This window comes from Leopardus geoffroyi, chromosome D4 (genome assembly GCF_018350155.1).
Source record: "Leopardus geoffroyi isolate Oge1 chromosome D4, O.geoffroyi_Oge1_pat1.0, whole genome shotgun sequence".
In the NCBI taxonomy this organism is placed as follows: domain Eukaryota; kingdom Metazoa; phylum Chordata; class Mammalia; order Carnivora; family Felidae; genus Leopardus; species Leopardus geoffroyi.
Window position 1 is genome coordinate 22,830,035 of NC_059342.1, and position 144,179 is coordinate 22,974,213.

At 42.8% G+C, this 144,179-nt stretch overlaps 1 protein-coding gene across 10 annotated transcripts; it reads right to left on the minus strand.

The window, feature by feature from the left end:
* Positions 1–559: 559 nt before the first annotated feature.
* On the minus strand, positions 560–91,552 carry TLE1 (TLE family member 1, transcriptional corepressor). Of its 10 annotated transcripts, none has more exons than XM_045469489.1 (20): positions 91,442–91,550; positions 90,525–90,625; positions 89,015–89,078; positions 88,859–88,903; positions 62,827–62,889; positions 61,373–61,447; positions 47,366–47,567; positions 46,616–46,632; positions 32,914–33,030; positions 29,312–29,365; positions 28,649–28,801; positions 27,160–27,304; positions 25,971–26,161; positions 24,339–24,415; positions 9,837–10,086; positions 7,482–7,729; positions 3,894–4,041; positions 2,294–2,444; positions 1,299–1,375; positions 560–1,146 (listed from the first exon to the last, which is right to left on the minus strand). In XM_045469489.1, the coding sequence occupies exons 1-20, from the start codon at positions 91,463–91,465 to the stop codon at positions 1,039–1,041; spliced, it is 2,310 nt and encodes a 769-aa protein (XP_045325445.1). In that variant the 5' UTR covers positions 91,466–91,550; the 3' UTR covers positions 560–1,038. The 10 variants fall into 10 exon arrangements, with proteins under 10 accessions (XP_045325445.1, XP_045325444.1, XP_045325443.1 ...); XM_045469488.1 differs by having other exon boundaries at positions 47,366–47,570; XM_045469487.1 differs by having other exon boundaries at positions 61,343–61,447.
* Between the last annotated feature and the right edge of the window lie 52,627 nt (positions 91,553–144,179).

Here is a 144,179-nt window from a genome sequence, read left to right on the forward strand (position 1 = left end):
TTATAATGAGTATTATAATGAGTATTAATGAGACAAAACCAGTCGGCATCCCAACCTTTCTTTTACAGGTTAATGAATTCCATAGCTTTGTGAATATTGTCAGTCTTAACACTAAACCCAAGTCACCCACATGTCTTGAGATGTGATGCTTGCCAAGGGAGAAAATAAAAATTTGAAGATGCTGGGCTTTCATTCAGAAGACAATGTTCTGTCTCCCAAGGATTCGCCAATAAAAAGCAGACCTTTAATCTGTGGCCTCCAATCACAAGAGTATCTTAGCAAAAACATGAATCCTGATGAAGTCACTTTAGCTTCCCATATAAAACTGCCATTAGTAAACCTTCAATTACTGAGGATTCCTAGTCTTGAGTTCCCGGTAACTCAGGCGTGTTGATTAGGTTCTAGTGTGATGCAAGTCGACGTCCAAACATATTTATAAATTAAGAGGTGCATTCATTTTTAAACTTCTTCTGCAAATGTGTGAACTTTGCTTATAAAACCCCCATCAATGATCCCAAAGCTTTGATTAAAAATAACAAAGAAGGAAAAGGAAAACCACTTATTGGTACTAAAGCCTTTACTGTAATAAACCAAATATATTTACAATTTATACAAATGTTTAACCTTCAACAAAAATACAAAAAAACATTTCACAAGATGCAAAACCAAGAAACAAGTTCATTGGAGACACCACTGCTCTACCAAGCACAGAACATTGAGGGGAACTGCAAGGAACAGAAAGGTAATCTCGGCAGATCACACAGAAAGAAAAAAAAAACAAAACAGGCTCTGCCTACCCCTTGGCCCCTCTGCCCACTTTGCCTCGGTGCTCCGTTTGGTCTAGGTAGATAGGTGACCTTCAGTTGATGGACTCATCGCCTCCTCTTTATAGACTCAAAGTAGTTTTGTGTCAAAGTTTGGAAATAGGTTTTCACGTTGTTGTTTTTTTTTTCCTTTTAAAATTACAACTTTTCTATTTCTACAAATTCAAAACATTTTGGCCCAATTCAACTATAAATGTGAAACCACATAATGTTTTCAGTAGATGACTTCGTAGACTGTAGCCTTCTTGTCCCCTGAGCCAGTGACTATGTACTTATCATCCACAGAGATGTCACAGCTAAGCACGGACGAGGACTCTTTGGACTGGAAGAGAAAACAACAGGCTCACGTTTAATGTGAATAGAGATACTCAGGGGCCCTGCTCCCCCCCCAGGCTTCCAAAGGCAACTTCGCTCCTGGAGTCACGGCGAATGCCGTGATCAAATTGTCATTCTTGGTAAGGAGCGCTGACTTACCTGGAATATACTAGCTCCGTAGGGGGTCCGCCAAGCATTGAGGAGGTTGTCTTTGCCAGTACTCACAAACCATTTACCTAGAATTAGCAAAGGAACATGTAGTTCAACAATATTAAAATTCCTGCTATACTATTAGCAACCTGGACTTAATTGAACTCCACGCATTTCTAATCACGAACTATCATGTCCAACGGGTTAGGCTAGAACTTGAGTAGAGAGAGCAGGTTTTGAATCTGGGCTCCACTATGAACCATCTGTGGTCTTGGGTTTTGTCAAAGCAGTGGCAGGGACCGTGTCAGCCCCATTAGCCACTAGACGGATACACTTCGGGTAGCATCACACCCAGCACACAGCGGGTCCTCAAATAGTGAATCAGTGAAGCTGCTGTTCTTTCAGTCTCCTCTCGATGAAATGGGACTAGGAAGGAATAAATGATGAACTTAAGTAAAATGCCAGACATGACGCATGGCACATAGAATGGGCTCAGGGACTAATGGCTACACATCTCTCCATCCATCCTGAGAACAAATATTTGACCCTACGTGAACTTCTTCATCTTCACTGCAGAGTATAATGGTCTGAGGGGAACTAAAAATATTCTCTTCTCTGACCCTACTTCCCTCTCCTCCTCAGTCCATAATGACTTCCAACGTGGCTACCCCAGGCTTCTATAAATCCTGCCCCCCTTCAGAGTAGTAACTACTTGTCCTCCACCTCTGCCTCAGACTCCCCCGCTAAAAAAAAAAAGAAAAAAAAATCCGTGTCAAAACATCATATTAGGCAACTGCATCACCTGCTGACCTTTCTCCCATTACGAAAACAGGCCGAAACGGACATCACTATGCTCTGAGGGACATATTAAGACAATAGAATGATTGCATCCAGCTGCTCAGAGAACATTTTTTCCAGACATGATCTCTACTGTAATTTTTTTTTTAGAAGTATTTTCCATTGAGGCCATCGGTGTCCTCCCGTTTCCTTTCCGCTAAACTCACCACAATAAGCAAATTTGAGGGACAGCACACAGCTCTCATGGAGATGCAGCTGGTACTTGTCGGGTTTGTTTACATGAAGAACTTCCACATTGCTACTCTCCATGCCCACGGCCAGCCACTCCCCAGTTGGGCAGTATCCAAGGGAGAATATCTGTAGGAAGCAGAACAGGCTCACTAGTGATTTTGCCCAATGAACTGAGAAGTGATAAACAAGAAATGGGGAAAATAGCAAGAAGAGGGGGATGTAATCAGCAAACTCCAGATTGTAGCATAGTCCACAGCACAAGAGACTGAACCCAGACAAGCCAAGCGTGGAAAACCTTTATGAAACAATCGGAAAACTTGGAACACTTATCACATGTGATTAAGTTAAGAAATTATTCTTAATAATAATGGCATTTGTGTATATGGCATTTTAAAGTGGTCCTTGTCTTTTGCAGATACTAACTGAAACACTTGCAGATAGTGTCTGAGATTTACTTTAAAATAATCCAGTGCAGGGGTGCCTCAGTGGCTCAGTCAGTTAAGTGTCTGACTCTTGATTTCAGCTCAGGTCATGATCTCATTGTTCATGAGTTTGAGCCCCGCATCGGGCTCTGCACTCTCAGTGCGGATTCTGTCTCTCTCCTTCTCTCTCTGCCCCACTTGCACTGTCTCTCTCAAAATGAATAATAAAAATAAACTTAAAAAAAAACAAACCAATATTTAAAATAATCCAGTGTTTGGGGGCAGGGATGATACATGAGACCAGACTAGTCATGGGTTAGAAACTATAAAGCTGGGTGATGGGCATTTTAAGAAGCTTTAAAAAAAAAAGGCAGACCAAAAATAGTACCCTCCATATATTTGGAAAAAAGACTGGAATGAGGAAGACTATAAGAAACTCAACAAAAGATTAACAGGGACATGAAATTTAGTAAAACACATACTTGTAAACAAGTCATAATCAAAAGAACAATTCTACCAACAGAAGGCACTTAACAAGGCAATGTCTTTCCCAAAGCAGGTCTAGATTCAGATTCAGATACTCCACATCTAGATAGTCTTCACAATCCATAAGGTTGCCATTTTATATCACTTCAAACTTCCATAAATCTAGTCAGCCATTGAGTCCATTTTCTAAGGGTTGAATAATAAAATGGGCCTCCAGTGAGATACTGCTGTCTTTTTTAAGCTCCCTGATGCAAGGGAAATGAATTAACTCCAGAGCTGTTGTGATTGTTCTCTACTCCTTATAATAACCCTGCATATTTTTCAAGCTCTATTTATATGTGAATCAAATAATCTTCTCTCACCCCCACATTAGATGGTGGGAACATGTACAACAGGTCCAACCGTCTATTCTTCACTGAACAAATTCCTTCAATGAACTCCTGTAGAAGTAAACAACTAGCAGGTCTTAACCAGTAGGGTTTTAGAAACCACTCTAAGCATTTCAGGGGTTCTGCTTGTCTGTGGGTTGTTGTTGTTGTTTTTAATCAGTATCTCAAATTTAAGCCTGGTCTGTTGGTTTGTTGGCCCAGTTGTTATTACCATGAGATGTGAAGGGAGGGAGCAGGACGCTCCACACAGAGATTCCTGGTGGGGAAAAGCCCGTCACCTGTGAGGTGAAGTCATGCTGTTGTAGCTGCCGCCCTTCGCGCAGGTCCCAGGACCTGACCGTGTTGTCCAGGCCGCCCGTCCAGAGCTTGGTGCCATCATTAGAAATGTCAATACAGCTGGCCCCATCTGTGTGGCCCTGGAATTGCCTGATAAAACAAACCAGATTGAATAATGATTTCCTGCCAGAGCTCAAGGTAAACACTGTTGTGTTGTTAGTTTTGGACTCCGTGTGTGTGTGTGTGTGTGTGTGTGTGTGTGTGTGTGATCTCCTCAGTGTCTTCTGATGTGCAAGATCAAACTAACATCCCCCACCCCAAGGAGGAAACAGCACTTGCGGATTTTCTTTTTTCGCAATCCAAGCGTTAAAGAAATGGAATGCCACTTTAGGTCATCATACGGGAGAAGCTAAATACACTCTTACAGCTCTTCTTACAAATCCGTCTGGAAGGGAAAATTCCTCCCAGGTCTGGAAAAAGTGTTTGAGTGTTAAAAGAAAAAAAAGAAAAGAAAAGAAAAGAAAAAGGACAAACACACAAAATCCCACGTGTATTCTGTAAGGAAAGAGGTAGGCCTCCATCACTACATTATAAGCTCAGGGTCCAGAAGCACTCCTTTTCCATGAGTGAATCAACACAGCAATGCCCTTCATGCCAACAAAGCATGAGCTCACGTATTTACTCAACCTTGCTTTCTCTATTAGAAAGAGCCCTGCATTAGGAAATCTGGACTCCCAGAGACAAAGGGTCATGCTGGCCTCCTGACTTAGGGGCGCTGAACAGAGTCAGAGCTAATTGCTGAGGCGGCCCCGTGGGTACCTCTGCAGGACCCTGCCTGGAAGCTGAGCACATGCTTGTTCTCTGAAAGGGAAACCTTGTGCTTCAGTCAAAAAACACTACCAAAACCAATCAACCAACAGGGACTCACTGAGCACAGATGCTTTGCCAGGCCAAAGGCAGGGTTTGCTGAGGGGTAGGCAAAAGTGAGCTACCGCAGGGTTGGTGATCTGTGGGTCCCGGACCCGGTTTTGCATGCCAACAGGGAACTGGCAGGGAAGGGACCAGAACACGGCCAATCACTATGGTGAACTAGGCAGGATGCATTCGAGTGGCTTGGGAATTTCAACACTCAGAGGAAGGTTTCTATGTCTGTCCTTCCTCTAGGTGCCCTTCCCCCCCTTATTTTTCCCACAGAGCTCCAAACTTTTAAACTGAGCTTGGAATTTAAAGAGCATGGAAGATAAGACAAAAGCACCACTTGCTGTGAATTCTGAGACAAGGTGAGAGCTATCATTTCACAAATTGTTCCTCCAAAAGCTATTCTGAATGTCCATCTTAGTTCTCTGCCCCCACCCCTGTCCCATGCACACACACGTTCCCCCAACCACCCCAGCTTGCCTCCAAGACTCCCCCGCGGGTCACGCCAGTCCCAGATGCAGCTTTTGAAAGCTGATTTGCTCTTCTTTCCATCAAACTGCTCTGGAAACCCAGTGACCTCCCTCTGCATCCTCTAGAGGTCATAAAATACTTTCTCGCCTTGACTACAAATGCTGTTCTCTTCTGACTTCAGGTGCTTGGTGGTGGCTCCTCTACCCCCCTGTCCGCACATCGCAGCACTACCTCAGCCTCCTAGAAGGCAGATACCAGGACTGTCCAGGCTGTGGTGGGTCTCGGTAGATACTGAGATGCTCAGGAGACTCTGTGCTACCCTCTCACACAGAGTGGCCACTAGCCGCATGTGGTCAGCCCACGCTGAGCAAGACATTTGTAAAGCACTACCCCATTGTATCCAGCAGGTGCTTACTCCCGGGAGCCGGCACAGAGCAGGGGTTCAGGGCACAGACAGGAGAGCAGCACGCCTGCACCCCATCACGTCTCCCCCACGCCTGAATGTGTGAGCAGACAAGCTGACTTTTACCTTCTCTGTACCTCGGGTTCCTCATCTATAAAATTAGGATAATTACAATGCAGACATTATTAAATATCAGGATTAAAAGGATTAGTGTTTGAAAAGCACTTAGAATTAAAATTTTGAAAGTGCTATTTATTAAGCTTTTTTTCAAAAAAAGAAGAGGAAGAGGGGCACCTAGGTGGCTCAGTCATTCAGCATCTGGCTCTTGGATTTGGCTCAGGTCATGATCTCATGGTTCGTGGGTTTCAGCCCTGTATCAGGCTCTGTGCTGGCAGTGTGGAGCCTGTTTGGGATTCTCTCTCTCCATCTTTCTCTGCCCCTCCCCTGCGCGCGTGCTCTCTCTCTCTCTCAAACTAAATAAACTTTAAAAAAAAGAAGAAGAAGAAAAGAAAAACAACAAACACTTGCTAGGCTAAAAAAGTCTGAAGTGGCTGTCAGCTCCAGCTACGTTTGTCAATTTTGCTCATTCTGAGTTGCCCAGTGCCCTACAAGGGAAAAATTACTACCAGAGTGTCACCCGTATGCAGGGACAGAGCCTGGTTTGGTGACACTGGATTTCTACAGAAGAGGTCTGAAGGGAGACGAAGCTGCTATAATGACTCCTAAAGTCTGTCCCCTTCACTGTGGCACTTGGGCCCAAAGCATGAGAAGAGCCCTGCTAAATAATCTACACGCCTAAAATCACACTATCAACAAAGAGCATTTCCGAGCGAAGATGAAATAGAAAACAAAAAAGCAAAAGACAGGTTTTCCCTGGGATGTTTAGCTAGCGCTTCCCTTTACAAAGACTTTGCTGTTAAGTGTGGACTTCGACTTCGGCAGAGGGAATGAGGTGGCCAGAGCCGAGGAGAGACACAGAGATGGCAGGACTGCAGCTGTCACAGTTCAGAGGAATGATTCCAGGAAGCCGGGCCCATTCCTGGGTGGAGTAACCCCTGGAAAGGGCTGATTTAGTTACTGAGAAACATGTATACTTTAATATAATTTTTGTGGGAGCACCTGGGTGGCTCAGTCAGTTAAACGTCCGACTTTGGCTCAGGTCATGATCTCACGGTTCGTGGCTTTGAGCCCCACATTGAGCTGTCTGCTGTCAGGGCAGAGCCAGCTTCTCTGTCTCCCTCTCTCTCTGCCTCTCCCCTGCTCACGCTCTCTCTCTCAAAACTGAATAAACATTTAGAAAAAATAAAATAAAATCATTTTGCGAGTAAAATTCATGGAATCTCCTCTTCTCATGTCCTTTTGTTGGTTTTCTGTTCTCCTTTATCACTCGGCTCCTATTTGCACAAAGTTCTAGCCAAAGCCAAAAACATCGAGTATTAAGGACCCTTGATACTGCCAGGTAATCCGTGGTGCACATGCTGCCCCTTGGCAAAAATCAGGAATACTTTTTGGACAGGTCTGGCAACTGCAAGTGGCTGAAGAATGGGGACATCAGGGAGGTAAATATAAATTGTGGGGGACACTGAGCATAGCAGCCAGACTGTAAGCCCCCCAGAGGGCTACTGCCACAGTTTTGTCTTCAGACTCCCAATACCTGGAACTCCCAGCCTGGCACACAAGAGGCTCTGAACATGGGCCGAGAGCCTGGGTGCAGCCAGAGAAACAGAGGGGACAGGAGGCCTTCAAGCCCAGGTACCTAAGGAGGGAACACCCACCATAGACAACCATGTCTACTCACCTCACCAGCGTCTGGTTGTGCAGGTCCCAGACCGCGATGTTGCCGTCACTGCAGCACGAGAAGCAGACCTTGGAGTCGGGGCTGATGGCCAGGGCGTAGCACGCAGGGGCCGAGGACGTCAGCTCCGCCTTGATGCGCGGGGTCGGAGCCGCCAGGTCCCAGATGGACAGAGTGCTGGCTTCCCCTCCCACGATGAGGGTGCAACCATCAGGGAGCAATTTGCAGGAACGGATGTAGTTATCTCTGTTCTGTGAAATAAATGTAATTCAATTGCTATGATGCATTAGCCAGCACTAACAATCCCATGTTCTCTAACTGCTATCTTGGTTTTCGACTTGAAAAATAGTATTTCATGGACACTATTTAATAAAGCATGAGTTCTGTTGTAAAAATTGGGATCGAGTTGTAACTGTCCCCTTTGAAACGGTAAATAAAACAAACTCCTGGGCTTGCTTGAGCACGTGCAAACATTTGGATAGAACTGTTCCCGACGTTCAGTTTCCTCCTGAGTAGAAAGAACTGAAATGATCAGTGGATGCAAGATAGGTGTACATGTACCTCTCTATGAAGAAACCACTTTTCAAAGCTAGCTTATAAATGTCCGACCTCACCACCCTCCATTATTTACTATTTGGAAACTGCAGACCTACTGCCTAGGTTTTGATTTTCGTTACTCTTAAATCTCTACCTAAGGCTTGCACTAGTCATGTGGATCCTTACTAAGAATTTAACAGAGCTGCTTTCTCAGGCGATAACATGGCTGCTACCATATTCAAGCCTCTCAGTCCAAAGAAATCGATAAAAGATGGCATCTTCCTATCGAAAGCAACACACATTAAAAAAGTAAGGTGAGACCTAAAATAACCCTCCCCTCCCTGAAAGAAGTAATTGCTATTCTTCAACCCAAATAGACCGAGCTGAAGTTTTCACTATGCTTTGACCTATTATTCATAAATTTCAAAAGAGGCGATGAATGTTACAAAATACTCCTACTATTTTAGAATGTCCGGCTATGTTTCAGCGTGTTTCAATTTCATTAATGGAGATTTTTTAAAGTTATTTGATTTGGGCGCCTGGGTGGTTTAGTCAGTTGAGCATCGGACTTTGGCTCAGGTCATGATCTCATAGTTTGTGAGTTCTAGCCTCACATCCGATTCGCAGAGCCTGCTTCAGATCCTGTGTCTCCCTCTCTCTGCCCCTCCCCCGCTTGCGCTCGCTCTCTCATGAATAAACATTAAAATAAAAATAAAGTTATCTGATTAAAAAATAAATCAATGGGGCGCCTGGGTGGCTCAGTTGGTTAAGTGTCTGACTTTAGCCCAGGCCACGATCTCCCGGTTCATGGGTTCAAGTCCCATGTCAAGCTCTGCTGACAGCTCGGAGCCTGGAGCCTGCTTCAGATTCTGTCTCCCTCTCTCTTTGTCTCTCCCCCACTTGCACTCTGTCTCTCTCTCTCAAAAATATAAACATTAAAAAATAAAATTGAAAATAAAATAAATCAATAACTACTCCAAAAAAGGCTTTTGTATCTCAAAAACACCGTTCTTCTTTCTGAACACTGTCTCTGGAATCCTCACCAGTCGCTAGGCACGCAGCGGGTGAACTGTTCCACCCATCACGGCAAAGTGCAAGCAGACACCACATCAGGGGTAAGGTGGCCTTTAGTCTGCTTAGGGCCAATGGTACGTGGTCTGTAAATTCTGGGGTTACAGTTCAGAGAAGGGAACATGTCCCAACATGGCGTATGGATCCTGAAAAATGCAAAATGGCATCCTCATACTCTGGGAGGAGGTGGCTTCGGGTGCCTTGGGAAAGCGTTCTCACCGTTCCAGTTTTGCGGATGGCCGCCCTGTTTCCTTGCAGTGTGATCTATTAACCTTTCCCGAAGTTAAGGTAATAAAACCCAGCCAGCCCTCCCAGGTCTCCCTGAAAACACAGGCCCTGTTCAGAACGGTTTTTATGCCACATTATGAAATGTTTACTATTCAATATTTATGCAAAGGCTGTAGGGAAATCACAAGTTAAGTGGACCGCAGGGCTCAGAGTCCAGGCCTAGTTCAATGGGAAACCCCCTTCTGAGTACACGTTCAGACAAGGACAGCTTCTGTAAACCACTGTAAAATATTTTGTGAAAGAAATCCATCAACTCTGGGATTTAACCACTGAAACAGCAACAAATGAAACCTTCACATTTCGGGCGGGGTGGTGGTGGTGCGGGGGCTACATAGCTAAGGCAGGAAACAGAAACGGCTTCCATTTCCTCATAATGGGAATAAAACCCAGGCCCAAACAGCTATTTCCTTATTGAGTCTCCAGGGAGACATTACCCTTGTGCACCAGTTCCTGTTCGCTCACCAGACAGTCGAGCTGAGACACGGGGCTCTTGTTGCCGGGGTGGCTGATGTCCCAGACCTTGACGCAGCCCTTCCCGCCCGTGTACACGTGTCTCGTGGGGTTGCTGATGGTCACCGCGCACACCACCTCCCCGTGGTTCAGGGTGTTGATCTGGCGCGCGTGGCGGGGGATGCCGGGTCCGATGAGGGCGTCGGGGGGGAAAGGGACGGGCTGCATCTGACCATCCGCGGTGACGTGGAAGGAGTATGCACTTTTGGGGAAGGGGACAGAGAGAGAGACAGGAGAGGAGACAGAGAAAACACGGATCATAAAGCAGTTAGTCATCACCTCAGCAGCCTCTGTGAGGAAGAAGAGGAAAGAACGATTCTCCTCATGATTCTCTTCTGAAATCAACAGAAGCTGAAGTATTTACCGAAGGAACAAATTTAAAATACATAATAGCAGAAGTCTAGGGTGTACGTATATTAAACTGTATTTTTTAAATATTCAGAAATTTCTCAATTGTGCCTAACCATTCCAGAAAGCATCCCTTCAAATCCCATCTACGACGCTAACTACGCTTCCTAATTAACATAAAATACCTCCTTCCCAACATACCCTGTATAATTGTATGATTTCTTACCATAATTTTAAATGATTATTTTTTATGCTTCAGATGAAGCCCTCAAGAACTCATAATAATTTCACACAGTAAACACTATATTACAACACTAACATATGAAAACAGTTCTAAACATACCAGTTTCAGGCTTGAAGTTACTCTTTTGCATAATCAAGAAAAAATAATAAAAGATTCTCTCTTTTTTTTAATGTTTATCTATTTTCGAGACAGAGCGTGAGCAGAGGAGGGGCAGAGAGACAGGGGGACAGAGGATCTGAAGCAGGCTCTGTGCTGACAGCAGGGAGCCCGGCGCAGGGCTCGAACCCACAAACCACAAGGTCATGACCTGAGCCGAAGTCAGATGCTCAACTGACTGAGCCACCCAGGTGCCCCAATAAAAGATTGGCTTTATGACAGATTTCTTTTTTTTTTTAATGTATATTTTTATTTTGGGGGGGGGCTGGGGCAGAGAGAGAGAGAGAGAGAGAGAGAGAAAGAGAATCTGAAGCAGGCTCCAGGCTCTGAGCTGTCAGCACGGAGCTCGACACGGGGCTAGAACCCACGAACCGTGAGATCATGACCTGAGCCGAAGTCGGTGGCCTAACCAACTGAGCCACCCAGGCACTCCAACTTTATGACAGATTTCAAGTTTTCTCCTCAAAAATCTCCCTACCTTGGCCACGAACCCCAGTTTTATCTAAGGCAGCAAAGTACTCTTTGGTACCCTCCCCAGCTTCCCTTTTGCCAGGTATGCCACGTTTTCAGCAGTAAGAGGTACATGCTCAACATACATGCGCTGCTGGGGGCATGTGGTTCATAACTTCAAAGAGAGGGACGCCAGGGGATCCAGAAGCTCTCTGTACTTTTGGCTCAATTTTGCTATGAACCTAAAACTGCTCTAAAAAACAAAGGCGATTAATTAAAAGAAAAAAAAAATTTTTAAGTGAGGAAGATCAGGATTCCCGTCCTCTTTTCTTCCTCCTTCCACTGCCTCAACTATGAGCAAGGTGCCTTGCTCAGCCAGCCCTTTTGGGGTCACCTTCAAGGTGACTCTGAAGACGGAAATCAATTGCTGAAGGAAGTAGAACACAAAGATAGGATGCAGAGGCCCTGTGACACTGTGGGGCTGTGAGACCTGCCCTGGGCTACTGACAGCCAGGATCTTTTATGGGAGAGAGAAATAAACCTTCATGTTGCTTAAGCTATTGTTTTCCTCTCCTGTTAAATACAAACCTAATCCCAGTACATATTTGTTTCCACCTCAAAATCTTAAGGCATATTTTGTTTTGTGATCTAATGATTTAAAGTCCAAGCAATAATATATTACAGATATAAAACATGCACAAAGAAAAGACACTTTAGAAGGTGGAAAATGCAGGGGCACCTGGGTGGCTCAGGTAAGCGTCTGACTTCGGCTCAGGTCATGACCTCATGGTTCATGGGTTCGAGCCCCGCATCGGGCTCTGTACTGACAAGCTCAGACCCTGGAGCCTGCTTCGAATTCTGTATCTCCCTCTCTCTGCCCCTACCCCTCTCGTGCTCGGTCTCTCTCTCTCTCAAAAAAAGAAATAAACATTTAAAAAAAAAGAAGGTGGAAGGTACAGAAGTGCTAATACCCGCCCCCAGCATCCAAGCAGATGGAATTATGCACATGACACTTTTGAAGAGACCACTACGTTCACTTTCTTCTTATCTGAAACATCACTAGGCAGTCTAGAAGTTCAACATTAAGCCTTTTCTATAGGTCTGCATATATAATAAATGAAGGATGTAGAGTTTCCATAACCCTCTGGGATCAGTCTGGGGCACTTTCTGGAACTTGTCATTGGCACCTTACATTCCCTTTACAGATCTAAAGACCATGAGTATTACCACAGAACTCAAATTTTCATTTAAACGTTCACTCAAATTTTGTAAAATAACTTAGCACGCACAAAATTGAAAACTGATACAAGGTTATTAGGTTTCCAACATGCCTGCACATAAAACCCACATAATTCCCTAAGCTTGAGAAGAAAATTAGGCTATTATTTTCTCTTTATGAACGCAAAATATCATATACGTGGAAGGCTTGAAAAAGAACTGCCTTGACCCCAAACCAAACAACACAATCTTAGATATATGTTATTTCCTGACAGACTGGTTCCAGTAACTAATCTTAATGGCTAGCTGAACCAAATCCTTAACATTACTCTTAATTTGAATAATTGAGCACACATAATGGGAACCCTACAGAATGCCCTAGAAAATAAATATGCATACAAAACAACTACAGCTCCAAGCCCTTACAACACCACACCACTAAATTCCCTGTTTTTTACCCAACGGTATCCTTTGGTGTCCTTAGTAACACATCAAGCCCACATGATATTCTAATTCTAATATAAGCACACTGTAGTTAACTGAACCTATGCTATTTATTACAAGATATTTGGGGTTGGAATCAAATAACATTCACTGTATTGCCCTGAAGATAGGACCACAAGAACTGGAGATTAACTCTATTCATGTTCTGGAAGAATTCTTCAAGGTCCAGTAGTAAGTTATGTGACCCAGACATCAGGTACCATGAGTTGAGTCTGAAAATAACAAAGAGCCAGGTGAAGCTTAGAGAAATGACCAGAGCGTTTTCATAAAACCATTGAACTGAACGTATTTGGTTAGAACAATGGCTGACGTGGGGAGAGAACCTGCCTCTTAAAGCTTTCTGTGCTGTGAGAATAATGGCGCTGTGTGAAGGTTAGTTTCTTGGTCTGCCATAAATCAAGGTGGGTGCCCCCAGGTGGGCAAACTTTCCATCAGGCACCCTTATAGCAATTCTAGATTTTTAGGGGAAGACAATTTTACCTTGTTTCAACTGGCAGCCCACTTATTATAGAGTTAAATGATCCAGATTAAAATCGATGCACAAAGTGTAGACAGAGAGCTGTACACTCATTTTTGGAAGATACCCGCCTCTCTCCCAGGTGTCCCCTTCTTTAAACCACACAGGTGGGCTGTGATATCATACTGAGGCAATTTAAAATGGATTCACAGAGTAGTGAACTGCAGCCAGAAGCTGTAAACACTGCTTGGTCCCAGGAGAAACCCATATGGATGTTAATACATCAGTCACAGGGGGCCTTGCAGGAAGCTGGTGCTGCCCACTGTGCTGGAAAGCCTAATCAAATGAACAAACCAGACCGATGCAAAGGGCTGATAGGTCTCAAAGAGGGATCAACTGGGAGGAAAAATGAGGGGAGCAAATGAGAGCCTGGAATTAGTTATTCACCTACAGGAAGAACAAGAATCTTGTTGAGAAAAGGCCACATTGATGGCATATCATGGCAATGTTAAAGACTTCCCAGAAGGAAACTTAGATTTCCTACTTATTGAAGAACCAGGAAAAGTAAAATCAACCAGGAAGGGGAATTTATAAATAGAGAGTGAGGATTTAATAAATACCTCACAAGCCTGAATTCAGAAAGAGGCCAGCCGCCAAAGAATGTACATGGAATGACTGGATTTATAGAATTTCAAATACAGGCAGAATTCATCTGTAATATTAATCCAGAGTGGTGATTCCCCACAGCTACTACAAGGAACGTGAGAGGGGCTTTGTCAGTGTCCCTGGTGAAAAGTCACTGAGCTATACACATATGATTCATGCACTCTTCTATAGGTATATCTCAATTTTAATATTTTGTAGTGTTTTTTTAAGTTTATGTATTTATTTTGAGAGAGAGCACGAGCGGGGGAAGGGATGAGACAGAGGGAGACAGAGAGAATCCCAAGCAGGCTCCACGCTGTCAGCATGGAGTCCAACTCAGGGCTCAAACCCATGAACCATGAGATTATGACCTGAGTTTGGATGCTTAACCAACTAAGCCACCCAGGCACCCTTATGTATATATCTCAATTTTAAGATAAAGGTGAGATTTATTTGTTTATTCAAGAAAAAGTCAAGAGGGCTCCTGACCCATGATCAAGTAGACTGAGTCCACAGCCAAGTCGAGAGCCCTGACTCTACTGTTAAATATACAGGAAATGCCTGGCTCGCTGACCTCACTAACTGTGGTCGTCCTTACCAGCCTAACTATCTGCAGCCTATAATGTGTCCATTCCTGATCCACAAGATAGAAATAATTAACAAAACAGAAGGGTTGCAAGGATTGCTGTAAGGATGAAAGCAGCTACAAAACCATAAAACATCGAACGCCACACTCCACACCTGCAGGGGCCTTCAGAAAATGGGAGCATTGGTATTAAAAAGAGGAAAGTGAGGGTATGTTCCATCAAGGGCTCTTTTATCAGTGGACAAGTGTAAGGGCCAGGAATGCACAATGGGAGGAAGGTGCGGGTGGGAGTCGGGAAAGCATACAGCAGTGACTAGGCAAAGAAAACCAGGAAATCCATAAATCCCTAAGGACAAGAATGGGGAGATAGTATTTGGCAAAGAGGAGAGGAAAATGTTTAGCTAGGACTGGGGCAAACTGTGAAGTGGAAAGAATAAGTCCCTGGCACTCTTGTTAGAGGCCACACTGCTGGGGCCACCCACCTGCACAGAACTGAGCACCCCCCTCAACCCAGCTTTCTGAACAAACACCTGTTGATGAGGGCCTAATCCTGTGATCTAGTCGGGAGAACTGAAAAGAATAAAGCCCCCTGGACAGCACAAATGTAAAAACGGAATAAAATCAAACTCTTCCAGAGCCGATGACTCTTCCTTTATCGGACACACAGCAGAGGTGCGGGAACTCAAACTCAAAGAGTCCCCACTGGGAATCCTCACAGGGAGTGGCAGGCTGGAAAACAAGACTGTTTTGGAGAAGCAGGTTTTTTCCTAGCAGACAGACTCCTGCTAATAAAACTATGCTGTGTTCTGAGACCAAAGGAAAACAGGTGTTTACAGAGTTGCTGGTTTGCTGGAAATAGGAACAGCAGCAGGATCCGGTCAACAGTGATGGAGAACCATGGACCCGGGAGGTAATGGCTGTGGCCAAGACCTTGCTGCCTGTGGACTTGGCGCTCTCAGCGGGGACTCTCTTGCTGTATTACCAGGTTTAGTGTCACTGGGCCTCAGTTCACATGACCGTCCTGTATCCTAAATTCCCTGCCATGTGGAATGATGGGCCAGTCCACTAAAATATCATATGCCGTCACATCTCTGAGTTGTGCACAAACTGTTCCCTCCTGCTTAGAATAGCACCGCCTCCCTCCGACGTGCTCGGGCACTTGTTCTCTCTCCTCCTCGGTGGGCCACAACTTCTGCAGGCAGGAGGGTTCTTTTCCAGGGTCCTAGCTCTTCCTGTAAATCTCAACTATGGCACGTATCAGAACTGTGGACCACTGCACGTGTTGACACTTCCCATTCATCATTTTTCTCAGTGGACTTTGCCAGCTCGCATACAGCTGGCACTCAGTACATGAATCTCAATTTCCCAGGTCATTTATTGCTACCCTAATCACTTATTAAACTGAGGCACGAGAGGTCGCTCTGGCAAGGAGAGAAAGCTACAAGAAAGTGGAGGAGGGTCTTCTAGCCACTTGGGTTATGCCAACCAACCTTCCCCAAGAATTTTCCAGTAGTCGTACCAAATGTCGCTGGGAGATGCTATCAACATTCCTGGGGAGGGGAAAAGTGGTCCCTAGAGAGGTATTCTGGACCAAAACAAAGAACAATGAAAGCAACTATAGTAACGGAGTAAAATCCATGGCCCTTCCCTAAGTCAGCAGAGCCCAGTGGATGCAGGACCCTTCCTTCCAAAGCAAGACACGGCAGAAGCTGCCATAGGTCACATGCAAAAAAGTGCGATCCTGTGTCTGGCCACTGAAAAGCATAGCTTTAAGTAGGGGCACCTGGGTGGCTCAGTTGGTTGAGTGTCCAATGCTTGGTTTCAGCTCAGGTCATGATCGCATAGTTCCTGGGTTTGAACCGCGAGTCAGGCTCTCTGCTGACAGAGTGGGGCCTGCTTGGGATTCTCTCTCCTTCCCTCTCTGCCCTCCCCCACTTGTGCACACAAGCACATGCGTGCTCTCTCACTCTCTCTCTCAAAATAAATAAATAAACTTAAAAAGTAAATGGAAAAGCCAAGATCCAAGTCCAGGGCACCCAGGGCAGGCCTGCCACAAACGTAGAACTTTTAATCTTTGACCTAGCTTCATATTGGCACTACGTTGGACACCTTCCCCTGAAGAGGGAGAACACATGCCCATCAGTATAGAAACACGTAACTTACACAAAAGAGACCTTCATGTCAATGTCATCAGTGCAATTTCATTATAGAGTCCTGGCACTGGAGGCTTTGAGGGCTGGAGCATGTGGGTCATTCTAAGGTAGATGAGAATAATGTAATTTATGATGGTGGAGGATACTCTTAGCCTCAAGAATGAGTACAATGAAGGTGGTGACTGGGGGGATTGTAATGTGAGGTCATAAGGAAATCAGAGCCATATTATTCTAAGATTTCAGGGGAAAAAAAACAGGTCCTTGGGAATATAATTCATCTATTTATGTTAAAATCTCCTTCACCGCCAATATAACAAGGTTGATCTTTAACTCTTCTTAGGGTCTGCATCTCTCACCCATAACATCTATAAAATGCAGAATTTTTCCAGCTTGGCCTCCTGGCCTCCTCCCAAACAGCAAATATGTACATCAGGGTACAATTCGTACCCTATTTGGAAGACAGCATTTCTACATGAATGGAGGGCTTTGCTAACAATTCAATTACACGGTGTGAACTTAAAGCATTAAGATGAGAGCCTTTTTTTTTCTGTTTTCTTATTTACTTTAACACATGGCCATTCTCATTTCTCGAAAAGGCAAATGCAGAACTTCTTAGAATGGACATGATAAGGAAAATCACTAGATAGAGAAAACAGGAGACTGGCTACTTGATAAACTAGGAGATTCTCTAGCAAAGTTACCATTCATGATTCTGAATTCTAGGCCCTACTTCTTCCACCAACTAAATGTTTCAAAACGTGTAAATGTGTTAGGGGAGCAACGAGGCTTCCATGCAGGGCAAAGATTCAAACCGAGAGATTCCTGGATGAAAAATAAGACAAAGAAAAGTTTAAAATAGTCATTTCTAAGCTGAATTTGAAAAGTCTAGCAAAGGAACCAACTACTATGGGCAAAGAAGCATTATCTGAGCAAGAAATAAACTACATTTCTATCTGATAAACTGAAAGGCATTTCTGAGGAGGTGAGGAGGGAGAAGGGAGATATGTGCAGGGAGGACAACTGTCTAGTAACTAAACATAACACATCAAAATAAAGGGCCTCACATTTCAACAGATTCTCAAGAAATTAACTCTACAATCCCAGAAGATCAAAGAGTATAAAAATAGAAATTAAACCAAAACCCAAATGCGGCATCCGGGTGGCTCTGTTGGTTAAGCGTCCAACTCTTGATTTCGGCTAAGGTCACGATCTGGGAGTTCATGAGATGGAGCCCCATGAAGGGCTCCTCGCTGACAGTGCAGAGGCTGCTTGGAATTCTCACTCTCTCTATGTCCCTCCCCCCTGCTTACGCATGCTTACGTGCTCTCTCTCTCCAAATAAATAAATAAACTTTAAAAATAAATACGTAGGGGCGCCTGGGTGGCACAGTCGGTTAAGCGTCCGACTTCAGCCAGGTCACCATCTCGCGGTCCGTGAGTTCAAGCCCCGCGTCAGGCTCTGGGCTGATGGCTCAGAGCCTGGAGCCTGTTTCCGATTCTGTGTCTCCCTCTCTCTCTGCCCCTCCCCCGTTCATGCTCGGTCTCTCTCTGTCCCAAAAATAAATAAATGTTGAAAAAAAATAAATAAATAAATAAATAAATACGTAAAATAAACCAAAACCCAATGGTGATAATATGGCACAAAACAGGCAAGTTACTTTCAGCATTTAATAGACAAAAAATACCCAAAAACCATGCCAAGTAAAAAGAGGGCTGAATTAATTTTCAAATCCACTAAACAAGCCAGTTGTGGATTCTAGACATCTAGACACCGTCAACAGAGGAACCAGAAGCAAGATCAAGAATGGAAAACGGAGTTGGGGAGGGAGGGGGGACTGACCACGGAAATGTCTCCTTGGCTAGCAGCGGGGATGGCCTCTATTCACTGCTGCAAAACATGTTTTCCTAAGAGGCAATTTTACCCCATATGTAGTTAAGATTTTCTTTCCTCTTTAGGCTCCAACTCCAAAAAGGTACTTTAAAGATTTATTTAAACACTAAACGAGTGGGTGTAAGATTTCTCAATTACATGTCTAGCATTAAAACACAGGGTGAAGGAACTTGGAACTAAGCTGGAATCTTAAGCCAAACTATTATTAGTCTGAGTTATTACTGACCTCTAGGTGCTACTACATGAGGCAGGTAGAGCCCAGCTCCCAAGTATTTATGGGGAGGAAGCCAGTACATCAGGGCCAAAATGACGTCTTGGGGGTAGCGCAGTGGGAAGCATAGCAAAGAGATGTTGACCTGACTAACCTTGAGAATTTCTCTTACCGAGGATCTCCACAAAGCTCAGGGGAGCACATTTCCTAAAACTAAAAGTGAGTTCACATAAAGCTGACCAAATAATACCAATTAAATCTCGCCTCAAGGGTTTGAAAACACAGTCAGGGTTACCTCTTATAAATCAACAGTGCTGAACTCTAAAATGCAAAATGTGAATCTCCTTTGGAAAGGATGAATCATAGAGTCTTACACAATCCTGGACTCATCTCCCACCTACTCAATGCACCAAATATGTGTTTACTGGGTATATGAGCTCAGAGGGACAGAGGGACTTCAGAAGCTTCAGTTCTAGTGGGGAAGAAGCAGGTAGAAGTATGACAGGCACACATGATGATAACTCAAGGCCATGGTGTGCAACATGTCACAAGATGTTACAAGGTGCTCCTGGAGAGGGCTCACATTTAACAAGGCATCAGTGAAGGCTTCGAGTTAAGGCAGCAACAGAAGTGGCTAGACAGGAAGGACAAGAAGTATTCCCACAGAAAGAGGTAAGACTGGTAGAAGGGTCACTGCTCCAGAGAAGAAGGAAAGGCTTTCAGGGAATGGAACGTTATCTCTTTCAGCCCAAGCACAAGATGCAAGGAACACACGACATGAGGCTAGAAAAGCAGGTGGGGGTAATACTACCAGAAGGGCCTTGAATGTCCCCCATCACGAGTTTATGTGCAACTCCTGAAGATCTCTGAAGCAAGAAAGGACCTAACCAGGTAAGCACTTTAAAAGGGGGAAAACTTGGGGTGCCTGGGTGGCTCAATCAGTTAAATGTCCAACTCGTGGTTTCAGCTCAGGTCGTGATCCCAGGGTTGTAGGATCAAGCCCTGCCTCAGGCTCTTTGCTGAGCATGGAATCTGTTTGGGACTCTCTCCCTCTCTCTGCCCGTTCCCTGCCTGTGCTCACTCTCTCTCTCTTTCAATCTCTCTCAAAATAAATAAATAAACATTTAAAAAAATAAAAAGGGGGCACACTCACCTAGGATCTTACTGACAAAAGTGAGTAGGAAATAAGTGGGGATTTTAACGAATAAGATTGGTAAAATGTAACTTAAAAAAGGAAGAATTACAGGCTACAGTTTGTGCCAGATGTCAGAGAGAATGGGGAAGATGCCTTTAACAAACTGAAGTTTGGAGACACTGTTATGGGGGTGAGGGAGACAGGGAAAATGACCAGGTTGGCTGGGAAACCTCCTGAGATCTTACATCACTGTGACACCAACAACAAGTAAAGAACAGTGGCAACACAAGTCACCTACCTTGCCCTATTCCACTTTGATTAAAAAAAAATAAAAGTAAGGCCACAGGGCCTTTGCATATACAGGTTCCTCAGCCTAGAGGTTTAAGTCCAGCCCCTATGGAGTTAAAGCAGCTCAGAACACTCTTTCTTGACCCTCTCAGAAAGGATCGGCCTGTCACATGCTTTGATGGGATAGTGTTCCTCTCGGTCATAGCTCTTCTCTCAATTATGATTATGCACTTATTTTTGTGATTATTTGATTAATGTAGTCTCTCCATCACTAAGCTGTGAGCTTCCAATAGGGTCCCCCATGCCTATGTAGCAGGTCTCAATGAAATCTATGAAAGAGGGAACAAGAGGGAGGTGACTGTTAGATTTTAGTGAGCAGATGGTGTGGGGACCTGAAATCACATCCCACAAGAGAGGGTTGAAGCAACGGACATATTCAGCCAGAAGAGAAGCCTCATGGCAAGCTGGTGGTCTCCAAATATCTGAAGGGCTATTGTGGGGACGATGGATTAGTGGTGCACTGTGTGGTCTCCAGGGGTAGAAAAGAACCAGGACTGATGGATAAAGGTTCCAAGGAGACAGATCTCAGCTCAAGGGCTGGAGCAATTTTGATGGAGCCAGGGAAAATGGCTTCCTCCAGGCACCCGCAAGTCCCTGTCGTTAGATATGCTCGGTCAGAGGCACACAGCCACCTGGGGAGGCTATCATAGGTGACTTGATGCACGGGTAGACATTTACACTAGTGGCACTTTAGGTCCCTCCAGCCCCCACTGAACTCTTCTGGCTGTACTGCCCGCTCTCGGGAGGCACCCATGCGTTTGCACATGAATCCCTAGGAATAGGTCATGGGCTGTCCCCTCTACCTACAATGGCCCATCTTTTCCACTTTCTCTGCCCTGTGGGCTTGTTTCTCTTGCACAAGCCTCAGTTTTCTGTGTATCTCCCTCACCCCAAGGAAGCCCTTCCCGTCCTAACTGTGGTCACTCTTTACGCTGCTCTGCCTCCACAGCACCTCTCACAGCATTTGTAATCACAGCATTTGTCCCTTTAATGTTTCCACATCAGTAGGCCCCCAAAGGCAGGGAAGATGAACATTCTCTTTCCTAGAGCCTGCCCAGCATCTAGCACAGAGTCTGACACGTGGATCTTGCTTAAATGTCCACGGACAGCCATCCATCACCCTACCCAAATATTACTTCAATTGGTATTTCTCAGAGGGTGACACCTGCAAACTTTTACCACACCTTGTTCACCCTCACCCTGGCCATGCTGGTTTTTCCACCATTTCTCTCAAGTGCTTCACACCAAAGCTGCTCAAAGTGTGGTCTGCAAACATTTGCTACTCTCTGCACTGATATCAGCTCACTCATGGAGAGTAGGTGTTGAAAACGTTTCTACAGCAGCTTGACAAAGTCAGTTCCTGACAGCTGACTCTTGTAATAAAAAACTTGGGCTTGTATTTTCTAGCTTTCTTCCCCTATTCATCTGTACTTGTCTGTTACAAGAGTACCAATCTTGGTCATGTTGGGAAAAAACTGGAGAAGCACTGCCTCAAGAAGTATTCCTTTACTCAACAATGAGGACAGGAAGTCCTCTCACGCTAATTAATGGACCAAAACAAGGGGAGTAAAATGTATAGCCCAGACCCCAAAGACAATGGTGAACTCCCATTTTTCCCTCTGATATTAACTCGATCATCCTCACATAATATAGCTCCCCTCAAACTTAAAAGAAAATCCTAAAAAATGTATTTTCACTGTGTTGGAGAGCAGTGACCACTCTGATCCAGAGACTCGCCCTCACAACTCTGCTGCTGAACCCACTGTCATTGTCCCTGAACACATCGTATCCTATAATGGAGCTGTGAACACAAAGAAATCCAACGTGCTCACAAGCCAAGGACATGAATATTTTGGCTTTAATAAATGACACCAGGGGCGCCTGGGTGGCGCAGTCGGTTAAGCGTCCGACTTCGGCCAGGTCACGATCTCATGGTCCGTGAGTTCGAGCCCCGCGTCGGGCTCTGGGCTGATGGCTCAGAGCCTGGAGCCTGTTTCAGATTCTGTGTCTCCCTCTCTCTCTGCCCCTCCCCCGTTCATGCTCTGTCTCTCTCTGTCCCAGAAATAAATAAACGTTGAAAAAAAAAAAAATTAAAAAAAAATAAAATAAAATAAATGACACCAGTATTATCATTCACAGAAGGTTTAAACTTGGTGTCTAATTGCATTATGAACACACACACCACTGTAAGGACCTAGTTAGGTCTGAGTTAATAGTCCTCTGCACAGCAACCTCCAACACCATCATGACAGCTCATTGCTCTTGTCACCCCACCCCATCTGCCTCAAATATCCCATTCAGGGTGGGGTCCTGGCAGCCAGACGTACCCCCACACCTCCAACTCTTGAAACTGGCTTTCCCTACTGGTCAGTTGAACTTGGCATTACTTGTGCATTATTCCCCTGAAGACTCATCAGTTACTATTAATTATTGCCTCTTATTCACATTACTCATTTGCCCTTTATCCTCTCACCAGTTTGTAGGACACACAACAGCCACACTGCCAGAGATGACAGATAAATACCCATTACGTGCCCTGGGGCATCTCAGGCTGGATGCAGAGGGGCATACCCAAGAAAATACATGACATAGCAGTTCATGGTTATTCAATCAGAAGAGATCTACCAGGTAAGAAAGCATTTGCAACACTCCTCCCCCTGCCCCAGTCCTGCTCTTCCCTGGGCCTAGATGTCACTGTAAATTCCTAACATCTCTACCAGTTCCTAGTATAGACAAAACTCTCATTTCGTCATGAATCAAATTACCATGAAACAGACATTACAATGCATGTGAAGTACAGCCATGGAAATCTGCTTTCCAAAATGCAGGTGATGGGAGTAAGGAATTCCATTCTTCCTCATGCTGCTGGTTAATTTGAAGAAAGGCTCCAATCAAAATCACACAAAGATGAGCAGGTGGTTGAATGGATCACTCAGAAAAATGTAATATGCAATACACAGTGGACACATAAATAAAAGCTAAAAGCAACCACACAAAGGTAGAGAGTATAAGAAAAATAAACTGGGGGCGCCTGGGGGGCTCAGTCAGTTAAGCATCTGACTCTTGATTTCAGCTCAGGTTATGATCTCACGGTCTGTGAGTTCAAGCCTCACATTAGGCTCTGAGCTGACAGGGCAGAGCCTGCTTGGGATTCTCTCTCTCTCTCTTTCTGTCCCTCCCCCGCTCATGCTCACTCTCTCTTAAAGTAAATAAACATTAAAAAAAAAAAAAGAAAAAGAAAAAGAACTGAAGCCCTATGACACACAACCCTATTTGGAAAAACCAAAATTGTAAAAGGTCCTAGAAAGGCAGAGTGCACGATGGCAGATAAGACAGACACCCGTAGTGTACTCTGCTTTGTACAAAAACTGAGAACTTTCGGAATTCTTTAAAATTACATTTCTAATTACTAACATATGGAAGCAAGTGATTTTAAGTGACCCTGGGAGAACAACCAACAGGGTTTTCCAAATTCTGAATGCTCTTTTGCCCCTTTAATCTATCTTTCTTGTTTTCTGTCAAAGCCATTCTGTGTTTTGTAGTTCTGGACCTCTCAGAGTAAAGCACGCACCAAACTTCAGTGGGCGGGCGGACAGGTCCAATAACAGATGCCCAGATGCCACAACTACCCTTTGCACAACTCTAGTTTCCACCAAAATAACAAAAAGGTAGCGCTGAGCTGGGTAAAAAGACAACTCGTTTCAAGTGTGAGATTTCAAGAGTTTGTGACAGCTTACTGCTCACAACACAGTCCTGTTGGAAATCTCCAGCAGCTACCCTCTGACCAAAGGCAAAGCAGGGCAGCTTTCTGAAGAAGGGTCAAGCAAGGAGGGCCAACCACCCCCGGTTCTTGCCTTCCTCCTGGTCCCTGTCTACAACAGCTTCTCTCCAGAAATAACTAAATGCATGAGATCACCCATAGTGAGAAGACAGAGGCATGACACCTACAAGGTGCCTATTTATAGAAAGTGTTAACACTCCTCAGGAAAAGGCACTAGAAATCTCCTTGGAAACGCCCAAGCCTGTGCTCCCTTTGGAATTCTAGTCTGCTAATACCCATGACTAAGTAATTGCCTTTAAAACAAAACTGAGGAGTTAGAGGTACTTACGGTTTCCCCCCAGGGATTCCTGCCAGGTTGGGAGGGATTGTAGGTACTCTCATGTGAGGGGGAGGATCAAACCCAACCTGGAAACAAAATAAGGCATTGAAGACTCAGTTTATGTAGCGTAGGCACTTTGTGAACATCTATAAAGACTTTTCACTAGAAACTCCTAGATCTCCAAAGCAACATAAACAGGAACAGGAACATGTGCTAACATTTTTCAAAAGAAAAATTATAATGCAAGAGGTAATACAAACACCTCTAAATGACAAGCTACGCATCTTTTTGGGGAGGTGGGCTGGAGCATGGTCTACTTGTACGTGGAGATCCAGCTTCCCACAGTAAATACTTCTTGTGGACTTAGGATGTCCTGCCTTGCCCAAACAAGTGCAGAGAGCAGTATGCTGCCTGAGTCAGGACTCCTTGACCTTGGCACAATCAATGTTTTTGGGCCAGATAGTTTGGGGCTGTCCTGGGCATGGCAGGACATTTAGCAGCACCCCTGGCTTCTACACAATACGTACCAAAAGTATCAGTGCTACTGATCGTAAAAAGTGTCTCCACATATTACCAAATGTCCCAAGGGGGCAAAATAACCTCCCAGTTTCACAGTTACTGCTTAAACCTTCATAGATTCCCTAGTTTGTGCGCCCTAACGAAGATAACTAGTCCCTTGGCTGCCCACTTTGCTTTAAACTATCTTGCCCTCGGGGTGCCTGGGTGGCTCAGCTGGTTAAGCGTCTGACTTCGGCTTAGGTTATGATCTCACAATTCGTGGGTTCAGGACCCACACTGGGCTCTGTGCTGACAGCTCTGAGCCTGGAGCCTGCTTCAGATTCTGTGTCTCCCTCTCTCTCGGCCCCTCCCCTGCCCCTCAAAAATAATTTAAAAAAAAGCCAAAAAACTATCTTGCCCTCTACTGCACAGCCGTTCCTACTAGTGCAATGTAAGAGAAAAAAAACACAAATTTCACTCTCAGCCCCAACTACTGGAGGTAACACTATCTGAAGAGGGGAGAGGAGAAATATGAACACAACATATTCCAGTCAAGAGAATATATAGGGACTTCTATTCGGTATAATCTATTCCCTTTCCTGATGTAGTCAAGGATTACAGTTGATTTTACCCTTTGCATGCAGTTTTGTATCTTCTGGATCAAAAAGGAGGTGGTTTACACAGTGGCAAAAGGCAGGGCAAGAAGACCGGCAACATGCCTGAAGGCTTCAGTCATCCCTGTTTTCTCCCTGTTGCTCTGAGAGATCACTGCTTATACCTGAGCCACACTGTTGGGTTTAAAGAATAATAAAGGTACGGAAAGAACAAGTTACAGCTTCTCAAATATTTTTTCCTAATAATTAAAGGGGGGGGGGGAACCTCAAGAAAATGCATGAAAAGGCGTCTGTAAGCTATTTGAGTCATTCCATCGCTTTCCAAAAAATAAACAAAAAAATCTACCTTGGGGGAGAAAATCGGACGTCCCCAGAGCCATCAAAGCAGCTCCTTAACACTGCCTCGTTTCATCCACAAAAACAGTGATCCAAGACGCGTTGGGCCCTAACGTCACGAAGCGGCATGCTGAGGGCAGCAGGCGCGGGGACACTGGAGCTCTGTTCCGCAGGCGCGGGCGGGGACACCTACCATCGGGGAGCGCCCGTAGGCCACCACGGCGGCGGCGGCGGCGGCCGCGCTCATCTGCGGGGACATGTTGTGCAGGCTGGCGTAGGCAGCGCCGGGGCTGGTCAGCTCCCCGTTCATGCCGGCGTGGGGCACCATCCCGAACGGGGCAGGGTACGGGCCGGGCACCGCCAGCGGCGTCCTCAGGCCGGCCGCTGCAAGGAAGCACAAGCCGCGCGCGTGACGTGACTCAGCCGGCCGCTGTGGTCCAGCCTGACCGTCAGCTCCGGGGTCCCTTCTAGCGCCGTTCATGAGAGGCGAGGACAAGCCGGGAAAGCTTGGGTGGGTGGTTTGATCACCACCAACTTGGCTGAAGTCCTCTCCAGGGAAAAAGAGACCCCAAGGAAAGCACTGCCCACGCACTTCTTCCTTGGTATAGGCTTGGGACCACTGAGAAAGCAGGGAATTAAAATGAAGCAGCAGTATCGTACCCAATTCATAGATGGCAAACCAAGGCCCACACACTACCTGTCTACTTGACTTAATCTCAAAAGAAGGTTTGGATAAAATCCAAGATTTCTCCTTCAGTTCAAACTTTCCACTCCTTGGTACCAATTCCAAACAAAAACCTGACCCTGGGTTTAGTAAGCCAAAGCATAGGTTCAGGAGGAATATTCTGGGGCCTATTTTCCTCTGGGCCCAAGGTGTTAAGGAAGATAAAGTCAAAAGTTACCAATTTATTCGCTAGACTCTCAGCGAAACCCTCCCAATTTCTCCTGCCGGAGAGACCAGTGATTCCTGAGGGATGAGCCGGCAGAAAACCCGCCAAGTAACGTGAGCAAGCGGCACACTTGGGCCACCCGTTTCAGTCAGAATTAGGGAACTCAGACACACAGTGACAGTTCGGGAAGGAGCTTACATGTGGAATTATTATCGGAAACTTCATCGAAGTTCCTAGGATTTGGATTATTTGGAAATACATTTTGTAAAAACGCCAAATGTAAACAGTCGGAGACTGAACAGGGTGCAGCTGCTGAACCTCTCAGGACAAACATCTGTTTCTTATCATGGCTTTTCAGGGATAGGAAGGAGGCAGGCAGGCAGTAAGTGCATTTCATATTCATGGGGAAATGGCGTCAGGAGTGCACAGACAACGAACCAAGCCGGGAAAGGGAAAAAACAAAACAAAGCACAACAAGAGGCAATGCTCTACCGGCTTGGTTAACGAGGGGGTCCATGGCTGGAGGCTTGCCGAGGCCTGGACGGAGTCCTGGAGTGGCGCTGGTGCCCGGCGTTGGCATGTCGCTCCGAGGCGTCGGTGTGCTGGATTTCAGAACAGGCGTGCTGGCTTTTTCATGCTGGTATCATTAAACAAATTAAATGAGTATTATTTTTAATCCAAGCCATATTACACAATTTATCACAACAGCAGCTGGGACACTGGGCACCTTCTGGCTACTCCCTCAGCCAATTTCCATAAATCCACACAATGTTGACAGCATTAACTTGTGAGCGAGAAATGTTGACCTTTCCTCTTCCTGCCAGAATTAAAACTCTAGCTAGAGACACAGAACATGATCACACTTCTTCCTCCGCAGATTTTATTTTAAAAAGTATTTTTCCATCAGGCGTGTGGACTTTGGAACTGGGCCAAGTTAGAATGATGACCACCCAGAGAAAAATTCCCAGTCACTCAGAAACAAATGGCCCGGTCACCAAGAATGTCAGAAGGAGGATCTCTATTTTCTAATCTTGCCTTTTAGTAGCAGTGGAATTGAGATGAATGGTGAGAGGCAGCAGGGCCACTGATCTGATGAGAAGCAAACCGGCATCTCAAAGGCAAAAGCCCGAGAAGGAGTCTTATCAGTTTGAGAGATGTGTGTGGAGTTTCACACGGCCACCCGCTTGCCTACATAACCGGTGTGGACCCGCAAGCACAGAAGCCTTCAGGAGTCAGTAACGGGGTTACAGGGCATCATCCTTGTCATCTCAACCTTTCATTCTTTAAATCCAGGCCTGAGAAGTGCTGTGGGGTAGCAAAGAGCATGCACGGGCTAGGGAGAGACCCCAGCCCCCTCTGGCCATGGATCTGATGGGCTGTGTATACTTGGCAAGCTCCTCAGGCTTTCCTCCCCTTCAGTGAAATGGGATAATGCCTAGGAAGACTGTGTAGGAATCAAACACAGGGTTGTTATGGCTCGGTTTTTGTGAGTTATGAGATGACACACCCCAGTATTTGCTGAACGGTTGAAAGCATGAACAGGCTCCAAGGCTCTGCCCTCCCCATGCCAGTTCCAGGCTTCCCCTGGGCCCCGGGGCCATTTGAGTACATCCCCACTCTGACCCCAACCCAATTCCAACATGCCCTGACACAATGGGTCAGTTTAATACAAGGCAAAATGGACAGCTTAAGAAAATGAGGATTTCTCAGGACCTACAAGGTTGCCCAGTAAAAGGGTAATGGACGTGGAAGCTCTCTAATCACGGTCCAAAAGAGCCTACTGAGAGGGAGAAAGGAAAACACTGTGTGGGACAAAGAGTACGAGGAGCAGACTCACTTTAAACACTTAAAAACAGAACTCTCACTCAGTAAAAAAAAAAAAAAAAAAAAAAATCCCCACGTTTCAAATACTTGAGGGTCCTCTGAACCACAAAGGATAAGTAAACTGCTAAATGGGCAAGTGATGGCTCTTATGACCTACCAAGCTCATTTCTTTGGATTTCAAAGAAGTGGAGCTTCCCGAGGAGGCTGTGGATGCTGGGCTGCTAGAAGCATCTTTCTTCAGCAGACGGTTTTTGTCGATCCCGTTTTCCCTGGGTGAATGGGCAGGGCTTGCTCGCGGAGAAGAAGGGTCCTCAACAAGCATAAGTAAAGTTTTCGTGATTTCATTTACTATGGACGGACCTTGTGCTTTACAGACTCTATTTCCACACCAATTCTCTAAATTAAAGGAGGGCGCTCTAAGTCCTTTAGATCTGGGGGACTTGGGAGTGTGCAATGTTGTTATCATTACCAGGATGATATTTGCAAACACACCCATGAAGACAGCACAGAGGAAAACACATCTAGGAACTATCATCTAGGAACTATCATATCCTCCCCTCATGCTCATACTTTGCCCAGAGGGCACTGGAAAGAAAGGAGCACTAGATATCCAGCATACAAATCCAAAATGATAGGGAAAACAGATTTTTCTTTTTAAAGGAAACAAAAGTTCTCATCAGGTAGACCACTATCGTTCCACCCGTGAACAGCCACTAAGTTTTTAACGTGTAAAGTTGTAAGAAACCAAACACCATGGCTCCACTGTTCTGTTTTCTCAAAAGTCACTCTGAACATAAACTTTGAGAAAATGATTGGTTACCTCGTTAGACACATCCACAACTAAGTTGTCATCGCTTTTGTCACCATCGCTGTCCTGGAAAAAGACATTTTAATGCCATTTATTAAAGGGTTGGAGGCCCAGTTAAATTTCAAGAGTTCTTGGTAGCAGACAGACTAAAAAATGGCCTAGGACAAGCCTACCGGTTCCATTCCAGATTGTCAGCCCCTTGTCATTAACACCACCTCCCCTCTACTTATCTGACCTGGGGCTACGCAAAGCTCCAGGGAGGAACTGTTGCAGTAGCATACCTGCTACATATCATACTGGTGAGCGCAAGTTGCAAACACTGGGTACCTAGTAAGAGCTCAATAAATGCTTGTAACAGCTGAATCTCTTTTATAATCTGAAATCCGCCATGTCTTTATAAGAGGACTCTTTCCCACTGGATGTTAAGAACACAATTTCTGGGGCGCCTGGGTGGCGCAGTCGGTTAAGCGTCCGACTTCAGCCAGGTCACGATCTCGCGGTCCGCGAGTTCGAGCCCCGCGTCAGGCTCTGGGCTGATGGCTCGGAGCCTGGAGCCTGTTTCCGACTCTGTGTCTCCCTCTCTCTCTGCCCCTCCCCCGTTCATGCTCTGTCTCTCTCTGTCCCAAAAATAAATAAACGTTGAAAAAATAAAAAAATAAAAAAAAAAAAAAAAAAAAGAACACAATTTCATGTCATTGCTTTGTGTGTATCATTCTTGAAGACAGCCAACAAATCTCGTGTTCATAGACAATTTGTAATTACAAAGACAAACTTAAACCATGTTCCCATTGGGTTACTAATTACTGAGGGAAAAAAACAGCAAAAAACTAAAAACCACAAAGCTATCTACTCGACTGGAATAACGTTAGGACATGTTAAGAATAAACCTTGTCAGTTTGGAATATTTTTGGAGAGATGGAAGGAACACAGGATGGCAAAATCTGGAGGGCACTAGCGTCCTGCCCTTGGGCTTTTATTTTCTCTTCATAAAGCCATAAAATTTGCTAATCAAGGAAACTGCAAGGTTGCACTAAGTTTGAAAAAGCTTCAGAAAGGCTATTCAATTTATGTTATTATTCCTACATCAAGTTTAGGGCAGACTGAAAAAGTCTACTTTCTTAGCCAAAAGGCTTTGCGTCCTTTAGTACAGAGTAATACAATGGGTACACGAAAGAAGTATGATGTCGCCATGGGTCCCGGTTCTCAAAAAGTAGTAGGTGACGAATTTATGATCTAAACAATCCTTTTACTGATGTCACCGTTAATTACGAATACACAAGTGTCTGACAATTTGTACTAATAAGTACGAGGGCGAATATTAGCCACAATGGCTTTCTAAGGGCCTCTATGTTCAACTAGAAAGTTATCCTCAACTTTAAATTCATACCTTTTAAATGTTTTTTTCTTTCTTTTTTAAATGTTTATTTATTTTTAGAAAGAGAGGGAAGAGAGAGAGCACAAGCTGGGGAGGGGCAGAGAGAGAGAGGGAGACACAGACTCCGAAGCAGGCTCCAGGCTCTGAGCTGTCAGCATAGAGCCCCATACTAGGCTTGAACTCACGAACCGTGAGATCATGACCTGAGCTGAAGTCAGCTGTTTAACCAACTGAGCCACCCAGGAGCCCCTTAAATGTTTTTTTCTAACTCACCTAGAATGTTACATGTGGAAGACCCAATTTACTTTCTTCCAACAGTGTGTTACTAGATTTACTTTAATCATTGTTGTTAAAGCACCATGCAATTCACTGTAACAACATAAAATTATAACCAGTGAGGAAGCCTGGGCAATTCAAAATAACAGCCTATTGAAAGAAATATTCTTATGTAATAAAAGAAAAAAAGTTAATACTAAAGAAAATTTGCTTTCTCTCTTAGTAAAAGACTCCAGAAAAGCACAAACGTTTTTCAGGCGTTAAGAACCCAAAGACAGTGGCAGTGAAAAAATAGAAGCCAAAAGGTTTTCCCTTTTAGAAAAACAATTACAAAAATGGTTCACATATTGTACAAACTGGCAAAAAGTAGCAAATAACTCATTTACTACAATGAGCCTGTGAAGTCCTTAAAGAGTCTGTAATTTCAATCAGCTTTGCACTGGACGCTTCCGCCAATGTTAAGCCTTCACAGTACAGTGTGAAGGTCATCAAAGAGCTAAGGTCTGAGGACTTCGCCCCAGACTCTCCAACATCATGTCAACACATCACCCTGAACTACCTATACAACTGGTCATACCTAATATAAGCAGGTTATAAAACAGTAAAGCACAGCTATGGTTTCTGTTCTTGATCACTTGCTACTAAATATCTACACAAGCCTTATGCAGAACTCAAAACTGTATTATCGGCAACCTCCAAATTTCTGCATGTCATGTCCTGGGAATGTTATCACAGTGCAAAGTGTGGACCAATACAAGGACCTCTGGCAAAATATCCATTCCTAGACCCTCAGTTTGGGAATCTTAGCCTGGTGAAGACAATGCATTCTGGAGTTAGACTGCCTCCAGGCTCTGCCACTAACTCTGACCTTGGGCAAATCACTTACAAGCTCTGTGCCTCAGTTTCTTCCTCTAAAATGGAAGTCATGGCACTGAACTCAGAGTTAAGAGCCCAATGAAACAATCCATGTAAAAGCACACAGTACCTGATACTAACAAGCTGTTGCTCAGGAAATATTACCCACTGTTGGCTCTTGGCTTGAGCTGGCCAGAAGGAGGCCGAGAGGCCTAGCGTGTAAACCCCCATATAACCTGCATGCCAGCCAGAGGCGGACACTTCTTCCACAAGCAACAGGAAGTGGCCTAATACAGCATTCTGGTCTCATGCTGTTCCCAGGAATGTGTCCATCTTGAAATAGACACACTCGGGGACACACAGAAAACGCCAAGTCATCTATCAGCTGCAGTTTATGACCCTCGGACCTAAGCCAATCGCCATGTGGCTTGGTTTGCTCTCCTTGTGAATGTGGTTGCAGCTAGATCTGAGTCAAGTGCCCTCCTTCCACAGGCCTGTGTTCTCAGTCTGCAGGGTCTGATTTAGATGCCTTCAGAGTTTTTCCCATTTTCACCAATGGACTTACATCGCTAAACTGCTTGCTGTTCAAGAGGATGCACTATACCTCAAGACTGAATATGAGTCTGAATACATCAACAGAATAGCATCCCAAAAGGTATTCTGTAACAGTGAAATTCTTACCCCGATTATTTTAGCAGGACAGGCTACCGAATTTGTAGGGCCGAGGACAGAAAGAAGATGCAGGCCCTTGTTCAAAAATTGAGAATTTGAAGATGATGAGAGCAGAGCATTAAACCAAGGGCAAGGTCCCTTTAAGAGCAGGGCCCTATGCAAATGCACAGGCTTCAAGTCCACAAAGGTAGTCCTGCATGCTTAAATCCCCTCTTAGGAGGAACTTAGGCAGAAAGCCTAAAATGTAATAGTGAGCCTGGCAGAGCATAATTTACAGCTCTAGAGGGAAACAGTACCTTATAATGTAAGAATCTATTCTCTTTATAGTATTAGAAATTTAAAGGATGTGAGATTATCACTAAAATCTTAGAGTACGCTTGTATGTTCACTTAGAAGTAAGCAAACAAATACTGTTTCAAGTCCTTTATTTACTTACATAGTGGCTGGAGTCCTTGTCATCCACCTTTCTTTTTTTGATGTCATTGGAAAATTCAGGCCCATTTCTGCGTTTATCTGTGCCCCTTAGACTGTCTGGGACCAAGAGGGAATTACTCTGCAAGACAAAAAAAAAAAAAAAAAAATCAAGGATTCCTTCCCAGGTCTCTTTGTACACATGAAAACCCAACCTGGATGTGACAGCTATATTAGAAAGGTGATACCTACACAGACTTTCATTCCATTTAATTCATCTTGGCTGAAGACTTTGATGGCAAACATTTATGGAGGTTCAAGCACTTAAAAGAGAGACCCTGACTATGCAATCAAACCATCTGAAGCCTGGTGGATCCTTCAGGCCCTACTCACTTAAAATGTTCTTCCGTTCTTTTTACTCTTAGAGAAATGGGAGCTTGCTGTTTACATGAGGATGTGTTTTTTATTCTTTCCTACTGCGATTTCCTGGTCAGGAATATAAATGGCCTATGAGCAGAACCTGAGATTATTCTATTAGACGTATTCTGTGACTGTAACAGTCAATGTGTGCCCCTCAAAAAACACACACCGAGAGAGCAGGTGAGATTAACAGCGTGGCTTCCTAAAAGGCAAATCACATTTTCCACAGCAACAATGAAGGAACTCTTTTGAATTCTTTTAATTTACTGTTGAAAATAAGATTTGGTGTTCCTTGCCAATAGCACTGAAATTTAAGACCCAAAGCGGGCATTTCAGCCAGTGAATCTTCAACAGCTAGGCCAGCTCCCCCACACAAAAGCAGGAGCAAGGACTAATCTTTTCTACCAACCACACAGGAGACTTTCATTCGCAAGTGCCAAGTAGGAACTGTTGACCCAAAGAAAACAGGCATTTTAGGTATTTGGGGGTCACATGACACGATCTGCCATCCCTTCAATTCCCATCTCCCCTCAGGCTAAAGCATCAGAACAAGTTACAATGAGTCCTTTTAAGTACAGGATTAGCATATGCAAGGGGGCAATTTGTTCAGTGATGTGTTACTGCCTTGAACAATACTGAAGGAGCTGTGCAAAAATCTCCTTCACAAAGCCCAGATAACCCCAATTTCTGCAAGATGTAGGAGAACTAACAAGAGGATGTCCAGGGCCAACAGACAATTATGTAACCTTTCTCTGCCACAATTTAAAATGGAAGGGGCTGGGGAAAACCTTTAAGTTAGACCACCCCTAATGCAATGGCATGTACCAGAAACAAATTTTTAAAAGCCGGGCTGGGGGATGGGGTGGGGGGGGGGGGGTCTTCGCTCCTAACCAGTCCAAGATGATAGCCAGGTGGCTGGCTCTCAAAGCCTCCTCGTGAAAACTGTGGACTTCATCATGGGAGCATTCCCAGCTCAACCACACATAGGAGGAAATCAAAACTGGGGACCAGGAGGCAATCTGAAGCCTCTTTGCCCACTGCAGGGGCTGACACCGAAGTGAGCTGAGCTTTGATTCATGACCATTCAAGCTATACAAATGCAGGAGGCTTTCATAAAAGCAGAGGGAGGGACCCATGCAATTCAATACAGAGTAGCTCCGAGTACTGTCTTTAGCACAGTGTGTGGGGCTGAAAGGTGAGCTGGCTGGATCCCTAAACTAATTACCTTAGTAAATGTCTGCTAAAAACCAACCCTTCCGACCCAGACTCACCGCCCCCCCCCCCCCGCCGCCGCCACCCCCAATAGGACACAGAAGACTTAAGAAAACTCCTGAAAGTGTTAATGCGTATTCCTAAAAGCTGAGCCATGGAGGGTTGGAGCAGCTTGTGCTCAGGTGTAAACAGCGTCCAATAAATGCACCTGCCTGTGTTTTCGATGTTATCAGCTCTGAAGTCTCCTTGTCCAGACACTGACCAGGTAGATGCATTAAGGGCAGTGCCACAGCGCACTCAACTTTACAGCTGCCCCAGTGCCCTGAAGAATGCAGCATAGGCTTGGTGTCCACATGCAATTTTAAAGTTAAGTCTCTCCATAGCCTTCCTGCTATAACCAGCACTGGACATCCAAACCGCTCAGCCATTCATAGACAGTTTTTTAAGGATCCTATTATTTTTTTTAATGATGTCAAGTGGTATTGTAAATATAAAAGTAAACTACACTTCTGTTAGCAACAATGCAATTTGTCAGAAACAGTGACATTTCTATAGCCGGACCCATAAGCCTGTCAAGCTTTGACACCTCTGCTTCTACACGTTAGAAGTTACTACTGTAATTCCCGCATGAAGGGCTTCAATGAGGTCTATAATCTGAATAGGTTTTGAAAAGCTCTGGAAGTTCCTCTAAATTTGGACACAGCTAGTAATTAGCACCCCTACTTATGTGAAAATTGGCTCCATTCAAAATGGCAGACTCAGACAAGTTACGAAACACAATGTCTCATGGTACCTTTGATGCCATAAAATGGATTCAAAACAAGGCCCCAAAGACTGTGGGTGGAAAGGCCTGGGAGAGCCACAGTCAGGAGCCAGGGGGTAGCTTGTTCATGCCACAGCCCCACCAAAAACAGACCACTTCCTTTTACCCTTGTTCCCATGAACCCAGTCTCCTTTGTGTAACTGTCCCCAACATCTTCCAGCTCTGACACTGCTTTCATCGTTTTTCCTGATTTAAGCAAACAGTTCCAGCCTAATGAACTTCACTGTCGGCAACAACAGCTGTTTTGGTTAAACTACTGCCTAGGTGACCCTAATCTTCATGGTCCCCTTGTGTACTCCCCAGAAACCCAAAAGTGACTTCACAGGTATTAGTGGCTGTCTTGTGATACCATAAGCTCCCCCTACCCCCCAGAGCTCTGTGCTTTCCTCACACACCAGCTTCTGTTCCTCACAGCTCAAGGGTGAGTAATAGTCATTAGGAGCCATTTTATACACACTGTAAGAATAAAAAGATTATTCCTGGGTAGTGACTGAGTATCATTTGGATTTTTCAAAATTTAGAGTTCTATCTTGATTTGTTAGATCTGGACTTGGATAAGATAGCATCACATTCAACATTAACATTTAACATTTAATCAACATTGAAAAAGGCAAAAGAATGAAACTTAAGGCTGCTTCACTCTTTTTTTAGACTTGTACATTGGAAATACAGATGGTAATTAGATCAAACCTTTGAAGAGGCCAAAGCAACCTTAAACAGACTTACTATTCATCCTCTTCATCCCCCTCCTTTTATCTGGAGGCTGACCAGAGAGGGGAGGCAATTTATCTAAAGTCACAAAGCTCTTCCTATTAAGTCAGTGTCTCCACTCCCAGAGGAGAGATTCTTATATGTAACTTATGTACATTGAATACTTTCCCCCACATACTTATCACTTAAAAGTCACACTGGCTCTGTTAACCATTAACATTTAACCATTTAACATTTTTTTTTTAACGTTTATTTATTTTTGAGAGACAGAGAGAGATAGGGTGCAAGCAAAGGAGGATCAGAGAGAGAGGAGGAGACAGAATCTGAGGCAGGCTCCAGGCTCTGAGCTGTCAGCACAGAGCCCAAAGTGGGGCTCAAACCCATGAACCTTCAGATCATGACCGGAGCCAAAGTTGTTGCTTAACTGACTGAGCCACCCAGGCGCCCCTACCCATTTAACATTCTAATATGACAGAACAATACCGAATGCAAGCTGCATGCTTTCTCTGACAAACCCCCCCCCCACTCAGATTCCTTAACAGTCTCTGTCTCTGTCTCTCTCTCTCTCACACACACACACAAACACACACTTGGTTTTATGCCACCATACAAAAACTGTGAACATATTTTAAAAAATTACATTCTATATTAAAATGACCCCAAGACAGTCCCAAATTCCTGCCTTTCCACTCCCGAATCCTGCCATTTGCAACCCAAGATGCAAACTAAAACAGGCGTCAGCAGAGGGCAACTCAAAGTAGTCCAGGGACCCACAGCATCACTTCACGTGATGTCAACCACGGCCACTAGCCGCTGTGCAGACTTAGTTGCCACCAGACTTCTCCCAGCGTTCATATTTTGAAAGGCTTTAATCTATTAAACAGCATTCATCAAGTAAAGTTCATTTTCAAACATTTAATCTGCCAAATAAATATTTAATTGCGAATCAGAGTTTTTTTAATCCGCATGAGAACTAGGGTTATCACACGGACTGATATACTCTAATTCTAGCCAAGAAACTCAATGTTTTATTTCACCTTGCAGCTGGTAAAATTTAAATATCTGCCAGAAATTTTCAAAAACGATAATTACTGGGCACATTTCTATTACAAATGTCCTGAGGTCTGGGATTTTTGAGACTGCATGTAAGTTTCCCTTTGTTTTTAAAATTCTGTTTTAACTAAACAAAATCATCTTATTTACTCTGTATCTTCCACAAGAGCTCGAAATTGGGAGATTTACACAGCCACAGGGGAGATTACAAATCTGAGCAAATCAAGGTCGAGAAACACATTATGACTTCAAAACAAAGTGAAATTCTAAAACCATGGGGTGCCTGGGTGGCTCAGCTAGTTATGTGCCGGACTTTTTGTTTGTTTGTTTATTTTGAGAGAGAGAGAGAGAGAGCTAGCATGTGGGGGGAGGGGCAGAGAGAGAGAGAGAGAGAGAGAATGAGAATCCCAAGCAGACTCCAAGCTGTCAGCCCGGAGCCCGATGCAATGCAGGACTCAAACTCACAAACTGTGAGATCTGACCTGAGCTGGACACTTAACCAACTGACACACCCAGGCACCCTGGTTAAGTGTCTGACTCTTGATTTCAGCTCAGGTAGAGATCTCAAGGTTTGTGAGATCAAGCCCTGCATCGGGCTCCCATGTGAGCGCGGAGCCTGCTCAGGATTCTCCCTCTTTCTGCCCCTCTCCCCAGTCTCTCTCTCAAAATGGATAAATAAACTTTAAAAAACCATTAAAAATAAAAAAAAAAATCTAAAACCGCGATGATTTTCTGTACATGTGGCACACACTTATGAGAAGAGAGCCAAGGAAAACAGTAAAGGGAGAGGTACATCTGACAGGTCTCTAAGAGAAAAAAAAAGATCCCCCTCCAATGCTGACCACCAGTCAGAAGAAAGAGGGTCCACAAGACCTGTCAGCCCCATGGCATACGGTTCTCTCCATCTGTAGGTAGAAAACTATACATGAAATAAATAGATGAGGTGCAAGGACAAAGAAAACATGTGCCCCAAGGGAACTCTCCCTCTTAAAAAATCTGGAGAACATAAAATCTCAGTGTGCACCTTCCCTGACAACAGGCGAGTTGTTCACTACAATTAATATACACTCCCTGAGGGTCGTTTCTCCTCCCATTCAGTGATGTGATGGTTAAGAACAGTTACAAGAGTAAAAGAGCTACTCAGAGAAGAAAAGAAAAAAAGTGGCAGATCTATTACAAGTGGTATACACTACCTTGAGCTGCTGGATCCTGATCCTGTTATCCCAACTGGGTGAAACATGTTTTCTAAAAACACATACCAGGACTATTCCCTGCTGTAGTTCTCTGGGTGCAAGTTGGCACCTAGAGAGTTGGCAGAGTGTTTGAACCTTGTGGGTAGAAGTGGACAATGTATTATTCTCGTAAATCAAAAATAAACATCCACATGCAATTATTAAACCATACCTTCATTCAAGAACTTTCGATGTTAAGCATTAAGAGCCTGCTGACCTGGAGACTGTTCATTCAGTTGAATCAAACAAGTACATCAAGATTTGGACTTTGTATGACCTTTATTCTCACCACCCTGGACAATGACGTTTCTATTTCGTGCTCTAAATATCTACTCAAAAATGAGACAGAGAGACCCAGATCCTTCAATACAGATGAAAACCAGTCTTTATACCCTTTGTTCCAAAACTTGCACTTTTCTTTAGCAATTTAACAGTAATGGCTGTTCATGTCGGTGGAGATATTCTGGAAGGTAAACTCCAGAAAATATGAAAGAAAGCGAGTTTAATGGAATGTTACACTGTCAGTGTTACCAGAACACTTGTTACAGAGCCTTCATGTATCCTTCATCGATTCTGAGACCTCAAAGCAACTCTTCTGCCAACCGTGTCTAAACCTTGAAGCCACCAGCAGCAAATCTGAAAGGAAAACTCACTCGTGGAGAAAGCAAAAGCTAGACAGCTTTCCCTAATGTGAAAATAATGCACATTATTCAAATGGATTTCTTGAGCTGCCATGCTGATTCCCCTTGGGAACTTTCTCCTCCCCGCAGGAAAAGTGTTTGTGTCAGAGGTACAGATTGGAAACTCATGACACCTCATTTATCCTCAGTTACACTAAGGCAGTGGGAACCTAATTTGCTAGCACACTCTACACTGACAATTAACTTCTCGGTGAACATTAAAACAATTAGGTAGTGACGCACCCCCATCACATCTGTGTGCCTTCTCCAGCTACACCTGGTGCCAATTAAGCCATCACCCTGCCGCTGTACTTTTTGCGGCAGTCCAACGGGTCATTCACAGATTGTGCCTGACATTTCAACAAATGCATTTTTAACCCCTCAAACTAACAGGATCCCCGCTTGTCAACGGCGAGAAGTGTAAGAGAGTGAAGATGTGTGGAAATGTGTCCACTTGGCACCCTCATCACGCCCTAGGAGCGCTGGAGGGTCTGAAGGGTATGCGTCCATTTTTCATAGGGTTTGAATGCAAAATGCGGGAAAGAAGCCACGTGTTCTCGCACCTCGATCTAGGAACTCAGCGCTGTCGGAGGCAGATGAGCGCTTCAGTCAGGAGAACTCTCAGAAAGGAAGGTGGCCAGGTAGAAGACCTACAGACCCAGTAAATGCGTGGTCTGGAGGAGGCACTAGATAGTCACCCTTGGCCTCTCTTGCTAAGTCCCTGGGTTGCCCTTCCACTACCGCGTTCTCCAGGTAAAGCAAAATAAAACACACCACGCGTACACAACAAATACGATTATTTCAAAGTAACTTTTAAATGCCCTCATGACAACTTCATTCCCCCTGATCAGGACCCTGGTGACGGCAAAAATCAAATCTATATTTCAAATCATTTTTAAAAACACTTTTTGTACAGCCACTTAGCTCTGCTTCACTGTTAATGTCCCCCTTCCTTCTCCAGTCTCAGACGAGGTACTTTCTAATACAAGAAATTAGAAAGCACTGGGTCAGGACTTGCCTGTGAGTTACTTGAATATCTGATGGCACTCACATCCACCTCTTCTCATCTGAAAGATGGACACACAGTTTGTTGCTTACTACGTTTCAGAAGGAATGGTAAAAATGATCATGGGGCCAAAAGGAAAATAAAATTTTCAAAAACCTACTCGAAATGATGGGCATTAAGTTTCCTACTTGCAGAGCACAAACTGAAGTCTGAAAACAGCTTTGGAGGGAGGAAATATTCTCCATCTGCTTTTTGGTTTTTTAGAGTAAAGATGCCTGATGGGCCGATCTTCACTGTAAGCACAGTGAGATAAAACCTGAACATTTCTCTAGTTACACACAGGCTCTGGTACCCACTCAGTGAGTTACGGCATCTATGGTAGACAGACCCCTCCGCCCGGTACAGGGATGGACCACTCCCCACCACCTAGAAACTGCTGGAGCCTTCCATTCTTCAGGGTTCACCCTTCCCACAGCAGTGATGCAGTTAGCAGTTTTCCCAGAGGATTTTTTAAGCACATAGTTTTCAATTTTGCCAAAAAGGAAATCTGCTGAGACAACTGCTTAAGAAAACTTAAGTGTTTTCCACAGTGCCTAAATATTGAAATTTTAGGTGACTCATCTCAGTTTTATCCTTAATTTCCAGGCAATCCCTTGAAATATGCCAGGACACAAATTCATAAACGTTTAGGTGGAAATACCTCCTCCTTTCATGAACTGAATAGCATGAAATTAATCAAGTTCATAATAGACTCAGGTCAGTCTTATCTCAACACTGAGAAACATCAGTAACGGCCCGCATCTTCACAACTGCCTTACATTTTTTAAAGTTTATTTATTTAGGGGCGCCTGGGTGGCTCAGTTGGTCAGATGTCCCACTTCAGCTCAGGTCATGATCTCATGGTTGGTGAGTTCGAGCCCCGTGTCGGGCTCTGTGCTGACAGCTCAGAGCCTAGAGCCTGCTTCACATTCTGTGTCTCCTTCTCTCTACACCTCCCCAGCTTGCACTCTCTCTTTCTCAAAAAAGAAATAAACATTAGAAAAAAAAAATTAAATAAAGTTTATTTATTTGAGAGAGAGTCAGCCCACATGTGTGGGGGAGGGGCAGAGGCAGGGGCTGGGGGAGGGGAGGAGAGGGAGGAGGGGGGAGAGAGAATCTCAAGCAGGCTCCACCCTGTCAGCACAAAGCCCAATGCAGAGCTTGATCTCTCCTGAGATCATGACCCTGACCCAAAGAAATCAAGAGTTAGCTGCTTAACCGACTGAGCCACCCAGGAGCCCCTTGCCTCACACATTTTTTTTTTTTTTCAACGTTTATTTATTTTTGGGACAGAGAGAGACAGAGCATGAACGGGGGAGGGGCAGAGAGAGAGGGAGACACAGAATCGGAAACAGGCTCCAGGCTCTGAGCCATCAGCCCAGAGCCTGACGCGGGGCTCGAACTCACGGACCGCGAGATCGTGACCTGGCTGAAGTCGGACGCTTAACCGACTGCGCCACCCAGGCGCCCCTCACACATTTTAAAAAAGGAAAAGAAACCAACAGTCACTACATTGAGCATGACTAATAATGCATTTATTGCTGTCCTGCTACTCTGCAGGTAGGGAGGACAGGGAGAACATTCCTAAAAGCTATGCTATGTCTGATGACTTTGCATTTGTGGTCCCTAAAACCCCTCACCCTGTGAGGCAGACTCCATCACCAATTCACAGATGAGACTAGGGGAATGTTCAAAAGGATGAAAAACCTTGCCTGTGCAGTGAGAATTCCACTGAGATCTAGTTAAGTGCAACAGCCACAGAAGAAACACAAAGACACCACCTCATAGGAGATAAAGTGATGGCTGTCATCGTTTTTAAATAAGTTCTAAAGATGAACTTGGTAATTCTAGAAGTCAGTTATGGGAGAGTGACAAAACAGTCCCTTGGGCAAGACATAATCTCAATCTCTGCCTCCATTAATTAACTACACGATTAGAGGCACCTAGCCTCCTTGAGCTTGGTGTCTTACCGGTAAGATGATGGTGTTGCACCGTTATGACCTCTGAACAGATCCACAATGATTACACTTTTCTGGACCAGGAACCCCTTTTGAGAATTTGATGAAAGTAGAGCATGAACCCAGAACAATGTGGACACAACTGGAGAGGGATTCAAGAACTTTCTGAAGCCCATCTGTGTGCCCCACCTAAGTACACAGACTCTGCTTCTGCTCTGGAGTCTCTCCCAGACACCTATCACCATCGTCTTCTCCCTTCCCCAAATGTTCCAAATAGTGATCACATGTGTGAGGTATCCCAGTGTTTTTCATTCAACAAATATTTGACTGTGACATTAAAAGGCATCACTGCAAAATGGCAGCAGGTACAGGTGACGCATGAACAGTGTGGGGATTTGGGGCGCCCCCATCTCAGTAAAAAACCCATGCCTAACTTTTGACTCCCCCAGAACTTAATAGTCTAATAGTCTAATGCTGACTAGAAGTCTTACTGATCACAGTTGATTACACATACGTTGTATATGTGTTATATACTGTATTCTTAAAGGTAAGCCAAAGAGAATGTTAATAATGAGGAAGAAGGGGCGCCTGGGTGGCACAGTCGGTTAAGCGTCCGACTTCAGCCAGGTCACGATCTCGCGGTCCGTGAGTTCGAGCCCCGCGTCAGGCTCTGGGCTGATGGCTCAGAGCCTGGAGCCTGTTTCCGATTCTGTGTCTCCCTCTCTCTCTGCCCCTCCCCCATTCATGCTCTGTCTCTCTCTGTCCCAAAAATAAATAAACATTGAAAAAAAAAAATAATGAGGAAGAAGAAAATATAAAGTACTATATTGTGTTTATCAACAAAAATCCAGTGTTCAAACCCATGTTGTTAACTGTACATGCAGTGCCTTACACAGCGCCTGGCACATAGTAAGTGCTCAATGAATGTTTGTTAAAAAAAATAAACACATGTTCTATCATACTTTTTCAAAAGCCATACAACGTTTTGTCAATTCTCTGATTCCAGAGCTTTCAAGCAGACTTATTAAATACTTCCTTCATCCAAAATTGAACACAAATCACCTTTAAATTAATTGAAATATCTCAAGTTTTTATTACTACATAAGAAATAAAGTCCTTTTTGTTAGGTCATATTTCTTTGCTCAACTGTAGCATTCGGAGAAGCAGCCTTATGTCAAAAAAAAAAAAAAAAAGCAAACAAGTTTTGCAAATTAATAAAAACAGTAGTCAAATCTTAATTTAAAATCAATAGCCAAATAGCAAACCCTCTTAAAAGTTACCACCTTTATCATTCATCCCTGTCAAAAAGAAGAAACTTAAAAAATAGTGTCCATATTTTCACTGTCCTTAGTACCTTCATTTCCTAGGTTTTACATTCAAACAGGCCACAGTAGGGCTCATTTGTTTTCCTACCAACAAAACTTTAAACTAGGGAATGAAATAATTTTGTCACTAACAATAAACAAACAAACTATCTACAAACCAGTTTTAGACTCACAGATGAAAATCCATACATACTCACATCCCCTCTGGATCTATAAAAGTCCCTGACTTCTGCACTTGACACATATAATTATCGTATTTGTTCAATACAGAAAGAACAGCAGGAAAAAAATAAGACTATATACCAGCCTGGGATGTTTCAGAACTCCTTAGCCTTATTTATGACAGAGGTTCACAGGTTGGTCCAAGGGCCCCTTGAGGTTCCCAGAGACTGTTACAAATCTCTATGGGGGCAGATTTTCTTCCTTATACTTCAGCCAAAACAATGTCTTGCAAAAGATTGGATGCAGATGTGGACGAGAATATATCTATCCTCTTTTTAGTCAAGCGCTGAAGATATCTGCAATCGTGCAAAACAAAGCCATTCTTCCCACTATAATTTTTTGTTTCGGAAAATAGTTTTCACTAATCATGTTATTTACGGTAACCCAAATTAAGTAGCTCTTTACCTGTTAAAGTGATTTTTAACTTTTTTTTTTTTAATTTCCAGAAAATTTTCAAAATATATGATCCACATAAACAAAAATTCTCTGGGGTCATCAATAATTTTAATTTAAGATGTAAAGATCCTGAGACCATAAGGTTTGGAAACCAGTGCCCTGTAGCAACTGCCCTTAACCCTTCACTGGTTGGGGGAAAAAAACAAAAAATAAAAAACAAACCACAGCCACCATATGGTGATCAACTGACTTTTTCTGCCAAGTAAAATACTTCATAATTCAAACCACTTTATTAAATAAGTAAGTACTACAATATTTTAGGCAACTAATAGTACACATCATCTCATTATCCATTGCTTTTCATATTCAATTTTACACAAAGTTTAAAGAGCTACTTCATTTTATACAACTGCAGCGAAATCCCACTTTTGTGGACAGTGAACAATTTCATTCCTCTCTACAGATTGAATTAAATGTTTAGGTTACAAATTAGTGTCGTTTTCTCATTTTATATCATCATCACCAAGAGATGCTTGTAGGAATTAGGCAGGAAACACAGTACCTACACTTATTCTGAAAATACCCATTAAAATTATCATTAAGAAACTTGTGTAAAATTTGTTGTGAAAGAAATATGCAAACAACACATTAACCATTTATTTTGTGTTATCGCATAGATTGGTTTATGCAATGTATCCATCATATTTTGACTTAACAGTCCAGACTGTGAACTCAACATGAGGACCTAGAAACAATCCACAGCTGTCCGAAATTCAAGAACTGTTTTGTATTTGGAGAGTAGAACTCCTTACCCTTCCTCCACCCACCCTCACTTCCCCAATGAATTAAGTTCTTGCTTACATTTATCAGCCAAAAATATAAATAGGAAGTTATTTGATACACTCAAAAATACACACGCAGCGGTATGGAAAACACCAGTCTTGCGACGGCATCTCAGATATACATACCATGGTACCCCTTCGACAATTGTCTAGAACTCCTGCTGAAACTTTCTACAGGCTTAAATCTTGTAGTATTTTTGTCACATTTCCTCAGTTCTTTGAGAAAAGGCTTGTAATATGTGTGCCTACATATCTCTAACTATAGCTGCATTTCCCATGTAGCCTTACATATATAGTAAGTACTCAATAAATATATATTGGTTTTTAGATGAAACAGTCCTGAGAACAGAAAGCTAAATTAGAAATATAGTTCTAAACGTAGCATAAGCTCAATAAATTAAAACCTGCAGCACACTACAGGACAGGAGCTTTCTCAGCATCTCCTGCCATCTCTGTTCTTTGGTCTAGGATTAGGGTTTTTAATCTGAGACTCTACTAAAAGAACATGGTATAAAAAACTATGACAATGACAATCTACAGTGACAATGAACCAGCAACAAACATAAAGGTGGCCTTCATCAAAGTCAGTTTACTTAGGTTTGTACTTTGGGAGTAGGATATTTTATTCCCTAGCTGTAATTTTTCCTCCCCTCTTTCCTTCCCAACGTTTTCCAGAGAAAACTTATAGTACAAGGATTTTAAAACTAGCTACCCCATCCTTTCACCCTTACCCAATGCCGCCAATGCATCCTGATACATAAAGTACACCGAGATCAGTCTCAAAGAGAATTTTAAAAGTGCCACTATTCTACACAGAAGAGGTAAGGGGAACTTTTCAAACTCAAATGACTTACATATCTTCCCCCAAACTCATTAAAAAAAAAAAAAAAAAAAGGATCAGAATGATTTAAAAGTTCAGTATCCCAATTTTGCTACCTTATTTAGATTTAACATGGCCAAAATACTGCCGTGTTTGGAAGGAAAAAGGAAAGGGGGCAAAAAACTGTAGGTCATCCCAGCTGAAAGGGGCCGATTTCTCACTCCATTTGCTCCACAACATTTGAGAGATGCATTTTAGGTACAGATCTCCCCACAGCTAACTGGCAAGTGCAAGTACAGATTGAACGTGCAGTATGTAAAATGGCTAAGGTTTAGGCTGGTGAAAAAATGGAACCGTAGAAGCCCAGAATCTCCATCCACTGAATTTCCTTGTTTTTAAGAACTTACTCAGACACACAGTTCTTCAGTTGAAAATAAATTAAAGTTCAAGTTCACCCTCCAAGGACAATTACGGAAGGAAAACCAGATATGGAAACCTAGCAACTAAGATGCATTTGTAGAGGATAATGAATGGTTTAGGTAGAAATAACACATTACTAACCAATTTCACATATGGATTGTGACCGCTTGCCTGTAAAACTGATTTAAGATAAAAATGAATACTCTTTTAAACTAGAGGCAACCTGGACTCGGAATGCAAGGATAAACATATTTTTAAAGTGGGTTCGGAGCACCTACAGATCAAAGCATATTTCCAAGTGAGTAATCATAGCAGACAGCTTTGCCTCCAAATCACGTCCCTCTCACCTAACGAAAGTTTTCTTTAAAAATAAATAAATAAATAAAAGACAAAAGGCAGGGGGAAATGGGGGATAGTCATATGAAAAAAAAAAAAGAAAAAGAAAAAAACCAGGTCGCTGAGAGAGACAGGGAGAATATACGTGTCTGTGCCTGTTTCACAAAAGGCAGCTTGGGGTGCATTGGAGGAAGGGAAATGTATTATGTGCAGCAGGCGGTTGAGTACTTACTGTGCCCGGTTCTCTGTCTGCTCCCGAGGTTACCAAGAAACGCACAGACATGCCCGTTCAGACACAGAGGCAAGAACAGAAATAAAAAAAAGGGGGGAATAATTAGAACACAAGCCCCAAACAGTTTTAAAAATGGCTTTTATTTATATAAGTCATTGCACATTCCTAATACAGTGATTTCCTGAAAATTACAGTATTTTGTAAACATAAGATTTACAGTTTAACCATACACAAAGCCTATTTTTTTATTTCTTGACAGAATAAATTACTTTTCTTCAAAAAATTAGTCAAGTGCAATTTTGCCCAATATTTTATGCATACTAGAATTAAAGCCTATGAAACTAAGTAGTAACAGATGCAATTATCAAACCTTTCATTTGAACACATTCACTTTCAAATTTAACTTCTTATTTCGCCCCATTTAACAACATTACTTTCTTTGAAAATTACCCAATTAAGCAGTTAACAGTTTTCCATAATATGGTACAGGCCACTGGCATTAACTAGGCAGTTGCCAAGATGTCAAGATGCCTGCAATCTAAAGAGATCGGGAAATCTACAGATGCCCACGTTAAACCCTGAAAACTTCCAGGGAGGACTGTGTTTCAGTGGCCAAGCTTTGCGACAGTTCCTCTTAGCTCATTGTTTGCTCTCTGCATGGGGTGGGGCTCTCTTTAGCGGTGCACAAAACTTTGCAGCACTGTATGAGTGTTAGGACCAAGTCCTAATCTGGCTTGCCCGGCCTCTCACCTCTGTGGTGCTCTGCATCATGGTGCTTCTTGTCATCTTTTATTGCCAAGTGAGACTGCCCACTCAGAGCACTAGACAGTGCCAGGAGGCCAGCACTGCCCCCGAGGGGCGGGATGCCAGGAGGCTGAAGTCCCGAGGGGTGAGGCGTTAGGGGCACTGGGGGTCCATGGCCGTGAGAAAGATGTTGAGCTTGCAACTGCTGCTGCTATTGGTGGCAGTGAGAGAGGAAGGGGGGGGGGAGGAGGAGGAGGGGAGGAGGTGAGACAAGAAGGGGAGGAGGAAGGGAGGAAGGAGGAGAAGGAAAAGATGGCGGGAAGGGGAAGAGGTGAGAGAGGAAGGGGAGGAGGAAGGGAAGGAGAAAGAAGAGATGGGAGGAAGAGGAGGAGCGGAGAGAGGAAGGTGGAGGAGAAGGAAGGGGAGGAGGTGAGAGAAGAAGGGGAGGAGGTGAGAGAAGAAGGGGAGGAGGTGAGAGAATAAGGGGGGAGGAGGAGAAGGAAGTGATGGGGAAGGGGAGAAGGTGAGACAGGAAGTATAAGAGGAGGGGAAAGGAGGGGGAGGAGGGGAAGGAAGGGGAGGAGGTGAGAATGGAAGGGGAGAAGGAAGGGAGGGAGGAGGGGAAGGAAGAGATGTGAGGAAGGGGAGGAGGTGAGAGAGGAAGTATAGGAGGAAGGGATTGGAGGAGAGAAAAGAGGGGGAGGAGAGGGAAGAGAAAGGAGAAGAGGTGATGAGACAGCAAGGGGGAGAAGATGAGGGAAGAGGTGGCAGTGGCACAGCAACATCCAGAGGACAAATACCCACGACATGAGAGAATGGAGGAAACAAAACAGGAGGTTCAGCAAACACATGAAAAGAACAAAGACACAAAAGGGAGAAAAGGAAAAAATGTGATTAGTGTTTTCAGTTCATCAAAAGCTTCCACCTATACAGTTACCTCTCCCCATCTTCCCCAAACAGACTCAGAGCTCTATCTACACTGCCTCCTTCTGGCACGGGTCCTCCTGGCACAGTGTCGATGACCAGCAGTGAGCTGGGCTAGTGGGTAGGCACTCCAATGTTAGATCCATCTCTCCATGCCTCCAGGGACGAAACACAGTGTGCTGCTGAAGGTGAGACTCTCCTGATTTCAGGAAAGTTAAAGTAGGGGAGGCGCAGATGTGCACCCCACAGACCATAACTCTACTCTCGACCAGTCACCAGGGACTAGTGACATGAGGTGACCCTGTTTCGCCAATATTCTTGTGCTAAATTACCACAGCGGTATGAGGAGACATAACCAAAATACTACCTTAAATTAATGGAAGGCTGAAGAAAGAATCAGCATCTTAGGCATATCCCCTCCCCTCCCAAGTACTCCTGGGTCCTTATTTCACAAGCCCTCACACAAGTAGGAGGAAGTACTGACATTCCCATTTCACAGAAGGAACGGAGGCTCAGGGTGTTGACTGAACTGCCAAGGTTGTCCCACCAGGCGGGAGGGGAGTGGGGTCATGTAGCAATGCCCCTCAAGGCTGCCCTCGTCCCACCACACACAGAGGGAGGCACCAAGGGCCACACTGTGATAGCTGGAAGAAACCATAACATGAGACTTTGTTTATTGCTTCCTTTCCCTAAACCCACCCCTGTAGTGTCACAGAGGACAACACTGAGAGGCCTTGACGAGGAACACACTCTCCCCTGTTGTGTGGACTCTACCCACGGTGACCCAAGCCCCCACTCCCAATGCCTTTGCCTCTATCCCTTAACCCATGCCAGAAGTTAGAAATCTGTTCACACTGAAAAGTACCATTACTCTCATATATTATATTTAAGAGCATGTTGTAGTAAATGAAAAAGTATCCAAGAAATGGCCCCTGAGCCATAAATCTGGCCACATTTCAGCTGTCCAACATAAAACTCATTTTTGATGAGACAGTAAAAACGATTAAAGCTCAATTTCTAAGGTGTAATGTTAGAAAATTCTTAAGATTCTGATTTGTGCTCACTTCCCTGGGACTCAATTACTCGTTTATTTATTACCCCCTCGCGTGTACTGAATACATTAAATCTTCACGCCAGATCTTCAGTAATTTCTACCCAGACCACTGGTCCTTAATTGAATCCTAAATATGCTTCCCGCCCTCCAGAGTGAGAGAAAACAGCATCTTAAAGCCCGAAATTGGTGTCTCAGTCAGTTTACAATGAATTTTCAACCACTCCTAGCGTCTTCTAAAAAATCTTTGGGAGCCAACCTTCTCTTGACACTCCCAATCCTTCCGAGGGGAGCACAGTGCTAAACAGAGGAAAAGTGGAAAGGGGGAGAGGTCAGAGCAGGCGGCATTGATAGTATCCTTGCAAAGTATTTATAAACTCCTCATTCACCATCTGAGATCATAATAACAATTTCTTTATGCATAAAATCACCTTCCTGTCATCCCAAAGACACTAATTCTTGCTCTGTCACCTTTTAAGAGCTTGGCAATAGCAAGACATAAAACTGGAGGGGCTGGCAGCAGGCTCATGGTCCACTAGGCATGCTCATTAGCGCTTAATTAGGAACTAGACACCTGCCATAAGAAATGTGCTCGGAGAAGGATGAGGAACAGGTCTGCCCTACCAGCAATTGCTATCATTACTTGGAGAATAAGAGCTATGTCCGGCTTCTGGGAGGGAAAGGCAATGATGCATACACAAGCAAGTGCAACGGGGTAATTAAGCACGGCACGGATTACAAGATGAGAGAGGCCAAGAGAGGGGAAGGGATTTAACTACCGGGTGGAGGCCACCACCCTTTCACCCCTCCCTGCACACCCCGTTCCCCCAAAAATCCAGAACAGAGTCACCAAAAGATGTTCCTGGAGGTGCGATTTTATGTCACAGCAAAGGCATACTTGAAGCAAATGTCTGGATACCCGAGAAGTAGAGCTTTTCTGCCAAACCCAAGTTGGTTTTGAGAAAGATGAACTAGAAAGCATTGTCTGATATATCAGTAAAAAGAAAAACTAGCTTATATAATAAAGGGGCTTCACCACAGCTGTGAAGTAGACCCACGTGATTAAACCCAACATTTAAGCGAATAACTATCAACAGGGATATCCAACAGCCTAATAGGCCCCGGGGAAACTCCCCTCCTCTTGAAGAAAGCTCCCTGTTCATTACTGGAGGCAACCAAGTTCCTCCATCCCTAGCTTAGCCACATTTCTTCCCTCTTTTAAAGCAAAAATCCTATCAAACTGGAAGGAGTACTAAGCAGTGACAGGATGGATCACAACTACCGAAGATGCTGTGGATCCAGGGAACGTGGATTCTGTGGCCTCACATTCTACTTCTTTACCTGCCATGCAGCACTCCTAGATATCTTCGTGTCCACTACATGGCCTCAGCTCAGAACACACCCAAGGCAAGAAGGGTGGGCATCACAGATCCCATTTCACAGAGAAGAGAGTGGCTTACACGGGGCTCACAGCCACAATGAGGACTATAAGCCTTTCATTCCCTAGAACAGTATTTCTCCTACGACCCAGCAGCCCAGCCCTGTTCACAAGCAGTTAGATAGAGTGTTCTCCCAAGCAAGAGGAAGGAAGAGGTGATCTCCTCCAACAAAGACCTCCCATGTCCCTCCCTTCCCAGGTAAGGGGATGCTCCTGTGGGCATATAATGCCACATATCCTGAGACAATCCACCTTCACCACTGGACGTTTACCAGAGATAAATCCACCTTTACCATGAAGCCTTAACAGCAGCGACAGATGGAAACGTGTTCTTAGATTTGTGCCTCATGAGCCCCACTCTCTAGTCTCCAATCCCCAATCCTCCGTCCCTATGTTTGAAAAAGAAGGATCTCTTTTGTTCCAGCTCTCTTCCAAGGAAGCTTGCAAAGAATCAAGCCTGAACAGTGGCAGCTATGGCTTCTTGCATAAGAAGATGCTTAACAAATAAAAAGTGTTATTTCTGAACATCACACACATATTGGAATGCACACAAGGACCACATCCAGGAGAGTAAACAATTAAGTCCAAAAGAGCAGCCCATCTGCACCATGTGTCTTTGAAAGGACATTTTCTCTCAACAGGGCTCACTGGAAACAATCCAGTGATCGCCACCTTCACCAAAATGGGGGGGGGGGGGGAGGGAATGGGATAGCATGAATGCTACCTGAAAAATGTATTTTACAACAGAAGTGATACTGACATTGCCATACAGCCAGGAAAACCTCAAAAAAACAAAACAAACAAAAAAAACCCAAAGGCTCTACCAACTACAGGAACCTACATGCATCGGTCTTCCATAGACCCAAACCTGCACAGATCAATGGGGAAACTGAGATGTTTCTCAACATGACAGCAAGGGTGAGAAAATCCAACCTTCCACTTCCTGGTTACCTTATACTAATTAGTAAACCTTTTTTTTCTTTTTTTTTAGTTAATGCTTGCAGATTTATACAGCACAGGACACACAGGCAAAAAGCTTGTCAAGCTACCAGAAAAGATATTTTGGATGAGCAATGGTCATTTTTAGCAATGCAGGTGGTTTCTCAGACAACCAGTGGTTCTCAAACAGCAATTTTGACACCCTCCTTTCCCCATCCTAGGGACATCTGGCAATGTATAGAGACATTTACAGTTGTCACACCTGGAGGACTTGTGGGGGTGGGAGGAGTGCTGCTGAATATCCTACAATGCACAGGACAGCCCCCTCCCACCCACCACAGAGAATTAACAAGCCCAAAATGTCAACCGTGCAGAGGCTGAAAACTTTTAGTCTAGATCGAAGCTGGAATCCTGCCCCATTACATTAGAATTCATGTTATTATACAGCAAGTGACCTGACAAATTGTTGCTTAAAAAAATAAAAACGCTTTCCAGCATTCAATTGTTCACTGTCCCTTCATCGCCATGAAATACCCTGTCAAAACTCACAAAACAAGCATCTGCTTCCCAGAGCTGACTAGTATTTTAAAATAAAACAATGGGAAAAAAGTTCACATTTCATCACACAATTTTAAAAAACTACACTGGGGGGAAAAAAAGGCAAAAAAAAAAAAAAAAAAAAAAAAAAAAAAGGTACAACAGCTACACTGGAAACTTCCAGATACTGGTGTTTTTGCGCCTCTCAGGTGGTTCTGTAAAGGTTTCGGTGTTGACAGAAGGAGAGACATGCACTTGCTCTTACCCAAACAATGTGGACAGGCTGGGAGCGAGACAAGTAAAACAAACACCAAACCCTGAGTTAATGATAATGAAAACCCACAAAGAATAAAGTCACCTCATCCATGTCAAACAACAGCCACGCACTCAGAATTTTAATTCCCATTTTACCTAGTGCAGCCTGGGTCAATTATGTTACTATAATGAAATTGACTTTGCTGTTTACATTCCCAGCTTTAATGTAATGCTGTAGTGGTTTCTACAGTTTTCTTTCTGAAACAGCTGTAGCACATGCTTTATCGCCACAGAGCTGCCTGTACACCTGGAAAGGACACCCAGAAAGAAAAAGAAGGCTAACGCCCACCTTAACCTCACCAGATTGCTAAGCTCTTTATCACCGACCACAGAATCAACTTGAATTTTTGAAAGTTAACCCGCTTTATAACCTTAGGGAAAACCACGTCACAAGATCACAAACTGAACCCAACCAGAACTAAAACCATGGCCCAAAATAGCATCTCTAATGCTAAAAGCGTGACAGTAAGTGGCATTTATGGTGTTTGGTATTTAAACACTTTTAAAGGGAAAAAAAAAATGTGAAAAGTAGCATTTGTTGACAGTTCTCTCCAAATCATTCTTCCTCGATTTCTATTTCCCTGTTCTTTAAAACACTCAGTTCTTATCTTGGGAGACTGCAGAAAAAGAAAATTGGCATGCTACAGTAAACAAGCAGGGCGAGTGGGAAAGAGCTGTATGGGAGCAGAAGCATCAAGGACACTACTATAGGAGTCACCTGAAAACCTCCCATTATGTGAATGGCCTCTCTCATGAAGAGGGGCAAGGGTGATAAACAGGCAGAAACTGCTTACTGGGGCCAAGAATTCTCAAGCCACTTGAACACAGTTTAAAATACACACACACACACACCACCACCACCACCACCACCACCACCACCACCACCACCAACAACAACAACAACAACAAAACCCAATCCACTTCAAGGCCTCATCTCAATGCAGGAGTGCACAGAAAATGATGCAGGCAAAATGGACAGCCTATATGAAGGCAGGCACCAGGATGAAGGGCGAAATTTCTAAAGAGGATCTGAACTCACCTTTATTTTTTCTGCATTTCAGAGAATCCACAAAAGCCAACTCATCCTGCATCATCACCGACTTACTTGTTCGTCCCACCTGCCCTAGATGACGGCTACAGTAGTGACAATACTCAGAGAGCACTAGGACTGAAAGGCCTGAATTAGAGTAAGTTTTAAAACACCATGTTTATTTAGGTAGATCCACTTCTTTTTTTTTAATATTTATTTATTTAGTTTTGAGAGAGAGACAGAGAGAGGAAAAAAAACAAGTTGGGGAGAGGCAGAGAGGAGAGACAGAAGCCCAAGAGGCTCTGTGCTGCGTGGAGACTAACGTGGGGCTTGAACTCATAAATCACTGGTGAGATCATGACCTGAGGAGAGATCAAGAGTCAGATGCTCAACCGACTGAGCCACCCAAGCACCCCTAGGTAGATCCACTTCTAAAACCATGTAAAGTTTTGATGAAAAGATGTTCAACATCAGTAGCCATCAGGGAAATGCAAATCTAAATCACAAACAAGACACCATGTTACACCCACTGGAAGGGCTAGCATCAAAAAGATGGACAAGAACAAATGTTGGAGAAAATGTCAAAAAACTGGAATTCCCATCCACTACTTTAAGAAACAATCTGGCGATTGCTCAAAAAGTTAAACAGAGTAACCACATAACTCGGCGATTACACTTGTAGGCTTAGACTCACAAGAGAAGAAAATGCGTCCACACGGCATGTACACAATATTCACTGTGTTTTATTCGTAACAGCCAAAAGGTGGAAACAACCTAAATGTCCATCAACTGATGACTGGATTAATACATGTGATATATTGGTACAATGGAATATTATTCACGAGTAAAAAGGGTTACAGTACATGCTACATGAATAAACCTTGAAAAATTCATGCGAAGTGCAAGAACCCAGACACAAAAGGCCACATGTTATAGGATTCCTTTTCCATGAAATGTTTGGAACAGGCAAACCCATAGAGACAGAAAGATCGGTGGTTGTAGGGACTGGGGGGTGGGAGGCATGGGGCGTAACTGCTAATGGACATGCGGTTTCTTTTTGAAGTGATAAAAATGTTCTAGAATTATCAGTGATGGCTGCACAAGTTTGTGAATATACTAAAACCCACTGAGTCGTATGCTTTAAAAGAGCGAATGTTATGGTATGTAAATTATACATCAACTTTAAAAAAACACCAAAATCTAACTCTTAGCAGTCCATCACCTTAACCACTCGGCTACCTCGTCTGCTCAAAATTCGAACTCTTAACATGGGGTGCTCTACTTTCTACTCTGAAAAGAGAGAAAACATGATGATGTCTTCTTCCAAGGAATCAAGTACAGATCACATGAATAGTTGCGGGTAAATGAAAAAGTAAACAATGCCTCAACAAGTTTTCTAATAACTAAAAAGCACACAGACTATTCGGAAGAACCCAGACTTTGAAGCCAAGCCCTGCATTTGGCTGACATACCTACATCAACTCTCAGTAAAAATCTAACCTGAACCAAAGAAGTGGGATACATGTAACAGACTTTGCAATATTGCTCCTTCTCCTTGGAAAATTAATAAACGGGCTGGACCACTAGAATTTAGGTGGAGGGTATATCACTAAATGTAAGTTAGCAGAGCTAGAAGATCCATGCTTGTTGTAGCTATTTCATTTTCTCCTCTTGGTAGCAGGCTATGCATTATTCTCCTAGGGCAAATTTGCTTTATAAAGAAACTTACAGCTGGGTTATTGATGGGCTTTCCAGGGATTAACTGCATACTCATAAGAATAAGAGACTAACCTCATCCTCTTAAACTTCACACACTACAATCCTATAGATAGCTGACAGCTACAGCCAGAGGAGAAAAATAATCCAACATTTTGCTAATCCTTAAACCAATCACCTCATGCAACAATGGGGAGCCTGTAGGTCTACAACTCAATCTCTTAAGGACAGGAAGTCTACTACAGACACATCAGGAGTTTGTATTCATAGCCATCCCCTACACAAACACAGATAGTCAGACATCATAAAAGCCCCCAGACTTCTTTCGTTTCATACTGAGTTGTTTCAAAATATAGAGACTTATAAGTTTGCCTATGAAGCAGGAATATACACATCTGACCAATAACTGCAGCTTCAAAGGCCTTGGCAGAAGTTCTATTCATGGAAAATTAAGTCAGACAAGATCCAAATAAACAAGAAAGGAAAAACAAGGTGGCCTACATTAACCCTAAATGTTCGGAGTTCCTGAAGTTCACAGGCATTGCTACGGGAAATTGCTCAAATGTTCTTACATCCAACACGTCAGCACTCGGGCAGCTATCAAATATCAGGCATTCTGTGGTATGGGAAGGGCAACCCCGCCCCGGTCATCTGGTCACCTCTTCTCTCTCTCTTTCCAATTCCATCACAATGATCTGTGCAATCCCTCAGTGCCAGCAAAAGCCTTGTTTCCCTTCCTCTTAAGGAAGCCAACGGGGTCTTATCCTCACTTTTGCTTCTCAATTTTCTCTCCATCTGTTCCCCAAATTTAACTTTTTCCTCTGTTTTGAACCTTAATTTTGCTCATCTAAAGTCAAATAGCCAACATTTCCTCACTGCTGCCTCCTTATTAAAAGTCATTCATGCACAACAACGGAATGGCAGGAGCAGAGCGTCTGGATGGGTCTAATCTCAAACACCGACACCCCATGTAACCACTAGAAAAGACAAAAGGGGAGGTGACCCGCTACTTGCAGCCATCACCCCTCATGGGCACTTAGCCAAATGGACTCACAGATCTGCTGCAGGTACTTAGAGACGAGGCAGACAGAACTACAGTTCAAGGAGTCAGGACACCATGCTGGGTAAAGGCTGCCAGTCAAGGTCTTATCCCCACAAAAGCCATGCAGGGTAGAAGGTATTATCCATCTATAGATGGTGACACTGAAGGAGGTTAACTGACTGTACAGGGTCATAAGGCTACAGAGTGGTAGCACCAAGCGTCCTACTTAAGTCCATTTGATCCTAGACCTATGCTCTGTCCAAGGTAACACAAGGCAAATGCTCTTAGAAAGATGAGCACAGAACACCATGAAGTTGGGCAGCCAGTACTCGGATGGAAGCGGACACACAATCATGCAGGGTTTGTTTTGTTTTGTTTTGTTTTAAATTACACTTGGCCAATCATTTTTTATTTTTCAATCAAAAAGCAACTGGGGCACCTGGGTGGCTCATCAAAAAGCAACCGGGCGCCTGGCTGGCTCAGTTGGTGAAGCGTCTGACTCTTGATTTCAGTTCAGGTCATGATCTCATGGCTGTGAGATGGAGCCCCGAGTCATGCTCCATGCTGTGTGTGGAGCCTGCTTTAGATTTTCTCTTCCTCTCTCAAAAAAACAAAAACAACAACAAAAAACAAACAAAAACCATCTTTCTTTGGGAGTAGAGAAACACCGGCTGAGAAAAAGTACAAGGGAACTTCCTGGGGTGAAAGAGAAAACTTAAACTGCGAAAGTAGTGTGGGGTACAGGGTATGTGCACACACCAAAGTGATCTATATGTGTAAGATAGGTGCAATTCACGAGCACCAGGGTGGCTCAGTCAGTTAAGCATCCAACTCTTGATTTTGCCTCAGGTCATGATCTCATGGTCCCTAAGTGTGAGACCCAAGTCAGGCTCTGCACTGAGAGCAGGGAGCCTGCTTGAGATTCTCCCCATCTCCCTCTCTCTCTGCCTCTCCTGCTCTCTCTAAGATAAATAAATAAACCTTAAAAAAAAAAAAAACAAAAAAAAAAGATTGGTGTGGGTCACCTGGGTGGCTCTGTCAGTTGAGCATCCAACTTTGGCTCAGATCATGATCTCACAGTTCATGAGTGTGAGCCCCGCATCGGGCTCGCTGCTGTCAGCACAGAGCCCACTTGGGATCCTGTGTCCCTGGTTCTCTCTGCCCCTCACTGACTCACTCTCAAAAAATAAACACTTTTTTTAATTAAAAAAAAAAAAAAAAAGATTGGTGCAATTTAGAACAATATAAAATATACCTCAATTTTTTAAAAAGCCCATATGTACAAATATATATGTATCTATGTGATCTATATTAATTACATGTGACATAAACCCATTAAAAGATAACACTAATTATCTGAAAACTAATCTCAATGAAAATCAATTATTATTATAGCAAGTAGAAGAAAAGTTCTTAGTGCCAAACTCCCCAAATAATGTAAGGAAAGGTGATCTTGAAGAGTCCTTGAATCATTTTCCCTGCCTTCAGGAAGACATTAACTATTCCCAGAACTGTTGTCATCTAAAAACCTATCTTGTTTTGAGCATTTTTAACAGAATTCTAAATTGGAAAAAGAAAAAAAATCTTCTAAAATTTTTTTTTAATGTTTATTTATTTTTGAGAGAGAGACAGAATGTGAGTGGGTTAGAGGGAGAGAGAGAGGGAGACACCGAATGTGAAGCAGGCTCCAGGCTCTGAGCTGTCAGCACAGAGCCCGATGTGGGGCCCGAACTCACAAGCTGTGAGATCATGACCTGAGCTGAAGTCGGACGCTCAACCGACTGAGCCACCCACGTGCCCCAAAGAAAAAAAATCTTTTGAAGAAGACTGCTTACATCATGGAGACTGTCCTGATGTAAAAAATAAATAAATTTAATTGATTAAATAAAAAAAAAAAAATCAAGGCCTCCAGTAAGTTTCCCTTCCCACCTGTTTTCTAAAGCACAAGTGAGCTGTGTCAAACCAAATAAACACTGTGCCTATTAAGATCTCTGCATTATTAAATACTTTCTATTGCTACAAGAACGTAACTTGTTTAATAGCAAAAGAGCTTATAAAAAGCAAAATTCAGGAATCAGGGTTGCAATTATTCCACCAATTATCAAATACGCTATCAGTGAAACCGTTGAAAAAAAAAGTATGGCCAAACTATTTCAATAGTTTCTCCAAATATCAAGTATCAAAGAGACTTATCTTTCTTAAATACCAGTAATCTGTAAGTTAAAGGCAGGTGCTATCTGTAGTGGAAAAGATTGAAAATTCAGTGTTTTTTGTCAGGTACAAGAACTAAGTTTGCTACGCTGCTGAGAAATGGGCATCATTAATTCACTCAACAAGGACACAAAAAATTGAACCTCTCTCGTCCTCCTCCAAGACCGTCCAGAGTCCCAGGACACAAGCTGAGCCTACCTTAGAAGCTTGGTGTCCTTGAGAAGATTTCACTTTTTCCAGGTTTGCTAAAGAGAAATGTCTTTAGCCCTGCCAAGCAAGCAGTAAGCCCCCTTGATTGTACCTTAAAGGGAATGAGAATGTTTCGGCTCATTTGCATTTTAAAGGCTACTCTTTCATGATCTTTCACACTTGTAATAGATGTCTAAACCGTTAAATTACTATTTCTTTTCTTAGCCTGAAAGTCGATGCAGACGAAGAGCGTGGCCTCTCCCATTGTTCTTCATCCTGAGTCGTTCCTGAACAATACTGACAGCTGCTATCAAACCGGGCTGCATTTACTCTGTGCGCAGCTGCTGCTTGTAGGAACAGACAGCCTCCCGGAGCCTCCTCCCCTCTGGGGAGACAGGTTGACACACTGCATGTTCAATGAAGGGGTGCAAAGGTCCACTGAATTGTCAACCCAATTTTATGCTACTTCAATTTTCCGGGACGCGCACAATTCCTTTCAAGCAAAAATCAAGCATATGCCAGAGCATGAAACTTACGGTTGCAGGATAATTATTGATCACTACGAACTTTAAAAGAGCCTTCTGACATAAATTAATAGACTGAGCCAAAAATTACAATTATAAAAAACTGCACATGCTGGAGACATGCAATTGGCATTAAGTCTTGTGCTAGGCCCAATTCACTGATTTGAGTTATTGTTGCTAGCTATCAGAGCTAATCTGCCTTTATAATCTCAACAACATGTTTCCTGGATGAAAGCCATTCATAAAATTAGCGATTCATCTGCCCTTCTAGAGCAACCTGCTATTTTTATTTTCTGATTCAATTCAAAGTGGGTATTACCTATAAACATCTGGTTAATACAATTTCCTCCTTTCTAATGTGTAGGACTGGGCATTGCCTTTGAGAATTTGTAGGTACGAGGGTGATATGTAAAAATTGAGAGACTATCAGAAAACAAACATGTTCCACAAAGTTTAACTGGGTACTTGAGAACTGCTTTGCATATGTTTTTCTTTAATCAAAACAGGCTTTTCCATCCTCATTCATTTGGGTTAAAAAATTTCTGTGCTCGAGCTACAAGTACAATTTGCTATTAGTCTTTGCTAATCAAACATGGTACATGCAAAAGTACCAGCGAATATTTGATTTGATCTCTGAAATAAAGCAATTCATTACACAAGAAAAGGGTACAGAAGGCAGCCGACAAATGCAGATGTAATTGTGTTTTTTGTTGAAATGTGATTAGAGAGCCCACTAAGTAACAGTCAAAAATGTGATCTAAAGGGGGAGAAAGGCAGAGCCTGGGTCTGGGGGAAAGAGGAGGAGGGGAGAATTGTTTATGCAGAGCTAAGCTGTCAAGTGTAATAAAGCAGCTTGAATAAAATTTAAGCTGAAAATCCACTGAAGCTCCCCATTTCGGGGAGGAAAAAGCTATTAAAAGGAAATGAAGGTCACCCTCCCAGTTTATTTCACCTAATTGACTGCCAATAGCTTACCACAGGCAACCCGACTGCAGATCCGCAATTGAGAAACTGATGAAAGGAGAGTTTTCAAGCTGAGGCTCATTCTTTAATCCTCCTTGGCTCTTATGTTTTTTCTCCATCTCCAGTTGGGATGTAATTTTAAACCCTGATGGATTAACTGGTTCCATTGTCTGTGGCCGTCATTGGACTATGGCACTCTTAATCCGTACAGCAGCATGTCTAATTATCATTACAAAGTGTCTGAGGGAACTATAAAGACCAGCAGGGCATCTTCTCACAAGCAATTAACATAAATTGATAAATGAGTGATTTGAATCCGCTCAAGGCAGTCACATATGAATAAAATCAGAAAGGATGGTCCCTTGTTTCAGCTACTTCTCTGGCTTAGTCTGGAAGGGCAGCAAACATGAGAACCGTCCAGGGTCCTGCAGTGGCGGGGGAAGGGCTCATGCAGGGGATGGACCGCATGGTTCACTGGGCTCATTAATGCAGAGCAAATGACCTGTGATTGACAAGCAGTCGCCAGCATGGAGTGCTAACTGAACTCAAGGCAGGAGAGCAGAAACCTGGTGAAAGGCTAGAGAGCACTGGGGCAGACAATTATCACTTCTTCAACGGCAAGAGAGCGCTCTTTTCATTGGGGTGCCACTTAAAAATTCATGAAGGAGGCATAAGAAAGGGAAAGAGCAGTTACATTGGGTCTAATACCCTAGATGACCAAAGAAGGGATAATTCTGAGACCTGTCTTGACCTCTCTGTGATCCAAAGGTATAAAAAAAGGTATAAAAAAAGCCAGAAGTAAGGGAAGTATATACAACTCTAACCTGAAGCTCTGATTTAACTAATAGAGCAATGGTGATTTAAGTGTCAGAGGATACACGGCACTTATGTTCCCATTGAAAAGTAGGTATTTCTTCCCCTCCTCAACATGTTGCTATCACCTTCCTTATGCTCCTCTGTATTTCCCCTACACACCTTGCCATACCTAAGCCCCCCTCCCCCACACTTATCAAACAGGCCAATGTTAAACCACATAACACTATACAGATAGGTAGACAGATTAAGCCATCAAATTAATAAGAAATGAAAGCTGGTTATACACACTGTAGGAGGTAGACCTGGAAGGCCACGTACCCCGATGATGGCATTCAACTCTGCCATGGTCACCTGTTTGGCACGCTCGACGGCCTGGGCCACCTGTTGTTGATGCTTCGAAAACAAAGAGAAGAAAAAGTGTTAGCAAAGAACTTCACTGTACCTTCCAACAACAACAAAAACACAAAGGCACATGCAATGCAGATCAAGGAGAATATGGATTCAAATGTGAAGGTTCTCAAGCACTGCTATTTCACAGAACACAAGTACAGCAGGAAAAGGAAAACAGAGAAGGGCACTTCGCTATTTCTAACCAACGCTAGTCCCCACTTAACTTCAGATGGGAATTTGGGGCTTGGAATGATAGAAAAGTCAAAAAGGACATCCAAACTGATAACCCGAGGCCTTAGAAAATCAATAGTACGGGATTTGGAAGATCACCCTGGCCTGCAAAAGGGGTTTGTTGTAAGTTTGAACAGGTAAAGTTTACAGCTAGTTTAAAACCCCCATTTCTATACTGAAAATTTAAACGTGAAATCTTCGATTACTTCTCTGGCCAACAAATCTCAACCCACCAGCAGTTTTTGGGAACTCTGGGAATTCCTCTCCTTCTTTAGCCTTTAGATTTTTCATCCTCCTGAGGGGGAAAACGAAGCACCCCCCACCCCCCTCAACAATTAGTTCACACACTGGAAACCTCCCAACTCCACCCACAAATAAAAACAAAGCCACATCTTTGTTCTGGGAAGCATGAGACTTTAGCAGAAACCAGGATTACTCAAGTCTAACAACATGATGCCAAAGGTTAACAAATCGAACTTGTAACATCAAGTAGATGTTTTAGGCAGGAAAAGGCAGAGGGGTGCTATCCAGCAAGGAGCAGCAGATACCAACAAGAACAGACACCCAGTATTCTAGCTGCGGGCCCAAAAAGCTTTTACAGCTTTTCTGTCTCAAGACACATGCATCCTGTACACACTTAAAATAGTTTAGCATTTATCGGCATGTATCCGAAAGTAAAGTAAACTTGAAGAGTATGAACATCTGCTTCCTCCGTGGACAGCGTGAAGTCAACCTGACTTGAGGTACAAGGACCGACCAATGAGATACCTGCTTTCATGGTCAAGTCAACCCTGATGGAACTATTCTGAAAACGCAGCAAAGGAAAAGCTCTCTAGAGGAAGGACACTTGAATCAGCAGCAGCTACCAGGCTTATACTACTCGTCAAAGAAAAGAAAAGCTGTTCTGTTTGATCGTCATTTTGCAGCCTTCCACAGGAAAAAAAAATTAATTTGGGGTTGAGCTATTGTCACCACTTTTACAGTGTGCCCTCAGATCTGTGAGATGGAATAGCAGGGGGTTTACACACTTCAGCTGTAACAGATGTTCTTCACACTTGTTCCTTGTGATAAAATTAACATCTTAAAACTAGCTAATTTGCAAACAGAGAAGCAACATAATTGCACTTTAACAGCTGAACAGTTTTACTTACTTCCTGAGACAGAAATGGAATGACTTGTGCACAAATTGTATTCAATCTCTTGGCGATTTCAGTCTATAAAGACAAAGCCAGATAAATGTTTAGTATACTTCATAATCAGTTCAGAAAGATAAAACTTCATGCCCAACACTTGAGCCCTCCACTACCTCACTCTCAAGGGCATAAAACTGGCTTTTCCCGGCCTGTGCTGCTAATATTTATCTGGAGATAAACAGCAGATATTAATCCCACTTGCAAAGTAAGACATAACCACACGCTTTATTGGTCACTTAAAGAAAAGATAATGGGTAGTTTAATTGAGTTGGGAAATCTGCATGGTTTAAGGCTGTATGATCCTTTAACCTGGTGATTGCCAACCCCCTTGTACGCTTATTCAATTATGGTGTACCACCACACATTTACACTGTTACAGCAAGTTTATTCCTACTGGTGTCAGAGGCCAGCGGGGCAGGGGCACGGTCAAACACCATCTAGCTTTCAAGACAAAGTCGAGAGAGAGAAGAAAGGAGCCCACAGACCTCTTTCCTGCTTGTCCCAACTCTTTTTTTTTTTAATGTTTATTTATTTTTGAGAGAGAGAGAACACAAGCAGGAGAAGAGCAGGGAGAGAGGGAGACACAGAATCTGAAGCAGGCTCCAGGCTCTGAGCTGTCACCACAAAGCCCGACGTGGGGCTCAAACTCATGAACTGTGAGATTGTGACCTGAGCCGAGGTCAGATGCTCAACCCACTGAGCCACCCAGGTGCCCCCTTGCTTGTCCCACCTGTTATACAACTCATATTCGACTTCAACGTTAGTAGCCTTCACTGAGTCTCGCTGTCTCAAACAAGCCAAGAAAAACATTGCTGAAACAGAACCCAAGTCCAACATGAGGGTCATATTGAGATGTTCTAGGTATTTGTCAAGTTTGCCCACAATTCAGCATCAAATGCAAACACCTCCCTGACAGAGCCCAAGGGTCAGCTGAACATAACAAAATGTGTCCTGAGTGTCTGTGGCACAGACTATTGTAAAGAAAGCGGAAGTCCCTGCCTCGAGTCCAAATCCACAGCAGTCCCTCTGCTCTAAGGAACAAACTGGCCAAGAGAAGAAATAAAGGTGCTCTGCTTCCAGCCTAGGGGAGAATCTACCTGCCCACCCCACCTCCAACATCCTCCAGCATTGCAAAGCAGCTATGCTTTCTTCGAACTCTGAAGAACCAGTTCCGCTTGGGAAAAAAAAAAAAAAAAAGTCATCTTAAAAGAGTCCCAGCGTTGACCTTATTTATTTCATCATTTTCTGTCAATGCTTACTAATGCCACCTCTATTACCGAATTAGGCAATGAAAAGGAACATGAGGAGAAGAAAATTATGAAGTGCACAGACCATGCCCTTGAGAAAGTGAGAATGGAATAAGTAAGATGAAGTAGAAAACTCGGGAACTGTGTAATCAAGTACATTAAAAAGAGCTGCCTTTGTCCTCCAAGATGATTCCAGTTAAATGAGCAACAAGGCCTTTGGTTTTATGGGATGGGATTTAGGCCAACCCAACCATTCTCCCTGACCACCAATGAGATAGGGTTACATACAGACCTTGCCTTGGAAGAAAGGGGGGAATGACTAGCACAGAGAGCAAACCCGTGACCTTGCTTTAACCAGCGGGGCAAATAGATCTATGCAAAAAGGCTGAAGCTGTACCAGGTGCAAAAACAGAACTGGGTGAGCCCCACCCAGCTCGTTTGATCACAGCCACACACTCAAGCTAACTCAAGGTCATGGTTCTCCTCGAAAGTATGGGCGGGCTTCCCTTTCTTTCACAACAGGGTTCTGCACTATATGTTTGGGTACGTGTGAAGGAGTAGGGATGCCCTTTGTGGACTTGTAGGTCATCAGCCTCCACTCCATACATTCCAACAGTATTCTGTATTTTCCCCTTCTCAAAATTTCTCCTAAGATTTTCCACTTTTAGAGATGATATATGCTCACTTTGAGCATACACAGGCACACACACAGCTGTATATACAGAAATAAAAAAGAAAGTTAAAATAACCTTAAGTCTATCATCCATGATTAGTTAACATTTTGGTGATTCTGGAAAGCATCATTCCAGACTTTCATTATATATGTGCACACAAGCCCAGAGGGGAAACAGCTACTTCTACACGAAGAGGTCCCATTATAAACACTGCTTTTCCATAATATGTTATGTCTAGGAAAAAAAAAAAAAAAAAAAAAAACATATATGGGTACCTTTCCACTCAATGAATACACATATGACGGGCGCCTGGGGGGCTCAGCCAGTTGAGCATCTGACTCCTGATTTCAGCTCAGGTCATGATCTCACGGTTTGTGTTGGACTCTTCGCTGACAGTTCAGGGGGTGGGGTGGGGGAGTCCTGCTTGGGATTCTCTCTCCCTCTCTCTCTGCCCCTCCCCTGCTTGTATGTGCTCGCTGGCACTCTCTCTCTCAAAATAAATAAATGAACTTAAAAAAACAACAAAAAAAAGAACACCATCCACTATACAAGCATGCTAGTGTTTAAGCACTCCTGGTATCTGTAGATATTCATACTTCACTTAACTTTCCGTAATTACAAACTCTGTGTGGAATAAAAAGGCATCGCTAGAAGTGAAACTGCTAGGTCAAAGTGTATATATATTTTACATTGTAATGCATGCTGATAAAGTACCCAGCAGAGAAGGTTACAATTTACAGTATCATTGGTCTATGAGGGGGCTTGTTCTCCTACCCAATGTCAATATTGGGTTTTGTTGACCTTTTTAAAATCTTTATCCACCTAGTAGATTTTAAAAAATGACCTCATTTTTATTTGCATTAGATTCTCCCTTAAGTTAAACATCTTTTCATATTATTTATTGATCCACATTATATGTCCTTTTCTCTATTTTTCCTTTGGTGTTTCTTCATCGCTTTTTGTAATACTCCTTTCCATATGACAAATATTGACCCTTTCCCATAGTTTTTCCAGCTTGCCACTTGTCTTTCAACTTTGCTTACTATGGATTTTTTTTTGCCGTAAGTAACTTTAAATTTTTATGTGGTCACAATAAAGAATGTTTTCCTGTGTTCCTGGCTTTCATGCCAGGGTTAGAACACCCCAAAATTATAGAAGCCATTCTTAATTTTCTTCTAGGGCTGTTAATGGAATTTATTTTGTTTAAGAAGATGTAATTTGTAATAATAATTACATGTGTTATTACATAAAATGGCTTTAAGGGAGAACTAAACTTAATTGCCAGGGGACTGTTAAGACTCTGAATGGAATGAACTCACGAACCTCTAATAATATCAAAGTTACTAAACACAAAAGGAGAAAAGTACAGATTAAAGCAGAGACAATATAAATTAGGGGAGAGTAGGTAAGAACGAAAACAGAAGAAGGTTAAAGATCAAAGCTCAAACCAATGAAGAAACATCAAAAGCCATACCATCTGCCCCGGGAATTCGCAATAAATGATCTGGAGAAAGAATGGAAATAAGAAAAACAGAGGAGGTTCTTATCCCAGCTGTCCCCTCCTCCACCAGGTCTCAAAGCCCTCATCTTAAACTATCCTCTGACACGTGAGCTGGATTTTGAGCCACGAAGCTGAATTCAGATCTCACCTCTGACTTATCGACATTCCTCCAGCTGCCCTGGTTCTCCACAAAGAGAGTACCTACCCTCCCGAGGATGCCACTTGCTTCCCTGATAGCATGCTCTGGGCGTTCTAAAATATCCCCCCCCCCCCACCCCAGGACGGTTTCACAAACATTCTTCCCAGCCCTTAAATAAAACAGTGTGGATGATAGCATAAAAACTGACAATAATTCTTCAGCATTACCTCTTGCCTGAATGCAAGGATATTCTGATAAGACCTTTCATTTAGCACAAATTAACAAGGTGCAGTTTTCCACTTGTGCTTCTAATTCCTGACCACAGAGTTTGCAAGTAGGTTAAACTGGACATGTGACCCTGCTTCAGCAGGGATTGAGAAAGTTCTGTGACTCTTTCAAGACTGCCTTCTACATCTTCCGAGGGCTGGACAACTCCGGGGGGGGTGGGGGGGCGCGTTGAAGGGGGGGAACCTGAAGGCTAACCATATTTTCCACCTAGAAATCCTTCTCCTGCCCAAAGCTGAAGATTATATTCAGTCCCTGCTAATAGTCATAACGCTTATAAATAAACTTTCCCTGTGCTTGTATTTGACACCACATAAGGCAACAACATTAAGTCAGCATTCAAGAGCTTTCCCCAAACCAGATTTGCAAGGAAACTTAGTGCCCAGAAGCTTAACCAGCAGGTGAAAGGCTCCCGTATCAAGCCTTACTTCATGAACAGCTGCCACACTGAAGCAGCAAGCAGGAATCCAAACTGCCTGTCCAGAAAGATCTTCAATTCTCCTTGTCATTGCCAACTCCCCATACTGATGCTTATAACAGGGTTGGCTCTCCTAATCCAAAAACTTGGGTTTGCATCTCAGCAAATGAGTAGGAGGTGTCCTCAGGGAAGTCACTTCAACTGCTGGGCCCCAGGTCTCTGCCAACCTACTTTAGTGTTTCATCAGAATCAAGTGAGCAAATATGTCAACTATAGCTACGCTACTACAAAGTGCTATGCTCTTGGGGCACCCGGGTGGCTCAGTTGATTAAGCATCTGACTTCGGTCCAGGTCACGATCTCACAGTTTATGAGTTCAAGCCCTGCATCGGGCTCTCTGCTGTCAGCACAGAACTCGCTTCAGAGCCTCTGTCTTTCTGCCCCTCCCCTACTTGCTCTCCGTCTCTCTCAAAATAAACAAACTTGAAGGAAAAAAAAAAAAAAAGACAAAGGGTTAATACTCTTACCCCGACTCTTGAAGGCCTGTCTCAAATCCAGTCAGAAGCTGCCCCATAACACCAAAAACACTTGTGTAGGCCCTTCAAGATCTTCCACAGCATTTACTGTCATTTACCAAACTAAGCCTCTATGTCAATTTATTTTTTAATTTTTTTTTTAATTTATTCATTTTTGAGAGACAGAGCATGAGTGGCGGAGGGCCAGAGAGACAGGGGAAACACAGAACCTGGAGCAGGCCCCAGGCTCTGAGCTGTCAGCAGAGCCTGATGCAGGGCTCGAACTCACAAGCCATGAAATCACGACCTGAGCAGAAAGGTGGAAGCTTAATCGATTGAGCCACCCAGGTGCCCCAAGCCTCTGTTTAAAATCACATTTACATGGGGCGCCTGGGTGGCGCAGTCGGTTAAGCATCCGACTTCAGCCAGGTCACGATCTCGCGGTCCGTGAGTTCGAGCCCCACATCAGGCTCGGGGCTGATGGCTCAGAGCCTGGAGCCTGTTTCCGATTCTGTGTCTCCCTCTCTCTCTGCCCCTCCCCCGTTCATGCTCTGTCTCTCTCTGTCCCAAAAATAAATAAACGTTGAAAAAAAAAAAATGAAAAAAAAAATAAATAAAATCACATTTACATAAAGCTTCTGCACAGTTTCCTACCAGTTTCTTACTTTTTCTGGCATTAAAGTCTTCTCCGTGCAAGATGGGAAGCATGAGAACAAGACATCCACTGAACAGGGACACAGCTCCTCGCCATACCTGCCCCACCAACACTGACCACACGGTATACATTCAACACACTTTGAAAGGAATGTTTCACTAAAACTAAAATGGAATCTCCACACACCCTAAACTCAATGACCAAGATGCAACCAGATAAGATGTGTCTAAACAGTGTTTGAATAAGGCTTTGTTCACATGAAGAAATCATATCTAAGCAAGGAGAAGATCCACGTACATGTATTTTTTTGACTGAGTTAAATATGGTCAAATACCTCCAAGGCCAGCTATGAACCAAACCCTGGAGTATTTTTGCGGGGCTTTTGAACTGAACACATATTCTTCCAAGCATCTGAACTTAAAAGATCTTATGATTCCGAAGAGCTCGGCTCTCCAGTTTTTCATACTCCTTATACCTTCCATCTACTTACTAGCCTGAAGAGTCCACTCCCCAACGTCTGCCCATTTCTCCACTACACAGAGTAATACAGAATGAGTGTTGTCTGAAGCACAAAACAGGGCGAAGACTGCTTAAGAATAATTGTCCATGGGTCTCCAAGCAATCCAATGAATGGCACCTTGCCCAAAGTCTGCTTAGGGAGGGGAAACTCCACCACCATTAAATTGCAAATTGAAGGATCATAAAAAATGCTGCTTGTGCTGAGGGCTGGCAAACTGATCTTTTGGTTTCCTTGAACCAAGCGGGAAGCCAAGAGAAAAACACAGTAAAGTGTTGGTAAGAAGAGTCTGGCAACAGATAAACGGGCAAGAACATGAAAACAAAGCATACAAAAAAAGAAATAATCTCTAAATCCCTTATGACTGGAAGTTTCTGAGTCTGTGAATTGACAACCTGAAATACAGAAAAAAAAAAACCACAAAAAACAGTTCAATCTCACTGACAACCAAGGTGGGTCATTCTGCACCAGTTAAGTTAGTTTATTAAAAAAAAAAAGAATTAATAAAACCCAACAATGATGAGTCCTCTGGGAAGCCAGAACAATCAAACATTACTGATGACAGAGTAAATTGGTATAGTCGTCTTGGAAAGAACTCGGCAATGTGTTTCAAGAGCATGAAATTATTCAAACCCTTTGGTAAAGCTTCCCACAGCTAAGAATTTATCCTAAGGAAATAGTTCAGATGAAAAGCATTCCATGCATGAAGCTGTTCACTGCGGCACTCGCTTCAAAGCAAAACAGAAAAAGCCAGGTAAAGATATAAGAGCAGTTCAACACATCACAACCATCTGCAGAGTTTTTGAAAAACTTAACATTTGCCCTCCTGATATATCAGTTGTCTAATACTAGGAGAATGTTTAAATATACTACATCAACCCAAAGGCATGGCTAGCAACCATTAAAGCCATTTTTATGGATAATGATGCTTAAATGGCCAACACATTTACTAGGTGAAGCAGGAGGGGAAGAACAAAGATGTGGTGTTAGGCTGCCTATTTAAAAAAAAAAAAAAAAAAAAAAAAAAATACGCATGTGGCCAAGCACTGTAATTTGATACCCAAAATAAAAACAGTAATTATGCTGGGGTGGCAGGGTTATGTGTAACTTTTTTTCCCCCTCCAGTGGCCTTGGGAACACCACCCTTGATTTACTGTTTAAGTGTATGATTACATGGGGAAGGGAGAAAAGAATGGTCAGACCCACTCACTACTCCTGTGACTGACAAGTGGCACTGACTTAAACCCTGAAACCCTTTGGGTGTGCCCAGCCTCTTACAACCCTCTTATCACACATGGAAAAACCAATGTCTAAAGGAAATGATTGGCCCAGGATCATAAAGCAAGATTAGAAACCACTTTCTCTGCCTAGTCCTTTCTCTAAGAAGTAGAAGTGGGAAATAGGGACACACTCAAAACCGGAAACAAAGCTGATGAACTCAGCCTTGTTTGCTAAGCAATACAGCCAAACAGGACCACAGCAGCTCAAAGCCAAGAAGAGCGTGTTATTCCTCAGCCAACAATGGTACCACAACAAGTGGCCCCAGTCTGTCACTGATACGGCAGAAGTGCTCTGCAAGGCAGAGCAGGAATTTCATAAGGGACCTCCGTTAATAAACTGCAAATAAAGAGTAGCCGCCCCACTCTCTGCATTTTCATCCTCCCCTTCACAGGCAGAGAAAATCAGTGTGTCAGCCCTAACATCAGACAATCTAGCTCCACCATAAAGCAAACGCCACAAAAACACATCCACGAATACATTTCTATAATCCTAAAGATGACATCTGATATACCTAAGAAAAATTCAAGATGTTTGAATAAAAACTGCGTACCTAAAATGATACATGCAAAACACTGTAAATAATCTTTCAATACTCTGCCCTGTCCTTTACAGGAGGAGAAAGGCTCCTTGCCTGGAGACCTTCTTCAGAAGGTCGGCTATTTAGCAGACCTCCACATGCCATCCCAGCATGATGGCACCTTGCTTCACAGGTACCCTAATGGAAAGATAATTTTATCTTATATTCTAATGAATCAGAGTAGCTTTCTGTTTAAAATATAAATACGTAGATAAATGACTAACCACATTTGGGGGAAATCCAAATGGAAAGGGTCTGGTGTCTCTTTGAGGTTTTAATGGTTTAACGAAGTTGTCAGTGGTTTTCAAACTTAAGGGTGCAGTGAGATCACATGAAAGTCTTGTTAAAACACAGATGACTGGGCACCCCCACCCCCTGCCCCCAGACTGAGTCCAGAGGTCTGCAGCCCAAGCATCTGCATTCCTAACAAGTTCCCAGATGATCTGCAGCTATTGGACCAGAAGCCCACGCTGAAAACATGATCCACCAGGACAGTGGCTGCAGCGACAACTGCTTAGTGCACAAACAGGGTCAACCCTCTCACACCTGTCAATCTGTACAGGTTCCCAGAGAGAAGGGGCTGAAAGGTTAGCAAAACCTGTCTGGGGTCAGAAACAAGCAGGTAGGGAGGTCAGGCCCATCTCTCCCCCAAGGCCTTGCCACAAGCCATGGAGCCCTTCTCCACTCAATTTTACCAAATTAGAGCAAGGCAGGAACACAACTGGGGGGGGGGGGGGAGGGTGTAGGAGCACATTTGCCTACTGTGGGAAACCTCAAACAATATTCATTTAAATGATTCCATCCCTGGCAATGTAGTCTCGCCCCTGCTTAAACCCTATGATTAAAACAAAACAAAGAGTACCAGATGACAGAAACCCTTTAGTGGCTCAATTAATCAGAACAGAAGTCACCAATTACTGGCAGATAATAACTTTTATGTCCTACCTCCCCCTCATTTGGCAGCTCCTACCGTGTTCTAAACCTGAGCCCTTTCCAACTGGGCCCATACTCCATCCTCCCCCCTCCCCATCTTTCACACTCCCGGCTCCTCTGAAAACAAGGAGGGGTTAAAAGGAAGGGGAGGGGGAAAAAAACCCCTGCTGAAGGCTGCTGGGGCTGAGATAGCAACACTAATTGCTCCCATTCTCTGGCTCCTCGTGAGGCAGATTGTAGGGGCCTGCATCTCCGGAGAAAGCTCTCAGCAGAGCAACTCAAGTGCCCTTAATTGTTTATGTTCTTAATGCAGAGCCTCTTGAATGCATTCATTTTTAATAGCAGGCTTGAGTGTGGGGCCCATCAAAGAATGACAAAGCAACTCTATTCATTGGTTCTCTGTCCTGCAATGATGGTCTTTTGATTTATTTGCAAATGACAAGCCTGGCAGGCCCCACTTGAGGGCTGCCCTCATTTTTTTTTTTTTTTTGTAAGAATTCAGTTGCATTTTCCAAGATGAAGTTGAGTCTGCAACACTGTGTATTTGTGTAAAAATTTTCCCCCTTCAGTTCCTTCTAATTAATGACTTAAATGTTTTGACCCAACTGTTGCCAAGCAGAGCATTTGGGCTTTAATTTGTCATTTTGGTAAAGATGCATCCTTGACAAAAGCATCGCAGCTGTTTCAGGGCTCAAACAGCACATTTCCATTATTCAGAAACCCTTGTTACGGAGTTCAGCAAGTGCTGCTCACATGAAATAGTACGGACTTGTCCCGTGATGGAAAAAGACAGCTTTTGGTGGCCCTTAAAGGAAAATGCACTGCTATGCCACAGAAGGTTTTCAAGATACATTCCGTGGGGTGAATCACAGAACACGACCATGAAGTCACCACCTATTGTTCTCGCTCTGGAAAGAGAACAAGCCTCTCCTGGAACACACCCAGAGCAAGCCCACACCTTTCACCCTCTTCATGGGTCTTAGTCATTAGGGAACTCATGAGAAATTAGATAATATCATACAATAGCAGGGTTAGTGGGAGGAAAAGCAGACTACATCATCCTGGCACGAAGGCTAAAATTACAATTACGAAAATAAAACATGCCTATGTAAAGACAAAGACTGCACAGGAATATGCAAAAATCCAGTTACCTCTGAAAATGGGGTTTAGGAGGCTGTTCTTTTTCAAAAATTGTTAACATTATTTTCCTCCCAAAAGAATGTAGTAACGCCTACCTTTTAGAACTGTGTAACCTGTCTTTGGTTGGTACTGACTTCCAACCGTCTACAATCACCATCTCCACGTCTTCCGTCACGACAAAGCGAACAACCAGTGCACATTAACTGTATAAAGCCCTAGCCATCATTATTAGCTTTACCGTTAACCATTGCCTCGTTTCCCACATCTTGTTTGGAGATCACTGAATAAATAGTTGGGCACTGAGTATTTCCCTAAACAGGTTGGAATCTTTAGCCAATCCAGATAGTGGGAAAGGAAATTCCAGCCCAGGGTGACCATGAGCCAGGGGTTCCCAAACTTTAAAAAGCATGCTGCAGATGAATGACCCACACACATGCATGACGGCTGCTATTCTTCTTCCAAAGCAACTTCTTAGGGAAAGAAAGCAGCTACCCTACCGGGAAGCCTAGCCCATCAGTGCCATGTGGCATGGCAGCAGAACGGCCACAAGTTAGATACAGGTTTGTGATGGTGAGCACCCAGGCAAAGCCTTCAGAGCCCCAAAGTCAGTCTCAACTGGGAAGTCCCACCCCTGGGCTTTATTCCTCACAGGCTGAGCTACTGGAAAGGTGGTCCTTTGGGAAGGAAGACAAGGTTCCTGGCCTTTCCCAGTTGGAACCTGGGATTCTCTTTCCAATCCACAATTGAAGAAGCCCACAAAGCTCCAGAATGCAGCAAGTATGGGGGGCAGGGGGAGCCATCACAGGCTGGGAGCCACTGAGGTAGAAAAAGAACCTGTGCACAGTGAAATCAACAGTCAAGAAACAAATTATTTTCTTGAAAAGCATCTTAGATCATGATTAAAATGAAATGTGGGATGCTGGTGAAAATTTCCAACGCATACTCCTTTTGCAAAAGTTTTTAAATATTTAGAAGAGGGTAAGTACGAGGATTCTAGATGACAGACTTCACTAGTGTATTCAAGATTCACAGAGTATTTACTCAGCAATGCAAGTGGAGGCAAACAGGAATATCATTTTAAATATAAATTAAATTACTAAAAAAAAAAAAAACAAAAAACCAACCCTGACCATAGCATCACGATGCCATCTGTGGAAAAATCTAAGCAACAAAAAAATTACCAACTCTTCAAAACAACAATCAAGCCACTTTGGGGGTAGGGGTGCTGCATGACAGATATTTTATTCAGGGTTACATGGATTCACCAAAAATATATATAATTAAAAGTATGTCAAAGAAAAACCCGGAGTCCCCTTATACTGAGTTGTCACGCCAACTTGTAATTTGAAAATGAACCAGGGGCGCCTGGGTGGCCCAGTCGGTTGAGCGTCCAACTTCAGCCAGGTCACGATCTCGCAGTCCGTGAGTTCGAGCCCCGCGTCGGGCTCTGGGCTGATGGCTCAGAGCCTGGAGCCTGTTTCCGATTCTGTGTCTCCCTCTCTCTCTGCCCCTCCCCCGTTCATGCTCTGTCTCTCTCTGTCCCAAAAATAAATAAACGTTGAAAAAAAAAAAAATTAAAAAAAAAAAAAAAAAAAAAGAAAAGAAAATGAACCAGCGTTATGATGTCACTGTGTTGTCTAAGCTATACTGAGGAAGCATTACACAGAAGGGGGAACAATCAGGGCCATGAGTGTGAAAACAAGTTATAAGCCACAGGCCACCAGAAGTCACTACTCCTGTAACTCACCAGTTCTTTCACAAATGGACAAATCAATTTATATGCTTATGTGTGTTTTTAAAAGCATCCCAGATACCCTTTCATTCATTATGTGGGTTTGGGACATGTCAATTCTTGTTTCCCAGAGCAGCAGAAACCAAACTGAACCCTGTATTCTGTTACACTGGTTCCCACCAGGCTGGGCTGCCTCAATAATGCTGAGCTCCTTCTGGAAGAACAGAATAGACTTCCTGCCATTTGGACTGTGAAACAGTAATCCACCAGGGAATAAAGGTCAATGTTGCACTTTTGGTCATTACTGAATCATTTGAGATGATCTGTGGTGAGGATGAGAGGAAAATCGAAGGCTGAGAGAACACTGCAAATGGCCTGACCTCAGACCAATTTTCATCTCCATCTGTCTAATAGACATGTGGATAAAAGGCCCTCCCTTCCCTCCTTCTGGGCCACTCGGCTGTTTCCAAATCCGCAGCACAAGCCAGGAACCAGTTAAACAATACATTAATGAGGGGAAATAACCTCCTAAGCCCCAGACCGACGCTTACTCAGGTTTTAGGCCATCGGCTAAAGTTTGGAACGCAATTTTCCAGTCTGCACGCGGCACTGCAAAGTAGAAATTTTAACGAATACGGAGAATCCTCTGCAGTGCAGGGGCATGTGCCAAAATCTCCTTGTTTGTACATGCAAATATATGCATACTTACACCTCCACCCCCACCAAAAGACATCCACACGATTTCTATTACATCTGCGAGCACACACACACAAAGAGGGAACAGCAGTAGTTCCAGAAACTGCATGCTGCTATGAAATAAATCTTTTTTTTCCAAGTGTCCAATTAATGCTGCTTAATCATTATTAAGGCATTTCAATCCTTAAATACAAAATATTTCTGGGAACGCAGACCCTAATTATCATTTAGGCCATGGAATAAACATTAATATCCTGACTTTATACTAATACCCACTCCTCCCACCCCCTCCCTGCTTCACTGGTTTGGCGGAGCTCCTTTTTTAAGGTAATGTTGCACCATATATAAGTTTAGGCCCCCACAGTATATCAATGTCAAACAACATCGTGTCAAGCTAAGATTCAATTCAGGTAAGTGCCACTGCCAAATTTTCTTGTTCCCAGACGGGCTTTAAGATTATTTTATTGCTTAAAATTTAATTTGTTCCAACTCGTGTCTCCATGACAACGTTGGCTAACCCTGCAAATCATTTGGGTAATTGGATATCTTATCTTTCTATTGCTCTCAAATCGAATGATTCTGCTAGAATTGTAACAGCCAATCAAATTTACAGTCCTCCTGAGTAATAGACTTGGAAAAGTAGCCACATTCATCTCCTCTTTACAGCCATATTAACCAGTATGCGACAAACAGTAGAATCTGGTCTTCAAACTATACTCCAAATTATAAATGGTGTCAATACCAATATTCTCACAGTGCAAAGTCTACTCAAAAGCTCCTTCTCTTTTATACTGTTTTAATTTGAGAAGCAACAATTGGGATTCATTCCACACAAACCCTGAGCAATTTCAGTACTCGGAAGGAAACTGACAAGAGTAATTCCACAAGCTAATCAGAAAAAATAAAAATAAAAATCACAGCTTTTTGGAGGTATCTGACCTTGTGATAAAATAATAACCAAAACAATGGCTACACAAGATTCTATCAGTGCACTGACATTGATCTGTCTGGGCTCTTTAGGTGGGTAAGCCATATTTGATGCATTAGTCAAGAATAAGAATGAATACAGAATTCAACAACTAGCTCAAAAATCTCTGTACCCTTAGAGAAAGCCAAACATGTAGTCAAAAGTGACACCTTTCTGTACTTCAGTTAATGTACAAATATTACAGCATCTTGGGTAAGTCTATTATGGAATACAGATTACTTAGGAGATTCAAAAGTCAACAATTCCCCTCTTGAGTTAGTGGTATGCTTCTGGCCTTTGGTCAGCTAAAAAGTACAGACGCTGGACACATTTCAGCGGTCCAATTCCAATCTTCTGGGTAGCTGTGCAAGGAGACTGGCTCTGCAGGCAGGAGCTCGTGGCCCGAGCACTGTAAAAGAGCCAGCGGCTCACAAATGGAAAAGGCTCCAGAACCCAGGCCAACTGGCAGGCTGAATGGGTTGTGGAGAACCTCGTGCTTCCCCTGCAGATATTCAGGACTTCAGGACTGCTTCTCTCAAGCTCAACACAGACATAGCAACATGGGGCTTCTCAGGACACAGATGTCAGCAGGTGGCTGAGCCGTGAATTAAGTGTGAGAGCAGGTAATGGCACAACTGGAACACAATTTGAGCAGTGCTCTCCTCTATCCCACTTATGATGATGTCCAGTTTCTACTGCATCGTGCCTGGCAGTAAGAGCCAACAGCCTAATCTTCCACTGTGTCTAATCCCAATGGCCCTGCTTTCCCTCCTGTGTTTTTTTTTCCTGCTTCCCCAAATATCAGCATATAAGCAGCAGCTATGAAGGTGACAGTCCACAAAAATCCCAAGCCCAAGGAGTACGTGGAGAAAATAACACAAGTGTCTACTCAAGCTGAAAGGACACTGGTCTGTATGTATACCTCACCAAGGCTGGTGACTTTTTCCTTCTCAAACCGAGCAACGACTGAACCTGGTAATCCTGATCTCCCTTTTTTTTTCAGGATGACAAAATCTCTCTTCCAATTAAGAGATGAACTTTCACACTACATTAAAAAAATTTAAAAAAAATGAAGCTCTCATCCTTTTTTTTCCCCCAAAACTCACTTCCACAAAATGAACCAAATCCTCTCTGTTCCTCCTCCATCCCCTTAAATGAAAAAAACTCCACATAACTCTATTCTCAATGGTAGCTGTATTAAATACTTAAGAGCGTTGCCTTGCAAGGAGACATTTTGCTGCTTAGCCTAAATAAGGCATTTTAATTCCTCTAGATTCCTTAGACAACAGAGGTTACCAATGGGTGACTTAAAACAAAACAAAACAAAAACATTTCCTTTTGAGCCTAAAGATAAATTCTTCTGATCTTAGAAGGAAACAAATAAAAACCTTTGTAATTGAGGGGAAATAATGATAAGTGAATGATTCAGATATAGGGAGGAAGGAAGCTGTTAGGCTTTGGAAAAACAAGATGGGAGCATGGCCTAGAATTCCAACAACAGGGTATAGTTTCAAAGTGACCAATAATATATTTAGATAATCAATTTCAAGAACAGGTGTTCTTCCCTCAAAGTGTCCAAGTGCCAGGCACCAATGTAATTGCTCCCATGTGAGAAACTCACTCCCGACAACTAACCTACATGGAGTAGGCACTGTTGCCATCCCCTACCCCACTAGCCTTCCTTCTCTTTTGTAAGCAGGAATAATAACCACACAAAAGGAGGCTGGGAGGACTTATACACAGCTCCTAGGGTACATGGGCACTCAATGGATGGGAGCCATGACTGCTCACTCTGAGGTCCCAAATCAGCTTACTCTACAACAATCAGCCCGAGATGCTGACTTTTGAAATCCAAAGTGCTGAAAAAGACAACTAGGAACTGAGTGGGCACCTGTAGCTGCAGGCTGCTTGGACACCGGATACCCTTCCTCCATCCCAGTGGCCCAACCTTCCTTCTCTCCATTCCAGACCAAGATGCAGATCAATGTTAAGACCTCCTTTCCTAAACTGAACTCAACCTTTTTATTTTCACTCACTAATCCATAGAAGCCTTTCAAATGGCACAAATAAAGGCAGCTGCATTTTGTGCTCTAAATCAATTTTCTCCCCAGCCATCAACTAGATGTTCCCGCACAGAGAAAGAACAGCCCTTCCCTTCTAATTCAAAAATCCATACTGCCATTGCCCTTGCAAACTGCTAAACAAGCAGTATCGGCAAGTCACTTGTGTTCTGTAATATATTTACTGCAAATCCCAACGGCTTGCCTCCTAATGCAGTTTTCTATTGTGTCTGTGCGTGTCAATACACTGGCTGGTCACCTTACTTGTAAGAGGCTCTGACCGGTTGTTTGCTCAAGGCATCAAGAAGGCGCCTACGAGAGACAAAGGCTGTGCTCCTGGAGGGCCCAGCCTTGGAGAGCCTCCTCCTCACGCTGGGGTCCTCAAAGAGGTTTGTTTTTTGGCACTTCATATCCCTGCACCACCCATGGCCTCTGAGACCAACTTAAACTCTCTAATAGGACAGTTTCCAGTCATACAAAGTTCAAAATCAGAGTCCTTTAGCACAATTATTTCCTGGTTTCCTACCTAAAAGGACGCTCAAACTATTCCCCACTGCAAACATGCTGATGGCACCTTAAAGGTACATTACGGAAGACTAAAAAGTAGGAAGGCTTGGGAAGAAAGGGAGTCTGGTTTTTCTGTTAAGTGCAAATCTCTGCTTCCAGGTGACAGCTGAAAAAGAAAGCACCCTAACACCATATAATGGTGGATCCCCCTAATACAACCAGGCCAAAACACAAAGGGTGAGTCCAGGAGAAAGTACTATAAAATGTTGTAAACACCTGTTAAGATGGAAATCTTAAAATGTACCTGGAGAAAAGCCCTTCTTCATCTACCAGTCTAAAACAGGGTAGGTAGCTAAAGAAATGCCTGGCCCTCCAACAAATCCTTCCAAGTTTCCCAGAGTTTTTTGCTTATCTATTGGGCAGAGGGGAGCAAAAGCTCTTTGTAAGGTATGCGACAGGCAAATAACACAAAATGTTAATTTATAGACTCCTGGGATCATACAAGTGGGGATAGCATGGGTGTTCACTCTGTATTTCCTTCCTCTTTTCTGTATATTTGAAATTCTCCAGGGGCACCTGGATGATTCATTCAGTTAAGCATCTAACTTCATGAATTTGAGCCCTGCATCAGGCTCTCTGCTGTCAGCGCAGAACCCGCTCTGGATCATGACCCCTCTGTCTCTGCCCCTCCCCCACTTGTGTGCACACTTGCTTTCTCTCTCTCAAAAATAAACATAAAAAAAAAAGGAAATTCTCAATAAAATGTTTGGTGGGGTGAAGGAACCATGCAACGGCCAAAAGTAAATCATCAAGGGGTATGATCATTATTATTAAATCTGGCAACTAAGGCAAGTTAAATGCCTTTATACTTAATGCATTACAAGCAACTAATCCACAACTCTATTTAGGGGCTGTGGTCATCCTGAAGAGACACACAGGGGCTTCAGGGACAGAGATGCACACACACACTCAGTTCACACAGACACCCAGGCCTCGGCCACACACTACTTCTGTTTTCGCTGTCTTTTCTTCAGTACAAACCCAAATATATCACTAGAATGAAACTCCCCACTACAAAGCCTCTGGATGTGCGCCTGAGTAGCTCAGTGGGTTAAGTGTCTGACTTCAAATAGGTCATGATCATGCAGTTTGTGAGTTCAAGCCCTGCATCGGGCTTTGTGCTGACAGTTCAGCCTGGAGCCTGGAGGCTACTTCAGATTCTGTGTCTCCCTCTCTGACCCTCCCCCACTTGTGCTGTCTCTCTCTCTCTCAAAAATAAATAAACATTAAAAAAAATTTTTTTAAAAAGCCTCTGGATATTCTGACCATAAATCACTTTTCCAAAAGAAAAACAACTGAGCAAAAGTGGTTATGTGAGAACTAAAGTCCTGTAAAACATCTAGTGATATCAAACAGACTTCATTCTTTTTTTTTTTTTTTTTTAAATGTTTATTTATGAGAGAGAGAGTGCAGGCAGAGCGGGGACAGGGAGAGGAAGACACAGAATCCAAAGCAGACTCTAGGCTCTGAGCTGTCAGCACAGACCCCGACGTGGGGCTCAAACCCACAGACTATGAGATCAGGACCGGAGCCGAAGTTGGATGCTTAACCAACTGAGCCACCCAGGCGCCTCAAAGAGATTTCATTCTGAATTTCAGCATTAGGACCCAGACTCCTACTCTTGGCTCAAGTTTTCAATCTGGATTCCACAGATCTACTGAAGGATTGTAAGATGTCCACAAACGGCCAAAGTTGTTGGGGAAAAGCTGTTGTGTATAAAAACATGTGGGATGTTTTTTTTTTTCTCTCTCTCAAAAATAAATAAACATTTAAAAAATTTTTTAAAAATTGGGGGGGCGCCCGGGTGGCTTAGTCCACTGACTGTCCGACTTTGGCTCAGGTCATGATCTCATGGCTCATGGGTTAGAGCCCCGTGTCAGGCTCTGTGCTGATAGTTCAGAGCCTGGAGCCTGCTTCGGATTTCAGATTCTGTTTCCCTCTCTGCCCCTCCCCGGCTCGTGTGTGTGTGTGTGTGTGTGTGTGTGTGTGTGTGTGTGTGTAATCTGAAAAATAAACAAACATTAGGGGCACCTGGGTGGCTCAGTTGGCTAAGCGTCCGACTTGGGCTCAGGTCATGAACTCATAGTTCATGGATTCAAGCCCCGCGTCAGGCTCTGTGCTCACAGTTCAGAGTCTAGAGCCCGTTTCAGATTCTTTGTCTCCCTCTCTCTCTGCCTCTCCCCTGCTCATGCTCTGTCTTTCCCTCAAAAGTAAATAAACATTAAAAATAAATAAATAAACAAACAAACAAACAAACAAACATTAAAGAAATTTTTTTTTAATGTGTGGGATTTTTTTTGCCAAGCAACTTCTACCTGATTTTCACACAGGCTCAGGATCCACAATGCTTACAAGTAGCACCCTCCATAGGAAGCACATTAAACACTACAAAACAAGTGCCCCCTCAGTCCAACCCACTGGCAAGGGTACGGAGGGAAGTCTTGAATGCAAGCTTCAAGCAGTCTGCAGCCTCCTTGGGAGTAACAAAAGACACACATGAAAAAAACATGATTACAGAACTTGGAGCAAAAATCAGTGGTGTGACAGGCCACTGTTGGAGCTGTCGTGGAAGGCCTTGAAGTACACATGAGTGTTGTTATTTGAACTGGACCTTGAAGGATATTGAGAAAGGCCATGTGAAGCTTCACAAAAAGGCCTGGACTTTTTATAAAGAAAACACAACAACACACAACACTTTTTCAGGCACGAAGAGGAGACCCACTGGCTGGAATAAAGGACTTGTTAAGAGGAGGACAAAGGTGACCTGGTAAGACTACCAAGGACAGTGATCAGGGCAGACACACGAAGCTGTGTGAGTGACGGGCAAAGAGGCCATTACTGGAATAAGAAGTCAAAATCAGAAAGAACAGACATACCAACATACCCAGAGACCCTAAAGGGGTTTTGCCTTCACTACTTTAAAGATGCCCCAATACCAGGGCTGGAGTCATGAGCGTCTGGATGTAAGCTGGTGGTCTCTAAAGTAGAGTGCACGTATCCCAGAGGCCACCCAGGACATGCCAATAGGGGGCATGGAGGATGTGATGAGAACTTGTATCTTAACCCCTCTGCTTAAAATTTCCACTTATTACAAATGTATACAATATATTAGTACATAATATATTTATAATTTATAAAACTTGTATTTTAATCCCTCTGCTTAAAATTTCCACTTATTACAAATGTATACAATATATTTGTACATAATATATTTATAACTTATAAATCTGTAAGTATAAGTCTGGTGATACATTTTCAAGCGTTTTACTGACATGTTGCACAAAATACCACTGGCTGATAATCCAGTTAGACCAATAACAGCACTAACACCAAACCCAATACAGTACTGCATGTATTTCTGCAGCTGTACAAATCATATGATTTGAACGTGCAAAACTCAAACATACTTACATTCTCAAAAACTGATTCCACTTCATCAAGTGAATAATGAAAATCTAATGAATATCTACCAGTACACAGGAAATAGCTGTACACACAACTCTACCTCTCCCACATGTACGGTGGAATACACACACCACATTTCACAGTTTTCTCTATTTGGCAGATGAAAAAATAAATTCAATGGATGGAAGTCTCCGTTTGTTTTTTCCTCCCAGTCTTTTCCTTATATCCAAAATGACCTTCACCCTACCCTTTCTTGGCTAACGTTTTGTGGTCAAAGAACATCTAAGCAGCAAATAATACTTCCAGAAAAGCCAAGATTTGTTTGTTATACCTTGTGCGAGAATGCGTGGAGGAAGGTTATAAACATTGTGCTCTGAGTTGCTTTCATGTTGCTTCAAAGCAGGCAAACAGAATTAAACTCAGTAATGATTAAAAACTGAAATGTGAGGGGCGCCTAGGTGGCTCAGTCGGTTAAACGTTGAACACTTAATTTCGGCTCAGGTCATGATCTCACGGCTTGTGACATGGAGCCCGGCGTCGGACTCCACACTCACAGCACAGAGCCTGCTTGGGATTCTCTCTCTCCCTCTCTCTCTGCCCCTCACCTACTCACACTTGATGCTCACTCTCTCTCTCTCTCTCAAAATAAACTTAAAAAAATTGAAATGTGAAATGATGAAATACAGGTTTGTGCAAATTCACAGGTTGTATGATAACACTGTGTCAACATTTCTTGGTTTCATAAAATGCATGGCAAGTGGGTGGTCTATAAAGTAAACGATTCTGTGAACATCATCATTTTGCAAACAATTTTAGAAACCGTTTTTTTATTAAGCCAAGTGAATAACAACAAATGAATATCTTAATTTATGTTAAACATATCAGTGTAAATTTTTTTCATTTTTCAGATCAAGCTACGTCTCAGAATAAAATTAGAAAAGCTCTCCCACATGAGTGCCCACACCTACACACACACACACACACACACACACACACACACACACACACACATATACTCGGGCATGCACTCTAACTCAAAACACCCAACTACAGTCACAGAACAATACTATGGCATGTTTCATATTGCAAAACTCACCAATCCCATTGGTGAGGACTGTTTTCTATCTATAAATGCCTACTCTTGTCAGTTATTAGCCACCCTCTGAAACAACTGCCTAAAACTTAATTACAAATCATTATACCAAATATTCAGCATTAAAGGTACTAGAGTTCTAAAAAAAATCTCAATTTTCAAAATCTGAAGTAACAGTAAGCAACAGGGATGGGGGTGGTAGGGATAATCCAGCCAATCCAAGCCTATGAGAAGCCCAGTCAGTTTCTTAGTTTCATCCAATTTAATCCACTCCTGAAGACCACAAATATTTAATAACAGAAGAGCAAAGACTCAAAATCTATGGAAAATTAAAATGGTTCCATGAGCCCAAAACTGAATATATCATTAGTTTAACTACCACATAAGATGATTTACTTAAATATTTGCTAAAGGAACAGATTCTTTCTGTGTTTCTTAATAAACACAGAAGAGGAATGTCTTAAGCCCTCTGGCCAAAGACTCTTCTCAATGGATACACAACCCAAGCACTGGGTTTCAAACACTGGTTGGAGGTGAGGTCTGGAGGGATGACTCTCCTCTCCTAAGAGAAGCCATACTTGAGAACCTGCCCAGTCTAACCTCATTTATAGAAAGGGAAACTGAGGCCCAGGCAACTAGTCAATGACTCACCCAGTCACTAATCAAAGTCCCTTAAATGAACTGTATTTTACACCAAGGGCCATCCTAAATAAAGATCACATATTTTGTTCCTCACAGAGTTTGTTTTTGGGTTGTTGTTTTGCAGGGGTAGGGGCAGAGGGAGAGAGGGAGAGGGAGAGGGGGAGGGAGGGAGGGAGGGAGGGAGGGAGGGAGGGAGAGGGAGAGAGAGAGAGAATCAAGCAGGCTACAGGCCCAGCACAGAGACTGACACGGGGTTCCGTGAGATCATGACCTGAGCTGAAATCGAGTCAGACACTTAACCATTGAAGCACCCAGGCACCCCTGGTTCCTCATAGTTTTTTGGCATTAATTTTGAATTTTAAAAATATTTTTATCTTAAGGACTATGTTTTGTGAACCCTCCCTTAAATTCTGTGCCCGAGGCAAGTGCATACCTCACCTCACCCTAGTCCAGGCTCTGGAGAGAAACCGTGAACTAGTTGACTGTTGAAGGGGTCGGGCAGGGTGACAGAAAGTAGGGAGGAATCGCCCTGATTGCCAATAAAAAAACAAAGGCTAACCTTGTGCCTCAAAATGTGGGTTCTAAATACACAGGGAACTTTCTCTGTTTTAACTGATGCTTATCAAGGGCAGGCCTGGCTACTGAAGTAAAGTTGGGGAACACTTCAGTCTTGATGACAGCTGCTGTATCACAAGGTTACTAACACCTGGTGGAGCTTAACTCTGAGTGCAAGTACTCCAGCTAGTCTTTTCCCATTCTGAGACGTGGACTTAGAAAAAAAAAATCTCAAAGTGAGAACAGTAGACAGAAAACACACATGGTTAAAAAGCAGGAAGAAAGGTAAGACTTGCAGACAAATAGTAAGTCACATCTAAGGGATTAACCCACAGGTGAACCCTTAACAGGGCCACCTAAGCACTTTTAAAACACTACCAGAGAACAATTTATTTTTTAAGGGAAACTTTAAAGCACATATCAAAACGGTGGAAGCACTGTCACTCCGAAATTTACGTGGTCTGAGACACCACGCTGGCTGCAACATCACATGGAGCTTGGTTAGGCTCTCATCTGTTTTTTTCTCTTTCTCCTCTCCTTCCCCACCCCACAACCAGCACTGCAGAATACCTCTTTCCTTCCAGAGCTAGTCCTTTCATTTATTTTTAAATTCTTGGCCGCCCTGGAGAGCCCCGAGTGCCTACTCTGCCCGCTCTTCAGAAGAAGAGAGGCACAGAGAGACAAAGTGACTGATCACACTCGCTGGCTGTGAGCTCGGCCTCAACCAGGAGTCCCGACAACAGTTTCAAATTTTCTTTTGTTCTTAGACATATTTTAACCTGCAGACAGTATTGCTCGGTTGGCTACAACTTTCTACCGACCCACGGCTGTGACCTCCACAGACCAGTCAGTACTGCTGATTTTCACGAACTCCTAGAACATGCACCGAGGCCCGATGTGATTGTGTATCATGAAGCTGTCAGCACAAAGAGCGAGAGAACAGGAGAGACACACAGCCAGGCAGGCTGGGCCACCACACAGGCCTAAAGGTGATTTCATCACTAGCCTCATCCTCCAATAGCAGTGGGGTGGGTAAAGGAATGAAGCCCTAAATTCTAGGGACGAGGTGACCCAAATCCAGCTGCAACAGAAACTTGGGCTTGACAAATCCCACACTCTGAACACAGGCCCAGAGCTGCAGGCAGATCAAAACATCTACCCAAAATACCTCATCACAGGATGGGGCTAATCACTTTTCAAAACTGTTAAGTGCTATATAAATTCACACCACTAAAGACAACTTATGGCATGGATTCATCAGCACGCTGAAAAGATACACAAGTAGAATAAATAAGGCTTATGTATTTACAGTGAATCTTGTTCCAAAACTATCAAATGAGGTAATACCACACACCACATGACAGAAAACAAAACTTTAAAGATCACACTGCCAAACACACTAGGCACAGCCCTCAAAACAACTAGATTCACATTAACCTGCTATTTTCTAACGCACCCTAACACTTTGGTGGTATCAAATTGCCTCAATTTTTCATGAGATGTCTCCACCTCTCCTGTAGAGATACACCTAAAATTTATGATCTACCTGGAGAGAGAAGGACAGGCAGAGATCTATAAAAGACTCAAAACAAGAAAAAACAAAAAAACTGTCTTAGCGCTACAATAACAAATTTAAGTACCCATTACCATCCCTAGTCCGCTGACTTTTCAGTAACCAGCCACAAATGGGAACAGAGAAAGTAAGGGGAAGGCTTATCAGGAAGTGTTGACACAACATAAACATGGACCGTGGGCACAAAACCAAGTAAGGAAACCACAATTATACCATTCTCGATTTGGACGCACTTCCACTTTAAAACTTCCAGACGGAAAAGTCGGTGGTGAGATCTGACACTGAAATCTCTACAACTCACTCTGTCGACAAACCCGCTGAAAGGTGGGGAGAGAGAGCGGTAGTCACACTGCAGACAAATCTTAACAACATTAAAGCTCTCTCCACGGAAAGTTTCCCCATCGCTGTGTTTTTTTTTTTTTTCAGTAACAAAGATGTTGTCAGAAATGACAATTTTTTGTGTCCCTTGATGATGCCTTGCTAGCATTTGGTTATAAGCCATAAAGCAGGACTAATTCCAGCCTGTCAGGAGTCTCGCTAATGCCCAGTTTCCCCCCAGAGAGAATTCCTGTCAAATCTAATGAGAGCTCCAAAGGCTCTCTCTACAATATAATGAGCACTTAGGCCATGCTGGTGATCAGGCGGCAAAAAGCATCAATTTGAGCCTGGCTACACCCTGGGGGCCAGACGTCACCAGTTTTAATAAGAATTATGATTACTAGCTGCACCAAATGCCTCCTCAGAACTTATTATTAATGTGTGACATTCAGAAGGATGTTTTTCAAATGTAAGGCCACTTTAAACTGAATTATAGCACTGCTTTGCACACCACTCTAGTTAAGGGTCTGTCAGCATTTACAGTATAAACTAAATTTCAGGGGACTTAATACCCTACCATGAAGAACATGGCATCTCTCAGCTTTTCACATTTTTCAAATTACTGAGCCAATTACACACAGCATATTATTAATGCATACTGGCTCATGGATGGACAATATATACCCACAAATGCCCAACAGAGTATAGAAACTCATTAGAAACCTATTTTCACACCATGGGGCTCCTGACCCTCTTCACCCCTTCTTCCTTTTTCCTACTTGATAACGAAGAGGTCATGTATCCTACAGGAACCCAGAAGAATTATACACCTCCTTTACCTCCCCAATAAATCCTGCACCAGCATACAACATCATACGGAGGTGGTGCTTCCTTGTAAAGGAGCTGGTGAAGTTATTAAATTCTTTGAGTTCATGAGTTTAAGAAAAAACTCAGTCTCCTCTTACCCTTCTACGATATTTGTTAGCAAAATATGTGCCTTTAGGGTAACTTACAAAAAAAGTGGCAGGTTACAACTCTTCACTCAGTTTATTTGCATAATTCATTTAAATGACCATACAACTTCTTGCCCAATTACTATCAACAAGTTACAACTGCCTCAATCAGACACTAGCCACTGAAACACACAAAAAACAAAGGCACAAGCCCAACATAATCTAGGCTACCAACTTTGCAAATCAGAATAAAATCAGCATTTTAAAGGCCCAATTATATTATTAATGAAAGGCCTTGAACTTAACTATCTCTTTCCAAAAACATATCTGAGAACAGATCTACTGTACAAGACGGTAACTTAACATTATGAAATCTATGATGAATTAAAAATCAAAGAATGCGGAGTTACAAAAGCAGAATTCAACTCTGAAACACACTTGCTTAATGAAAGTCTTTGAATATAAGGAAGATCTGAAGGCTGAACTAATCAATTTCTCCACTGTGCCCCAGCCGGTCAGCCATGCTCTTTAATTTAATGAAACAAGGGTTTGAGATGAAATAGCACATATACATCAAGTAAGAATTGTATTGTTGCACTTTGAAATGTGTCCAACTGTGCAACTTCATCTGATGATAATTTTTTAAGAGGCAATCGATTTCTAAAAGACTTATTGTACCAGCGTCTTGATGAAAAAGTGAATGTCAGCATATCTCCAGAATACTTACACCCTGCCATTAATGCTTTCTTTGGCAGACAATGACTACTCAATCGAGGGTCCTTTGGGCTGAGCAATCATTTAGCTTTTCTTCTCTTATGAGGTCCTTAGTGCCTTGTTCCAGCTCAATACTCTTTTTATACACCATTATAGTAGCCATAAGTGTGAATTTTATGGGAACTTGCAAACTCATAGTCATAGCTAGAGCTTTCCAGTCACTAATCTTTTCATGCTTTTAAAACCACTAGGACTGAAGCAACTCCCAACATATGCTGTGGCCATAAAAGAATGCTTTTTCACCTCCAAATCCGCATCAATTGAGAAATTTTTCAAAAAGATGTCTGCTAATAAGCCACTAACCTTGAGTGTCATTTTATGTAACCCCAAAGCATAAAAGAGAACCCCATAGTTAGTCATACATTTTTTAACCTGATTAGGGAACTCCCAAATATCCTTCTTTCCCCCAAAAGACCACACTGCTTTCCAAACTAGCAAAAAAACATTAGCTATTCTGATTCCAGAATGCTACAGGATACCCAGATCTTTCAAGAGAAAAATAAATCTATCCAGGTGGAAAAGTCAACTCAAGACTCAATTTCTATCAGTCTGTAAACAGGTTGGTTCACATTTTCAAAGCACCTCTCATCCAGTCATTTAAAGATTCTGTAATTGTCAAGAAGCAACCCTTGCTGCAAAACACTGTCACCAATTCACAGGAAGGGAAACCAAGGCAGAAAACCAGCATACAAATCCTCCCACTATTGAGGATAAAGCCAGTTTTATAGAATCGTCACTAATTTCTCATTTCAACTTGATTTAACTAAAGCTTACCTGTTTATGCATTTCTATGTTTAATCCATAAGACATTTCATAATACTGCAAAAAGAAAAAAATCAAGCATTTCGTTAACTCATGTTTTATAATGTTAAGAACACATATTTGCTAATATTACATAAAAAGGAAAAAAGGACAATCTTTGATACCTACCATAACATAGTGCCTCTGCATTTCTGTCTTTTCACTTGCCAGCTTCTCACATTCCAATTTAAGGCTACAAAAACAAAACATGCAACTTAATGTAAACATTATGTCACTTGTTTTAACATCTGCCTCACATATTTGCACTTCAAGTAAAAACACAGACCAATGTGGAAAAGCCATAAACTATCTAGGTAAACATCCAAAAGCTTTGTCCTTGCATTTAATAGGGAAAAGGGATAAGGTGAACAGTATAGGGTATCCATTCAGCTATTATTTTCCTTCTTAGTGTATACCTGGTCAGATGCCAAGAATGAAGAATCTGTCAAAAAAAACCTCTGATCTTCCCAGAAGACCAATTCCTCCTCCTGGTCATCTGTTCCCTCCTACTTCCCCACACCAGTTTGCTCCTTTGGACTCCACCAAAATCTGGCCTTTGCACAATTCTCAGCCTCAGACATAGACTGTACTACCTTTGCCAACTCAAGTAGTCTCTAGGTTTGAAAACTGTACTTATAAAGTTACTTCTACAATTGTTGGTCCATTTTAAAACCTTTGGTTTTTAAATCCCTGCCAAAATATGTTAAGTAGCTGCTGCAATAAAGTGGTTTGAAGTCCTCCTTGCTTGGTAAACACTAGTGGGCAGGTATGCCTCAAGTTCCAGAGATAATTATCTTGAAGCAGACAAAAGGTCAATAATCAGAAAGCCTCTAACAAAAGAAGAAAATTCACACCCAAGCGTCTGTGTGCTTTTTCTCAAGCAGGACAAAAATAAAAACTGTCATTACAGTTATCTCTTAGCGCTAATCAGCTAAGACTTCATAGAAACAAGGAAAGAAAATAACATTTCTGGAAAATTCACTACGGACAGGTGTTTTAAATCATTTTTCGTTTATGAACCTCTTGAAGTAGGTCTCATCAGGTGAAGAGACTAACCTGAAATGTATATAAATGAGACTGGAATCCCTTGTCCTACCCAAACCAAGGAAGAATGACGCCCAAGCAGGGAAGCTTTACCCTACACATATCCACCCCCATCTTCACCACCAATGATGGGCACAGCTACCAGCATCTAGCTTTCCACAATGGACTTTGCCTCAGGCAACCCAATCCTTTAGTATAGCAGAGCGATTTCAACATTGGCTCTGCCTCCCTAAACCTGCACTCCAGGGCTGGGGCATCGATTGAACGAAGGTTTCAGCTCAGCTTGTTGCAAAATAAATAAACGAAGTGCAAATATTGACGGTTCTCATGCAACTCCTAAATACTCGAAAAGGCTCCCTGGAACAGCAGCAAACGGGCAAAAGGGAAACAATGGTAGGAGGAGGAGACTAGAGAAGAGGCGGCCCGGGAAGAACCTGGAAAGGGGGTAACTTGAATGACAGGTCTTAACTGCGACTCCACACGCCACCGCCTGGACGCAAGTACTAAGTACAGCCGCCACCGCCACCAGGCAGGGCGAGGAGGGGCACCGGGCTGCCCCCGGGCTACTGCTCGCCCAGCGCGGCCGGACACGCACCTGTGATACTGGGCCTGCAGAAACTGGAATTCCTCTTTAATCCGGTCCAGGGACTCCGGGATAGTGAACTTGAAGGGCTGGCCTGCAGCCTGGTGCGGCGTCTGGGGGCCACCAGTGAGGGGAACCGAGGGACGGGGGTGGGGGCAAATAGATAAAACAGTAAGTCAGAGAACGGAGAAGTGGGTGGGACATAAAAAATAGTTAGAAATGGCAAGAAACGGAGCCCCGAACTCGAGTTTGCTCCGCACTTTACGGAGGCAGGAAGTGGTCCTTCGCCCGTGCTCGAGCCTCCAAAGAGATTCAGAGCTTCTTCCAGGCTTCAGGGCGGGTCGCGGTTACGTGCGCCCAAGTCGCCCGGCTGGAACGACAGAGGCTCCCGGGCGGCCGGGGAACACCCGGCCAGATTGTCATCGAGGACACCGCCCCCTCCCCCAAGGGAGCAATAATGACCCCAAGGATCAGAGTAGAAAAACAACTCCCTAACGCTCCCCGTTCCCAGAATCGCCGGGGCCATCTCCAGGAGCGCCGGAACGGGGGCTGCATTGACATGTAAATAGGCGAGACGAGAAACAAAGGGGTGGGGGCGCCCTACCCGCCACAGGGAGGCGGGGGGGGGGGGGGTGGGGTGGGGTGGCGATGTCGCTTCGAAAAAGAAACCCCAGAGCCTCCCCGGGCGCCCCCACCCGCCCTGTCTAGACATCAACTTCGAGGGGGCCCATAGTAAAGGGGGGAAATTGAGAGTTTCAGCTCATTCCCCAGCCCAAGAGGGGACCTAATCAGCCTTGCACCCCTAGAGACCAGGGAGTCCTCCAGAAATGTAACAGAGACCCGTCTCCAGCTCGGGAAAAGCGCCCATCCCTACCCCACCCCCCATCCCACAGCCCAGACCCTCCAACCAGCACCCTGCCGCGCCTCACCGGGTGCCGGCTCTGCGGGAACATCGCTCTGGCGGCGGCCGCAGCTCTGTTTCCGGACAACTCAATTCTCCGCTCAATTTCCAACTTTAATCCCGCCGAGGAAAATTTAGCCGAGAAGCCAGGCAGAAACGAGGAGCGCGGGGAGCGCGCTGGCCACGCACGCAGGCGCGCTCGGGGGGGCGCACCGGTCACTTGGCGCCCGGCTGCTCCTGCTCCCGCCGCTGCGGGTTCCCTCGTTCAGGGCCACATTTCGGGGCGCCCCGGGCCCGGCTACACCAAGAACCTGCGCGGTGACGCCGGCCCCCAAGAAAAGGGCGCGGGGGCTGCGATCCAACCCGCGGGCCTCGGCCGCCCCGGCGGGGAGGTGAGGGCGCGGTGATTCTGGCCGCGCTCCTCTCGGCGATCCGCGTGCGCGGCACTCTTCCGGGGCAAACAAATCCAAGCGGACTGCTTTTTTTCGCTCTTCCCCCGGTCCGCCTCCTCTCCGGGTTTTCCCCGCGGCGCCGACCGCGGGTGAGGTGCAGGTGGCCCGGCGCCCCCGGCTAACACCACACAAACAAACCTGGCCACGTTAAGGACCGATCGCTGCGGGTCCGGGCAGCGCCTTCAGCCGGGCGCTTGCGGGCTCCGGGGAGCGGCAGAGGCTCCGCGCCCGGCGCTCCGAAGCCTCAGCCCGGGCGGAGGAGAGCGGGGTGACGATGAGGCGGGGAAAGTGCGGAGGGCGCGCCGGGAGGCGGCTCGGCACGCCCCGTGCGACCAACACTCGGTGTTCTCCCCGGTTGCACAAACCCTCCTGGCCCGGCGGGGCTACTCCACGGAGGGTAGTCCCGCAGCCGCCCGCTGCTCCTCGATCCCGGGGCGCATCCGGGCGCCGCGCCCCGCGCGCACTCGCCCCGCACGGCCGGCCCGGCCGCTCTGGACTCTTCCTCCGAGCCCCTTCCTCGGCCCTCTTTCCTTCCTTCCCTTCGTCTGCTGCTCCGCAAAGGGCGCTCCAGCCCGCTGCAAAGTTCTCTCACGACCCGGGGGGCGACATCCACGAGATGGGGGGAAAAAAGCAGGAGTGCACTCCGAAGCTCGGCCTCCCTACCCGGCGGGCAAACTCCGCGGGCGGGTCGGGAGTAGTCGCGGCGGGGGTTAGGTCGCCACCGGCCGGCGGAGGTCCGGGATGGTGGCGCGGGTCCCGCCCGGCCGTGAGAGAGTGGGGGTGGCGCAGTCGGCCGCCTCAGGGACGCGGGGCACAGGGTACCCGCCGCTGCTGCTGTTCTGCAGCCGCCGCTCCCGCCGCCGCCGCCCGCGCCTCTCGCGCCGGTTACATTAACACGCGGTTTCACACTCCGGAGCTAACCAGCGCCGGCCCCGCCCAGCCCCGCGCGGGCGGGGGGCGGGAGCGCAGAGCCGGCGGGGACGTGGGTCCGGCGGTGACGGGGGAGTTGGGAGGGGGGGAAGCAGGGAAGCGTCGCCAGCCAATCGCGCGCGTCGCGCCCAACGTGGGGTGCTGACGCGACGCGTCCCCGGAGCCTATGGCAGCAGAGCACCGGACGGACCGTCCTCCCCCTCCTCTCCTACCCCGTTTGCTTCCATCTCCGCCGTCTCCTCGGTCTCCCCTCCCACCCCTCTACCCCTCCTCCGCCAGCCGCGTCCTCCCGGGCTCGGAGAGGAACTGTTCCTGGAGGAGCCGCGGGACGTCGAAACCAACCAATGAGAAGAGGCGAGACGCGGAGATTGGCACTGTGGATGGGAAGGTCGGTGGGAAGGAGAGCGGCGGGGCTGGGCTGTCAATCAAAGTAACGTGGGGCCTGCGAGGGAGCGCGCGGGAGCGCGCGAGCGGGAGGGCCCAGAGAGTGTGTAGTCGCGGAAGCTGGGGGCTCGAGTTTGCAAAAAAAAAAAAAAAAAAAATCTTGCCACTTGTTCACTTTTCCCTTTAATGGAAATCCTAAAATATCAGTGAAAGTAACTCAACTAACCGCGTAGTTTCTTATGGGGTGCGGGAGTTGCGGGTGGGAGGGGTGGTAGTTCGAGCCAAACGCGTCTTTCAGTGTTCGCCCCTTGTTTGATGCTCCTCTTTTGAAAGTGAGGTCACATTCAAAAATTTCTCTGAGGATTGTTTTTCCTTGAGTTGCCTTTTCGTGAGAAGGCGTGGACTGTGAACTTGGTGGAAAATGCGGCAGCGCCTTGGCTGGCGTACGTACACCGGCCGTCTAAGACTAGGCTTTTAATTTTAGTGCTCACTCCCTTCTTTGCACCCAACGTGGTAGAGATTGGCTTTTATTGGCGCCTTTCAAAGGACTTTGCAAAAATGTTGGCCTGTTTTCGTTTGGCGGGAAGGATACCTAAGTTATTGCCAGGGTAAGGCACGCGCGTCCCAGTCTTAGATCGAGGCTTTTGCCCGGGTTCGAAATCTCTGGTCCTTGTCTTCAAAGTATGGACTTCGCGGGCTTGGAGTAGGGGACTGCTGAGAGTTTTAGGGGCCTCTCAGCAGCTTGAGCACGAGTCTGATTCCAATTACTAGAAACAAAGGGAGACAATGGGATAAACCAGCTTTGAGACCTGGAAACCTGTCCTGCCCACTCTTAGCCCCATGCTTCGGGTGGTTTCCCCGGGCTGAGCTGCATAAGGAGCTAAATGGGAAGCGTTGGGTGCATGACATGGCTAAAATTCTTATGAGTGGAGTTTGACCTAAAAGGTTTTTTGAGATTTTAAATAAACGGGGTACACTGTGTAAATCTCCGGTTTTTGTCTGTTTCTTCAAATATACCATCCAGCAGAAAACCTTCAGTATTGCCGCATTTATATTTTTGTTTAAAGGTTAGGTTGAGCTGTTGCCACACACACACACACACACACACACACTCACACACACGATTGGTGAATGAACAACGGTGTTGTAGCCAAATGGTGGTGAATTCTTCCATAAGAAAGACACATCGACAAGCATTGATCCTACGTTGGAATATACTTAACACGTTTTTGGTATTAATAGCCCCCGTGTCCTCATTATTTTACTTTCAAGAGACTTATGAAAAGGCATTTATTTAAACAGAAATACATTTTATTCGAAGGTTTGCTTTCTCAGAGACCTTTTTCTTGAAATATTAAAAGAATCATTTTAGATAATACATTTCACTGTTGGAGTTGATTTTAAATATGTATGATATTGATTTGTCTATAATTGCATCAATCCCAAATATCAATTATAAATGAAAAATTAAAGGAGCAATTTTAGCCAGCTTGTACAAGGCCATAGTAAATTCTTAAACAAGTTTCAGCATGCGGTTTTGCAGTGTTCTCATTTAAGTGGGTTTGGGGAGGGGGTTATATTCATTTTGCTAACTTGGAGAATGAAAAGGAAGCAAGCACTGCCCCACTTTCCTGAGTTAGATTGATTGATGACTCAAAGCAGGCTTCCTCCACATATAGGACTTTTTGAAATAATATGATCCATGGGCAACTAAGCTTTGACTTTGGCAACCTGCGTTCCCTCGAAAACTTGGTCTCTTGAGTGGGCCAGTCTGTGGTCAGTTCATCCCATAATCAGCCTCAGGACTGTGTAAAAAGAACTTGGATGCCACAAATATGCCTGTGCCTGCTCGTCCAACTGAAACAACGGAGACTTCTCCCTGGCTTACCCAAGCTTTACTTTGATTTACTGGCACACACTGGTAATTAGGTTTAAACAGAGAAATTAAAACGGTATATTTTGAGACAGGAGCCTTCTGAATTCCTTATAATGTAGTATCTGGAAAAAAGAAAGAGTAATGATTTTAAAATTGGAAGACCTTTGATTGTGTGCATAAAGATGGTTGGTTTTCTAGTGTATCCCATCCTCCTTGACAGAGGGAGAAGGCTGGGCCCCTTTTCAAGGTCATATTTTCCTCTGTGATTGTCATGCTGTAATAATTATACTACAAAACTCTCATCAAACTGCATTACAAATGATGGTGTTTAAACAATCAAGTAGCTTTAATCTTATGTTTTAAATGATATATGTGCAGATTGTCTACAGCCTGTTTAGAAGAAAATAATCCTACTCATGAAATCTATAATTTTAGTCTTCTATTTAAAGTCTGCTAACCATAGTCTTTTTTACCTTTAACATATTCATATGTTGGTGATGTTTTAACATGAAATGATATTAAGTACTCCGCTTCCACAGAAAATTGTCTCTGAAAAAAACAATCCCCTTTTTATCCTCTGCAAAGAAACAAAAAGATTGCCAGATTGTTTATTTTATCGTTGATGTATATATGGGTATATTTCCATTCATTTGTTGCTGACTATGAAATTTTCATAACTCATGAAATGGCACAAGTCATTACAAAAACTAGATGTTGTATATAGTATAGATTCTGGACAAAATAGAAAACACTGTGGTTGCTGGTCATAGAAATTATGCATCTTTTAAATCTATTACTTTTTTATTTGAAATGAATAATATCTAAAGTTCACTTGTTATTTTCTCTTATAGCTGTGAATTATTTCTTATATGTTTTCTCATCTGCCTTTTTTTTTTAAACTGAGAGTTTTCTTAAACCTGAGAATGTAGGGTCCAGAAGAAATTTTCTCAGCATTGCTATATAACCCTTTCCCCCACCTCTTTACCAAAGAAAAGGGCAGTACGGGCGTGGGGCATGGAGGAGAGAAAGCAAAGAAAGAAAAAAAAAAATCAGTAGCAGATCCATGCAGCAGTAAAACCTCAAATAAAATCACATCCAAAGAATCTCTTGCGGTTTCACACAATATGGTAAAATTAGAGATTGCAGGAAACCAACTAAATTAAACTGGGAGCATTTGAAGAGAAACGAGCAGAGTTTATGAAAATGACACATTGACTGACCAGTATGCTTTTTTATCAACAATTTCTTTGTTAAGATGCAGATCAAAGGAACCTGCATATGTTTTCATTTTGTTCTAACTAGAAAATTACATCCAGATGTTTAATAGGCATTTGGTTGGTTTTTCAGCATTGATTAGATATGTTGGTTCTGTTTGCTTACAAGTGTAGCCGGATCATTAGCTAATGCAAAGAAATGTTTGCTGTGAGTTGCTAATTAGGGCTTTTGGAAACCCTCCATGCTCAAGAACAATTTGTACAGTGGCCAGATGAACTTGAGGGACTTGAGGAAGTTGTTTTCCTTCTCTGGTAGGGTGGGGAGTAGCAGACAGCCCCATTCCCTAATCTCCCTTTGCCTATGGGGATTGGGATGCTATCCCTGAGGATTAGAGTACAAATAAATTAGGAAGAGACCACACAGGCACTCCCAAACACGGAGATCAATGTGCCTTTTCTGGAACTACCATGTTGTCTTTGGGAGTGGGGGAAAGTGAACATCTAAAACGCTGAACATTAACATGTGGAAGATGCTTGGTGCTAATGTTATCAAATACACAGCCTTTTTAAGTATGCTTTAGAGACAGATGGGAAAGCCCTTTATGATAAACGAGTGTACTTGAATTCATTACTGTAGTACTTATAATTAAAAATGTCTCTTTTGCAATTTCAGTACTTGCACAGGGTACAAGAGACCAGGCTTGGGAAGGGGAAAGCTGGGGCTAGTGGGAGGGTTGGAGGGAACAGAATTTTGGAGCCAAGGATGAGCCTGAGAGGAAATGCAGTGTTTACTTTCACAGCCACTCATTTGTTTACCTTGTTAAAGCCCCAAAACTTGTAGGAGATTAGCCATTCACATGGTATTCAAATAAACTGTTTGAGAATTTGAGGCACCAGGCGGATAAACTTCTTAGCTGGCCAGTCACGTTTTTAAAAACACTTGGCCTGCACAAGAACACCACCTCCGTGGAGGCTGAACTTTTGTTTATTTAAGTCTGTATTTCTAGAGAGGTATCTGTCCAAAATAGCCTGCGTCCATAAGCCGTCATGGAAGCACAGATACAAACCCCACTAGAGCATTTTCTTCCACATATACATGCCCCTCTCGGCCTGTTTCCATCTTATGTGCATGGATGGCATGCTCCTATGTGTTCATAGATTCACGATTAGTTTTCCTTGAAATAGTTCAAGCGGAGGGCCTTTCCGTCAGAGTGCTCCAAGTCTTTGGGGAGCTGCCCTTGAAAAGCAAAGACAGTATTTTGAGGCAAGATCGGATATTTCCTGGAGCTCAGACCATAACATACCGGTGTGTCTCAGTGAAGTTAGCAAGCCCCTGCCTCTTTTAGCCCATTCCAATGTCCGATAAAAGTTTAATTTCAGTTTACCATTTAGCTCAACAGAAGCTGAAGAGTCAAAAGAAAAAAAGAAAAAAGTAGTTAAAGGAAGCACCTTTGCTGGTCCTTCTGACATGTTCACCTAACAAGAGCCAACCTTGACCCCTGAATGCTGTCTGTGATGACCTACCTTGCTGCAGGCCCTGGACTTGCTAGGAAATCAACATGAAACCGGGACACCTCTCTCTTGACCTTAAAAGCTTTTGCTTTGGCAGTATCATTTAAATAACTTTTCTTCCTGACACTAGCAATTGTTTTTGAGGAGTTGAAGCTGGAGTTCAGCTAATCTCTGATCTCTTGGTGTTCCTCATGGTGGAAGGCGGGTGAGCTCTGGGAATAGATAAGGAGCTAGAAGCCTAGGCAATATTCCAGTTGGCTTCAAGGTCTCTAGATTGGAAATTCTATGCCTAGATGAACAAATCACGTGGCATAAGTACAGGATGTTGGGACATTTCATGAGACAACTGGCCTGGAGGCTCCTGGGTGGCTCAGTTGGTTAAGTTGGTTTGGGTTTGAGCCCCACATCTGGCTCTGCATCGACAGTGCTGATCCTGCTTGAGATTCTCTCTCCCCTCTCTCTCTGCACCTCTCCTGCTTGCACTCTGTCTCTCTCTCTCTCTCTCTCAAAATAAATAAACTTAAAAAAAACAAACAAAAATAAACACCTCAGGGTACTAGGTTGAAGCCCCAAGTTGGATGCGGAGCCTATTTTAGAACAAATAAATAAATAAAAATTAAAAGTCAATATTATGGGTGTGGGGAAGGGAATGGGGAAGAGTATTCCCTAAAAACAAAGACATAATCATGGAAATGCAATATGTTAATCTTCATTGTCTCCTTGTTCAGAAAGAAAGAAAGAAAGAAAGAAAGAAAGAAAGAAAGAAAGAAAGAAAGAAAGAAAGAAAGAGAAAACCAGCAACTAGAAAAGATTTTCTTGGGCAATTTGAATGTGGACTAGATATTAGGTTATATGGAACTATGGTTAATTTTCTTGATGTGAGAAAATTCTGGTTGTATGGGAGGATGTTGTTCTGAGAAGATGCATGGCATGCAACTTCAAGTGATGTCTGCAACCACAAATAACGAGTGTGTGTGCAGAAAGAAAAAGCAAATTTGATGAGGGTCTGCAGTCACAGAATGTAGGGATAGAACCTGTAGCTACCCCTTTTAGCATTTCAACTTTTCTGTATGTTTGAAATTTTTCATGAAAAAAGATGGGAAAACCACTTCAAGATCAGTGTTACACCTTTTTCTTCATGTGTTAAAAAGGGAATTCCGAAAAGATTGATTCATGATGTTTCCAGTTTTAAAAAGTATGAGAAAAAATGGTGTGTATTTTTTTCTTTCTGATCATGGAAAAGCTGCCATACTGATAACCGAAGTATTACCCACTATCTCTGCTCTGGATCTTTTAGTTCTTTTATTATTTATGTTACTTTATTTTTGTTTGTTTTCTCTACAGTCTCAAATGAACCTTAGCAATCAATTAATATAAAATGGAAATCTTTAAATAAATTAGCACATTACATTAGTAGTAATCCTTAAATGCATCGTTTTGTGGGCCATCAAGCTCAGAATCACCAGAAAATCTACTATAAAACAAAGAAAACTTTATATATTAAAAATAAGGTAGCAGCAAATAAATTTTAAGTATTATTTTTTAATCTTTATTTATATTTGAGAGAGAGAGAGAGAGACAGAGTGCGAACAGGGGAGGAACAGAGAAAGAGGGAGACACAGAATCTGAAGCAGGCTCTAGGCTCTGAGCTATCAGCTCAAACTCAAGAACCATGAGAACCATGACCTGGGCCTAAGTCAGATGCTTAACCAACTGAGCCACCCAGGCATCCCTGTTTTAATTTCTTAATTCCCATTATAAATAGTTGTTCTGCTGTCTGTTTCATCACTTGAGCCTCACAGCGAAATTTATAAATTATTGATTTGATGTTGAAATTTCCTTAATATTTTCAAATTTAATGCTGAAACATATGATTGTTCTATGCTAACCTTTAAATATTAATGATGAAAGAAATGACAATAGCACTAAATCCCAGACACTGATGTTATGCTTATCTAAAACCACAGAAGCACATATTTATGTTGTGCTAAAAGGAGTTTCCCAGAAAGTCGTGAAGAGTGACAAGGAATTATCTGAGTCCGCAGTTAGAATGTCCCCTCTATCTTTTCTTTTTCTTTCATTGTAGCTGTTTAGCGTGTTTTTGTTTTTCCTATCACCATTATGTTTATTGAAAGGAAAACTTTGTGACAGTGGTAAGCAGATTCTGGTTTGTGTGTGAACAGATGAAATCCATGACTTTCAATGAAAACCTTGAGTACCTTACAGGGAGGCAAAAAAGGAAAATACAGGGAAACCGGGACTTTTCACACAGGGACAAATCAGTCCATCCAGTGTTTCTAGCCACCATCCACCTAAGTAATGACTGTAAAATGAAAATGATAAAAATTACTGCTTCACTCTGATGGAAAAAGCCCCCAGGGGACAGAGTTACCATTCTGGTTTCCCCCATTCTCAGCCTCCACACTTCAGAAGAACTGGCAAGCTACCATTGGCACTTGAAAAAAGTGTTACAAAACACTGACAAGTATTACAGGAATGTTGATTAATGTAAACAGCCTGCCTCAAGGAATAATATCTTTCTTAAGAAAACTGGTTTTCCAATTAGCATTTCTATGGAGACAGGTATCACCAGGTAACTCAGGGGAGTGTTTCAAGAAGTTATTTGTCTTTGTTGGGGGGGGGGGGGTAGGGGTTGTCATATTGACATCTTATTTTCTGAAAACTTGAAAAAAAGCAACTGATAGGTTAAAAAGTCAACAGGCCTTAAAAAGGAAAGAAATTCTGACACATGCTACAATATGGACAAACCTGCAGAACATTATGCTAAGTGAAATAAGCCAGACACAAAGACAAATACTGTATGATTCCACTTACATGAGATGTCTAGAGTAACCAAATTCATGAACAGAAAGTCAAGTTGAAGTTGCCAGGGACTGGGGAGAGGAAGGAATGGGGCATTACTGCCTAATGGGTTCGGCGTCTCAATTTTGCGAGCTGTAGAGTCTGCCGGATGTATGGTGGGGAGGGCACCACAACAGTGAGAATGAACTTAATGACACTAAACTGTGCTTAAAAATGGTTAAGATGATACATTTTATGTTATGTATATGTTACCAGTTTTAAGTCAATAGGATTCCGTTCTGTTGTGCACCAGTTAGTTTTACAGTGGATTCTCATCCTATTCATTTCCTAAATTTGTGTATACATTCCATTGTTTATTGAGCACTTACTATGTGTCAGACATTCTTCTGAGTGCTTTACTTGTTTGTGTTACCTCATTTGATCCTCACATCATTTTTATGAGGCAAGTACTATCATTGTCCATGTTTTATGGAACAAGAAACCTGAAGCCGAGTACAGCCGAGTACAGAGTCACAGTTGGGAGGGCTGGTTGTGAACCCTGGCACTCGGGAGAGCTCACTAGGAGCCACTACCCACAGCTGAGTACTTAGTTACCCTTTCACAGTGCCATTTCTCACTCTCCTCTCACTAGATTACATCCCTCATTGACCTACTGATAGAAAAAGGTTTATATGTCTTTTGCCCACAAGCTTGGTAGGATTTCTCTTGGCACTTTGGAGGTAAGGTTGATACTTTAAGAATTTATATTCCTGCAAACAGAGCTAACAGCTGCCTCAGGGCTCTGGAATTGTGCCCGCCAGCAGAGAAACGTAGTCACTTTCAGCTGTGCGCTTTCTGGCAGCACCCAATCCATACCCCAAATTGCAGTTCAGCAAATAAAGGCAGGCTCAGTAGCCAACTGAACAGAGGAATGAGGGAGACTGTAAGTCTTCATTCAATTAGAACAGCAGAGCAACTTGTTCTTATATACAATTTCACAAATGGTAACACTTTTAAAAATAAACTTACAAAATTAGGGAGACCAAGATAGTTCTGTGATTAATAGTAATTTGAGATGTGCTGGTAACAGTAGACATACAGTTGGGGCCTCGATAACACGTCTGGAAACATTTGGCCTATCAAATGTAAATGGATTTATTTCTATCCTCCAAAGCCTTCTTAAAATCAATGGCTTTCAAGTATCTTTGACCATGAACCATAGTAAGAAATACATTTTTTAATTCTCTGTCTAGTTCTCTCTTTCACACACACACACACACACGCACACACACACACACACACACACACACATGCATACACAGGCCACAAGCATATAACACCTGGTTGACCAACACTGCTTTAAATTACGCAGTCATGTTAGTGAAGGTTGTCTAGAGAAAAAGAAGCAATAGGGGACCGATGTTAGGAATTGGCACATACACTTTATGGAGGCCAGAAAGTCCCACTGTCTGCTATCTGCAGGTTAGAGAACAGGACAGCCAGGGGTATAATCCAATTCATGTATAAAGGCCTGAGAACAGAGGGGCTCCTGGTATCAGTTTTGGAAACTAGAGGCCAGAGAACCAGGAGCTTCACCTCCCAGCTCAGGAAAAAAGGAGAGTTTGTCCTTCCTCCTTTTTATTCCCTACTGAATCAAATGCTGATCTCCAGAAACACACCCACAGACACACCCAGAAGTAATGTTTTACCAGCTATCTGAGCATCCCTTGGCCCAGTCAAATTGACCTAAGGTGAACCATCACAGCTATGGAATGTTTTAATTCAATTAACACCTCAGGCTCATCGAAAGTCATTACCCCAAACAATACTCAGTAACATTCGGACAAGATTGTTCTTTCCTTTACACTTTTTACAATGATAAATCATAATTCTTGCCTTAAAGTTAGTCACAGTTCCAAATCAGTAGGATTCAAAGCTCTTCAGGGAATTTCCTGCATATTCTTTTGTCATTCCCTTTTCCGCTGGCCCTTTTCTTCCTTTCTGCATCCCCATCCCATCCCCCACATCCATGGTACCCCTTATCTACCTCCCTGCTCACACATACCCCCAACCCTAGAAACAAAAACAAAAATTTAACAAATGTGTAACAGAGTACCAGGCTCAGAGACAGGGGGTCCTGAAATGGAATTCCAGTCAGCTTCCTACTGTGTGACGTTGGACAAACCACTTCCCCTCTCTGGGCCTCAGTTTCCTCACCTATTAAGTCAGATGATAGCACAGGTTTCTCCTGGTGGTTGCTAGACTGAAAGAGATGACCTGAGATAACGCAGTAAAGTAGTTAACACGGTGGCTGGCCCTGACAGCCTTCTTCCCTTTCCCTTCTTTGCCTGGGGCTTGATGAAGGCCCTATCCCCTTGGAGCTCGGGAAGTACCACGCTTGCTACTGTGCAGCATGGATTCCAAAGGTGTTTTCTGTGGAACTTTAGTCCAGTCATGGCCCAGTCCTCTGGGGCTCAAGAAGTACGTCATCATGTGCTTCTTGATGGGGACAGGGTAAGTGGATCTCAGGAAAAGGCAGGAGCCATTGACCTTGAATGCCTGCCACCCCCCCCCCCAATACATTCATAGGCTGTTTCATACCCAAGAAGAAATAACAATAATACACATATCTTTTGGGAAATAAAAATGGAATTTGGGGCGGAAGGGCTATGAAAAATAATGAACAACAGTTCATCACAACATAAAACAGTTACTTTTGGTGGCCAAATGCCTTGGATTGCCCAATTTAGATAATAAGGAAAAAAAATGTAGCTAACCAGTGAGAGCTTAATGGAGTTAGGTCTCAAGTATGCTCTTCTTGAATGTCACGCCATCTCACCCAATGAATATGAAGTTGTACATTGGAAAGACCTCGAGAAATACATACAGAAATTAGGAAGTCAGTTAGATATTAATGGAACTGTTTTTAGGAGTGTGATCTGGTCTAGGATTATTTTTGAACTGGGAACTTCCACTTTCCTCCCAGAGACTTCCCTTTCACATCATCTATTTTATTAGCGGTGGCCGAGGTCTCTCAAATCTGTGAATAAGGTTTAGTGAGAATTGATGAGCCCTGTCTAAGTAAGAATCCTAATGGCCATGGGTTGCTGTTATATGGTAGAAGTCAAACTCAATTATCTTTAAGTTCAACAATTCTCTGTCTACCAAGAGACTGTTTAGGACCTCTTCTATGTGTCTTTCTTCATTTGAAATCTTTCATTTGAAATCAGGCCTGCCTACTTTAGAAAGATGGGAAAAATTTAAATATAAAACCTTTGTTTATAAGAAGAATGAGAGACAAAAAAAAAAAAAAAAAAAAAAAAAAAGGATTTTTCTCTGTAGGTTTGGCTGTTCCCAGTAAGGAAAAATTAGACCATCAAGTAAACAATCTTGGCTACTCCAATTAGACTTAAAAAAAAAAAGAACCTTATGCCTTTTGATTTATAAAACACAGTATGCTTAGCATTGCTGTGTATGTACACCAATTCTATCAGCTTTTACATAGCTATTGTTTCCCTCCCCCATGGCAGCCATTTCAGGAAAACTTCTGTTTGGGAAGATAGAACAAAGCCTGTATTTATTCTGTGAACAGTACTGAGCTCCCAGGATTGGAGGAGGGGAGATGAAGAAGGAATAATGAACAAGGAGAAGGTGGTACTCAGTTCTTCTTACATTTCACTCAGTAAGAATTCCTTCAGTGTCAAATGGAGAAGCATATCAAGAATTTGCAGTCCTTTAAGTGTTATCCAATATCTTCAAGCAGATCTTTCAAAATATACCCCTCTTTTTCAATACATGTGTTCACATAATAATACATTCACAGACATTAGAACAAGCATGGACTGGAGGGTCCATAATTGCACTGGGCTAGAATTAGAAGATTCTTTTCTAGGCATGAAATATTCTCATTTCCATCATCCTTTTGGGTTGAGTATGGCAGCCAAGATGGTGTTGGGGAAAAGTGTGGGTGGGGAGGGGGTGTTCGTCGTGAGTGGAAGAGGTTGATGGTGAGAATCTTTATTTCTAGTGCAAAAAGAGCCTAAAATGTTCCTTCCGTGAACCCTATCATTCACATTTCTTGAAAAATGTTCTGATAGCATGCTGAATTATTCTGCAGTCTCAACAGATACCCAATAAGAATCTCAAGCTGAATTTAGTTTCACTGAGTTTAGCTAAGTGGTCTGTATAGAAAGCAAAATAAACAGTTCTTCCATATGTAAAGGGAATCAGTAGAGAAACAGCCTCTTCAAATATTACACAGAAAAGTGCAAATCATTTTACAGTTTGGTAGTGATGGCCTCCAGCCAGCCTTTAAAGTGAGTGGCATTTCTTTGGGGGAGCGGATTGTTTTTTTTGTGTGTTTTTCTTTTTTTCTTTTTTCCCCAGCCACAACAACTCTTAGGGGCTAATGCCTGACTCATGAAGCTCCAGCTTCAGACCTCATACTATGGGCTGTTGGTCCTTAGTAGGTGGACATTTTCCCTTAACTGTTAAGATTTAGCTACCCCACATCTCACTTTGGGGGTGATTAATAGAAGTTAAATGTTTCAATGGGACGCCTGGGTGGCTCAGTCGGTTGAGCGTCCAACTTCGGCTCAGGTCATGATCTCGCGGTCCGTGAGTTCAAGCCCCGCGTCGGGCTCTGTGCTGACTGCTCAGAGCCTGGAGCCTGTTTCGGATTCTGTGTCTCCCTCTCTCTCTGACCCTCCCCTGTTCATGCTCTGTCTCTCTCTGTCTCAAAAATAAATAAACGTTAAAAAAAAATTAAAAAAAAATGTTTCGAAGCATGATCCATTCTAGGTAAAAGGTTATTAACCAATGTGTTTATTTGGATATACACAAAAAAATATGCCTCCCTTCTAGACACTGAAGACACAAAGAACTATATAGAAGTTGGTTCTTCTTTCAGAGAGCATAAGTACTACTGGGAAATAAAAACTTTTACTTTAAATGATGAGTAAAAAAAAATCTAAAAGCCTGTAAGACAGTACATGCTAACACTCAAATAAGTGTTACAGTCAGTGAGCCCTGTACCCAGTAGAGGAGCTCTGTGCCTGGAGATGGCTCAGGAAGCCTTCAGTACCTCACCTTGGGGACCCAGATTCTCTGAGCTGGCAGTGAACCTTGATGCTACTATCCTCTTGCCAGGGCAAAACTAAATTCTGACCTATTTCATTCTCTCATACAAATTAAGACTAATTTTACTAGCAGAAAATAACTCTTAAACCTATGCAATCTAGAACACAAACAGTGAGTACATCTTCATGAAAAATAATCTGGCTATCGAGCTAGGCTTAGGTGTCCATTTCTGAGCATTTCCAATAATAATTGTTTCCTTCCAAACACTCACTAGGCACTGAAGGTGTAAAAACTAATAGGATGAGAATATAAGTTTAAAAATTCTGTCCGTTAACTTAATTTGGTCTGCATTGGGTGGAGAAAGGGGCAGGATAGGCTATCATTGTTCGATTTAGCAGTACATTACTTTGGTCCATGGTCCAGCTCCTGAAACATGGTCTTGGGACCACTTTCAAATTATAGCAGTTGTCAGAGGGAATTTTAGTACTGGAAGGTTGAAGGAAGATGCCTTTTGGCACCTTCCTAGTGGCCACTGTCATTGCCATTATCATCACCTTCTCTCTTTTTTTAAATGTTTATTTATTTATTTTGAGAGAGAGAGAGCATGGGTGAACAGGGGAGAGGCAGAGAGAGGGAGAGAGAAAACCCCAGGCAGGTTTTGTGCTATCAGAGCGGAGCCCAAACTGGGGTTCCTGTGAACCAGGAGATCATGACCTGAGCTGAAATCATTGTCACCTTTTAACTATTGTTCCTGAGTTCACTGTTCTAAATGCTTTACGTAGGAATCCATTTGTTCTTCACAATGACTCTGAAGTCAGTACTGTTATCACCTGTGATGGTTAATTTTATGGGTCATCTTGACTGGACTAAGGGGGATGGATGCCCAGAAGGCTGGTAAAACATTACTTCTGGGTGTAACTGTGGCAGTATTTCAGGAAGGGATTAGCATTTGAATCAGCCTGAGTAAAGAAGATTGCCCTCACCAATGTGATTGGGCATCATCCAGTCAGCTCAGGTCAGGGCTTGAATAGAACAAAAAGGTAGGAGAAGGGTGAATTGCTCTCTTTGCTTGAGCTGAGACACCCATCTTCTACCCTCTGACAATACTGCTGGTCCTCAGACTCAGATTGGGATTTACACCATCACCACTCCCACTATCCCTACTACCGTCTCAATCCTTGTCCTCTTGTTGGCCTCCAACTGAGTTACACCATCAGCTCCCTTGGTTCTCGGGCCTTTAGAATAAGAATGAATTCCAACACTGACTTTCCTGGTTCTTCAGCTTGCAGGCAGACTTCTCATCGTCCATCATCACATGAGCTATTTCCTATATTCTCTCTCCCTCACTCATTCCCACTATATATCGCCTATTGGTGCTGTTTCTGTAGAGAACCCTGACCAGTATTTTAATTCCAGGATAGTTAATATACAGTGTTGTATTCCTGGCATTTCTTTCTTCACTTCTAGTCCTTAAGGATATTGAGATAGCTTATAGCAAGTCTTGTTCTTTCCAAGAGCTTCGTAGTGTCTTTTGGAGTTAGTTTGGGTGAGCAAATGTGGACTTTACATCAGGGAAGGGAGAGTAAACGTGGTTGGAGGGCATGCCTGGTAGTACTTTAGGAGAGAGAATCTCATCTCCTTGTCACAAATGATAACTCTATGGGAGTCTAGGAGAAGTCACCATTCTGCCCCCTTTCTACCCTCTTCTTGAATGCCTTTCTTTCCATCCTCCGTTCCCTCCACTATGCTAATCTGCACCACACATTTTTGGTAGATGTTGTTACTATTCATCTCTGTTTTTCACTGCCATCCTGAGGCTAGCCTTCCCAGTACATTTTGAAGATGCTTAGACCAAGGAGGTAAATGCAAGTGGGAAAGCTTTCTTACAGGTCCTGGCCTTGGCCCCATCTTCCTCTACGAATGAGACATGCACTGACTTAGAGAAGGAGCACTGAGTGGGAGCTGGTTAGGGTACTTGCCCTGCTAATTCTTTCTTCCCCATTTGGCTCTTGTTCAGAGTTGTGTCTGTTCTCTCCAACAGCAAAGATCCCTGGAAGACTGGAGAAGGCAGAGAGAGGAGCTGTATGTCAGAACTCTTCCCCAAACTTCTACTATCAGGAAGACAGTGTTAGGGAATGCTGCTGCTTTAATATTTGCAACTGACACAAGCTGGGTGTGGAGAGGTAAAGATATATGGTCCCAACAGGGCCTACGAATGGACTGGTTGTACCTTTGTCAATATCGAATCAAGAGCCATAAAATATTTCATCTTCCTTAATCCAATAATCTCACTGCTGGAACTGTGTCCCGAGGGAACAGTTCAAAGTAAGGCAAGATAATGGGAGGTATACAGTGCCCGGATCTTAGTTTCTAAATACCATTAGCCAATAAAAGATATCAGATATCCTCAAAGAAATGGCTGATTCAGATCTGGAGCAGGGAAACATCTTGTTGTTAGTGGATGAGCAGTTTTGAGCAGAGAGGTAGTGAATTGTGCTTCGGATGGAGTTTGATGTACCTGGGAGATAGACAGCTGGAGATGTTCAGTGGGTACTACACAGATATGGATGTGGATGTAGCTCTGTGTAGACACGGAGAAACAGATATAGACAGTGCAGATTGGTAGGAGGGCCCAAGAGTTCCTTCATCTGCAGAAAAATTCTCTCAGATGCTTGATGAAAATGCATTTTTCTGGGTCCTACCTCAGGGAGCAGAACAAATGCATTTTTATGATACTCCCCAAGTTTTTTTTTAATTGTTTATTTATTTTTGAGAGAGAACACAGGTGGGGGCACAGGGAGAGGGGGACAGATGATCTAAAGCAGGCTCTGCACTGACAGCAGTGAGCCTGACATGGGGCTTGAACTCACGAACCAGAGATCATGACCTGAGCCACCCAGGCGGCCCCCACCCCAAAGTGTTTTCTGAAGCATATATCAGTCTAAGAAATATTTAAAGGATTGTGAAAATGCAAGGAGCTATTATGGGAAGTTGGGAAGAATTAGAGAAGCATGAGAGGTAAGAGGTAACTCTGGGTGATACGGGTGCCACACAGCCAAGAAGCAGAGTTTCACTACAGAGCCCTGGCCAATGTTGCTGAGAGGGCAAGAGGGTACTGAAAGCATAAATGTAAAAGAACAGAAGGAAATATATGTCAAATTTTACTCAGGCACAAGGTAGAGAACTTTGTAAGCATAAAAACAAAAGAAGGAAACACAGTATTGCCAGGTTCGACTTCATGAATGTTAAATACTTCAGCATGTGAAAGAAAATCACACATGCAAAACATTAAAATGAACATTGGAGGAACCCGGTAGCATATATGACCAAGTAAAATAATATCATTAACTTATGAAACTTTTATAATCCATTTAGAGAATTATGAATACCTGGGAGCCTGGGTGACTCAGTCAGTTAACCATCCCACTCTTGATTTTGGCTCAGGTCATGATCGCATGGTTCATGAGATTGAGCCCTGTGTCATTGCAGAGCCCCCTTGGGATTCTTTCTCCCCCTCTCTCTCTCCCGCCCCTTCTCTCAGAAATAAATAAATAAACTTAAAAAAAAAGAAAATTATGAATATCCTAGTAGAAAAGGAGCAAACCCATGAATAGACAATTCCAAAAGAAAATATAATTGGCTATATATGAAAAAATGAGTATGAAATACATATTAAAAATGCCTTTTTCAGGGGGCACTTGGGTGGTTCAGTCAGTTAAGTGTCTGACTCTTGATTTCGGCTTAGGTCATGATCTCACAGTTCATGAGATCAAACCCCATGTCAGTACTTGGGATTCTCTCCCTCCCTCTCCGCCCCTCTCCTGCTCGTACATGCTCTCGCTCGCACTCTCTCAAAATAAATAAACATAGAAAAAATTTTTAAATAATATTTGTTAAAAGTAGACTCTACACCCAACATGGGGCTTGAACTCATGACCCCGAGATCAAGAGTTACATGGTCTGACTGAGCCAACCAGGACCCCTAAAAATGCCATTTTTATTGTATTTATTGTATTGTATGTATGTATGTATGTATGTATGTATGTATGTATGTATGTATGTATGTATGTATTGTGAGGGGGAGGGGAGAGAGAATCCTAAGCAGGCTCTGCTCTGTCAGTACAGATCCCAATATGCTCGATCTCACAAACCATGAGATCATGACCTGAGCTGAAATCAAGAGTCCAGTGCTCAACTGACTGAGCTACGCAGGTGCCCCTATTTTTATTATTTTTTTAAAATTCCATTTTTAAAAATTCCACGTATAAGTGAGCTCAGGCAGTATTTGACTTTCTCATAGTATAAGACTTATTTCACTTAGTATAATGCCTGAAATGCTACTTTTAACTCCCCAAATTGGCAACTACTTTTACCAAAATGTATAGTAATGCTATGGCACAGAGAACAGGAAATAAGCAAAGTCACCCCCTGTTACATTTGGTGCAACTTTTCTGAAAGGCATTTGGAAGCATATATCAAAAATGAATGAAAATATTTCTGCCCTTCAGAACTAATTCTGCTTCTAGGAACTTCTTTTTTACATTTATGTAAAAGGATGTTCCTTTTAATGGTAATATCAACACACTGGAAACAACTTGAATGTCCAGCAGCAGTGATTTGGTTCAATAAATTATGGAAGTCACATAATGCTGTATTTTCTAAAGCTTTTATAAAACATGCTTTAGTAAAAGGATCCCACACCTGGGGGTTAAGCAGTAACAGAAGTGAGTGAAGTAGTCTGGATATAAAGTGCAGACATGGAGAAGAGAAGGATTATTTCACGTTCCTCTAAGACTATCATTATTATTATTATTTATAAAGAGTGCAAGTGAAATTAGAAATCGCAGTTACCAGTCTCAGGTGGAGAACAATAGAGTGGTGGGGACTTCAGGAAAGTAGAGAGCACAGCCTTGTCTTACAGGCTTAGCTGTTCCTCAGCTCCACTTGGTTGACCACTGTGTGAGCCAATCAGACCTCTTCATTGGCTATCAGTTTACAACCTCTGCTTTAAGATTTTTACTGACAAGAAAATGTGTATAATTTTTAAGTGAAAAAGTACATAATGCAGTAGTATATCATAGTATGGTATTGAATTAGATTATACTTTTGTGTATTTGTGTGTGTATGCATGTTTTAATATATGCACAGAAAAAGTCTGGAAGGAAATAAACCAAAATATGGTTTTATGTAGGTCTTATAATCAATGCTGTTTTAATTTTTTCTTTGCATTTTTAATATTTTTAATATTTTCCACAACAAATGCATATATACTGGGGCACGTAGGTGCATTAATCGGTTGAGTTTCCAACTCTTGATTTTGGCTCAGGTCATGATCCCAGGGTCATGGGATCAAGCCCCACATCAGGCTCTGCACTGAGCCTGGAGTCTGCTTAAGATTTTCTCCCTGTCCCTCTCCCTCCCTTGTGTTCTTTTTCTCTAAAAAATAACAATACAAAAGTACATAATACTTCTTTTAATAGCAACCAAATAGGGGCACCTAGCTGGCTCAGTTGGTAGACCATGAAATGCTTGATCTCAGGGACATGAGTTCAAGCCCCCATGTTCTGCATGGAGTCTACTTAAAAATAAATAAATAAATATATATTATTTATATAAAAAAGTAAATAAATAAATAAATAAATAAATAAAAATAAAAACAACCAAATCATCAGAAGTTTATTGTGAAAATACCTAGGCCCAAGTGATTTGGTTTTGTTTTTTCCCCATAGGCTCAAGTTTGGTTTTTTTCCCCCATAGGTTCAAGTTTTGACACTCAAAAAGAATATTTCTGAAAAGCACAGTTGGAGTCTTATCTCTAACAGTAGCAATGTCAGCTCTTGGCCTGGAGGCAGGTCTGGTAGCCTGGTTATTATTATTATTATTATTATTATTATTATTATTATTATTCATATTATCACAGCTACTACTATTCACTGTTTTTTAAACACTCACTGGCTTTTGGCACCCTTCTGTTCATCACCATTGCCGAGAAGTTTATGGTAGTGTGACCTAGTGAGAACTTACCTGTTCCAAGTTTTGGGAAAAGTTCTACTTCATAGTTATTGACATACACTTAATAAAGACAGCTATAGAAATATGTAATATCCACTCAAGGCCTGGCAGCGCTATTAGTTTAAATAGCACAAATCCATGCACTATACTTCAATTGTTCAAATGTCCTTATAAAAACGGTTATGAAAAAGTTGCTGTTCACACAGGTACATGGGCAATCTTAAACATTGATAAGTTAGCTCTTATCCTCTGAGCTTGAGAACAACGGCCGATTCACACTTTGGAAGTCAGGCCAACAAATCTAGCGAATGCAAATAGAGAGAAACCTGTGAACGCTTTTATTCCCTTCACAGACTTACATAGCAAAATGGATTGCTTTGCAATTGTGAAGGAAAAAAAAAAAAAAAGAATAGGGAAGCGGAGAAGAAAAGAATGTGTTGGCTTTGTCTGCCAGTGGTTTGAGTAGAGGTTTTTTTTTTTTTTTTTGGATGAAAAGTAGGATCTTAATGGGCGCTCAGTCAGCTCAGGCAGCCTCTGAAAACTCCTCTTGTCAGCTCCCTAGATAGAAAGACCCATTGTTTTCTAAATCTAAAGTTATCACTCTTCCCCTTATCCTTTCTTCTGGTCCTTTTAGTGTTTGCTTTATCAGAATATTTTAATCCCTAATGTGGTGGCTTGGTGTAATTTATCTCATTAAGCCTCTCCTATTTTCTTCTGTTTACATGACTAATATTATTGTGTTTTATAGAGCTTCTACCAACAAGCCACTCCTTTGTCCCATTGTTTCAGCTCTCGGCCAAAAATCAACAAATGAAGTTTTATCTTCCCAATCTTGGGCCTCACCTACTTGTCATTCAGTTTGTATAGATTGCATGAAGAGCGTGTTCCTTTGAAAACAAAGCAAGGATTCATTTTTATGACCTAAAAACAAACAATTACCATTCTCAAAAGGTCCTGGTCATCTCTTTTTATGAGTATAGACTGGCAAAGACTCAACTTAGGAAGGGGAAAAAAAGCATATACTTCCTTGTGTGTTGAAAGCCCCAGATCCCCTACTAATAATGCCCTGCCCCATACCTTGTATTTCTTTCACAGTGTATAGAAAATCCTAGAAGTAGAGAACCTGAGCCCTGGAAGGCACCGAGTAGGGTTATCTTGTTCAGACCCCTGCCAAAACCACACCCAAGCCAGACAGAGGAGTCTTTTTTTTTTTTTTTTTTTTTTTAAATACATTTTATTTATTGTTGAGAGACAGAGAGAGAGCACAAGCGAGAGAGGGCCAAAGAGAGAGAGAGAGACAGAATCTGAAGCAGGCTCCAGGCTCTGAGCTATCAGCACAGAGCTGGATGCGGGGCTCGAACTCACGGGGCTTGAACTCATGTCCAAGGTCATGACCTGAGCAGAAGCCAGACGCTTAACCAACTGAACCACTGAGGCACCCCTGGAGTAGTCTTATTTTTAAGGCATATGAAGGAAAGCCTTCTCTGAACCAATTATGTCTTTGAAGTGTCATGTCAGAAAAATTCCTTTTCTAAAAATCCAGTCTAATAAAGTTTCCATTGTCATCTCCTCAATTACTTTTTCTTTTCCAGATTGAAAATAACTGGGTACTATCTTCAGGGTACTGAAGGGTACTGTCTTCTGGGTACTATTTAAGAAACTTTAAATGAGCACTAACTTCCTACAAGGCAGTGGTTCTCAAACTTTAGAGACCATCAGAATCACCTGGAGCCTTATGAAAAACACAGATACTGGTCCCCACCCCTCAGAGTGTCTGATTAGTGAGGTGGAGGAAGGCTTGAGAATCTGCATTTCTAGTATGTTCCCAGGTAACGCTGATGCTATTGGACCAGGGACCTCACCTCGAGAACTGGGATTCTGGGACTTCCAAAGAAGAAATATGAAGATAATTAGGAGGCAGAGAAGCAAGAAGATTAACAAGTTAAGCAAGTTAACTTCCATATAGAAAGTGATGTTAAACAAATCAATCTCTACATAGAAAATGCTAAATATCTATCAGAGAAGTTCTTTGTTGTCTCAGAGCTCACAAACTCAGGGTCCAGTGAGGGAGGCTGGCCATGAACAGTAGGTTAGGATGTGTTAACCATTAACACAAGAAACTGTGTGAGAACAGAGGAGGAACACAGCATTCAGGCTAGGTGCAGAATAGGCCTGGAAGGCTTCCTGCAGAACTGGAAGCCTGAGGAATAATTCCTGAAGAAGGGAAGGTATCCTGACAAAAGGACAGGGGTGGCCTGGCTCTTCCAGCAGAAGGAACTGTATGGAATTGAAGAGGGAGTGGGGAGTTTTCATGCAACATCAAGTCATGCAATTTTCCCAAAGGGAAGGGTGACAAAGTGGTGATGACAGAGCAGGCAGGGGCTAGACCAAGAAGGAACATCAGAGGGGCATGTCACTGGCTCAGTTGGTATAGAGTGTGTGACTCTTGTTCTCAGGATTTTAAGGTCAAGCCCCATGTTGGGTGTAGAGATTACTTAAAAATAAAATCTTAAAAAAAGGGAAAAAAGAAGGGACATCAGAGCAGGTTGAAGGAATTTGGCAAGATTCTGAAGACTACTAATTGACGTTAAGTGTTAAGAACAATTTGATCAGGCTCCCTGTAAGGGGACATTAGAGATGAAAGAGACTAGACAGTACAGCTATCCCCAGTGCTTCCTTCTCTATAACTAGGACTCCTCTACCAGGTTTACTTTGGTTTTCAGCTGATGTCTGGATTTTGCTAGCCTTCCAGCCTAGGTGTAGACAAAATTCCATTTCCTTTTAATTTAGCCAAGAGATTTTGGAATTTCATAAAGGGAATTTGTAACAACACAGGCAAACATAAAACCAAAGTAAGCAAAGAGAATACAGAAGTTGGGTCTGGAGGTAAACAGAGTAGGCTTCTAGCTTCATTGTTTACTAGCTATACTGCCTTAAGCATGTTACTTAACTTCTTATGCCATAGTTTCTGTACTTAGAGACTTAATTCCCTAGTAAGATCCATAAGATTTTCCATAGTCTGGCCCCTATGTGCCTTTTTCAGCCTCATCTTATATTCAGCCACTCTTTCTGCTCCAACCACATAACCCTTCTATTTCAAGCTTGTGTTTATCATGCTCCCTTCTACCACAGGGCCTTTGCACATACTGATTCCTCTGGAATAGTTCTTGCTGTCCTCTTCAGTAATCACTACATTTAGATCTAAACCCACTCCCTCTAGGAAATCTCTAATTTCCCTGAATAGGTAAACTCCTTCCTATTATAGGCTTTTCTATTATCAGGAACTTTTATGTGATAGCACTTCATGGTTATTATTTGTGAAATTATTTGCTTAAGTTGGTCTACTGCTGCACCAGGGATCAGCAAACTATAGCCAGCTTTAACCTGCACCTTGTTTTGATAAATAAAGTTTTATTGGAGCAGGAACAAGCTCACTTATTTACATATTATCTGTGGCCATTTTTGTACTACAGTGGCAGAGTGGAGTAGTTGTAGTGGAGACTTTATGACTTGCAAAACCTAAAATATTTATTGTCTTCTTTATCGCAAAAAATTGCCAACTTCTGTACTACATTATAATCTTTGTGAGAGCAGGTACAATGTCTGTTTTTGCTTATTCATCTGTCTTCAGCATCTACACAGTGTCTGTTACATAGAAAATGCACAAAAATATTTTTGTTTGTGTTTTTAAATAAATGCAAGAAGATTTTTAAAGCATTTTTATTTAGTTATTTTTTTAAGTTTATTTATTTATTTTTAAGAGAGAGAGAGAATGTGTGCAAGCAGGGGAGGAGCAGAGACAGGAGAGAGAGAATCCCAGGCAGGCTCCACACTGTTAGCATGGACCCTGATGCAGGGCTTGAACCCATGAACTGTGAGATCATGGCCTGAGCCGCAATCAAGAGTTGGATGCTTACCGGACTGAACCACCCAGGTGCCCCGCAAGGAGAATTTTTTTAAGTGTCTATTTTACCAGAGTGTTAAAAGGGTTAAATGAGATAATATATGTAAAGAACCCAGCAATATAGTGCCTGGAGCATAGCAGATGGTTAATAAATGTTAGCAGTTATCATCCTCAGTTGTTCCTTAGTGCTTCTTAGTCACTTTTCCCCGCTCTGGACTTATGCTGTCCCCTGGCAGTGGACTGAGTTTCATTCCTGTCCTTCACCTGCCCTCCATCCCTTGTTCTCTTGTCTTGTGGCCTTCTGGATGAGAAAGAGATTCCCATTTTGGGCTCCAAGACTCCTTCCTTGGAGACACATTCTTGGCAACATCTTCTCCACCCTCCCTGGAGATTTCCTTCTAGGATATTCGTCTGTTTGAAGCATATTATTCCCAAGCCTTGTCACAGCCTTAGGGTAACACTCCTTTCACCTGCCCTGGGGCTTAGCTTCACCGGATCATCTAAGTAATGGTAGTTCTGTCTTATCTGATGGCCACCTCCTTCAGGGACAGCAGACCACCTTTCTTCTTATTCAGTGGAAGAAGCTATAGAGGTGGAGGAGTGCTCCTAATGAGAGAGTGATGTGCGGAAGCTCAGGAACTGAACATGTGTGGTTTTATAGGCGAGGGGAGAGAAGGATCAAAGCCCAGCCCACAGGCTATTTGGCCTGGATGCAGGCCCAGCTGGACGCAGAACCCCAGAGGAGGGAGCATTTACTAAAACCAGAGGTCAGCAAGCTGTGACCTATAAGCCAAATCCAGCTGCCTCCAGTTTTTATGTGCCTCTTACACTGAGAATGGTTTTTACTTTGTTTTTTTTTTTGTTGTTGTTGTTGTTCTTTTTTTTTTTAAAGAACAGTCTATATATTTTTTTATTTCTTTGAGAGAGAAGCAGAGAGGGAGAAGGAGAGAATCCCAAGCAGGCTCCACGCCATCAGTGCAGAGCCCCATGCAGGGCTGGAACTCACGAATTGTAAGATTGTGACCTGAGCCAAGGTCAGGAGTTGGATGTTTAGCTGACCGAGCCACCCAGGTGCCCAGGTTTGTACCTGATTAAATAGTTGGAGGGGAAAATAAGAAGAATATTTTGTGACATGTAAAAGTTACATGAAATTCAAATTTCAGTGTCCATAAATGAAGTCTTACTAGAACCTAACAATGCTCATTCCTTTATGTCTATGGCCACTTTCATGTTACAAAGGCAGAGCTGAGTAGTTTGCCTTCAGAGATCGTTTTCAGCCCATGAAGTCGAAAGTATTTACTGTCTGGCCCTGTGGAGAAAAGGTTTGCCAAGCCCTGAGTAACCCTACTAGCCTGAGCTGTGAGAATGACTTTGACCTGAGCTCAGCAGAGTGACTTCTGTGTTCAGTGTTGTGCTACCTGTGCACCCCCCACTGGGTGCAGCCCAGGGGGTGGTGGGGAAAGAATCAGTTAATTTGATAGATTAATTAGAGGACTCATACCTGATGGAGGTGGGGAAGGGATGAGATGAGATAACCAAGCAGTCTGGTTTCACCATCTACAGCCGGGGGACCTTGAGCCAGTGTCTTCCCTTCTCTAAGGAGAAATTCTCATATTCTGGAATCTGAACAATTATACTCGAATGTAGAGTGATGTTGTGAGGACTGAATGGAGCAAGTGTGTGCAACAATGGTTGGCTTATAGTAGGCACTCAACACTCACTGCTATGACTAGGACTGGATGGAGTACAGCAGTGGAACAGTTGACCTTGGAGAGGAGAGGGTCACCTGTCTTAGTGCTGCGTGTAGAATAGAGCAAAAACAAAGGAGGTTGACAATAAACAGACCTGGATTCATTTCTTTCTCGGCAAGTGATGCATGTATTCATCGCTGCTGTGTGACCTTAGTAACTTCGATAGACTTCTCTGAGCCTCAGCCCCTGTCCCCCAACCCTTGATGGAGCTCACATGACAAGTGGGGGCTTTCCTACTCTTTGATTTAGGAAACAAATCCTTCTGGTACCACCTCTCCCCAATTCAGGCGACACACACACACGGGGCTTCAGTTTCACCCAGTGCCAACAATCCCATTCAGAGAATTCTCTTTCGGCAAGCATTTCCTGAGGTTAGCATATTTATTAGAGATTTAAAGAGCTAATACTCTTGAGAGTGGAGTGTATTGTGCTCCTTCCCTCCTCCTCCTGCTCTCCTCTTGCTTCTGTCTCTTCTTTCTGAATAAGGAGCCCCCACCCGATCTCCCCCCCGCCCCCAGTTCTCCACACATTTCCCCATATCCCTGCTTTATAGCCCAAAGAGGCTGATTAAGGCATTTCCCCACAAAGATGGTTCTGTCCCCAAGAGGAATTCTTCCACCAGCTGCTAAAAGAATAAATTTCCTCTATCCCCTAACAAGCAAAATAGGGATAATTATGCCTACCTCACAAGGTGTTTGTGGGAATTGAATGAGGTAATGTATCTGCCAGTTCCTGGCATGTAGTAGGCCTTCAGCAAATGTTACTTCCCTCCCCTCTTGATTCTTCCTTTGAGATTTGAAGGGACAAAGAGAAGCTGAGAGGCATTTTGAGGTGGGACAAGGGCAGATAAAGCAGCCAGGAAGGTCATCTCCTTGCCCATCACCCTCCGGTGAATTAGAAGAGATTCTTTGCCAAGAGAAACTGGAAAAAGGTGGAGGGGCTCGGGGCGGAAGCCAGACAAGGCTAGTTTATCTTGGAGTCCATCCAAAAGGGTTTAGTTACTAAAACAGCAGTTCCTCGACATAAATCCTTCAGGTTCTTGAAAAATATTATTAAATCACTCCAGCATCATAAATAATCCTAATTTTATTAATCTTGCATCTCAGGCCGAAGCACAGCTCCTACAAGGCTTCTCCCTCGCCTCCGGAGCACACAGCTGGGGGAAGGCCCCCAGGCAGAGTGCAGTACCTGGGCCCCTGGTGAAGGGCATTAGGTGGCCTGCAGTTGAAACTGACAGTCCCTGAGGTTTCTGGGCCCTTTCAGAGTGTGGCTCTTCCTAGTAACCTTTCATTAGGTGCAGGACTCAAAACAGGAGGTGCGTTAGCAAGGTTCTGTGTGCAGAGGCATGGGAATTCATGGAATTCTGTTACTTGTCCATTTGAACCTGCCTGATGTGCTGTTTTTGGTAGTTTTCCTTTCTTTCTTTCTTTCTTTCTTTCTTTCTTTCTTTCTTTCTTTCTTTCTTTCTTCTATCTTTTTATCTCCCTTTATCTCCCTTTCTCTCTCTCTTTCTTTCTCTCTATCCCTTTCCTTCTCTCTCTCCCTTTTTCTTTCTCTTTCTTTCTGTCTCTCTTTCTCTTTCTTTATTTCCCTTTCTCTGTCTCTTTCTTTCTTTCTTTCACCACAGATTTCTTTTTTTTTTAAACTTCTTCCCAAAAAAACTGGTAGAGGGCTCTCTTCCATTTTCCTATAGGCCAAGGATGTTTCTACCTGATGTTGTGAAAACAACGGTTATGATTAGTTAGTGACAAATTGTGGCCTAGTGTCTTAGGAAATCCTTGCTGTCCTCCCCCATGACCTTCGCCCGTCTCTCTCTCCCTCCCTGTCTCTCTCTCTCTCTCTCTCTCTCTCGTTTTTGGGTTTGGTTGGTTGGTTGGTTTTGTTTTAGCCAAGAAATTTCTCAGTTTTTCTTTCCAAACTAAGATAAGTTGAAGAGTAGCAACACCTGTGTCTGCTATTTGGCATTGTTTCTGGCTAAAAAATAAATAAGCCACAGAAAATACCTAGGAATTTAGGAAGCACAAGGTTCAGTTTCTGTTAGTCCACTGTGTGTCTTGTGAAATATTCTCTAAGTTTTGGTTTTTTGGGTTTTTTTTCAATATTTATTTTGGGGAAGTACAAGCAGGGAAGGAACAGAGAAAGAGGGACAGAGGATCCAAAGTGGGCTCTGCACTGACAGGCTGACAGCAGCAAGCCTGATGTAGGGCTCAAACTCACAAACCACGAGATCATGACCTGAGCCAAAGTCGGACGCTCAACCAACTGAGCCACCCAGGTGCCCCTGAAAGATGCTTTATTAAAAAATGTTTTGACTTTATGACCTAATGTTTTCCTCAAATGTAAAATCATATGTGACACCAAAAAATATCAAGAAATAAAAACCAGGCGTAAAGTCCTTCCACCCTCAGAAACCCCACTGTAAACATCATGATACATTTCCCTAGAGTTTTGTTTTCTCTGCAGATGTGCATACACAGTTACCCAATGTGACACTGTTTTACATGTATTTTTGAGGCTGGCTTTTCCACTTATTTCTATGAGCATTTAGTAGTCATTAAAAATTCTTCAGAAGCACCCCTCGTAGTGGCTGCATAATATTTATAACATTATTTAATCATTCTTAGATTGCTCCACAGGTAGGCTGGGTCTGGCTTGTCACTATATAAATAATGCTGCAGTGAGCTTCTTTGTACCTTGTGCTTACATATTTGAAAATTCCTGGGGCGTCTGGGTGGCTCAGTCAGTTAAGCGTCTGACTCTGGATCTCAGCTCAGGTCATGATCTCATAGCTCATGAGTTCAAGCCCCAAGTTGGGCTCTGTGCTGACAGCATGGAGGCTGCTTGGGATTCTCTCTCTCTCTCTCTCTCTCTCTCTCTCTCTTTCTCAAAATAAATAAACATTAAAAAAGAAAGAAAATTCCCATAGACAGCATTCCTAGAAGTAGGATTACTGGCACAAAAGACTAACAGAGCCTCTCGTTAGTCTTCACTGACTTCAGTCAGCCTGAGGTGTTGCCCGTTGGATCTCATAACAAAGCATTTAGGAACTGCAGTAGCAACAGTTCTGGCTAATTTTTGCCTATACAGTGGTTTCATGGTATGCAGCTAGGGGACAATACTATATAATGTTGCATTGTAATTATGATTTTGCTATATTCCTAGGTGGTACTAATCATAGCTGACATTTATTGGGTGGTTAATACATTTGGGGCCCTGGTTTAGTGTTTTATAGATACTAACATGTTTAATATTCCCACAGCTGAGGGGTAGATAGTATTATCATCCCCATTTTACAGATAGGAAAGCTGAAACACAAGGGGGTGAAACCACAGGGTAAGTGGCTGAGCCAGGGTTCAAACCCAAGCATTTTGGCAACACGCCCATGCCCTTAACCAGGAGAGACCGTGCCTGGGAATAACCAAGTGCATGAGATGCTGCACATGTTGAGGCTGCAGTGTTAGGTGGGTGGGTTGCCTAAGCTGGAAGGGGGACCATGACTTCACTCCTCACTGCTGAGTTACAGCCCTCCTTCCTTCTCCCTTCGCTAGCTGTGCTCAGGCCTGGGCAAGGACAGGAAAGAAATCAAGCTGCAAAGCACTCGATTCTATATTTGTGGGTTTTTTTTTTAATGTTTATCCATTTTTGAGATGGGTGGGGGAACAGAGGGTCTGAAGCAAGCTCTGTGCTGACAGCAGCGAGCCCGACGTGGGGCTCAAACTCATGAACCGCGAGATCATGACCTGAGCTGAAGTCTGATGCTCAACTGACTGAGCCATGCAGGCGCCTTATGATTCTGTATTTGAAAGGGGAATATATATCCACATAGTCTCAGGAAGCTGATTATTCAGGAAAGAAAAAAGGAAAGAAAGAAAGAAAGAAAGAAAGAAAGAAAGAAAGAAAGAAAGAAAGAAAGAAAGAAAAACACTGCTTTAGGGTTTTGATTTTTTTTTGCCTTCATTTTTGACAATTGTTAAGAGCATTAGGCTTACCTAACTAGAAACAGTATTTTCCTGACGTTGTTCATCAGTCCATTTCAATGGGTTCTCAGCTCATCTGTTGCTACCATGTTCTGAAGTGAGTCACAGAACAGGGGGCTCCGGAGACAGCAGTAACCATGAATTCTGAAGGAGGTAACTAATCATTTTGATCCTGTCCACTGCAGATCACCTTGGTTACAAATGACCTCCCAAAAACTGTTCAACTTGGATGGTTCTAAAGGCATCTGGTTGTGGGGAGTGCTGCTCAGGCCTGAAGTTCTGATTAATAGCCATTTTCTTTTGTCCCACCTCCTTGGGTTTACTTAAAATAATACTGGTGTGACAGAGATTACACAGGGTGTTTCTGGTTGGGTAGGCGAAGACTGGTGATGTGGTAAAACAAAACACAACACAACCACCACAGCAAAAAACAAACACAGCGGCAACTACGTCCTGCTTCACCTTCCTATCTTGCCAGGCTCCTCCTAGGGAAACCCAGCCAGCCTCTGTTCACCTTGGCTCAGGATTGACATGGGTAAAACTTTGAAGAGCAGCAGCAGTGAACCAAGAATGACCCAGAGAACCTGTCAGGGAATACTGCCACCATAGAAATCTACCCAAGGGGTCTCTGCAGTGATCCCAAAGAGAAGGGGCCAAGGGGAAGCCGTCTCGCCTTTTATGACCTAGTCTTGAAGTTATGCAGTGTTATTTCTGTCTCATCCTATGTGTGGAGACACTGGATCCCCACAGGTTCAAATGTATCCATAGGTGGTCTCACTGGATTTTATCCAGGAAACAGTGGGTGACTTCTATCCTTGATTCCAGAACCATCTTATATTTTATTTTACCATATAATTAAGGAGGTGGGACAAAAGAAAATGGCTATTAATCAGAACTTCAGGCCTGAGCAGCACTCCCCACAACCAGATGCCTTTAGAACCATCCAAGTTGAACAGTTTTTGGGAGGTCATTTGTAACCAAGGTGATCTGCAGTGGACAGGATCAAAATGATTACCTCCTTCGGAGGTTACTATGTCTCTGGAGCCCCCTGTTCAGTGACTCACTTCAGAACATGGTAGCAACAGATGAGCTGAGAACCCATTGAAATGGACTGATGAACAGCGTCAGGAAAATATTGTTTCTAATTAGGCAAGCCTAATGCTCTTAGCAACTGTCAAAAATGAAGGCAAAAAAATAAAATCAAAACCCTAAAGCAGTGTTTTTCTTTTTTTCTTTCTTTTATTTTTTTCACCGTCTCTCAGTGAAGGAATATCAGTATCATGTTTGGAGAAGAACATGTACCCAGAATGTGCATTAGCCTGGACATCTTTAGAAAATAGAATCAGTCATACGTGTACATAATGGAATCTTGATTCATACATGGAAAAATCACTGAAACTCAAAAGTTTCACACTTTTGAGGCTTCCAGATAATTAGGGCTTCCAGATAATTATCCAGCTTTTGATGAAAAATATACTGGTTGGTGGGTACAGTGAGAATTCTTTGTTTTTCTTCCTGCTCTGAATTAATGAACATCAAATTTATCCATAGGTGGTCTCACTAGGTTTTACCCAGGAAGCAGTGGATGACTTCTATCTTTGATTCCAGAACCATCTTATATTTTATTTTACCATATAATTAAGCATGGATCAGGTTCAAATCCCTTGTTACTTATAGGAAAAGGTTTCTGGTCATCTTATTTTCAAGTGTCATTTATGAGCATATCCTATCTTCTTGCTTGGTGAATGAGGTTTTCCCTCCAACTGGATTCTTCTCATGTTTTTAATAAATAATGATCCAGGGTTTCAGGATCCAGAATACTCCAGAGCTGTAAAGTAGGCACTGTGAAAGATGTATTAACTCCTTCAGGCCTCCAAGGTGCTATTTAAAATGTTATTGCTTCATATCCCATAATAGAGGCTTGAACCTTATTGATGGCCTTTCTCTTGATTGTGTGTATATCGAGGGTGAAGGCTAGGAGAGCAGGGGGTGATGAACTGGAGCAGGAAGCTGAATTAAGTCTTTCAACAAGGCTTAAAAGAAATGATTTTGTTCTTATAAACTCTAAAACATAAATGGTACTGAAGCTTCCAGAATAAATCAGTAGCTAAGGTAGTGTTCTTAGGTGTAATAATCACTAGAAGGATTAAATCCTCGTTTATGCTGGCTGAAAATAGCTCTCTTTTATACTTACTGTATAGCAATGTTTCCCATACTGTACTAAAGTAAAGTTAACTATAAAAACATGTGCATTCTGATTACATATAGAAAACCTTCAAGTTGTCATCTTTTTCAATATTAGTAAAGGTTACTCAAGTTTGTGCAAAGATCTTCAATTCATAGGTTCAGCTGTTATTTGAAATATGGAATACAAAGATAAAACCATTGATGGCAAGTTTGTAAAATTCTACTTATAATAATGAATGAATTTGCTTGAATATAGGGGCAGCTGAATAAAAGGTGTATTTTGGATTTGTACAGCTAGTGGTCTGATAAATATTTAACGAACAGCTCTTGGGCAGGGAAGCCCTGACTTTAACGGCATTTTGCCAATTTCTGTGGTGTAAATGTTTCCACCAGGGTTGATTTCATGCTACCAATATGGCATCACAGAATGCAGAACTAAGGAGAGATATGCTCAGTGGGTTCTTGTGAGCTATATGAGCCAGTCCTGCATGCCAGTGTTTACGATTTTTGGAAAGGTAGTTGGATGATCCCCGGATAAACCTTGTTATGATACAGGAGGAAAAAGACACATTTTAGGTGGCACATTCTGTGGGGGGATGTTGAACACTCACTGAATTTCCATTTACTCCTTCACATTTCTCATTGGCTAATGGACTGGAAACAGAGATGGAAGCATTTACAAATTTATATTTAGGGGCACCTGAGTGGCTCAGTCAGTCAGTTAAGCATCCGACTTCAGCTCAGGTCATGATCTCATAGTTTGTGAGTTCAGGACCCCCATTGGGCTCTGTGCTGACAGCTCAGAGCCTGGAGCCTGCTTCAGGTTCTGTGTCTCCCTCTCTCTCTCCGGCTTGTGCTCTCTCTCTGCCTCTCAAAAATAAATTAAAAACATTAAAAAATTAAAAAAAAATTTTAATTGATATGCAACACCAGCCCTCTCTTGCCTTGATACTACAATAAAGGAAGTCACGCATTCTTAACAGTACAGATACATGATGTGAGATACAACCTGTATTAACATGGTTCCATGAATGTCTGTGTGGAGCCCAGCCCCCATACACCAATACTGTGATACATGCCATGCTTCTTTTAGCAATTGCTGCCTAACAAACCATCCCATACGGAATGGCTTAAAGCAATTTATTGTTATGTCTCACAATTCTGTGAGTTGGCTGGTCGCTGCTGGACAGTTCTGTTTTTCTCATTCAGGGTTTCATGTGATTGTAGTCAAACGGTGGCTGGGGCTGGAATCCTTGGAAGGCCTGAATGGAATTGAACTGAAGATGGCTTCTTTGGTCACGTCTGGCACTTCAGTGCTTCTCCACATGGAGTCTCATTGTCTCGGCATCTGCATGTGGACTCTCTTAGCAGTAGGATAGACAGACTTTTTATCATGAATGACTTCAAATGCAGAGGCTGTCAGGATTTCCTAAGGTTGAGGCTCGGAGCTGTCACAGTATCACTGTTGCTACATTTTCTTGGTTAAAGTGAGTCATGGGATCAATGCAGAAGCAGAGAAGGGGGTGACTATGCAAGGCGGTCACTCCAGGAGATAAGAGTCATTGGGAGCCCTCTTTGGAGAATAGCTACCACATACCACAAGTAAGAAATAAACCTTTGTTATGTTAAGCCACTTAGATTTCAGGGTTAATTTGTTCCCTAGTAAAACCTAGCATAATCTGACTAATCCAGAAATTGGTACTGTATTAGTGAAGATAAGGGAGGCTGTACTGTGAAAACAAACCTCAAAACCTTAGCAGCTTAACACATGGTCCTCTGGGGGTCTGATGGCTGGCCAGTGCTGCCTCCCTTCAGTGGTGATTCAGTGGTCCAGGTCACTTGCATTTTGTTGGTACGCCATCTGGAACAGGCAGCTTCCAGATTAGTGGGACAGGACAAAAGAGGACAAGGGAGGGTCTAACTCATGGCTTTCAAGTACCTGTTGGCCAGAACTCATCACATACCTCTGGTCCCAGCTATAAGCAGCCCAGGAAATTTGATGGAGCATGTGGATATTTGGTGATTAATAAATATTTCTGCCATAAATTTATATGGGTCCCTTTGCCTCTTTTGTTTTTCCTCTCTTTCCCTTACCCTCTATAAGACATTTAAGAAAGGAAAGAGTGGAGGGGGGAGGGAAAAAGGAAGGTAGGAAGCAGGGAGGGAGAGAAGTAAGAATACAGGAAGGAAAATACAGGAAAATACAGGAAGGCTGCAAAATATGATCATTAAAACTATCAACAAAACAAAACTATTAACAAGTACTGCTAAACAAAAACTATTAACAAATAACTGTAATAGCAGAGGTTTTCACTGTGCTTTTAACTTGTTTTTTTTTTTTTTTCTTTTTAATCAGTGATAAGGAAACTAAACCAGATTAAGTGCTATCTTATTGAAGGTACAAAGGCAAACAAGGGGAAAGAAGTGATTGAAGAGCAGCACTTCAGAGAGCTTGGGACATTCAAATCAGTAGGGTCTGATTACTCGCATCCCAGGGTACTTGAGGAATTGGCAATTGTAATTGCAAGACCACCAGCCTTTATTTTAGAAAAGGAAGGTTGGACAGGAGAAGGCCCTGACAAGTGGAATCAGCTGATGGAGTACCTGTTTTTAAACACACACACACACACACACACACACACACACACACAGAAAGAAAAGCACAACAGTAGTAATTATAGACTATTCAGCTTATCTTGGATACCTGGGAAGATACAAGAACAAATCATCAAACAATCAATTTGCGACCACCTAGAAGAGCACAGGTACTGGGTAGTAATCAACGTGATTCTGCGAAGCACAAATTATGCCAGACCAATTTAATTTTATCTATGAGAGAGTGATGAGCCTGGCAGAAGGGAAAGCAATACCTACAACTGGACTTCAGTAAGGTTTTTTTGTGTTCTTTTGTTTTTAAATTTCATCCCCAGTTTCAGCATTCACTCTCCAAGAGGATGCTACCTATTAGCAGTTGGGTGGGCATGACTCTGGATCAGGCACTCAGATGTGGTAGAAACAAAGACTCTGCTCTAGACTGACACAGTCATTAATAATAGTATTATTATTTTTATCAACTGATATGGACAAAGAAGATGACAGTAGTGAATTGAAAATGTTGGGGTCCAAATAGCATTCTCCACCACTGATGGGAAATATGAGAGAAAAGAAGAGATATAAAAACCTGTCTCAGAAATCCAACAGCTAAGTAATATGAGATCCAGAAAGGGAGAACAGAGAAAATGGTAAAAGAGAAATTATATAAGAAAATTTCCTGGAAAAGAACATACATCTTTATTTTGAAAGAGTCTCCTAAGGGCCAACTACAATAAATGGGAGAAATAACCCAGTTGGATGCAACTTTGTAAAAATTTTAGAATTTTTTTATTGATTTTAAGAATCAATAAAACTTTCTAAAAGCTTCCAGAGGGAAATATTAGGCCACCTACAGAAGAATGAAAATTGAGCAACCAAATTCTCATTAACATCTCTGGCTGCTAGAAAAGAATAGTCTTTTCAATTCTGAGGGAAATTGAATTTGAAACTAATTTCCGTATTCAGCCAACCTATCAATCAACTGTGAGATTAGAACATAGGCATTTTGCATAAGCCAACACTAGGAACGTTTACTTCCCAGAACCCCTTTCTTGAGAAGTTACTTGAAAATGTATTCCAGCAGAATGAGGAAATTATCCAAGAAAGAAGAAATCAAGGGACCTAACACCAGAAAAGGAAGTAGAACAAGATAAAAAATTTTCCATTTTGGAGGAAGAGAATGAAGAGCTCCAAAGGGAAAGACTCTGGAGCAAAGGAGATGTCCATGTAGTTCATAATGTCATTGAAAGAAAGAAAATCAACCAGCAAACCAACAAAAAACCCTTGAATATAAGATAAAGTATATATTTAGTCAATAAAAAAGATAGGCAATTAAGAAATCCAGAAAACCAAAAGGCTAATTGAGCCTCTTATGATCCAGTTTTGAAGAATTATAGTATGTTGTATGTAGTATAAAAGAAAGATTAGTATATGATGCTAAAACATTCTCCTTTGAAGTAGATGAGAGGTTATGACATTGCCCTCACAGAAAAGGAAATAGCAGTCCTAACATGCTCCTTAGCTTGGTAGTGCACAATATTGTTGTAGTCTTAATGAAAGTACTCTGATTGATTTTAAAGTCTTACAGTGACCCTAAGGACAAAGTAAGGAAGATCTTGGTTATGTTTCAGGAAAAAAAGGCAAATATTTTTATCTTCATAGTATAAAAATATAGCTGACAGAATGTGGGAAGTGGAAAGTGAAGGAAATAGGAGAAGGATAGTACCACTGATAACCCACAACTTCTATAATTGGAAGTCAAGATAGTGACTCAGGTTTTAGAATGAGAAATTGAGGCATAGCCTACTACTTAAAGTTAACAAGGGTAGGGGCGCCTGGGTGGCGCAGTCGGTTGGGCGTCTGACTTCAGCCAGGTCACGATCTCGCAGTCCGTGGGTTCGAGCCCCGCGTCAGGCTCTGGGCTGATGGCTCAGAGCCTGGAGCCTGTTTCCGATTCTGTGTCTCTCTCTCTCTCTGCCCCTCCCCCATTCATGCTCTGTCTCTCTCTGTCCCAAAAATAAATAAACGTTGAGGAAAAAAAAAAAAAAAAGTTAACAAGGGTAACCAAAACAAAACTTAAAAATAATAATACCAGTACCCCAAACTCAGAAGAGTTGGGAGGAAGAAGATTACATAAATGAGCTAAATTCTTATTATTTCGTAGTGAGGCCATTTACAACCAAGAAACTGAAAACAGGAATGATTTTCCAAACACCCCATATATTCAAAGAATGCATAGTTCATGTGAAGTTTTTCATAGGCATACATGTAAGATCCTGGGGCACAATCTCAGAGTACAGGTATCAACAATCTCTGTAGCTTAAGAACACATTATGGTGCTGATGATCTTACAGCCATGACATTTTTTCCCATTTCATTATCCATTCCCAATTATAACATTATGTTTGCAAACTTCAAGTTATGTCTGCTTTAATACTCTTAAATTTTCTCAGAATTATCTCTAATATTTCAAAGAGTACTCTCTCCAAAATTCATACTGTGATACATGGCCATTTGGCCTCCTTACAGTGTTTTATTTCATTTAACTTCTGTTACAAAAGAAAATTCTCAGAATTGGGTTTTTGCTCCCACTGAATGAAAGCTTAGATGGCCTTGTTATAGGATAAAAACCATTTTAAAATTATAACTCTAAAGATTAAAATAACATAAAAGTCACTTGAATCCCTTCTAGTCGTTCCTGTGCATTTAAATAACAGCATAGTTCACAAGTTACTGTTAAATGATGGCTGGTGCAAGTAAAACTCTGCCGTAACTTCCTAAGCGAGATCCAAGAAATTCAATCACTGAACATGTGGAGTCAACTGAGTGCAAAGTTAATGAAATGAGCAACGTGACCCAGCTGCAAGAGGACAGGAACCAATCACCAAACTTGTCATATTCAAATTCCCTTTATCAAGGAGTGTGTAATTACAAGTTCCACCGTACTTCTGATTATTGGCTACAATGGCATGCCACATAGCCACACAGGTAAACACTTGCCATACACACTGCCTGCTAGCTTTAAATTACGCAATTTTTGATTACTCTTGGCAGGAGTTAAACTATTTCAAATTTTGCACAAAATGAGTACTTACCCAATAGGCCAATTACACTATTTCAAATATTCATTATTCTTATTTATGTAAAATATAACTGTGCTGTAAAAGAGCAGTATTTAGTTCTTAAAATTGGGGGATGGGATGGGGTTGTTTACAGCCAGAAGAACTCAAAGCAGAAATGTTTAAAACATTTATTATAAGGTACATTTACTACTGTAAGTATTGTACTATCTCTTACTATTTCTCAAAGAATGGTCCATGTAATACTTGTTAAAGATGCTGACCCCCTGGGGCGCCCGGGTGGGTCAGTTGGTTGAGCGTCCGACTTCGACTCAGGTCATGATTTCACAGTTCATGAGTTTGAGCCCCAAGTCAGGCTCTGTGCTGACAGCTCAGAGCCTGAAGCCTGCCTCGGATTCTGTGTTCCTCTCTGTCCACCGTTCCCCTACTCACACTCTGCCTCTCTCTCTCTCAAGAATAAATAAACATTAAAAAAAAATTTTTTTTTAAAAAGCAGATTCCCTGGTTCCAAACATAGATTCCCTTTGCTGGGGCCCAGAAATCAGCATTAGAGCCACTCATTAGTTTAGGCACAGATCTTACAAAAAGATTTGTTTGTTCATCCTCTTTAACTCTATTTCAGGACTGAGCTTGTTGTGAGACTATTACATGCTATATTGCCTTCTGTGGTATTTACCATATCCTAGCATTTTCCCTTTTTATTTCTTTACCACCAAGATAAAAGATGACTTCTGTCTTTTTACATACGGTCTTATCTAGTGGAATAACAATTCTTTTCAAGATCTTTTAAGCTGTGCCACCTCTTGAACATAGAACAGCTAAGAAAATCTGTTAAGTTTTAAAATTCATGACAATGACTGGTCTCTTAATTACATAGGGAGAAACATTTTGAGACTGTCTTTGTATCTTATTTTGGTGCTGATCATTTTTTCTCATTCCTGTGACTGCAAGAATATTGATCTCAGCTTTACTTTGACCATTAATGAATTATGATGGCAATAAGCAGAGACACACACACCTCCAGCCTCTCCTGGGAGCTTAATCTTCTGCTACAACGTTTGCATTTGTAAGGCAGCACCTGTGTAATCTATATTCTAACTATTTGTTATTCTCCTTTAATTACATATTGGTGGTGGTCCATTTGCAGCCTGAGAGCAACCAACTGGAGAGTCAAAGAGATTATTAAAATATTGACTTTAAATTAGAAGGCCAAAAGGAAACACAGCTGGGTTTGTTCCTACCCATTCCAATATGATGGTTCAGGGATAGTTATTCACTTTCATGTCAAGGAAAGTTGGGTCTGAAACCTTAGTACAAAACTTTCACCTTTAAAAAACTTCTTTGAAAAACTGAAGTATGGTTTATAACGTTTTGTTAGTTTCAGGTGCACAACATTGATTTAACAATTCTGCATATTATTCGGCTCACCATGATAAATGTAGTCATCACCTATACTATACAACGTTCTGGTGTCATCAGTATTTCTGTTAGCATCAGCTTTACCTCATCTGGCAGACACCATTTTGTTCAGCAGCTGATACTTTTTTTTTTTTAATGTTTATTTATTTTTGAGAGAGAGAGCAAGTGAGCGAATGGGGGAGGGGCAGAGAGAGAGGGAAACAGGATCTGAAGCAGGTGCTGTGCTGACAGCAGACAGCCTGATGTGGGGCTCTAACTCAAGAACCGTGAGAGCGTGACCTGAGCTGAAGTCGGACACTTAACCGACCGAGCCACCCAGGTGCTCCTGTCTTTACCTTTAACCATAAGAGGCAGGATGTAGGGAGTAGACTTTATAAAATATAATGCCTGCCTCACAGGGCCATTGGGAGAAGTAAATAAAATCATAGCTGTGGGGGCTCTTAGCACAATGTGTGACATCCAGTATTTACTTTTCTGTCCTTTCAGGGATCTTACTTTGGCAAGCTTGACAGGTCTTCAAAACTGCTGTGCTGGGCAAAATTTTACTTTCAGTAAAATGAAAGCCTGGGAGTAACTAAGCATGGCTCTTTAAGGATTTACATTTAAATTACAATAGATAGATTAGTAGTTTTGCCAAAGGTGGAAGCAGGACGGTGTAGTGTGAAGGGAAGAGCCTTGTTCACAGGACAGGCTGGGACTTTGTCACTAACCTGCCAGGTGACCTTAGTCACCTTGCTTTTGGGTTTCAGTTTCTTCAGCTGTATAAGGGTGTGTGGTTGGTGTTTTCGTTCTAAAACCTCATGGTTCTACTAAGGCAGCCCTTTTAAAAATGGATTTATCTATGTGATGGAAAAAATCCCAGAGGATGTATAACCGCATGTTCTGCTGGTTGTTCCTGAGTGCTCAAAGGATGACCTCTTCGCTTCCTGCCTACCTCCCTTTCCTTTTATCTTCCTCCCTCCGTCCTTCCTCTCTTCCCTCCTTGCATCCTTCCCCCTTTCTTCCTTCCCTGCCTCATTTCTTCTGTCAGCAATTATTTATAGCTCCTTCCATGAGCCAGGCCCTATACCTAGGCCCTGGGGTACAAGAGTAAGCAAGATCTCAGTCCTGCATTCGTTGGGCTTATAGTCTGTCTCTCATCCTGTCCCTCTGTGTGTGTTATGTATGTGTATGTATTTTTTCCCTTTCCTGAAAAATGTCTAATATATAGATAACCTGAAGGAAGAGTACCACAAACACCCGTGTCCCCTAGATTCACACTAACGTTGTTTGTTCCCCCCTCTATCTCTGTGTATATATCATTTACAAGTTGCAGATACCATGCTTCACCCCTAAGTAATTTAACATATATCTCCAAGAATTAGTATACCCTCATAAATAACCACAATACCATTTTCACACCTAATTTAGCTAATCCCCCCAAGTTATCATCAATCCCATAGAATTGTATTAATGTCCATTTCCATATTCAGATTTCCTAATTACCCCAAGAATACCTTTCATTGCCTTTCCCCCAAATCCTGGTTCAGCAGTCAAGGTTCACACATTACATTTGGTTTTTAAGCCTCGAGTCCTGCCCCTTTTTTTAAAATTTAAATATTTATTTATTTGACAGAGTGTGCATGAGTGGGGAAGGGCATAGAGAGAAAGAGAGAGATCTCAAGCAGGCTTCATGCCTAGCACAGAGCCCAACGTGGGACTCGATCTCACAACTCCAACATCAAGACCTGAGCTCAGATGCTTAACGAACTGAGCCACCCAGGTGCCCCATATAGTGCCTTTTAGTATAGAACTACTCTCCCATCTTTTTTCTTTTTTGATGATACTGATTTTTGAAAGAGTCCAGGCTAATTATCTTGTAGAATATATAAACCTCTGGATTTATCTGTTTCTTTATGGTGTCATTTAGTTGTTTCTATGTTCCATGTATTTACTGTAATCTGGAAATGAATCTAGAGATTTAATTACATTTCAGTTACAAGTTCTTGGCAAAAACACTTTATAGATGAAGGTGTGCTATCTATTTTAAATTTTCTACAAAGATCACTTACTACTTGTGATTCAAAAACAGAAATAAATTTAAATGTATATTGCATGGTATAGCATTGAAATGAAGTAGAGAAAGCATGAGTTTTCCCAGTGGAGGCCTGGATTTGAATGCAGGTTCTATATTCTCTTAACAGCTTGACCACATTAACTAACCTAGTAGTTTACTTCTCTACAAAAGGCCAGAGAAGACAGAACCACTCTGGAATTTAAAAAAAAAAAATTTTTTTTTAACGTTTATTCATTATTGAGAGATAGAGACAGAGCATGAGCAGGGGAGGGGCAGAGAGAGGGGGAGACACAGAATCTGAAGCAGGCTCCAGGCTCCGAGCTGTCAGCACAGAGCCCGACGCAGGGCTCGAGCTCACAAACCGTGGGATCATGACCTGAGCTGAAGTTGGACGCTCAACCTACTAAGCCACCCAGACGCCCCACTCTGGAATTTTTTTGAAATGTGCATGCTTGTCCCTCCATTCCCCTCCTTAGCATTTATTTATTATTTTAAAATTTTTGTTTAATGTTTATTTTTGAGACAGAGAGAGAGAGAGAGAGAGAGAGAGAGAGCATGAGCAGGGGAGGGGCAGAGAGACAGGGAGACACAGAATCCGAAGCAGACTCCAGGCCCTGAGTTGTCAGCACAGAGCCCGATGCGGAGCTGGGACCCACAAAGTGTGAGACCATCTGAGCCGAAGTATGATGCTTGACCGACTGAGCCACCCAGGCGCCCCCATTCCTTAGCATTTTTTTTAAAAGAAGGGCTCTTTTAGACTACCCCTCATCCTTGCCACCCTTCTCACCCTGACCCAGGGTTAAATGCCACCAATTCTCTGTGTCAGGTGTCCTCATCTGAGAAATTTGAAAAATCTCTACCTTGATGGGTGTTGTGAGAATTAGAGATTAATAACAATACATGTAAAGTACACAGTGCAGAGTCGGCTGCATTATTATATGCTCAATACATCACCACTATTCTTATTGCTGCAGTACTTGCAAAAACTGAGGTGGGGGAGGAGGAGAGGGAGAGAGAGCACTTGAAAAGAGGGCCGAAGTAAGAAGAGAGGGATATTCCGTTTCTAAATGGCCACTTCAAAAAACTTTCTAAGAGTGTTTTGTGCTTATGCTGTGACCTCCGTAAACGTTCACCTGGGACAGTGTTATGACACCATAATCATTAACGTTTTTGCAGCCCTTTACAGTTTACAAAGCGCATCCTCATTCATTATCATGTTTGATGCACACCCTCTTTCATAGAGATCAGATGTGTTTCATGCTTAGCCCAAGGACACAGAGTAATCAGTGGGGGAGCTCAAATTAGGAGTTCTGATTGCAGAACAGACTTCTTTTGCTGAAAATGTGCAGCTTGGCACAGACACCAAATGTCTCCTTTCTAAATTCCTGACCAAGGGGCTCTTTCCTTATGGTGTAGGTTACTGAAATGCTTAGTTAAAGCTCTTTGAGTCTATTTCAGACTTGCAGCTCCTCAAGCTGCGTTGGGTGACATTTCCTGTGCTGTCGTGTGTTGTCAGTCAGCCAGAAGGCTTCTGTTCTTTCTTGCTCTCTGCTCTAACAGAGAGAAGTACTGGTTAATGAACCTGAAGTAACACCATCACATGCATATTAAAAATGCATTCAAATCTCTTAGCTGGACTGATTTCCTTGCTCAAATTATAAGCATTGGACAGATAAAAGACACCCAAAGATTGGTCCTTGTTCTTTGAAGGAGTTAGATTTTGCTATTTCTCAGTGTTGACATTGAATTTTGGATTTTGTGGGGGGTTTTTTGTTGTTGGTGTTTGTTTTTGTTGTTGATGTTGGTTGTTTTTATTGTTGTTGTTGGTTGTTTTTTGTTTGTTTGTTTTTGGCCTGGTCGTGTTTAGCTCTTTTTTGGACAAGAAATGTATTGCTATTTTAAACAAAAACAGATTATCTCTGGTTAAGCAAACTACTAGTGTGGCATAAAACAATTAGAAGTGATGGGTTATTTTTTATCATTTAGTATCTTTTTTAGTTTCTTCTCTGATTTCTTTGTACCATGAGATACTTAGAACTGTATTTCTTAATTTTCAAATATTTGTGCCTTTCTAGTTATCTTTTTGGTAATGGGATCTGTGTTTCTACCAACACTGATGTTTTAGCATAATTCTGCAATGTCCAGGGAGCAGATTCTGTGTGATTTGGGTCATGGGAAAGTTGCTGAGACATGCTTTGCTGTCCAGGTTATATCACTTTTATAAATTCTCCAGGTATGCTTGAAGAAAGAAATGTTTTCTGTACTTGTTGGTGGGAATAGAATGTTCCTTGTACATTACTTACATCAAGTTTGTTAGTCTTGTCCAAACTGTCTGTATTTTTACCAGTTTACTTATTTTGACTGCTTACTCTGTTATTTACTGAGAGAAGCGTGTTTAAATCTCTCACTAAAAGTATGCATGGATTCCTTTCTTCAGCTTTTGCTGTATGTATTTTGAGGCAAAGTTATTAGGTGAATACAAATTTAGAATTGATTTTCTGATGAATGCAACCTTTTACTCATAAGGAAGCATTCCAACTGATCTCTAGTAGTGTTTTCAAACAAAGCATAAAGTCTACTTTGATATTAATACAGCTGTACCATCTTTCTTCTGGTTAATATTTGCATCCTCTTTATCATCCTTTTCCTTTTTCTATCCAGTTACTCTCAATCATTTTTAATATTTTACATGTGTCTCTTTTTAATATTCTGCCATATTTCTCTTGTATATTTTTGCTGACCATCTAAAATTAAACTAGAGGCATTGTGACTGTTCAAAATAATATTTAGCATGCATCCTTCCCAAAATAATCCCCTAATATCATCTAATACTCAGCCTATACTCAAATACCACCAAATGTCTGTTAGGTGATTTTTACAACTATATGGGTCATTGCATTTGACTGTGTTGCTCTTTGTCTTTTTTAAATTGAGAATAAGCTAATTTAATTGACACATTGTTGTATCAAGAGTGACCATAAGGAAATGAAACAGGTGTTTTATTTATTTATTTTTCTTTTCTGATTGTGTATTATACTTAAGAAGGTTGAGGGGCAACTGGGCGGCTCAGTCGGTTAAGCATCCAACTTTGGCTCAGGTCATGATTTCATAGCTTATGGGTTCGAGCCCCATGTCGGGCTCTGTGCTGATAGCTCAGCGCCTGGAGCCTGCTTCTGATTCTGTGTCTCCCTCTCTGCTCCTCCCCTACTCTCTCTCTCTCTCTCAAAAATAAATTATTAAAACAATTTTTTTTTTTTTAATTTTTAAAGAAGGTTGAAAAAAAAACACAAGGATTTCAAGGAAACTGTCAACAGTCAATAGGATTCAAGTGGTATCTCTGGCAGGAACTTTTTAGACTAGGGTATGATGTGAAATAGGTATTTTAAAAATCACTCTTAAACTACATGTAAGAAATACAGTCACTACATCTTGTTTGTTACAATAATATGACATGCAAAAAAGTAGAAATAAGAAAATAACAAGTACTTTTATATCTGCTACCAATTGTGAGCATTACTACCTTCCTGAAATATTTATCTATTTCTATCTGCCTATTTGTCAATATTTTGTATATGGTTGAGACAATTCTGTATATAATTTGTCCTTTAATATAGGCAATTTTATATCACCCTTTGTACTTGTTTAGTCTTTAACATTAATGCAGTTATAATTTTTAATGGCTACATAATGTACTATTAAGTGAAGGTGCCGTCATTTTGCAAATAGTCGTCTTCTGTTGAATGTTTTGGTTTTTTCCAGTTGTTTGTAACAGTTAATAATAATGCTATAAACATATTTTTGAAGAAATTTTGGTCTGTTTTACATGATATCCTCATTGTAGAGGCTGATATTCTCATTATAGAGAAATAAAATTTCTTCAAAAAAATTTTTTAATGTTTATTTATTTTTGAAAGAGAGCATGTGTGAGTGGGGGGGGAGCAGGGAGAGAGAGGAGGACAGAGGATCCAAAGAAGGCTCTGTGCTGAAAGCAGAGAGCCTGATTGATGCAAGGCTCAAACTCATGAACTGCAAGATCATGACCTGAGCCAGTCAGACGTTTAACCAACTGAGCCACCCAGGTTCCCCGAGAAGTGAAATTTCTGAGTCTAAAGGTGTAACCTCTTTTAAGGCTTTCCAGAAAAGTGTTTCAATTTTTAAAAATCCCACTGTGCCAAAGCTTATTGCATTGGAATGGACGGCCACTGCAGAGGGACACAGCATGGAAAGTCTTGCAGATAATTAGTTACCACATACCTATAGTGGATAGTTGGGTTTTGCCTACCTATTATGGAAGCTGAGAGTGCCAGATACTTTGCTAGACTCCCTCGAAGCAAGGGCATTGGCATGTGACCTGGGATAGACCAATCAAATTGGCCCCCTCCACACTTTAAGGCTGGAACTATTAATGCAAAGAAGCAGTCGCAATGGAGAATCCATCTGGGGGGTGTTTGTAGTAGCAGCAGCCGTGAGCCAGGCTGATGTACAGTGATGAGATGGTAGTTCAAGCCATGTGGTCTGGCATTTGATGATGGTGGTAGCAGTGTCCTTAGCAGAAGGACTCAGACATGATTTTGGCTTTGGCCCTGGCCAGTGTCTAGTGTCTCTTACTCTTCTCCATTTACTGAGCCTGGTTGACCAGTCTTCCCTGATCTATGTCAAGTCCCAATATTCTTTAATAAATTACTTCTCTGTTAAAACCAACCAGAGTTGGATTCTACTGCTTACAGAAAAATAGCCAAATTTCCATGCAAGGATTCTCCCCCTGGGTAACAGGACCTATTTAAAAATTTTTTTAATGTTTCTTTCCTTTTGAGAGGGAGAGACAGAGTGTGAGTATAGGAGGACAGAGAGAGCGGGAGACACAGAATCCAAAACAGGCTCCAGTCTCTGAGCTGTCAGCACAGAGCCCTACACGGGGCTCGAACTCCTGAACCACAAGATCATGACCTGAGCCAAAGTCGGACAGCCAACTGACTCAGCCACCCAGGTGCCCCTAACAGGACCTATTTTAAACAGCAAAAGAATTGGCATGCGTAAGGGAGATCTGGAACAGTAGAGAGAGTTCAGTAAGGTAACCTGTAGGGACTGGGAGTTGGGAAAGTCTGGTTGAATGAACTGGGGGCAGTGTTGGAGGCTGAAGGTAAGAGCAGCTTCTTTGGAAGGTAGTACTGATCATTGTCAGACACTGGATCTGGTTGTCAGCAGAGTGATTCAGGGCTGATTCAGGAGTCCAGACCTTGGAAATGTGACTCCAGAAACCAGGTCTGAGAAGGTGACTTAAAGGTTAAGTCTCCCAATGTCTGGTGAGCCAAGCAGCCTGGCTGGGGACGACTGTGGGTCTGGGGCAGGATAGAGGGGCATTAGCAGATGCTATTGTATAGAGTTGAAGTGGAAGATTACAGTCATCATGGAAAGCCATGCAACCATTTTTTTTTAAATGTTGATTTATTTTTGAGGGGGGGGGGGGGTAGGGGCGGAGAGAGGATCTGAAGCCGGCTCTGCCCTGACAGCAGCAAGCCCAATGTAAGGCTCAAATTCACAACCCATGAGATCATGATCCGGGCAGAAGCCGGATGCTCAACTGACTGAGCCACCCAGGTGCCCCAATGCAACCATTTTTGGAGATTCTCTTTGGCAACTTCTTCAGCACCAGTTTTCAAGTAATACTACCAAGGCAGCCTCATTACATATGAGGTCTGCTTTGTGTCTGACCAAAACCTGTTTTGCCCCAGCTTGATCCCCTTTCCCATGAGGATGGGCTTTGAATAGATTTAGGCCATTTCAAAAATGCAGAAAACCTAGGTTGTAACCACTCGGGATATTTAGAATCCATCTTTAGAATAACTATTCATTTAGCCTTTATAGGTTTCCAAAGTTATACCAGTGCTTTGCATCAACTGCCTTCTTGAAATCTCTCAACAACCCTGAAAGGTAGGAATTAGTAACCCTGTTTTACGGATGAAATCACAGGCTGAGAAGTTAATTACCAGATAAGACAACAAGTGAGTGGTAAAGAGTGAATTCAAACCCAGATCTGGTTCACTCTGAAGCATGTGCTCTTTCTTCAGGCAGAACTTAAGGAGTGTCCAGAAATACTTCAAAAAATTTCAGCGTTACTGTTGTCACCTCAGGAGACTGCTTTAGAAGAAACAGTATACATCTGACTCTACAAATCTGGGATTTTAAAAGTCACAGTGAATATGCATGGAAGCCCATTTGCAAAACGACCAATAGGATTCTGCCCAAATGCTGTGAAATCTTTGATTCAGGGTTTCAATCAGTAAAAAGTAATAAACAGTAGATCCGAATATAACTCAGGTAATACAGCATCTTCACTGATTTTCACACTCAACAAAGTATGTATGTAGGTATGTATTTTTAAAGGTTTTAGTTTTAAGCAATCTCCACATACAACATGGGGCTCGAGTCCATAACCCCAAGATCAAGAGTCGCATGCTCCACTGACTGAGCCAGCCAGGCGCCCCTCTACTAACTCAATGACACATTGAAAAGCTAGCCTAGCTTGTGTGACCCTGACAAGATTCTGTCTGTGGGCACGGGCCTTTCCGCCAAGGTACAGAAGAGCAAGCCGGCTTGTGAAGGGGTTCATTTATGTGCATTTCTTTCCACAATTCTTTTTTTTTAAAGTATATTTGAGAGAGAGAGAGAGAGAGAGCACAGGAGGAGCAGAGAGAGAGAGAGAGAGAGAGAGAGAATCCCAAGCAGGCTCTGCATTGTCAGCACAGAGCCCGACACAGGCCTCAAACTCATGAACTATGAGATCATGACCTGAGCCAAAATCAAGAGTCAGATACTTAACCAACTGAGCCACCCAGGCATCCCTCTTTCCAGATTAATGTGTATTTGTTACCATACACACACACACACACACACACACACACACACACACACACACTAGCTAGCTAGAAATCTCACAACCTAGACTTCATTTGGCTAACAGCAGGCCTGTCTTCAGATGGTCACTAATGCCCTTGTGAAAACAGAAAGAAGGGGAGGGGGACAGTCACTTAGTTGCCATGCTTTTACATTTCCTCCTCATGAGACTGTGAGGGAGGGTCTCTGGTGTAGGAGATTTGTGGTGGAGGGGCTTGCAGTTGTTCTGGGAAGGTGGTAAAGATTTCAGATTTTCTTCCTTGTTTTTTAAATTTTTTTTTAGTGTTTTTATTTATTTTTGAGACAGAGAGAGACAGAACATGAGCAGGGGAGGGGCAGAGAGAGGGGGAAACACAGAATCCAAAGCAGGCTCCAGGCTCCGAGCTGTCAGCACAGAGCCTGATGCGGGGCTCGAACTCACGGACTGTGAGATCATGATCTGAGCTGAAGTCGGATGCCCAACTGGCTGAGCCACCCAGGCGCCCCACTTTATTTTTTTTTTTTAAGAGAAACAACACAAGTGGGGGAGAGGGGCAGAGTAAAAGAGAGAGAATCCTAAGTAGGCTCCATGGTGACACAGGGCTTGATCCCACAACCCTGGGATCATGATCTGAGCAAAATCAAGAGTCAGACGCTCAACCTACTGAGCCACCCAGGCACTCCAGATTTTCTTTTTTGAAATAATAGTTTACCATGTGGGCAGCAGCAGGTGGTAGAGCAGTGCCTTTTCTGCTCAGCAGGATTAGTCCCACGGAGCCATTCGCTGTGGGATTGTCTCTGTCCTTAGGAGCCAGGTTCGGAGCCTGAGCTAGAGGTTGCTGGGCTGATCAAGTCTTAATTTGTCATTTCTCACCTCAGGTGGTACCCTGTCCTTTTTACCTCTCAATCATGGACATGGTAGGAGATGTTGTTGGTGATGCTGTATTGTCTTAAGGTTCCCTTCAAAAAACCTAACCCAAACCAACCAGAAACAAAAACTTCCTGCTTCCCAGACCCATCCCTGAGCGGAGAATCAAAGACTGTTGTGAACCTGACTGGCACTGATGTCTCTGCTCTCATCTGAATGTGGGTTTGGTGATGGGAGGCAGGAAGGAGCTAAGCAGTGGTATCTTCCATGCTGTTGCCTTCCTGCTACAGTTGTTTCAGACAACCCAGCTTCTAGCCAGACGGTCCTAGACTGCCCCTGCACAGCAAGCAAAGTAAACCTGTTTTGAAACAATCACTCCTTTGATTTGTCCCAGCCTCGGACTCTGCTTAGTTAGGGGCAGATGAGGCATGTCATCTTGGGCCATCCTGGTGGGGTGAGGAGTAGACCACCCATGGCTTCCCAGCTGCACTGCCTGTGGAGCAAAGGGCTCAGAGCAAAAGACTTTTACAAATATAATAATAAAAAAAAGAACAAAAGGGAGAAGACCTCTTTGAAAATCCTTACTGTTTCCTACTGTCTCCTACAGTGATTGCCTTTTCATTAGTGTTGGCCCGACAATGTGGAGATTTTCTTTTTCGCCTTGATATCTGCCTAGCCCTTGAGGTTAAACTTGTGGTAAGCCATCCATCAAGGTTAGCTAAAACAAAATTGTAACGGGGAATCACCAGCTAGTCCTTTAGCTGTTGTACATTTTCATGTTGATCCTTTGAAAAGTAAGACAATAATACATTGTTTTATTATTCAAGATCCCCTTGGGTACTGACAACCAAAATCCAAATTGCATTTATTTAGGAAAAAGGGAGGAATTTATTAGGAAGATATTAGGATATTTTAAGTAACCAAAGGTGGGGTTAAAATCAATCTATAGAAAAGACAGGGAAATAGCCAGAAATTTAACACAAAGCAAAATAAAACTGGACCCAGGAGGCAGACTGCTATCAGGATTCTTTCTGCCTTATCTGTGCTCTTCCTGGTTGTTTAGGTCATTCTCATTATAGATACTGAGTTTTACATATTTTGGTTAAAACACCAAAGACTGACTTTGTTTCTTAATTCCAGAGAGAATAATCTTAGGGAAGGCCCTGATTATCCTGGCCTCAGACAGGGACCCCAACCTGGTTCAATCAACCGTGTCAGTGGGCTGGGGTGGGGCCATCTAAAAACATGGCAACCCAATCCCTTTGAACCACATAAGGAATGTGGAACAGAGCCATTCCAAGAACGGAGTTTCTTGGAAGGAAGAATGTCTTCTAGTCAAACAAAATAGCAGATGCCCACTATAAATATATATAATATACTTATATAGACTTATAATATACTTACATAGACCTGAGAATTGGCAACCAGAGTCTTGATAAAAGTCAGAAATCAATATGATATGTATATATGGCAAGAACTATAGGATTCATTCATTCATTCATTCATTCATTCATTCATTTTGACTTGGGACTCCAAAGAAGACAAAATATTTTAAGAATGACTGGATCCACACACTAAAGAAAACCAAATACATAGTAGTTTATACTCATATTTACACATATCATTGTGGAAGGGGACTCTAATGAGTTCTTATATTTACATCTAGACCCTCCTTCTGAAAGAAGCAGTGACGATCATGTAGCTAAGGGAATTTTCTATGCTTATTTGGACTGGATTCTCTTCTGCATGCTCTCCATTGTTTTTGTCTTATCTGGCTTGGTCTAAGCTAAAGTGTCTACGTTTTATCTGGGGGATCTTATCTCTGAGTGTTGTCTCTGCTAATCTACTGGAACAGCTGTGTTCACCGGGGCCCCCTGACCTGAGCAAGTTCTGTAGGCACGCTCTTGGGTGGCTCTCTCTCCAGGTGTTGATGGTGAGTGGAATGTTTGAAGGCGCCCAGGCAAGATGAACCTTCTCCTGACTGGTGTCTGATGCGCACATAGAGAGACTGTTCCTTTACTGAACTCCATGGTATCATATGTAAGATCACGAAATGCTCCTTCTCTCTACCATCCACCTCACCTGACCCCCTGCCACAATATATTGCCAGCACCCTAGATATTACTGTTCATTAATTCATGCCTAACATGCACTGGCTTATACTGTTATTGAATGTCTAAAAATAGGCACAGAGCCTGGAAGTGAGAAGTGAAAATTGCAAAATTGTTGGGTGGGGAAAAATGATGGGACACATAGCAGGCCTTTTGATATTTTCCCTGTGGTTATCTTTTATAGGTTAAATAAGATTAATATTCTTGGTGAACCAAGGGCAGTTAGCCACTTTAGATGTTTTATTTCTTCTTAGCCTGTTCCAAAATCTATGTTATTTATTTAATTTAACAGGACTTTGCCTTGATTGGGGTCATTCATAGAAGATGCTTTGCTTTACATGTTTGCAATCATGTTTGCATGTTTGCATTTCTGAAGTTCTGCATTTCAAATCTGGCAACCAGTTTCAGCAAATATACTTCCATGTACATATGGCATGAAACTCTACTAAAACAAACCCCAAAAATGGTCTTTAGAAGTGAAAGGCATTTTCTATTTCTAGGAAGAATTTGAGGGGAGGGAAGGAAGTTTGGCTTTATTTTAAAAACAGTATAATTGAGGGGCGCCTCCCTGGCTGTCAGTAGAGTGTGCAACTCTTTTTTTTTTTTTTTAATTTTTTTTAACGTTTATTTATTTTTGAGACAGAGAGAGACAGAGCATGAACAGGGGAGGGTCAGAGAGAGGGAGACACAGAATCCAAAGCAGGCTGCAGGCTCTGAGCTGTCAGCACAGAGCCCAATACAGGGCTCGAACTCACGAACCGCGAGATCATGGCCTGAGCCAAAGTTGGCCGCTTAACCGACTGAACCACCCAGGCGCCCCTAGAGTGTGCTATTCTTGATCTTGGGGTTGTGAGTTTGAACCCCACAATGGGTGTAGAGATTATTTAAAAATAAAAAATCTTAAAAAAAAATGTTATAATTGAGTATATAATTTAAATGCAAAATTATATACATTAGTGAAATTATGGGAACAGCTCAAGTGTTCATCGACTGATGAATGGATGAGGGAGGTATGATATATACATGTATATATAATGGAGTATTACTCAGCCATAAAAGGAATGAAATATTGCCATTTTCAATGAGCTAGAGAGTATTATGCTAAGTGAAATAAGTCAGTCAGAGAAAGGCAAGTACCGTATGATTTCATTCATGTGGAAAATAAGAAACAAAACTAAGGAGCAAAGGGGGGAAGAGAGAGAGAGAGAGAGACAAACCAAGACACGGACTCCTAACTATAGAGAACAAACTGATGATTACCAGAAGGAAGGTAGATGGGGGGATGCGTGAAATAGGTGATGGGGGTTGAGGAGGGCACTTGCTCTGGTGAGTATTGGGTGATGTATGGAAGTGCTGCATCACTATATTGTATACCTGAAACTGGAATTTGAATAAGAACTTTTTAAAAAATTGTAGGCTAGTGTTTTTCTGACTGTGTTAATAAACTGAACACTCTGACAGGGGCCAAGGAAGGTTGCAGTATTCCTATCCATGATTATAGGACCTTTCTGCTTTTTTTTAACTCCTGCTTTCCTGGGACAGCCCCCTCCCCGACTTTAGGATTAGCATATTGCTTACTCTCATTCTCTACTTTCTAGGAAACCTGGCTAAGGCAACTTCTCACAGGCTGCAAAGATGATTTCACAAATAATTTTATTACTATAGTTTTATCTAATCTTTCTAACAG

Excerpts from the sequence above, each read along its gene's own strand:
- TLE1 (XM_045469486.1), bottom strand. The coding sequence starts at position 91,465 with ATGTTCCCGCAGAGCCGGCACCCG. Across the intron at positions 88,904-89,014 it reads TGCAGAGGCACTATGTTATG|TATTATGAAATGTCTTATGG; the intron begins GTAGGTATCAAA and ends TTCTTTTTGCAG. Across the intron at positions 2,445-3,893 it reads AGCATGACTTCACCTCACAG|ATATTCTCCCTTGGATACTG; the intron begins GTGACGGGCTTT and ends TGCTTCCTACAG.